At 45.4% G+C, this 144,179-nt stretch overlaps 2 protein-coding genes across 2 annotated transcripts; one reads left to right on the top strand and one right to left on the bottom strand.

The window, feature by feature from the left end:
* Nucleotides 1-23,459: 23,459 nt before the first annotated feature.
* Nucleotides 23,460-109,962, top strand: LOC122920116 (DNA topoisomerase I, mitochondrial-like). The gene is made up of 18 exons (XM_044269326.1): nt 23,460-23,690; nt 24,772-24,815; nt 25,580-25,696; nt 31,331-31,406; nt 35,878-36,005; nt 43,061-43,176; nt 46,429-46,550; nt 76,996-77,118; nt 82,384-82,571; nt 95,274-95,418; nt 98,526-98,669; nt 99,057-99,242; nt 100,710-100,778; nt 102,550-102,664; nt 103,729-103,856; nt 106,938-107,032; nt 109,407-109,556; nt 109,860-109,962. Exons 1-18 carry the CDS (start codon nt 23,460-23,462, stop codon nt 109,960-109,962), a joined length of 2,280 nt encoding a protein of 759 aa, XP_044125261.1.
* An 11,962-nt stretch (nt 109,963-121,924) lies between these two features.
* On the bottom strand, nt 121,925-138,149 carry GPI (glucose-6-phosphate isomerase). The gene is made up of 18 exons (XM_044270243.1): nt 137,926-138,149; nt 135,512-135,602; nt 133,684-133,752; nt 132,735-132,854; nt 132,575-132,658; nt 132,349-132,495; nt 130,630-130,701; nt 129,786-129,830; nt 129,523-129,576; nt 129,136-129,196; nt 129,012-129,055; nt 128,036-128,188; nt 127,825-127,954; nt 125,531-125,607; nt 124,854-124,982; nt 123,198-123,273; nt 123,007-123,073; nt 121,925-122,352 (listed from the first exon to the last, which is right to left on the bottom strand). Exons 1-18 carry the CDS (start codon nt 138,042-138,044, stop codon nt 122,229-122,231), a joined length of 1,662 nt encoding a protein of 553 aa, XP_044126178.1. The 5' UTR covers nt 138,045-138,149; the 3' UTR covers nt 121,925-122,228.
* Between the last annotated feature and the right edge of the window lie 6,030 nt (nt 138,150-144,179).

Genomic DNA, 144,179 nt, shown 5'->3' with positions numbered 1-144,179 from the left:
CCTCGCTCCATTATTATATGTGAGCCTGCTCCCGGTCGCGATCTCCCGCCGGGCCTGTTTGGCTATCGCCGGGTGCGCGCCTAAGCGCTTCAGGATAACGGCCGTCGTCACTTCCGGGTGCCGAAGGAAGTGACGTCATTCAGAAGCGTCTCAGAGTCAAATTTTCGCGCGCAGCAGCGCCGAATGTCTCAGTGTACCGGCGTACATCGGAGCCAGCGTGCAGTCATGTCGGCTGAACCCCGCTCCCCTGGAGACCCTTCTGTGCCGCCTGTAGTAAGTCCCCTGTGGGGAAGCGCTTCTTCATTTACCCTGTACTTGTCTATACACTGTACCAGGTTGCTTGTTCCTCCTCCTCCACATCTCTGGCTTGGGGCTATAACCTGCTGTTAGCATGTGTACTTACCATAGCTAATAAGGGTTGTTCTCCCCAGGTCACTAAGGAGGCTCAGAAAAAGATCAAAAAACAGTCCAAATGTGTGTCCTGCCTCAAACGGCTACCGGACGACTACCGTAAAAAGCTTTGTAAGGACTGCATATCTAATGTGATCGCCGAGGAACAGCCTTCTTTCCTTAAAGATCTAAGGTCCATGATCCATGAGGAAGTTAAAACCTCCTTATCCCAGATACCTTTACCTAGGGATGCACCCTCTTCAAAAAGACATAGGGGCCCATCCCCTTCCCTATCTGATCCAGAGATTATAGAGGAGGAGGCCTCGTCCTCCAGAAGCCTCCTGCTAAGGGCAGTCCGGGCCACTATGGGGGTCGAAGAAACCCCTAAAGCACACTCAGTCCAGGATGAGATGTTTGGGAGACTCAGGGTTAAAAAAACCCGGGTGTTCCCAATCAATGAGAACATACGGGATATGGTGTTGGACGAGTGGGCCAACCCAGAAAAGAGGTTGGGGGTGTCCAGGTCCTTTAAAAACCGGCTGTTTGACACGGACGAAGTTAAAATCTTCAGTGAAACACCGAAAATCGATATTCAGGTCGCAAAGGTCAATAAAAAGACTGCCTTGCCCTTTGAAGACACCTCTCAACTGCGTGATCCCATGGACAGGAAGGCAGATAGCCTCTTAAAAAAATCATGGGAAGCAGCGATGCTTATCTTAAAAACAAACATCGCAGCTACCTCAGTTGCAAGATCCATGAAACTGTGGCTAGAGGAACTGGAATCTCGTATCAGAGATAATACTCCTAGGGATGAGATCTTGAGATCCCTCCCCCTGTTAAAATCCGCCACAGCATTTATGGCTGACACCTCAGCGGAATCGGTCAGATTCGCTGCAAAGGACGCGGGACTCTCCAATGCGGCCCGTCGCGCCCTATGGATGAAAAGCTGGTCGGGCGACAACACCTCAAAGATGAAGCTTTGCTCCATCCCGTTCTCAGGGGAATACGTCTTTGGCCCCGTCCTAGACCGTATCCTGGAGAAAGCGGCTGACAAGAAAAAGGGATTCCCAGAAGAGAGACCCTACAAAAGGAAATATCCCTTTCGGGCCCCCACTAGCCAGAACAATCCCTTTAAGGGTAAAGGGAAGTCAGGACGCTGGAGTTACCCCAAAGGGGGCAGGGGTAGGAATAACCCCTCCTCCTCCCAGAGTAAACCCTCGGATAAACAATGACGTCAGAGTGGGGGGGAGATTGAAGAATTTTCTGACTCCTTGGGAGTCCATTACCCCGAACCCTTGGGTCCGGGACATCATAAGATCCGGGTACCGGATCGAACTCTCTTCATCTCCCCCAAACCGCTTCATTGTTACCAACCCACATTCCCCCAAAGTACGCGGAAAGATTCTGGAAGGAATTCAAAGCCTTCTGGCAACGGACGTAATAGTACAAGTCCCGCCAACACAGCAAAAACAAGGTTTCTACTCAAACCTGTTTTTGGTAGAGAAAAAAGAAGGCTCTTTCCGTACAATCATAAATCTGAAAGCCCTGAACAAATTTGTCATCTATCGAAAGTTCAGGATGGAATCCCTGAAATCCCTGATTCCGTTGATAAAGAGGAATGCCCTGATGTGCTCAGTAGACCTTCAGGACGCATACTATCACGTCCCAATTCATCCAGAGTCACAAAGGTTCTTGAGGTTCGCCATCCAGGACCACAAGAGGGTAACCCGTCACTACCAGTTTACGGCCCTTCCCTTTGGGATATCATCTGCACCCAGAGTGTTTACAAAGCTGGTAGTCGAGATGATGGCCTTCTTGAGACACAAGGGACTGGTGATCATACCGTACCTGGACGATTTCCTCCTAATTGGCAATTCAGAGAAAGAACTCAGAACAGACCTACAAACCTTTCTGTCTCTCGTTCAGGATCTGGGTTGGTTGGTGAACTTGAAGAAATCAAACCTGGTGCCCTCCAGCACTATCCAGTTCCTGGGTGTTATCCTGGATTCCCGAACACAACATACCTTCCTTCCGCCAGACAAGGTCAGAAACCTTCAATTAAAGGTCCGACGATTCCAGCACAGGAGGTCCTGTCCTATAAGAGAAGCTATGAGCCTCCTGGGTCTTCTCTCGTCCTGCATCACGTCCGTCCCATGGAGCCAGTCCCACTTCAGATCCCTCCAGTCGTGGATCCTCAGAGCTTGGAACAGACAGCAGGCCTCCTTGGATCAGAAGGTCCTGATCCCTCTGGCAGTAAAAACCTCCCTAGATTGGTGGAAAAACACAAGCAATCTGTCCTTGGGGGTCGTTTGGGAGAAAATCCCCTACATTCAGGTACTTACAGACGCAAGCGAGAAAGGATGGGGAGCGACAGTGGGAGACCGTTGGTTTCAAGGTTCCTGGACCCCAACTATCCGCTCTCAGTCCTCCAATTTCAGGGAACTAGAAGCGGTCTGGAAAGCCCTGAAAACCGCAGAGATACTTCTGAGGGGTCAACACGTAAAGATTCTTTCAGACAACACGACGACGGTGGCGTAGCTATCTCACCAGGGAGGCACGAGATCGGAGAAACTGATGTCTATTACAAGGAAGATCTTCAACTGGGCAGAATCCCACGTGAATTCCATCTCCGCAATCCACTTAAAAGGGATACTGAACGTGGAAGCGGACTATCTCAGTCGCCAGTCGATAGACCAGACAGAGTGGTCCTTGAATCCAGAAGTGTTCCAGCTACTGGCAGAAAGATGGGGCACTCCACAGGTGGATCTGTTCGCATCCAAAAGAAACGCAAAGGTACCGACGTTCTGTTCGTTAAACCCACGGGACAATCCCTGGGCGTTGGATGCGCTCACAATTCGTTGGGACTGGGATCTCAGTTATGCGTTCCCACCATTGCCTCTACTTCCCAGGATAATCCAGAAACTCTACCTAGAAGATACGACACTAATCCTGATAGCTCCCTATTGGCCGAAGAGGAGCTGGTTTCCTGCTCTAAGGAATCTATCAGTAGAGGACCCATGGCCTCTTCCTACCAGGAGGGACCTGCTTCACCAAGGCCCAATACTACATCCAGACCCAAGCTTCCTCAAGTTGTCAGCTTGGATCCTGAGGTCCAGAAGTTGAGGTCACAGGGGCTCTCGGACCAAGTGATAACTACCCTTAAAGCGAGTAGGAAGAAGGTTACCTTCTCAATTTATCTAAAAATTTGGAAGAGATTCTGTACATGGATGGGGAACCCGGCCCCAAACTTAGAGCCGCCCAATTTCTTGAAGATCTTGGACTTCCTCCAGCAGGGACTTGAACTAGGTCTCAGACCCTCTACCCTAAAGGTACAGGTCTCGGCACTAGCCTGCTTCTTTGATCGAGATATAGCCAGTCATCACTGGATCAGGAGATTCATGAAAGCTGCCTCCCGTCTACGTCCCTCTCTAAAATCTAGGATCCCCAGCTGGGACCTTAACGTGGTACTCACTGGCTTAACTCTCGCTCCATTTGAACCCCTATTTGATTGTTCCATCAAACATCTGTCGTTTAAAACTGCTTTCTTGGTGGCCATCACGTCCGCAAGAAGGGTAGGCGAGATCCAAGCATTATCGATACAGGAACCCTATCTCCGTATCACCGATGATAGGATTATTCTTAAATTGGATCCGGGTTTCTTGCCTAAGGTAGTATCGGACTTCCACCGAAACCAGGAGATAGTCCTACCCTCCTTTTGCAATAATCCCTCTAACGATAGGGAATCTAACTTCCACTCTCTAGACGTAAGACGCTCTGTCTTACGGTATCTTGAAGTGTCAAAAGGTTTCCGTAGATCCAATAACCTGTTTGTCCTCTTCTCGGGGAAGAATAAGGGTCTAAAAGCCTCCAGATCCTCTCTAGCACGGTGGATAAAAGACTCCATTTCCATTTCTTACGAGTCCCAAGACCTGTCTTGCCCCTCAAATTTAAGAGCTCACTCTACCCGGGCTATGTCCTCCTCCCAGGCAGAACGGGCCGGAGCTTCCCTTGAAGACATTTGTAAAGCCGCTACGTGGTCTAACATCCACACCTTTACAAAACACTATAGGTTAGACCTATCTAGCTCAGACTTGTCTTTTGGACGAAAAGTCCTTCAGGCGGTCGTCCCCCCCTAAGCTATAATTTTTTATATCTCCTTGTAGCCGTCGTGGTGATGAAGTGGAAAGCCGGAATTAGACTTACCGGTAATTCAATTTCCACGAGATCACCACGACGGCACATATATTCCCTACCCTTCCTTTAGCCTTACCTGGGAGGTTATGAAGTAATACCCTCTTGGTTTATTATGTTTGTTCTCACCACCTTTTTTTTTCTGTCTCTGTAATTTTGGACACACTGGTGCTGGTGGTGGGAGGGGGGGATTTAAACCCTCTCTCTGTTCCTGCCCCTACAGAGGTCAGGGGTCAATCTCCTTGTAGCCGTCGTGGTGATCTCGTGGAAATTGAATTACCGGTAAGTCTAATTCCGGCTTTTACACTGATGAGCAAAAGGGTACAATGTTTTAGAATTTTTAAATTTCAGGCTCCATGTCTCACCATCCACTACAGACTCCCATCCTTTTATAGACAATCATCTTGGCTATCTCATACATAAATTGGACTTGTTACTATTTACCATATGACTAGTTCTGAAGCTTCTTCTCATGTTACTGCATTGTTACAGTTTTGCTCCTGGTGGTGGAACAATCTTTTTCTTCTTGGATACTACAGATTACAACCAGTCCTCACCTTCCCTAATAGCTCAGTGTGTTAAGTTGATTCCTAAGAGAAAGGTCACTGGTTTGAATCCAGGAGCCGCCATGAAGAATTCCCAAGAAAACAAACTGCATCATCCAGCTCATCGATAGCGGCATCTCGGCCAAGAAATTTGCCAAACTACATCATGTGAGCGCCATGACAATAGGAAGAATACAAATTAAAGTCCGTCCACCCATTTCCAAAGCCAAGAGGTGGACGTCCAGGCAAAATATCAGTCAACAAGTCGGATCATCACAAGGTCTATCAGTTCTGGTGTGACTAACACGGCAGTGGAGGCGGCTCGTATGCTTCATCAAAGTGAGATCACAGACGTCCATGCAAGCACCGTGCGATGCGCATTACACAAGTCTGGAATGGTGGCCCGAAAAAAGGTGAAGAAACCTCGACTTCAATATCATCAGAAGTAGACAGTGGACAGTAAAAGATTGGAAGTGGGTGATTTGGAGCAATAAAATGAAAGTCAACAGACTGGGTTCTGATAGGTGCAAATGGGTCTGGAAGGGAAAAGGGGCCTAACTGATCGGGAAATTGAAGGAACTGTCAAGTTCAGTGGAGAAAACCTAATGATGTGGGGTTGTTTCACAGCCAAAGGTGCTGGATACTTGACCAGGATCGATGGTGGTCTCAATGCTGAGCCATACGTGAGTGTCCTACTTTGTACACTTGAGTACTATGGGTATGAAAAGGACAACATCGTGTTCGAGCAAGACAGACCCGAAGCATAAGTCGAGATTGGTGAAGAAATTGTTCACTGACAATGAAGTAGAGGTGCTGGATTGGCCCCCTCAGCCCCCAGACCTGAACCCAATCAAACACCTGTAGGGTAGAGTTGAAGACCAAAATCAAGTGACTATAAGAAATGTTGTAATATACTTTATCAATAAAGATGCTCCCTTCTCCTCTTATCAGACTCCTCTCCCATTCCCCTCCTCCTCTTTACTAACTTTCAATTCACTGCTCAAATTAGTGTTTAGTGAAGACAACTGCTTGCTCATTGAAAGATCGGATTACATGGAAGTCTATAGAGGAAATGTAATATCAGGAAGGGGCTATGCATACAGGCAAAAACAGAGACTGCTGGTTTGTATGTGATTTACTGTCTAATTTCACTGCTGGATTTAAATTAAAAGGGTATTCCCGTCTTGGACATTGACATCCCTCTGGCCACCAAAGCAGGAGGTCCTCTCACCTATTTTGTGGATATTCAGCCACAATAGCTACAAGGCAAACCTAAGCCTATGGCTCAATTAGTTACCTGTATCTTGGCCACATGATTTTCTGTTGCTTTATGCAACAATTTCAAGTTTTTAAAAATGAGTCCTCTCCTTTACCTCTAATCTAGTTTGCTTGGGGCACTTTTTGACAAGGAAGTCACTGTCTGATGCGTCCTTTAGGCTACCTGCACATGGGTTCTAAATTTATCTACGTTTCTGAACCAAAATCTTCACGCGTTTTTGATGCGGATTTGCCCCAATTTCATCCTTTGCATTGAAAAGGGTGAAATCGGCACTAAAAATCTGCAGAAACAATTGACAGGCTGTGTATTTCAACATTTCTGCACCTGAAAATATACACCAATTATACCTGAGATATAAACAAAAATAAATATAAGCGGCTCCCCACCCGGACTGTTTTGGATAAGGTGCTCTATCTGTATGACTCACCCTGTCAAAAAAATAGGAAAATAGGAAATTAATTATAGATAGGCACTCTTAATTAGGAACCACCCAGAAGCATTAACGTCTATTAAGATTATTATAAGTTCCTAAACAAAATATACTTCTAACTTAAAGGGTAACTGTCATGTTTTCATCAAAAACTCAATTTTGGCATATGTTACTGCTACAGCAGCATTATGCATAAAGCAATCTTTAGTTTCTTCACATACCACTGTTTTCCTTGAGATTTTCCCTTACATTTACAATATGAGGACCTTCTCAAGATGGCTCCTCTGCCAGTTCCCTGAGGCTAAAACTGCTTTCCCTTACTTCCCATACACACTTGCTGCAGCCAGCAGCTTCCTGCCAGCCAATCGGATTAGATTACTGAGACACGCCTCCTCACTCTGAAGCCGAATGCAGGCATGCAGTGTGAAGGACCGCCCCTCCGTCTTCTGCTTATACTAAAAGGAAGACAGACAAGCCCTAGCAACAGTCTTTTAAGGGAGCAGTGGAAAGGGACAGGAGAATTAATGAAAGCTGTTATTATAAGGTAATTTACAGATCTTTTGACAATCATTGACAGACTAACTCAGGTATACATGCCTAGCTGTAATAAACTAGCAAATAAAAGACAGTTACCCTTTAAAATCATAAAGATAAAATACAATAGAAACATATGAAAAACCAATGAAGTCAATAGGTTTCTTGCTATATCAACATCCTGTATGGCTGTATATATATCCGCTAATATGTAATTGTTCGATGGCAATTTTAATATTTGTTCATTTTTCAGCGATGATTGATATTTATAACACTTATGTCCACAGTTCCCCTTATAATATTTTCATATATCCTTGAGTTATTATTGTTTCCTCTCTATCCTCAGTGGTGATAATCTATCTCTATATCCTCATCATATAGCTTCAAATCCTCAATAATCGGCTTTTCTTCTTATCTATTCACATATTGCCTTATATCTTCCAAAAACGCATTGCGGTTTCAATGCGTTTCCAATGGGTTTTTTCATCTATTAGTGCGTTTTTTGGGGGGCATGATTGCTTCCCATCTCAATTGATGGGGGCATATAGATACAAGGTGTGTAACATACAATAATCATATAAAACTGATGATAAAAATGTATAAAAATATAAATACATAAATAAGAATAAAGTGGAGACACAAATATCAACCTGTTTAGATATTAATGTTTTATCATCATCTACTAACTTCTATACACATCCCATGATTCATCCGGAGACATTTTCTTCTGCAATATTTTCTTCATTTCCCTCTCTATTTCCATAATTTTATGTATTCTTTCTTACAGCTTTACATATCTAGACGTGTGGGGTGGGGGCCTCCCGCCTAGGGGAGATCGGAGTGCTGGTATAACAGCCTGACTCCTATTTCCCGTCAGCGAAGGGCACCCATCCCAATTCTACAGAAAACAGAAGAGTTCTAATTCTGCATTGAGTCCCCCGGGTAAGAGTACTTTCACACTAGCGTTTTTGTTTTCCGGTATTGAGTTCCGTCACAGGAGCTCAATAGCAGGAAAAAAAAGCTTAAAGGGAGTCTTTCACCTAAAATGACCATTATACACCACAAACATGATGATATCCATTACATTCCCCATATTATAATCTTACCTTTCATATTGCTGTCCGTCGCCTATTCTCTCTTAAAAACGCTTTTAATCCATATGCTAATCAGGTTCTGAAGGTGCCCAGGATCGGCGTTTATGCGGCCGGTGCCCAGGCTCCACGGCGCTGTTCAAATCAAACCCCTCCCCTTTCACCCCTCTGGCCCGCCCTCGGTTCTTGAGATACCATCCTCCAGTCAATGACAGATCCGGCGCCTGCGCACTCCATTACCCAATAGGGCAGAGGCAGCAGAGCGTTTAATGCGCATGCGCCGGCCCGTACATCCCGATATTTTGGCAGTTTACTTCCGCCGGCTAGATCGGGCCGGCGCATGCGGATTAAACGCTCTGCTGCCTCTGCCCTAGTGGGTAATGGAGTGCGCAGGCGCCGGATTGGTCATTGACTGGAGGATGGTATCTCAAGAACCGAGGGCGGGCCAGAGGGGTGAAAGGGGAGGGGTTTGATTTGAACAGCGCCGTGGAGCCTGGGCACCGGCCGCATAAACGCCGATCCTGGGCACCTTCAGAACCTGATTAGCATATGGATTAAAAGCGTTTTTAAGAGAGAATAGGCGACGGACAGCAATATGAAAGGTAAGATTATAATATGGGGAATGTAATGGATATCATCATGTTTGTGGTGTATAATGGTCATTTTAGGTGAAAGACTCCCTTTAAGTTTTATCCCCATGCATTCTGAATGGAAAGCGTTCCGTTCAGTATGCATCAGGATGTCTTCAGTTCAGTCCCTTCAGTCCCAGCATGCTGCAGTATTTTCTCCGGCCAAAATTCCATAACACTTGCCGGAATACCGGATCCGGCATTAATTCCCATTGAAATTTATTAATGACGGATCCGGTACTAAGTGTTCCGGAAAACCCGGTCTGCGCATGCGCAAACTTTAAAAATGTGAAATAAATACTGGATCAGATTTTCCGGATGACACTGGAGACCCAGAATTTCAATGCATTTGTCAGACACATCCGTCGCTAAATGATTTCCGTCTGCAAACAGATTTCCAGGTCCAGCAGGCAGTTCCGGAGACAGAACTGCCTGCCGGATCCTCATAACGCAAGTGTGTAAGTACCCTAAGAGTGTGTCAAAATCAAATCTTCTTGTTTCCTGCCGTGACATCCCGGCAATGTGATTTCCCCTCTCCAATGTTTTGTGACCTTCTCGAAGGCTGCAAATTTTAGGTCTGTTGGATCTTGATTATGAAACTGTTTAAATGTTTTGATAGGGAGTGTTTTTCATTTTTATATTCGTTATATGTTCAGATATTCTTTTTGTTTAAAAGCCCTTTTTGTCCTCCCTTTATACTGCCTCTTACAGGGCACTCGATAATGTACATGACATCAGTTGTACTGCATGTTAAAAATTCATTTATTTCATAAGACAAATAATTTTGTGTATAACTGACCTTGCTTGTTGACTTTGGGAATGTAGTATTTTTACAATTACAACATTTTTCTCATTTCTAGAAGCCTTTTAGATTGAACCAATTTTGTATAGAGCGTTCCTCTTTTATTTGTCTAAATGGATGGAGCCATTTTCCAACCTAAATTTGGGGCCTTCGTAGATCTGCGGGGTAGTAGCTATCCAAGGGCCAATCATTTCCTTTCAGAATATAGTGCCAATGACGTCTTATACTCTGTTCAATTTCAGCAGTGTCTACTTCTAAAGTTTGTCTGTCCAGGGGCGTAACAATCGTGGTCGCATAGGATGCGACCACAACCTGGCCTGGCGGGGGGAGGGGGCCCACTGCACTCACATGTAATTGGAGTGCTCGGACGGGGCCCGGCATAAAGTACAGTGAGAATGCCGGGCCCCGTCAGAGTGCTCTTAAAACATGAGGGGAGCGCAGAGGCAAGGAAGGGAGGGGGGAAGGGCGCACTCGCCCAGCAGTTCTCGTCACTGCCGGGCTGTTGGTTTTCACAGTGAAGCAGGGAGACCTCTCCGCTCCCTGCTTCACTTTTCTTCTGAGCTCCAGCGCTCCCCCTTCTGGCCACACATCGCACTGCTGGCTGTAGGAGGAGCGCTGAATGCCCGAGAATCCGCCTCCAGCACAGCTAGCAGTGCGATGTGAGTGTGGGAGCGCATCATCAGGGAAGAGGGTAAGTATGTGTTTAGTTTTTTCCCCCATAAAGATGCAGACTGGAGGCAAAAGGGGGGCAACAACTAGAGTGAGGGCGCACAAAAGTGGGCATCTTTACTGAGGGGGCGGCCTAGTCTGGGAAGAACTACTGTGAGGGGGCGGCCTAGTCTGGGCAGAACTACTACTGTGAGGGGGCGGCCTAGTCTGGGCAGAACTACTACTGTGAGGGGGCGGCCTAGTCTGGGCAGAACTACTACTGTGAGGGGGCGGCCTAGTCTGGGCAGAACTACTACTGTGAGGGGGCGGCCTAGTCTGGGCAGAACTACTACTGTGAGGGGGCGGCCTAGTCTGGGCAGAACTACTACTGTGAGGGGGCGGCCTAGTCTGGGCAGAACTACTACTGTGAGGGGGCGGCCTAGTCTGGGCAGAACTACTACTGTGAGGGGGCGGCCTAGTCTGGGCAGAACTACTACTGTGAGGGGGCGGCCTAGTCTGGGCAGAACTACTACTGTGAGGGGGCGGCCTAGTCTGGGCAGAACTACTACTGTGAGGGGGCGGCCTAGTCTGGGCAGAACTACTGTGTGGCAGCACTTAGGGGAAATGTTCTAGATTACCCTGCTATACATTGGCATGGCTCAGTCTTACAGGACCAGCACAGTGCCCCTGCTGGTAATTTCACAGGGGTAGTCACCATCCCTTCCTTATGTGATTTATTCTTTTTTTCTCTATGGCCACAGGGACCTTGTTCTGGATCCAGTGAACATCGCACAGACGCCAGCGACACCCTGGATGAGGTAGGACCAGATTTTATTAGGACTGGGTGAGTGTAGCCATGCATTGGGTTTAGGGCTCTTTAACACGAGCGGATCCCGTGCAGGTAATCCGCTGCGTTAAAGAGAGCCAAGCCCCGCTCCGGACAGCAGAGATACTGAGGATTAACATGACTGATGATGCTCCGTGCCTCTCTGTGATCTTTTTGCTACAAAATTACAGTGAGATAAAGTGGTCACCGTGAATCTGTAGCAAAAAGATCAGAGCTGCACAGAGCGTTATCAATCATGTTAATGCTCCGTGTCCGTGCTGTCCGGAGCGGGGCTTGGCTTTCACACAGCGGATTACCTGCACGGCATCAGCTCGTGTGAAAGAGCCCTTAGTGTAAAGAAAATCTGCTGCCTCTTTTTGGATCGCATTTTTACAGTTTGCACTGAGGCCCATAGCACTCTAGTTACGCCACTGTTTCTGTCCATATTTCTCACTCTAGAGGGACGTGTCAAAGGCACCAGATGCATACTAAATTATAATTTAAGATTCTGTACAGTAATCTATCTGATGTTCACTTACATTTGCAGAGAAATGTAAATTATTTGGATTATTGTTTCTTCTACAAAGTTCTATTTCTGTTTTTTTGTTGTTTTTTTTTCCATATAAAAATGTCGTCAATATTTAGGGAAATTAGAAACTCTGTTGCAGAAACAATAGAAACAAAGATGGAAAATTTAGGCCATTAAACCAATAGGCAGAACATGGGAAGATACCAAAGGGTCTATTGCCCTCTTAAACTCCAGCACAAAACGTATGCAGTATTGAATTCAATAAGAAATGGGATTCTTTTCTTATAGTACAATCAACTGCACTAATACGATTGATTTATCAAAAGAACCCAGATCCTTCAGGAAATAACTGAGAAAATAAATCTAATGAAAGACACAATAGATACATTTCCACAAAATGAGGCATTTAACACATGGCAGGACAGACTATGTAAAAGTTTAGATAAAACACAACAGAAAATCATGAATAAAAAGATTAAGGAATTTAAAAACAATATAACTGTGAAGAACAAACAAAGCGGTACACTGCAAGGGAAGAAGATGGACAAATATGAGAAAAATAAAATAATAATGTAAATGAGAGATGCTGTTTCAGTGAAATAGATTTAAAAAATTGTCAGACACCATTTTTTTAAATATAGAGGACTCCACCAAATTACATATGCGACAAATGACACAGCCTTCACCAGAACAGAATCATCGTCGCCTATGAAACTCCAGTACGATCTGAGACTGGTATGGAAATTGGGAACGAGAACACAGGACACAACAGAGACCCCCCCCCCCCCCCCCCCACCATATACACGGAACACACATCAACAATCGACACCGTATTACACACAAGAAATGACCGACAATATCAGCAAGAATTCACGTACGAAACAGGACAAAAAAATACGGAGGGGACCGAGAAAAAAGGGTCAATCACAAACTGTAGTTGATTCAAATATTAATGATAATTCTATAGTCAATTTGAGTTCCACTATATTAACCGAGGCACAAGTGAAATTATTGAATAAAGGATTGAAATTTGCACCTACAGCGAGATTAAATAAATTCGACACATTTATAGGGGTGGAAAAATTTATTAGACTGTGTTTAAAGAAATATAAAAAAAAAAAAAAAAAAACTACATCAATAAATAAATATGAAGGTCAACAATATAAAGATACTGAATTGAACCAAAAATCCCAAATCTATCCCTGACAGGAGATGGCCACATTCAGAAAATGCATAGAAACAGATATAAGAAGAATGAAGGATAATTCCATAAAAAGGAATAACCTAACGATACGAGAAATTAGGGCTATAAAACAATTACAAAAACAAGAAAACATAATTATTCGGCCGGCGGATAAAGAAGGTGCTATAGTGATTCTTGAAGCAGAAAAATATAATCTAGAATGTAAGACAGTTGTCTGATGAAACTACATACAAAGAGGGAGACCCCACTAAAGAGTTTAATAAAGCTCTTATAGAATACTGCAAAAAGGGATTGGAGAGTAAAATACTTTTTGGAACGGGAACACAAGTTCATATTGGGAACGCAACAGAGATTGGCTGTGTTTTATTGTATTCCAAAAATACATAGATTTGCAAAAACCACCGGGCCGACCGATCATCTCAGGCAGAGGATCGTTGACTTCCAATTTATCACAGTATATAGACAATCTTACAACCCATAGTGAAAAATACTTTTGCGTTTATAAAAGATACGACACAGATTATAAAGATTATAGAAAATCTAAGTTATGAACCACATTGGATTATGGGCACATTGGACCTTGATTCATTATACACTATAATTGACCACATTCAAGGGATTACAGCTATGAACACGCAGCTAGAGATGAGTGGTCGGCTTGTGTGCCAGACTGGGTACAGTACATATTAACACATAATTATTTTAATCTTGATACAGAATATTTATTACAAAGGGAACTGCCATGGGTATCAGGTTTGCCCCCAGCTACGCTAATTTATGGCACAGTGGGAGCAAGAACATACTGCGCCTAAGCTGGGGACAGACCTGGTACTCTGACGGAGATATATTGATATTTTTATATGGCAAAAATAAGAAAGAAGGAAACTTCAGTCCTTTTTAGAAGATATGAAAAATCCCAATTTAAGTTTCTGTAAGTAAACATCAGATAGAATTTTTGGATTTACTGATTACTGTACAGAATCTTAAATTAACCTGTAGTACTAACCATAGACCAGTAACTAAAAATAGTTATATTCTGTACTCCAGGTGCAATCTACCTAGATGGCTTTAAAATCTACCGATGGGGCAGTTCCGTCGGATTAAACGCAACTGTACAAATTCGAGGAGGAGGCAGAACAACGGAGGGAACAACGGAGGGAACAACTTATAATAAGAGTATCCATCTGATGTCATTGACTCATCCCTCTCTAGAGTGACAAATATGGACAGACAAACTTTTGAAGTAGACACTGCTGATATGGCAGAGGGAGAAAAAGATGTTATACGGATTATTTTACCTTTCAACATACAGTATAAAAGAATTGAACAGAGTAGAAGTCGTCATCGGCACTATATTCTGAAAGATAAAATTGTTGGCCCTTGAATAACTACTACCCCGCAGATGACCTATACGAAGGCCCCAAATTTTGGTTTGAAAATGGCTCTATCCATTAACACAAGAGGGGAACGCTCTATACAAAATTGGCTCAATCTAAAAGGCTTCTATAAATGCGAAAAATGTAGTAATTGTAAAAATACTACATTCCCAAAGAAGACGAGCAAGGTCAGTTCTACACCCCAAAAAAATTCTTATGAAATAAATGAATTTTTAACATGCAGTATAACTGATGTCATGTAAAATATCGAATGCCCCTGTAAGAAGCAGTATATAGGGAGGACAAAAAGGGCTTTTAACAAAAAGAATATCTGAACATATAAAACATTGTTATGAAAAACACTCCCTATCTAAACCTTTTAAACAGTTTTATAATAGAGATCCAACCGACCTAAAATTAGCAGCCTTCGAGAAGGTCACAAAACATTGGAGAGGGGGAAATCACATTGCCGGGATGTCACGGCAGGAATCAAGAAGATTTGATTTTGACACTCTAACCTGGGGGACTCGATGCAGAATTAGAACTCTTCTGTTTTCTGTAGAATTGGGATGGGTGCCCTTCACTGACGGGAAATCGGAGTTAGGCTGTTATACCAGCACTCCGATCTCCCCTTAGCGGGAGGCCCCCACCCCACACGTCTAGATATGTAAAGCTGTAAGAAAGAATACATAAAATAATTATGGAAATATAGAGAGAGGGAAATGAAGAAAATATTGCACAAGAAAATGACTCGGGGTGAATAATAGGATGTGTTTAGAAGTTAGTAAATGATAAAACATTAATATCTAAACAGTTTGATATTTGTCTCCACTTTATTCTCATTTTTATAAATTTTTTAGATTTGTATTTTTATTCCTTTTTACAATTTATTTTTTAATCAGTTTTATGATTGTCACACGCCTTGTATTAGGAAAATAACTATACCCCATTAATTGAGATGGGAAGCAATCGTGCCCCAAAAAAACGCACTAATAGATGAAAAAACGCATTGAAACCGCAATGCGTATATTTTTTTTGGAAGATAAGGCAACGTGAACAATACAGTAGATAAGAAAAGCTGATTATGTGAGGATTTGAAGCTATATGAAAGGATATAGATATCTCCACAAAGATGAAAAGAGAACTATATGGTGGAAATGGAAAATCCATTATTTTTTTTTTAAATATAATTGTCTTTTTATTAAAGCAGTTTTATCAAGCAACCGTACTTGAGTATTCTCAATTTTGAATAAGGAACAAGAACATCATAAAATTACATTCTAGTGTGACTCAATGGGACCCTAAACGAGAATGGTCCACCTAGTCATGACTTATACAGAAAGTCACGTTGGTACTGAGAGGTGTAAAGTATGACATTCGTTTCGCTGATCAATCTAGTAGCACGCTAGACAGCATGTTTAGAAAGAACCAGCAGCTCGGTTCACAAATGTAAGTTAAAAAATTTTAAGCAAATATATACGGATAAAGAAACCAAGAAAAACAATAACCGGACAAGACACAAAAAGGGAAGGTATTTAGGAGAAGGGTTAGTCTAATATCATGAAAGTGTGTTAGCATATTCATCCCATGTCTGCCAGATTCGGTCAAACCTTTCAATCTGATTCGTCATGAGAGCTGTGAGGTATTCTATTTTTCTAGTATCCACAACACTTGCTATGAGGTCAAGTCAATTGGTCTTGTTTTTTCTAAAAATTAGCAATAAGACGTCTGGCCGCAGTCAATATATGTAGCGTTAACAAGAGTGTATATTCTTTTTTATTTTTTATTTTTAAGGAGCAGGAGGCATACTCTGCAAATATAAGTAAGGATCTAAGGGGAATTTAATATGTACTAGTTGCGAAAGGATATCCTGTGGTGTTTTCCAAAGAGGTTGTATCAAAGGGCATTCCCAGAAAATATGGAAGTGAGATCCCATCCCTGTTCCACACCTCCAACACCTGTCCGAGTTTAGGGTCCAAATGTCTTAACTGCGGAATATGATACCAAAACATCAAAATTTTGTTTCCACTCAGCTGGAGAAATATTTAGTCCAAGGAGGGTGTCCCATTTGGACATATGAGTGTTTGGAGAGTGTGGAAGGGGGCGAAGAGGAAAGTAATGTAAATCTCGGAGATAAGTCCCTTAGTGGAGTCTGAAAGCTTGCATAACTTTTCAAATGTTGTTGGCATAGATACCCGAGGAGAATTGAATAGACTTGTAAATAAGTGCTGTATTTGCAAGTGTTGATATCTAGAGGTTTCTGGTAATTGATACATAGCTTTAAGGGTATCAAATGGTATAATTTTTAGAGTACTATATTCTACCAGATCTACAAAACGAAATATCTTATTAGAGACCCAAGATCAAGAGAAAGAAGCGTGCGTGCATGCCTGTTGGGGACAGTGGGTTAAATAAGAAGGAAATCATGGAGGATTTGTCAGATACTAAGGGGAATCTGTTTACAGATCCTCCAGATGCTATATGTGAGGGACATTGGTCCTAGTAGCTTTGGCATTAGTGTGGTTGGTACCTGAGACCATAATAAAGAGTTAGGGGGATTGGTGCAATCCATAGCTTGTCTATTTTAATCCATCTGGAGTATGCAAAAAGTTTAGCCCAAGCTGGGATATGTCTCAGGTGTGTAGCCCAATAATATTTGGTGACATCAGGTACTCCCAGTCCCCCCTTTGTCTTGAGGGCCGTGAGAGTGCTACATTGCTTTCTATGTCTTTTTCCATTCCATATGAATCTTAGGATAGGGGATTGAAGAGCTTGCAGCTCTTTTACAGGTATGGGTACCGGAAGGGTTTCCAGTAAATATAGTAGTTTGGGTAAAATGGACATTTTTACCATCGCTATATGACTGAATAGGGAACATGGGCAGAGGCATTTATTTATTCATAAGAGTTTTAAGTTCCTGGAAAGGGGGGGGGGAGGAGTTATGGGCATAAGTTGAGGCATATGTCTGAGTTAGTTGTACCCCTAGGTAATGTATGGTTGTGGCGTTCCATCGAAAGCGGAAATTATCCCGTAAAGCATTCAATTTGTCAGAGGAGAGATTTGGTGGTAGAGCTTCCGTTTTTGTAGTATTAACTTTATAGCCTGAAAGCCTACCAAGGCCCTCCTAATAGTTTAAATAGGTTTGGAAGAGTAAAATGCAGGTCTGTCAGAGTGACTAGGATATCCTCTGCAAACAGCGATTAGTTTAAATTCAACTTGGTTGACTTTGACTTTTACCCCATGAATATCTGGATCAAATCTAATAGCAGCAGCAGCAGCAGCAGCAAGGGGTTCAATGCATAGTACAAAAAAAAAGGGCGAGAGTGGGCATCCCTGCCGTGTGCCATTGTGAATATGAATTATGTCGGATTGGGCATGAGTCATTTTAATGTTGGGTATTGTGTACGAAGTGCGGTAATAAAAGTGCCCCCAATACCAAAGGCTCGCAAAGTGGAAAACATAAGACCAATTCAGGCGGTCAATTGCTTTCTCTACATCCAGGCCTTACAATAAAGCTTGATGACCATTTATGTGGACTATATCTATCAAGTCTATAGTTCTCCTTGTGTTATCTCCAAATTGGCGGTTCATCACAAAGCCCACTTGGTCTTTATGGATTAGTTGGGGGAGCCAATTTGAGAGTCGATTTTGCCAGAATCTTGGTAAAGATTTTGAAATCCGGGTTAAGGAGAGCAATAGGGGGATAGTTTCGAGCAATCCAGCGGACCTTTACCAGGCTTTGGTATAAGGGTTATGTAGGAGTGTAACATTGAGGCAGGTATTGGTGAGCCTTGTAGGAAGGAGTTATACAATGTTACCATATGCGGTAAGAATTGTGGGGCACGTTTTGTAATAAAGATAAGGTAGTCCATCTGGTCCTGGAGATTTGCTATTGGGAAGCTGTTTTATCACCTCCTGAATCTCCTCTATTGTGATCTGTGTGTTTAAGGAGATTAGAGTCTCTTTGGATACCTTAGGTAGAGGTAGGTTGCACTTATTTAAAAATGAGGAACTCCTGACGCTCTACCTGATCTGAGGGTAGTTGCTGTGGAAGGGAGTAGAGAGGCATAATACTGCTGAAAGAGGTTTGAGATACTAATAGGATCATATGCTATGCTACCATCTGATTGCCTTAGGGCAGTTGGTGCCCCTGTGATATTGGAGAACTGACGCACTAGCAGTGTCTGGTTTATTACCCCAAGCATAAAAGAGCTGTCGAATATAAAAGTAATTTTTCAGTTTTCACAAGTGCCATAAAATGACTATACGCCTTAGTAAATGTCGCGAGCGACGCGTCTCCAATTTGAAGTTCTGTTTTTTTTCAGCTGATCAGCAATGGTAGCATATTGTAGGTTGCAATCTTTTTTTCAGTTTGGAACCTATTGCTATGCAATTTCCCCTAAAAACAGCCTTATGCGCCTCCCATAGCTTAGAGACTGAACAATGGTTGAAGGAAAAGTATTCAGATAAAGTATCCTGAAGTTCTTGTCTAGATATGAGCCTCGTGAGGAGAGTGCCATTCATATGCCAGTGACATATCTTGGTGTAAGTTCTAGATGTTTTAAGAGATGGAGATCGGTGCATGGTCTGACCATGTCATATTTCCAATCTCTGCATCATCAAGCATTCTAAGAGCGGGTATATTACCGAAAAAGTAATTAATGCGAGTATGTGTGCTATGAGGATGTGAATAGAAGGTGTAAGATTTAGATGTAGGGTAGTTTATTCACCACAAATCCATATAGTGCAAATTTCCGGACCAGGCTTCTAAAAAGGCGCGAAAGTTTGCGTTGAGTGTGAAACTATAGTTCCAGCTAGGGACATCCAATCCAAATTTTCAGAGAAGGAGACCTTAGTCTCCCCCCACAATCACTGCTGCTGGAAGATGGCGAGAGAGTTTCAAAAATACCTTATTTAAAAAGGGCATTTGTGCAGAGTTTGGAGCATAGAGATTGCACAATGTAAGAGGATTGCTCTGATGTGTAGTTGTGAGTATAACATATCTACCTCTTTCATCAGAAATACAAGAATCAACTTGTAAGGTGCAACTAGCAGATAAAAGGATAGCCACTCCCGCGGCCTTTCTGCTCGATGATGCAGAGTAGGTTTGTGGGAATTATCTGGCTGCAAATTTAAAGGAGCCATTCCAGTCAAAATGAGTCTCCCGAAGGAAGCCTGTATCTGCTTTCTGGGTGCGACATTCATTTAGGGCTCATCTCCATTTAACATTTGAATTAAGGCCTTTAACATTCAGTGATATACATTTAATCATTTTATCAATGTAAAAGTAGTACCATACTTAATATTAGATGCATAAAGGGTATCCCTCCAGGAAAGCCAAGACCCATAGAACCATCCAGAGGTCAACGATGTAAAGTCATTGAACCTATAAGATCTACTGATGAGAGGTAGGAGGAAAACACAAGGGAAAGGGGGAGCACAAGAAACTGTAGACGAGCAACATTAAACCTTGGAGTTATCCAAACCTTGGGCACACGTACCCAGGTAGGGGTTAATGATATATTCCAAGTATTTCCAACACCACCCTGTCGCTCTTCCCCACTCTCAAAGGGAAGAGGGCAGAAGAATGAGCCCCTATAAATAGAGACCTGGCTGCGCACCTCCCAAGACAGCGCGGCCAAATAAAGAAAATAGAAAAAATAAATGAAGAGAAACATTATCAAACTATGATAACAACGAGGCAGTCTGTGTAGACTTCAGTGCCGCCAGGCAGTGTAGCGACTTTAGACCGGAGACTGTTGGTTAGGGTCTTCCCACATATAAGTGCTTCAAGTGGGTGCGTCTCGAGGTTTGGGCACAGGCAGATCATCATGTGGAGGGGAGCGATGCCTCTTCTGCCAATTTATCGGCCAGACAGGACCAGGAGCTGGTGGTTCAGGAGCTTCCCAATCTTCAATAGGAGGAACAGTAATGTCCAAGGATGAACAAAAAGTTGGCAAATCTGCATATGATCTTAGGGTAGAGATGTTACCATTTCTTGAAACTATTAGTGCAAAGGGGTACCCCCAACGATACGGTATTTTCTTATCTCTCATATTAGGAGGGGGTTGTAGTGATCTTTTTTTTGAAGTGTCAACCATGAAAGGTCTTAATAGAGTTGCACAGCTGAACCATGGAAATCAATAGCTCGTAGCAGATGGGCTTTAGCCATGATGGATTCTTTAAGCTTGAAGCCGTGTACACAGCATATGATATCACGGGGCCATGTAGAGGAGTTTTTAGGGCGTAACTCTGTGGGCCCTATCCAGTCTGATAGTTTGGGGTGTTTGAGAGCCTAATATAGTGTTGAATAGGTCTCCTAGCATATCATGGAGGTTTTCCTGTGTTGGATTCAGGTATTCCTCTGATGCGTATATTTTAGCGTCCTCTGTTATCTAAATCTTCCAGATGTCGGGTGTTATCTGTAATATTTCTGGAGTAACAAGCAATGACTGATTGTAGGTGAGCGATGTATCTGCGGGTGTCGTCATGCTCACTTTTGATGGAATGAATGTGAGCAGACATCTGCTTGAAATCTTGGCGTAAAGATATATTTATGATTTTCACGTGCTTCTCACCTCTGCTATTAAGGTTTTAAAGTCCTCTTTGGTAGGTAGGTGTTGTAAGGCTTGATGACGCATAATGGAGGCCCGTGAGGCTTGCACCACCCCTTCCTCTCCATCCTCTGCTTGGTTTGATAACTGCTCCCAATTTGTGAGTTCTCCTTCATTTCTCTCCGTAGACTGCGATAATTCTGTGGGATCCCCAGAGGGGGGTCAATCCAGTCACGCCGGCGTTGTGATGGCGTAATCATTTGTCCCATGCGCTTGGTGGCTGGTTTAGGCGTCCATGCGCTTGGTGGCTGGTTTAGGCGTCATAGCGTCACTCAAATGTGTCGGGTAACGGGTCTGTACTGCCGCTTCTAAAATGTCCCCTATAGGGTAGATGGTAGACCCAGGGATGAATTCCCCCCGCTGTGGGGGAAAGTGATGAGGCTTCTGGTTGCAGACTGCCCTGTGGAGAGTCTCGCGGCAGGAGGTGCGCACAAAGTCCCACACTTCTCAAACTGCCAGTGGTCGGAGGTAGTGTTAAGCCGGAGCGGCGGTAACTCGTTTTAGGTAAGTGTCAATTGTCGTTCTCCCCTGTCCAGGTCCCAGGGTATCTTTAGGCTTCTTGGGGAGCAGTTTCTTCCTCATGGGACGCGACCCCTTAGCTTATGTGTCTCCCGTGAGTAGCGTGGCAGCGGAGCTAGTCCTTCTCACAGCCATCTTTACAGGCACCCAGGCCATGCCCTCCCATTTTGGGTTTTAAATGAGACCTGAACTATGGGTATATAAGTGGGTTGGATCTCCTGGGGCTAATATGGCCACTGAAGGAGCTGGATTCACTCCGAAACGCATTTGGTTTTAATCAGGATATCTTTTAAAATTCAGGACCCACTTAAAAAGATCGATTGCTTTATGCTGGCAAAATAAGGACAATACTGGTACAACCTTACGAACCTTGTAAATACTCCGGCAATCTAAGCGCAATCTGCTGCAGCACATGGGACACCGAGCTAGAGCGGTGATCCCGTGAGTCATCGCGATCCAGCGAGTGCTACTACAGTACAGACAGCGCCCGCACACAGCCGAGGGAGACGGAGGTAAAGGGTGAGCGGTACCATTACCGCGTGGGACGCCACAGACTGTATACAACTATCCACCAACAGTGAGTACATGAACCCCATCACCACTGAGGATAGAGAGGAAACAATAACTCAAGAATACATGAAAATAATATCATTAATCTCTGAATAATGAACAAATGAGATAGAGATAGAGAGAGAGAGACACCATATAAGTGACAGTTATATATTACCAGCAGTCACACTAAAGGTGACAACTACATATTAGCGGATATATATACAGCCATACAGGATGTTGATATCGCAAGAAACCTATTGACTTCATCGGTTTTTCATATGTTTCTATTTTATCTTTTATGATTTTACGTTAGAAGTATATTTTGTTTAGGAACGTATAATAAATATCTTAATAGACATTTATGCTTCAGGGTGGTTCCGAATGAAGAGTGCCTATCTATAATAATTCATTTCCTATACCTGAGATGTAAAATCTCATTCACTCTACTGGCACTATACTATGCTGTGGTTTTTGTGCATGAAAATCCACATGGAGAAATCACGGTAATCCGCAACATGTGCAGGTAGCCTTTAAAGGGGTTTTCCCATCTCAGACAATGGGGGGCATATCGCTAGTATATGCCCCCATTGTCTGATGGGTGCGGGTCCCAGAAAAAGTGGTGGAGGGCAAAGCACAGGATCGACCATTTCTGTCGGCCCCATAGAAACGAATGGGAGCGGTGGCCATGCAAATGCGATGCGCTCCCATTGACTACTATGGGGAGAGCAGCTGCCACCTTCTCCCCTCCATTCTCGATATAGGGGCAGGTCCCAGCGGTGGGACCCACACATCAGACAATAGGGACATATCCTAGCGATATGACCCCATTGTCTCAGATGGGAATACCCCTTTAAATATCAGGAAACAGGGGACAATCAAAAGACAGCTTGTCTTTCCCATCACAGGTAGCAGAGCAGCTGGCATGATGGCAGTGACCCTTCACAGAAAATGAAGTCAGTTCTTTGACAGCTGCTATCTTGCACGGAGAATGGAGTGGCTGTCAGATCACTAGTGGTTGCTAGGGATAAAATGCCAAACAACCACAAACTTTTGAAGTTGTTGGGCAACTCTGCCATAGCAACTAGTTCTGGTTTACTCAGGTGAGGTGTAAATCGAGACAGTTGACTACACAATAGTAGCAAGAGACATTGACATTGTGGAATGTGGCAACCGTTTTTTTTCACGATCTCATTCTTTTTCATACAGATACATTTTAGCTGAGAAGGTCTTTTTTTATTAGAACATGCTGCCTTCTATTAAAGTGTGTTACATTGTATCTTCTTATTGTGTTCCCAGAACAATGGCACAAGATGTGACAATGGAGGACCTGGATTCCTTTAAGGAAGTCTCTAAGAAAACCAAAGACAAGAAGAAAAAGAAACCTGCTCGGGAGTCGGAGGGGAAGGCGGCCAAAGAGAATAAAAAAGAGAGAGAGGAAAAGAAGCAAAAGACGAAGGATGGAAGTGGTGAAACGAAGGGCGACAAGGAGAGCAAAGAAGACATGAAGAAGAAAGGCAAGGGCAAGAACGAGGTTAGTGAGCATCTTAAACTATTCTTGTCCACTCTGGACAATTCCTACTTCTTGGAAAGATAAGCTTATCGCGAACTGGTTCTTTTTATAAAGTTGTGTGCCATTTATTTATTTTTTTGCATAAACATTTTAAACACAAATTTTAGACTCTATGAAGTTCTACCACCCTCGACACTTTTTAACAAAGTGGACGCGGTGGGTCACTGTGGCCTGACACATTTAGAATTTAGGTAAGACGGTATAGAGACTTAAAAGCAATGCTCCATGGGAAAAGAAAATGCAAAGGGATATCTTGCAAAGAAATCAAAACCATCTCACTAGCACCACCCTGTGGAAAGTGGCTCCTTATGAGTCAAAATCCGACTTTTCAACCAGCCTTTGGATATTACAAGGAATATTGTTGAGCCAAATGTCCACCCATAGACAGCTGTTTCGGGGTGCTTGCCCCTAATCAGTATGGAGTAGGATTCTGGCTGGATGCGATGCTTTAGATGGAGCTTAGGTGGAGTGATGGGTCTCCTTATGGAACATTTCCCAATAAGTTTCCATACCATGGAGCACTTTCAGCACCCCACCTAAGCTGCATCCAAGGAATCACACCCACCCAGCCAGAATCCTACTCCATATTACTGAGAGGCAAGCACCCTGAAACACCTGTGTACAGCTGGATATTTGGCTTGACAATATTCCCTTGTCATATCCCAAGGCTTAGTTAGATTTTGACTCTTGGAGAGCCACTTCCACAAGGTGGCGCTAGCAAGATTGGTTCTGTTTACTTGGGAGCAGGGGTGCACCACTGAGGCCAGGTGAGGCGATCACCTCAGGCAGCAGGTACGGGCAAGAGGGGGGCAGCGGAAGGGCCATAGGCAATGAGCGCTTTCATTGTGGCAAAAAGGTTAGGTTAAGAAATTGGCATGGGGGGGCGCTGTTTCAGTTTTCTCCTCACGCAGCAGAAAGGGCAGGTGCACCCCTGCTTGAGAGATATCTCTTTACATATAACTGAAATTACATGTTGCTTCCTTATGACTCAGTGGTCTTAGCTTTCATTAGAAATTGTTAACTCTTAATTTCTGGTTTGTAGACAAAGAAGCAATCTGAATCCCAAAAAGAAGTTGACCTCCCCAGGTACGGTGATCCCTCTTTGTATTTCACCAGAGCTTGCTGCTCCTGAGTGCATATAATGTATACTAAAGGCTATGAGGGGAGTTTTTATTTTTATTAAATTTTTTTATTTATTAGTGCATTGTACTCATTATGAGCTCAAATTTAGTCCTTTTCTTTGTACAGGACTGAGATGCTCCACTAGCAGGATCTAAATTTTCTCTCTGCTCAGACAGCGAGCTGAGGGGCTCCTTATCTCTTATAAACACTCATCAAAGCTCAATTCTTATTTTACTGATAAACACTTATTTAAGCAGCATTCTTATGACCTCTTGGTAATTTAGAGATCAGGTTTATTAGATGACTGGCACAAAGTGAAAGTAGGATGCAAACGGCTTGAACAGTTAACCCTTTCTGACAGAACAGCTCAATATTTTTAATAAAGACCAATTGATAAAATGACTTTTAGCCCCAAATGAGTAAAATGCAATAATCCCCCCCCCCCGAACGTCTACATAGCCTTTAAGTGGCATTGTCATCTTCGCCATTGCAAGGTGGGTGCCCATTGCAAAATAATTGGCGACCATTTTTGATGAACCTATGCCCCAATAGCCATATAATCTTCCTTGCACCCTGACGCCTGCTGTTACCTCTTAGTGGCTCCATTTAGCAAGTTTCCTTGGCAAGTCTACTAGACCCCACCCCAGGGCAGCCCTCGTGGTAGTTTGTCTTGTGCCGTCTGCCTCACTTCCAAGTAATGTACTCAATATTTGTCGTCTTCTCCTTAGTTCCATTACTGTGAAAGCGGAGCCTGAAGATGAAGACTTTGTGTCTGTAAAGAAGAAGGATAATCAAGGGAAAAAGAGGGCACGGCAGGAAGAGGCTACTGAAGACCCCGCTATCAAGTAAGTGATCTGTGGCTTCCAATGAAATCTAGAACTTTAAAGGGGTTCTGTCAATAAAGCGTTATTGTATGTGAACCTCTGCTACTTGCTAATAGACTTTGGGTTTTCTCACAGTTTTTAGTGTCCCTGATTGCTGTCAGCGAGTTGAATCTTACAGTTTGCAGCAGTTGTATCCGGTGTAGGCAATCTTAGGCCCCTTTCAGATGAGCAAGTTACAGACTCCGGACTCGCAGCATGTGTCTGCAGCAGCTCCCTTCCTGACCTCCCAGCACTGCCGGGGTCTCATAGCATTATATTGATTTATGATGCTATGTAACCCTTACAGTTCTGTAATTTATTGGATAACACTGACAACATTATGTCAGTGCTATCCAATACATTCCAGACCTCTAAGGGTCCAGCGGAGCCTCTATTGGAAATTCTCATATTTTACTGGACAAGTAGCACAAAACGGATGCCATGCGTGAAACCCAACAGACCTTATGCTTGTCCGTGGGGTCCATCGTTCGACGTTGGTGTCAGTTATAAGATGGGTCCCACACTCCAGATGCTCCCTATTTTAATTTTTACACTCCTGGGAAGCAGTCAAAAAACTGAAATTGTAACAGAAGTGTGAACACAGCCTTAGGTGATTTTCGTCCAGGTGTTCCAGCAACATGCACCATCGCAGCCAATGACCTGTCCCCAAGAGTGGTGGCGCAGTCCATACCGGCTGGAAGATGGAGGAGCGGGAGCCAGCACTCAGGACCTCAGGCAGGTATGTATGCTTTAAATAGGTGATGCAGGCTAGGGGGACATAAGTAAAGAGTGTAATTACCGCAAAACCCCTTTCAGCTTGATTAACATGGAGCAAACTGCGTTACCATGCATATTGTATCGGGACAAGCGATTGATGTGATTGCTAGAGCAAAAGCTCTAAGCAATCTGATTGGACATGGGCCTGGAGTTGTGTAGCATTCATCTTCTGGTTCTGCAGGGCATTGTTCACAATGAAACGGTCATCAGTGTGGTATGTGACCAAAGGACTTCCACTTCTCTGATACAACCTGCTGATGACACTTTGTGACACTCTAAGCTCAGTGGCCACTTCTGTCTGAGAACATCCTGCTCAATGCCTCACAATGGCGAGGTACTGTTGATCAGTTGTCAGGTGTCGTCTTGGTCTCATGATGTCAAAGTGTGAACAGCATGATGAGGAGGACTTCTTAAATACCAATTCTAATTGAAACCGGAAATTTATTGGGCGATTCATGGATCAAACACCTGTTGTGAATTTTGCCGTTAAGCTCCCTGTTAAAGAACAGCAAGTTGTGCAAAAAGTACTGAAACATTGAACAGTTGGACATGTGCATTCAAAAGTTTACAGAAGGTCACATAAGGTTCACCTGTAAAGGTTAGATGGCATTTTAGGTTCATTCAGAAATTTCACCCACAAGCCGAATATTCCTAACTTTTTATGAGTAGTGTATGTGTATATAAATATATCGCAACATAAACCTTTTAAGGTTAGATAATATCTAATACACCATTATTAATTTATTGAATTTCATGTTTTTTTATTTGTTATGCCTACATACACATAGTGGCTGTTTTCATTCTGTCTGGTGATGGCCATGCCATAACGAAGAGCCGATGACTGCTCCAAACTTGTCAGCTCAGTCTGATGCAATTTCTTTTTTAATATGTCTCGATAATGCCCCTGATTCTATGTATTTTTATTTGCTACCCTTGAAAAATATTATCATTGGGGGACATGTGGCAAAACTGACGCAAAGGAAAAGTGGAGTAGTTGTCCATGGCAACCAGTCAGGTCGCTACTTCAATTTTCCAAAGGGCTTCTATAAAATGAGGTGGAATCTGATTGGTTACCATGAACAACTACTCCTCTTTTCCTTTGCACTGGTTTTGTCTCCTCTCTTTGAATGTGACTGAACACAGCAAACCCAGCTCTGAAAAAATTAAATAAATCCAATAAATCCTATAATTGAACAAAAATAAACCTGGTCTAGTCTGGATGTGTTTTAAAGCTTTTCACCTTGTGCAGTATGCTTACCCTCGATAAAGTGTTTCATTCAATTGTAATGTATTATTCCAGTAAGTGCATAAAAATAAAACCCTGGTTACATTCACAGCTAGGATTGCTCATCCAGAAGAGAACAGACAATTGCAACTGCAGAAAATGTTTTCCTTGGTATAGAGACCTAGAAGATAATGCGCTATGGATAAATTATTACAGGTGCACCTAATTGCTGGGTTTGGGATGTTACTGAGTGTAGCATGCAATTCTAGGGCTATCCTAAAAAATCACATGTGGCGCTACCACCTTCCGGTCAACCTTTGTGTGCATTATGCTTGTAGCTTGCAGGGGTTGTCCAGTTTAGAAAACCCTTTTTTTTTAGATAAAATAGAGGAAGCTCTGCAGGGGGAGGATAGGAGTGGTGGCTGCGGCGATGAGTGTGGCCGTAGTCCTCACGGTGGCTAATTCCATGCTCCAACTCATAGGCCTCTTTCACACGGTCGTCATATTTTTGGCCCGGATAAGAGGCGTGTGCGTTACGGGAAAATGCGCGATTTTTCTGCGCGAGTGCAAAACATTGTAATGCGTTTTGCACTCGCGTGAGAAAAATCGCACATGTTTGGTACCCAAATCCGAACTTCTTCACAGAAGTTCGGGCTTGGGATTGATGTTCTGAAGATTGTATTATTTTCCCTTATAACATGGTTATAAGGGGAAATAATAGCATTCTGAATACAGAATGCATAGTACAATAGGGCTGGAGGGGTTTAAAAAAAAAAAAAAAAGTTAACTCACCTTCTCCTCTTGATCGCGTAGTTCCCGGTCTCTTTACTTCTTGAATGAGCTTTCGGCTAAAGGACCTGTGGTGACGTCAGATCACATGCTCCAATCACATGGTCCATCAACTGTTCTCTCTTGCCTGTTCACTACTCAACTCTCTACTAACAAGGGGCAGGTCCAACCTGTCTCCCAGCAACTTACCAAGAACTGCCAGTTTAACTATTTCCTACCTATGCATAGCCTTTTGGAGTACAGTTCATGTTTCACGGTTAGCAAAGCAGTAGACATTGTAAAGTAGTGAACCTGAACATTAACCCTTTATCAATGAATCACAGTAACCCCTTTAGCAGTGGGTCACCGCAAGTCATATAGGATTCTCTTCTCATGGCCAGAGAGCGGTTAGAAAGAGCTTCTCTCACTCGGGATGACCTGTCCTGCGTTACATAGGCTTATCCATTGATTTGACTGGATAGACAGAACACTTACTGCCAGGTTTACCACCGATTACCATTGATCGCCGGAGGTCCCAGATTTTGACACAAGAGGTAATAATTAAAGGGTTGTGCAACTATAACATGGTAATGTAATTTTATCATTTACAACTAGTTACTTTTGTAACGTTGTTGCAAAAAATGTTCCAGTTGTGAGATTATCTTTAGTTCATTATAATGGCACCCATGGTGTCTATGTTGTATTGTAATGTGCATGTCCACCTACTGGGGTGGTCACACATGCTCAGTTCCATCCTTCAACTGCCACCAGCCACATCTATCAGTAGAATATGTGACAGTTACAGGGAGAGAGTTTTAGCAGAAAGGACACAACCTTTGAGCTGTGATGGGAAGAGAGCTGCAGCAGAAATTACACACCCTCTGAGCTGTGAGATGGGAAGAGCTACAGCAGAAAGGGCACACCCCTGATGTGACGGGGAGAGCTGCACCTGAAAGGACAGACCCCCCCCCATCCCCCTTCCCCCATGAACTGTGATACCAGGAAAGCTGCAAAAGAATGGGCACACTCCCTGAGGTGTGATAAGAGAGCTGCAGCAGAAAGGACATGTCCACTGAAATGCCAGGTTGAAATAAATCTAGCAGAACAATTGCAGCAAAGAATGGGGAGATCTCTGGATCTATCTCTGGTACCGGGCTAGTTTTAGCTTACTTAGGGCTCTTTCACACTTGCGTTGTTCTTTTCCGGCATAGAGTTCCGTCGTCGGGGCTCTATGCCGGAAAAATCCTGATCAGGATTATCCCCATGCATTCTGAATGGAGAGAAATTCGTTCAGGATGCATCAGGATGTCTTCAATTCAGGACCGGAACCTTTTTTGGCCGGAGAAAATACCGCAGCATGCTGCGCTTTTTGCTCCGGCCAAAAATCCTGAACACTTGCCGCAAGGCCGGATAGGGAATGAATGCCCGTTGAAAGGAATTAATCCGGATCCGGCCTTAGGCTAAACATTGTTTCGGTGTTCCGATGTTTAGCTTTTGCTGAATGGTTACCATGGCTGCCAGAACGCTAAAGTCCTGTTTGCCATGGTAAAGTGTAGTGGGGAGCAGGGGAGAGGTATACTTACCGTCCATGCGGCTCCCGGGGCGCTCCAGAGTGACGTCAGGGTGCCCCACGCGCATGGATGACGTGATCGCATGGATCACGTCACTCTGGAGCGCCCCGGGAGCCGCACGGACTGTAAGTATACCGCTCCCCACTACTACTATGGCAACCAGGACTTTAATAGCGTCCTGGCTGCCATAGTAACACTGAACGCATTTTGAAGACTGATCGGTCTTCAAATGCTTTCAGTTCACTTGCGTTTTTCCGGATCCGGCGTGTAATTCCGGCAAATGGGGTACACGACTGATCCGGACAACGCAAGTGTGAAAGAGGCCCTAGAGCAGGGGTGCACAACCTGCGGCCCGGGGGCCACATGCGGCCCTCGATACCATTCTGTGCGGCCCCCAAACATCTGGTAAGACATGTATATCTATGTCTTATGGCTTTTTAAATGTATCTTTCATGTATTCTCCTATTAGATGGGAGTCCTGGAACTGTAACTAAACATTTATAGAATATACTGTATGTTCAATATGCCAAAAATACAGTATTTCAGTTGGTTATACCCCTTTAAGTTTAATTTTCAGCCCTTGGAATTGGTTCAGGCTGACAATGTGGCCCCCAACCAGAAAAGGTTGTGCACCACTGCCCTAGAGGTTTTCATTACTATATGATGTCTGATTCTCATTTTTTTACATAAGTCATGGAATAAAACCCCAAGGTGAACAACGCCTTTCCTCCCCTGCAGGCTATGGCACCATATTACATATACAGAACAATAAAACGCAAATTACGGTCGTGTGAATGAGTCCAAGTTGCAGGGGAAAGTTGGGTGAATGCATTTTGCCTACGTAGTTCACGGTGTCGGTGTTCTTTAAATCCACGGTGTTAATGACAAAAAAAAGCAATTGCTGTGATCGATTGCAATAACCCGATACACACACAAACTGGATTATACGTCTAATAGCAGAAATATAATAAGGTGAGGTTGGGAAAGAAAGGAAACAAGTGTCGCTGTGCAATATACGGCAAATCAATTCTAATTTAACTTGGAAGTTCTGTTTTAGAGAAATTTCTGTCGTCAAACATTGGAAAATGGTTGAATACAATTGAACATCGCATTCTGATTGCAAATCACCCAGTACATTCATCTTTTTAATTTAACAGCATTACCGCGCAGGTTTTAGTCCATCGCATGCGCTCTGATAAAAACATATTGAATATGAGAAAACATTACAAATAACTGGCACAAAGAAATAACACATATATTACATTTTCTCTGCAGGTCGAAGAAGAAAAAAATAAAGATTGAGAAAGATAAAGAGCAGCCGGCAAAGGAGAAAAGCAAACAAGACGGGCAGGTAGGGGGCTGCCTATAGCCGGAGTGTGTTCAGTCCTATTATAGATGGTGGAAGCAGCGTGAAGGTCGGGCAGCCTTTATCTAGAAGTTCACTGTTGCAGGGGGCCTCCATTTTATCACCCCCTAAATCCGTCCCATTCAACGATAAGTGTAGTGATTGAGAAGTTGTAACCTTTCAGGGTACGCAACCCGTTTTGGTGAAGGGCCACTTACCTGGCTCTGCGAGCTGAACAAATAATTTTTAATCTTTTCATAAATTTTGTAGAACTGTTCAATAAATCTTGTTGTACTCCTTCAAATCCCAGACCCTTGAAATTAATTTGGGCCCCAGAACAGACTCTAACAATCTGTGCCTTGACCATCTATTACCCAAACTGTGCCTCCTCCGGGAAAGGCGCCAACCCGGACACTCGTTTCGGCGAACCCCCAGACGAAGGTTCGCCGAAAAGCGCGTCCGGGTTGGCGCCATCCTGGAGGAGGCACAGTATAGGTAATATATTCTGCCTTGACTATCTACCATATTGACACAATGGCACTTGCACTTTATTTGGTTATCATGTGGAGCAGTGTAAATTGTTGCCAGTGTGCTCTCCTCTGGTGATGTCGCCTAGTCCCGGCATTTGATTTTTGTTTTATGTATTGTCCTTTAAATCATGCTTAACCCCTTAATGACCAGCGCCGTACATCTTTAAAGATAGCGCCCGATCCTGAGCGCTGCGGGCGCCATAGCCGGGGGTGGTGGCCTGCTTCTTATAGAGGACACCCGCGGCTCATGTCCGCAACCAGCAGTAATTCCGACCACGGCATCTGAGCGCATGAAACACTGGTGGTGCGTGCTCCGGCTCCCCCGCACGGCGATCGGAGGAGCCGGAGCGTGTGTGCAGAAGCCCCTATCTTTGTTAATGACAGGAGGCTGCTGCATAGTATTTCCTGTGGGGCTCCATAGGAAACTAGCAATTTTGCTAGTGCATTGGGGTCTATGAGAATAGCAATCTAATGATTGCATGGAAACTTTTAAAAAAAAATAGTTTTTTAAAAATAAAAAAACATAATTCAAATCGCCCACCTTTTTTCCAAAAATAAATAAATAAAAATAAAAATACACATCATGGGTGTCGTGATGTGTCGAAAACGCCCATAGTATAAACATATATTCCCCATACGGCAAACAGCAAAACAGACAAAAGCATCCAAATGGCCAATTCAGTTTTTGGCCGCTTCATTTTCTTCAAAAAAAATTTAATAAAAAGTAATCAGTCATACACACCCCAGAATGGTATCAATGAAAAGTTCAGATTGCCCTGCAAAAATGAGCCCCCATACAGCTCCGTACACAACTACCCAAAAATTATAGGGGTCAAAATATGGCCGGATTTGTGCTGACCTGTAGAATAAAAGTAACTGGTCAGTTTTATCGAACGTCGTAAATGGGGGAAAAAAAATTAAACTGTGGTGTAATTTTTTTTTATTTTTTTTTTTCGCTTCCCCTTAAATCATATGCAATATTAAATCGTGGCGTTGGAAAGAACAACTTGTCCCGCAAAAAGAAAGCCCTCATATGGCTTTGTGAACAGACAAGGCAGGGAGCGCAAGACGAAAACGCAAAAAAATAAAAAAATAACTCCGGTCCTAACGGGGTTAATAAATAGTCATTATATTTTCATGTGGTCTGGTGGCTTTTTTTTTATAGGTTCTGTTGATTTGTGCCATAGGCATGTGTCTAGTTAGACCTAATTGCTGATCTTGTTGCGGTATCGGGCCAAGTGTTATTGGTATAGCTGCCAAGCGCACATGTAACAAGTCTGCCAGTGTCGTGGGTACAAACCTGCTGACAGAGGCCCTTTTAAAAAACGGATTGTCTAACCGAAGCAGCCCCTTTATTTCAGGGTACCCTAGAAGAATACATTTGGAGGCATTTCTCTTCATATTTCCATCTTCCCTGATGCTGAATGTGCCTGAAGACTCATTGCACATTTTTTTGTAGAAAAGCTCTTGAAATTGCCAGCGCCATGTACGAGACGGCCACGCTCACCCTAGATTTCGGTCTGCGACTCCTTTTAAAGTGGGTTATAATTGTGCCCTGGTGAATTCTCAGTTAAATGGCGCATAAAAAAGCTTTTGTGTAAAGAGAAGCAAATAGTAAAACCGCCGCGGGTAAACCACTGCCGCTCCGATACAATTGTCGAGTGCCATCATGTGGAACAAAGGAAGAAAGTCTCAATTTACAAACTTTTCACCGGAGAGGGATAGGTGTTTGTGTTGGAGGAACACTTGTTGTATGTCCACTTCAGGTTGCAATAGTCGCGAACCTTTCCATTCCATTACCGGCGTCAACAGCGGCTGCATTAATACACAACCCACACGCTACCAGTAATGTAAATGTCTGCCCTTCCCCCGCCATCATAAGTGCCATTCATTGCTGTTTATTTTGCATACCCCTCGTGGAGCGAGATTGTTTTCTACGTTGTTTTTTTGTCATTTTTAGGCTGTTATGCTTAGTCCCCCCCCCCCCCTTTCCTTTCAGAGGTCACTTTGGACTAATGGTAGGTGCTTGCAGACATCAAAGATGATGAAAGCAAGCATGCAGCGGCTATGGTAGGGAAGCAATGTAGGAAAGTAGTCATGGCACAAAGTAACGGTTTGCGTACTTAATGGAAGCAAGCGCTCTGAATGCTGCTGACTCGCTTTTGCCATTTTTCTTCCTTTATAATGTGTTTCGATTTGGAGCCCTCCAGCTGTTCCTGTTTATAACCACGTAAGGTGAAAAAGCTTACTTTGAGTAAAGCGGAGTAGTTATAGGGCTTGTGCTCCATTCTGGATTCTTTTTAGAATTTTTTTCAAAGTCCGTTATAAGAAAAACGGGCAAAAATGGAGGCCGGATGCTTTATTGATAGGACACAAACTCTAAAGTGTTGCATGAACTTGTTGGGCACTATTGCAAAAGATGGCTTTTATTGTGTTGTAGTCCTTTCGAGCTAAAAATTATTTTTTCTATTGGCCTTTATTAAAATTTTTTAGCCCTTTTCTCTGTGCAGCCTTGAGATTCTCTAGTAGCAGACTGTGTTCTGTCCGGCGGCTCCTTGTTTCTGACCTTAATTCTTCTTACTGGTAATAATGTGGCTTAAATAAGGATTTATGACCTTTTTAATAATTTAGAGAGAAGGTTTATTAGATGACCGGGGCACAAGTACAATTCACACAGCTAGAAAACCAGTTAACACTTTGTGACAGATTGGCTCAATATTTCTAATAAAGACCAATTGAAAAAATGACTTTCAGCCCAAAATGAGTAAAGTGCGGTCTCCAAAGGTGTACATGGCCTTTTAAGAGTTAATTCCATTGTAGACAGGGGTGTACACAGATCTCATAGCACATTTTTTATTTTATTTTTTTACTTGGTGGGGAAAATTTTGTTTAATAAAAAGTCATGATCCATGTCGGTCACTTTACCCGACCGGAAAAAGTATAACAGATGCTGTAATAGAACTGGCATAAATAAAGGCGTGTATGGCCATCCTTGGTAATGACAAATGTTTCTTGTAGCAACTATCTGTCCTGGACCCCTGATGTGAGCATACGCTAAAAAATAAAACTTTAAAGGGGTTGTCTGATTTCAGCAAATCACATTTATCATGTAGCGTTTCCAATACATTATACACTACTCGTTTCTAGGCTTTACGACCACCCTGCAATCCAGCAGTGGTGGTCGTGCTTGCACATTATAGGAAAAAATGCCGGCCTGTCTGGTGGGAGTGGGCATAGGATGGCGCTTTTTCCTACAGTGTGCAAGCACGACCACCACTGCTAGATTGCAGGGTGGTCGTAAATCCTGAAAACGAGCCGTGTACAATGTGATTGTCCATATTGCCTCCTTTGCTGGCTGCATTCATTTTTCAATCACAATACATTAGTAAGTGCTTTGTATTAAATTTCTCTACATGATAAATGCCGTTTGTGACAACCCCTTAACACTATCATGAATGCAGTATGCTCACAGCAGCACAGAGTATTAGAGGATATATACAATATCTTTGCAGTTTCAGTTATGGAGCATGCGAGTCATCTTGTGCCGTCTTGTCACCCATCAGGAAATGGGTAGAAGTGAATATTAACCCTCCGCAGCCAGCCCCGGCTCTGCTGGTGTAATTGCTCATGGCGTCCTTGCCTCCTGTGTTTTTGGGTTGTCAGCCTCTTCTAGATCCTGACGTTGCTATTTTTTTCCTTGTGAATAGAGATTTCTCCAGGGGATGTATAGTCACTGAGATCCCTTGTTTTAACCAGTCGGCTTAAATTTTCCACTTTTTGTAGATAAGGCGACCTGTGGGTTTACTCTTCCTGCCTCTATAAAGAACTTATAGGTGGGGGGGGGGGGGGGCAGATAATGGAGGCATTGAGATCAGCCCATAAAGTCTACTGCTCCAGTTATTGTGCTCCTTCCTCTATCAGAATTTTATTTTATATTTTGGTAACAGAAAAAGATAAAGAAAGAAGTGAAGGGGGAAGACGAGAAGAAGGCGAAGAGAAGCAAAGAAGAGAAGGAGGCCGCCATGGCTCTGAAGGTGAAGAAAAAGGAAGAGGAGGAGCAGGCACGCTGGAGATGGTAAAGATGGCGCCCCTTCATCAGCTCTGACATGTCTGTGTTATTAACTACTTGTTTTCTCCATAAAATACTTTTCTGGAGCAGCTTTTCTTACAGTTCTGCATTAGGCTGTTCCTCTGCTATAACTTCTAGACATTAGTTAAAAAAAACTGGTTACCATTTTCCTTGTCAAACAGGTGTCTCTACTTGGGTATCACTGATTGGACAGTGTACTGGGACCCACCACCGATTTGGTAGCACTCAGTTGTCAGTTTATTCATAAATTTCTAGGAGGAATAACTGAGGAATGATGCAGTGTCAAATTATTACAAACGCTCCAGAATTATTTCATAGGGAATACAAGTATATACTGCAGTATACTGGGTATTGGGTGGTCCAAACACTACGCTAGGTGCCCCAGACTCTGTCGAGGTGTCAACGACTCAGCACATGTTGCTGCTCTTGGAGGGGATGGTAAGGTGTGGTGCACCCAAATGGGAAAAGTCCAGAGAGTCGGGGTCTGCAGTAAACTAGTTTGCTTCTTTAAGAAGGAACTCAAGTGCAAAACAATACAAGCAAGGGAATGAGCTTGCTTCTGCAGAATCCTCCTGGGCAGAAGAAGGTTCTGTGCTGAGGAAAGGTCTGACCTAGCTGTCCCTTTCCATCTCAGAAGACTACCCTGGAGAAAAGGCTGGTGGCACAGTATGCCCATCTCTCCGTCGTCTTCTGGTCACTCATGCAGTCTGGCAAATTCTCTTCTGCTAACTAGTCCCTATCTGCAGACTGGCAGTCTCTCTCCTAGTAAACATTGGTCCCTATCTGCAGACTGGCAGTCTCTCTCCTAGTAAACATTGGTCCCTATCTGCAGACTGGCAGTCTCTCTCCTAGTAAACACTGGTCTCTATCTGCAGACAACTGGGGGCTCTGACAGCTCTCCATATATACAGCTATTAGCGGAACTAGTGGGAGGGATGGAGTGGAGAAGCACAGCCTAAACAGAAACATTGTTACAATTTTAGGCTGTCATGAGGTTCTGTAGCTGTTCAGGGTGGGGTAATATATCACTAACTAGCTGGCAGCAGCCTCCTCCTCCTTCCATAGACCTTTGTGTGTGAGGCTGGAGACTGAGACAGAGGCTAATAGAGGTAAGAGGCTGAGAAGCATAATTCTTTAATAAGATGTATTACAAAGTTTCTTATATTCGCCTGTACTATTCTGAACACTTTGAAGATTTTCCTAAGCCAAATCATAAATCCAAAAAGTATTACTTATTAGTTCTCTCAAACCTGGGGCAAGAAACTTGGGGTACTTTCACACTTGCGTTTTTGTTTTCCGGTGTTGAGTTCCGTCACAGGAGCTCAATACCGGAAAAAAACTGAACCGTTTTATCCTAATGCGATCTGTATGCATCAGTTCAGTCCCTCTTAATTTTTTGGGACAGAGAAAATACAGCAGCATGCTGCAGTTTTCTCTCCGGCCAAAAATACTGAACACTTGCTGGAATTAATTTACATTGAAGTGTATTAGTGCTGGATCGGGCATTAAGTGTTGGCAAAACGGATCCAGCTTTCCGATCTGCGCATGCGCAGACCTTTAAAAATGCAAAAAAAAAATATCGGATCCGTTTTTCCGGATGACACCGGTGAGACGGATCTGGTATTTCAATGCATTTGCAAATGCCATCAGTTTGCATCCGGGTTGCCGGATCCGGCAGGCAGTTCCTGCGACGGAACTGCCTGCCGGAATCCTCTGCCGCAAGTGTGAAAGTAGCCTTACATTGAGCTCAAGTCAGGCGGGACTTGAAACCTGCAACCAAAAATACATTTTTTTTTTTTTTCATGGTCCGAAAATGAAAATGAAACCCAAGCCGCTGTGTATTCATAGCCTAAAGTGACGGGAAAGGTTTCAGGATGCCAGTCTCTCCCCTGAGGAGCAATGACCGACCCCCACCCCACAGTGTTTTGTACAGAACTCAAACCCTCCTCTGTTTATTGCAAACAGGGAGACGAGCAGCGATGGGTCCTCCTTTTACATTTTTGTTATTTTTGCCGTTTGTTCGCAGTTTCCAGTAATATGAGCACATAGACCCAGCTAAATCAGACAGGGAAATGACAGCAATTCTTCAGTTTCCTCCCATGACGCTTCCCCTTTAACCGCTCTAATCAGATGGTCCCCAGAGCACAGTGTGTGATGCAAAAGTAGCTGCCAGGTTTCCGGCATTAAAAATTGAATTGGCATTGCCTGGCAAGTGAATGGCGAACACATCCAGAGACTCGTTTGGCACACGCAGTGTTTTTGCTCGGCAGCTGAGTAAATCTCAGCCAAGTGGTGACGACAGCTCGAGGAGGTCTTGATGGTGGTTTCGTTCTCCGATTTTTTTTTTTATGTTTTATTGATAAGCCGGGAAAAGCTATCGTCTAGCTTTGCAATATGCCTACCTACTCCTTATACCAGGCATGTCCAAACTGCGGCCCTTCAGCTGTTCCAAAACTACAACTCCCAGCATGCCTGGATAGCTTACAGCTATTAGAGCATGCTGGGAGTTGTAGTTTTGCAACAGCTGGAGGGCCGCAGTTTGGACATGCCTGCCTTAAACCATCTAAAGGGGGGGGGGGGGCTTTATCCTGGTTACACGATCTAGTAAAATTGTGAGCCCTCTTCAGCATCATCCTTGTGGCTCCAGTTGATTATGGCCCCAATGGTGTGCAAGATCTGTCACACAGCGGCGCCCCATGGATCCCATTGACATCGACTCTGATACAAAGGCGCTAGACTGCTGTCTGTAAACCAGCAGGACTGGACCAGAACCACAGAGAACGAGGCTGGAGAAAAGTGGGAGTAGGCCATGATTGTTATCCTTTTTTATTTTTTTATTTGTATTTTAAGGAATTGTAGGGTTTTTCATTTTTTAACACCCCAAAGAGGAAGGAGGGTTAAATAGAGGCCTATTGGATGCTTGATTCTTAAGTCTTTACTGAATTTGGAGCTCCCTTAGACCCTTTTTAAATTCTCACTGCTTGCAGCAGCCACTAGAGGGAGCTGGATCAGGCAGTGCAGGAGCTGCCCTCCTGAGGGGCCATCCCATGAAAAGTATTACTGTGCAACGAATAGGGCATTTCAAGTGAATTCTTATTCCCATATACATGCAATAAGGATACATATTTGAAGTTTTTTTTATGTACATCACATTTTCCTCTCTGGTAGCGCCCCCTGCTGTTTCTCCTTCTGGTCCACCTTCTCCTGCATTCAGTGGTGGACTGACATGCTCAGTAGCTTCCCTGCCCTCTTCCACCTCTGGAAAAGAAGATTCTGCTATGGCGTAAGATCACTGGCGTAGACGTAAAGATCTTCTTTATTGACAAAAATTAGCGTATATACATAAAGTGCGTTATATTCCGTTTTGATATTTTTCATAGGCTTACGACCAGCTTTTTGACCACACCTGGATTGAACAGCAGTGTATACACAGTTGACCATAATTTGTAATTTCTTCTTTTTTTTTTTTTTTTTTTTTTTTTTTTACAAATGTATAATATTTAACACAATTTGTTCGGAACACCTACTAACCAGCTTTGTGCTGGGGGACTCTTAATTGCGCCCCCCAACACTCGGTCGGGCCGTGGCAGTTAAGCCCCTTGCAAGATTGCTGGGGTCTTGTCTCCTCTGGAGATTTCCATACACATTGGTTTTCAGTGTGGACGTGATCCCATGTTTGAATAATACCTCGCTCACTTGAAGGGTTCCTGGGAATTTGGGATCAGGCTCGAGGACATTGACAGTGCCCCCGCACCCAATCCCAGTCCGGTGAGGGCACGGTCCTTGGTTAATGACTGAAGATCATGCACCTCTCCAGCTTATACCATGGTCCTCTTGTATATCTCTGAGTATAAATGTAACACAACTGATACAAAAGAGACACTGGTTAATTAGTATCCTTGTAATATCCTTTGTTTATGTACCCATGGTTACCGCTTAAGCATTATGCATGCGGTTAGGGCGTGTGCGCACTCAGCTTGGTCTACACAGGCAGTTCCATTCAGAGTACTGGCATGGAGACTATAACGTTTCGCCGTACGTACGTCAACATGCGCATGGGCAATGGAGAGCCTCCATTAACCTTGAGTGATTCCTTAGCCCTGATGAGGACGCTGCGCAGGCGCAACAGACATCACAGGACGCTGAACCATTACCATATGGGTACTATTATGGAGGGTGAGCGCCTCAGTTTTTAATACACTGATGTAGTTGTGTTTAGCACACATGCACTTTATTATTATTATTATTATTATTATTATTATTATTGGACTATATTAAGGCTACTTTCACACTAGCGTTTTTTGCGGATCCGTCATGGTTCTGCAAAAAACACTTCCGTTACAATAATGCAACCGCATGCATCCGTCACAAACAGATCCGGTTGTATTATGTCTTATATAGCCAAGACGGATCCGTCATGTACACCATTGAAAGTCTATGGGGGACGGATCAGTTTTCTATTGTTAGACAAAACCGATCCGTCCCCATTGACTTACATTGTGTGTCAGGACGGATCCGTCTTGCTCTGCACCACATCGCGGACAGAAAAACGCTGCTTGCAGCTTTTTGTCCACGATGGGGACGCAACCAAACGGAACCGAATGCATTCCGTTCAGTTTAGTTTTGTCCCCATTGACAAGGAATAGGTGCAAAACTGAAGCGCTTTCTTCTGCTATTGAGATCCTATGACCGATTTTATTAGCGGAATTGAAAACGCTAGTGTGAAAGTAGCCCGACTTGTGTTTCAACATAAACACTTAAGATTTTTCACTATTTTAATATTTATTGCACACGTATGTTTGTGAACCTGGAGATTATAGTCTGATATGCGCCACATTCTTGTATTTTGCACAGATGACCGTGTTTATTCCTTGATTGATTTCATTATTGTATCATCCTGATCACTTGTGTGTTGAGCTCGGTTATCACTGCTTGACAAAGGCTCCATTAAGATGAGCTGAAACGTTGCATTGGGTGTATGCAAAGGATCCACGTATTTTTTTCACCAAGTCCGGAGTGCTGCCTTGTTTATACAGTCCTGATCAAAAGTTTAAGACCACTTGAAAAATGGCAAAAAAAATCATATTTTACATTGTTGGATCTTAACAAGGTTCCAAGCAGAGCTTCAACGTGCAACAAGAAGAAATGGGAGTGAGACAAAACATTTTTTGAGCATTCAATTTAATGAAAACAACAAATAAACTCATCAAAATGTTAGGACCACATGCCTTTAAAAGGCCAAATCTGTGCAAAGATGTGGATTCATTGTCATTGTCTGTCAGGTAGTCACGCGTTGTGATGGCAAAAGCAAAAACACTCTCCCTTTTTGAACGTGGTCGGGTTGTTGAACTGCATAAGCAGGGTCTCTCACAGCGCGCCATCGCTGCTGAGGTGGGACGCAGTAAGACAGTCATTTTGAATTTCTTAAATTCTTAAATGATCCTGAGGGTTATAGAACAAAAAAGTCAAGTGGAAGACCCAAAAAATTTCATGAGCACTGAGCCGGAGGATCCAATTGGCTGTCCGTCAAGACACTGGACGATCCTCGACCCAAATTAAGGCCCTTACTGGTGCTGACTGCAGCCCCATAACCATCAGACGGCATCTGAGACTGAAGGGCTTCAAAAACAAAAAACGTCTTCAAAGACCTCGTCTCCTTGAACGCCACAGAACTGCTTGTTTGGACTTTGCAAGAGAGCACCAAACATGGGACATTCAAAGGTGGAAGAAAGTTTTATTCTCTTAGAAAAAATGTAACCTTGATGGTCCTGATGGTTTCCAACGTTACTGGCATGACAAGCGGATCCCACCTGAGATGTTTTCTACGCGCCACAGTGGAGGGGGCGCCATAATGGTCTGGGGTGCTTTTTCCTTCAGTGGAACAATGGACCTTCAGGAAGTGCAGGAACGTCAAACGGCCGCTGGCTATGTCCAGATGTTGCAGAGGGCCTTCCTCATGACTGAGGGCCCTCATCTGTGTGGTAACGACTGGGTTTTTCAACAGGACAACGCTACAGTACACAATGCCCCCAGGACAAGGGACTTCTTCCAGGAGAATAACATCACGCTTTTAACCCATCCTGCGTGTTCCCCTGAGCTAAATCCAAATGAGAACCTTTGGGGATGGATGGCAAGGGAAGTTTACAAAAATGGACAACAGTTCCAGACACTTGGAGAAATGTTCCCACTCACCTCATGGAAACGCTTGTATCAAGCATGCCGAAACAATAACGGCGGAGCTACTCATTACGGAGTTCATGTTTGGAAGTTGGATTTCCGTTTTGGGGGGGGTTAGTTTTTTTTTTTGGGGGAGGTGTGGTCCTAAACTTTTGATCAGCTCAAAAACAGCCTGTTTCAGTTTATTCGTTTTCATTAAATTGAATGCTCAAATGTTCTCTCACTCCCATTTCTTCTTGTTGCATGTTGAAGCTCCACTTGGAACCTTGTTAAGATCCAGCCGTGCTAAATAGGATTTTTTGTCATTTTTCAAGTGCTCTTAAACTTTTGATCAGGACTGTATTCTGCATTACATTTGGAGGATTTTTATCCAGAATCCCTTTAAGGACTTTTGCACCTGGCAAACCTCAGGATTATTTTTAATGATTATTTTTTTTGCAGATAAAGATGAATACCTGTTAACTATGGGACATTTATCCCGTATGATGGCGGTAAATAAAAAAGTAAAAAGACATGGCTGTGAATGTTCAGTGCTGCAACGATGCCACCAGAGCCTCGGGTGGCGCCAGGGTTAATGGGCCAGTTCCTATATGAAGTCTCCTTCCATTTGAGAATTTTTCAAAAAATAAGAAGCGATCTGTATATGCAGTCTGCAGGAAGGAGAAGCCGCCACTAACCCCTTCAGAACCTGCCAACGATCTGCTTGGGAGCTGTAAAAATATCCCGCGGACGTGTCTGCAGAATGAAGGGTTTAGCAGCGTCCAAATCTATCTAGTCTTTGTGAGAGGCTGTTTGTCTTCTCGATGTGTCCCAGCAGGTGTCTGGAAAAAGCAATAATGCTTTCCTCGTATTATTCATTGCAGGTGGGAGGAAGAGAAGTATGAAGACGGTATCAAATGGAAATTTCTGGAACATAAGGGCCCCGTGTTCGCTCCACTGTATGAGCCGCTGCCAAAAGATGTGACGTTTTACTATGACGGTACCATTTTTTACTTATTCCTTTTCTCGTTCCGTCTGGAGATTTCGTGCTCGGAGCAAAGGTTTCACGGGTTCTTTGTTTTGTCTGGATATACATTTCTTGGTCCGGGGTCAAGTAACAAGTCAGATCGTTTACATAATCCACATTTCCGTCAGGGATTTATAGACTTTTTGGGTAGAAGTCAGAGCAAAATCCACAACACATACACAGAAGTAATTGAGGTGCAGCGGTTTAAAAAATCCACACCACAGGTCAGAGGAGGAGCAGGTTCCATCCCGGAGATTTTAGATGAGATTTAAAGGGCATCTGTCAGCAGTTTTGTACCCATGACCTGTTCCATGTGCGCTCGGCAGCTGAAGACATCCGTGTTGGTCCTATGTTCATATGTGCCCGCATTGCTGAGAAAAATGATTTTCTAATTTATGCAAATGAGCCTCTAGGAGCAACAGGGGCGTTGCCATTACACCGAGAGGCTCTGAAACTGCCCGCCTGCTCCACTTTGACAGGACCAGGCAGGCGTGATCACATTTCCACTGCCTGGCTCTGACAAAGTGCAGAGGGCACAGAAGTTGCAGAGAGAGCAAAACCTCTAGGTGTAATGGTAACGCCCCCGTTGCTCCTAGAGGCTCACTTGCATATACTAAAACATCATTTTTCTGGGTAATGCGGGCACATATGAACATGGGACCAACACGGATGCCTTCAGCTGCCAAGCGCACATGGAACAGGTCAGCCAGTGTCATAGGTGCAAAACTGCTGACAGATGCCCTTTTAAATCTCATCTACACTCTGTGGAAAATCTCCGGGATGGAATCTGCACTTTGTCTGACCCATGGTGAGGATTTTAAATCCGCTGCACGTCAATTAGTTCTGTGGATGTGTTGTGTCTGTGTAGTCGGATCCTGCAGTCGCGTGACATTCCCATTGCTATCGAAGTAAAGCTAGGGGTGCACCCCCAATGAGGCGAGGCGATTGCCTCAGGCATCACCAGGTAGGGGCAGCAGAAGGGGATTATCTGTTTCTGCAGTATAGTATTGGGAAGCACAGTATGTGGCGCTGTATTACCCTCTGTTTTGTAGTGTCTTTAACACTAGGGCTTGAGGGAAGGGGTTGGACTTAGAAATTGGCATTGGGGTTTTAGGGCGCCGTTTCAGTTTTCTGCCTCACGCAGCAGAAAGGCTAGGTGCAACCCCGAGTAAAGTAATTGCCTAATAGCACCTTATTCCCAAGTGTACACTTGTTTCAGCAATTGTTGTTTTCCATCTTCTGAAAAAACAGTTTTTGATATGCAAATGAGCAAAGTGCGTTATCCAGAGAGGCGTTCTCTTCGCATGAAGGAGCCCAGGCGCCTCCTGCTGGTGCCCACGCCTGCCGCCTTTCCGCTCTGACATGACGCCCCCCGCTGCGGTTGGCTGTTGTGGTGACTTATCCCTAAAGTGGCATGTGACCCAGTGACGTACCGCTTCAGAGATGCCTCACCTCTACAGCCAGTCATTGGCTGCAGCAGTGCGCACGACCTCAGCCTTTTCCGGGAATCTTACAAGCAGGGGACCAGAGCACAGCAAACATAACGGGGGTACACAAAGCTGGAGAGCAGGTAAGTTCCCCCCACAGGTTTGACGGGGAGCCAAAATTTGCTAAGAAAGTTGGAGGACCCCTTTAATTTGGCCATTGATACAAAGCTGTAGATTAAATAGATCTGCATTCACCTGCCTAAAATTCAACCCTCCTTGAAAAGACCCCGGAGGAAATTGAGCCGGAGACCTGCTTCGTCAAGGAGGTGCAAAAAACCCTTGATTTGTTGTTTTCCTTTCTGCGTAATTACTATCCAGTGATCAGCGCAATTTAGAGCCTCATTAAACAGATTAATATAAATTGCCGTCTTAGGGGAGGACTGCAGCACCTCCGTCATTTACTGTGCTGATTTATGCGCTCAGCAGAGAGATTGGAGCCATTCTAATTTCCAAAGCTGAAGGAATGGCTAGAAGCAAAATGTGCAGAAGCCCCCGACCATTATTCATACCACTTTTGCACCAGAAAGGCCTATGGGCCTCCTCGGACTCCAGGGCCCCTGCATCCCCTACAGCTACGTCATTGAATTTCCTTATGGATGACATCACTGCCTGGAGGATTCGGCGACATCCTGAAAGCAGGAAGCCTATACAGAGAACTACAGGCCATAGAGTAATGTGCCGTCACTTCATGGTCAGTGGGGGTACGACCTCTGCAGCCTCTACAGATCCGAAGAATGGAGGCACTGCAGCGCTGATCTAGCAATTTGTCCCCCGTGTATGTTTTCCCTGCACTGTATCACTTAGCTGGAGTGGCCACCGGAGCGGTATGTGGTCTGGACAAGTGAGAGGACCACAGTGCTAAAGCACCACCACCAGAGGTGCACCGCCAATGAGGCGAGGTGAGGCAATTGCCTCAGGCAGAACCAGGTAGAGACAAGTGTGGGCAGCGGAAAGGCCTTGGACAATGAGTGCGTTCAGCTCTGCATATTCAACTGTATCGCTATATTAACCAGTATGTTTTGTAGCACTATATGTAATGTTGTCCAAGCATGCCTTTAACAGGCTGGAGGGAAGGGGTTAGGTTGAGAATTTGTCATTTCAGTTTTCGCCTCAGGCAGCAGAAATGCTAGATGCATCCCTGACCACCTCAGCCCCTTCTCGGTGGTCAGAGCCTCACCAAACTGATGGCATATTCTAGCATCATGCTATCACTTTATACCATGGGTGTACCCCTTTAAAGAGCAGCTGTAAGCAGGATCAGCCCTACTGTAAGCAGTATCACACAAGTGATACCGGTCTTGTGAAAATCGGTTGTGGCATCCCGGGGAAAAAGACTTATTTCTTATGCATATGAGGAAAGTGCACCGAGGGGAAGGGGCCAGCAATGGAAAGCTGCAAAGCTAAAGTGCACCAAGTGTCAAGCTCCACCCCTCATTGCACCGAAGCTCTAATTTGCATAAAGAGTGTCATACTTTTTTTTTCTCAAATGCCACAACCGTTTTTCAAACGATAGGTATCCTTTTTATCAGCAGGAGCAACTCTACCATGCAGTATGTCTCATTTAATAGGGTTGATCCTGCTAACAGATGCTATTAAAGTTGGCCATACACATCAGATTAAATGTCGAACATAGATGATTTGATGGAAGGGGGTGAAATCCGACGTGCTTCCTTCCGTTTTTGTAACTTGCATGCCGCCATTATGATATTTTTTCCTTTTTCTTCTAAATATACCACAGGAAAGCCATTCCAGCTCGGCGTTAAGGCGGAGGAAGTGGCCAAGTTCTTTGCTGCCATGTTGGACCATGACTACACCACCGTAGAAATCTTCCGGAATAACTTCTTTTTGGATTGGCGAAAGGTATTAAAGAGTGAGAGAAATGGAATGTCAGTGTCTGGGTTGACTAAGGATGTGTTCACATGGTGCCTCGCTTGTGCTAATAGCGGAACCGCAGCAGATTGTGTTGATGGTTTGCGTCTTTTGCCATCCATTTTATTACCTGAGCGCCAAACACTGCAACAGCCGCACCATATGAATACACCCTAAAGCTGGCTGTAGATGAGCGTTTTGTTGGTAGAGCCAACCTATCGGGAGCCATGGGCGGTTTTATGTTTGTAGAGACGGCACCAATGGGGGAGACTGGGATTACACCGGTCCTTCAGAGGCAGTGCATTTAGCTCCACCCCAGAGGAGCACAGCTTATATAAATTTACATGATGGGCATTTCCAGACTATCTTGGCAGTATTTGGGCATTGAGCTTCGTAGCTGTGGGACAGTCAGTGCCTTGTATCCTCAGAGGTAAGTGACTGTATAAAACGTACATAATAGAGGAGATGGGTTTGTACTCCGATGTTTTTTGGCCACCTAAAAGGGGTTTTTAAACCTTTTTTTATGAGGCCTTAAAAGGGGCTGTCCATGGGGTAAATTTCAATAAAGGGTTAACAAAAAAGTCATAAAATAAGCCATACTTAACAATCCACACTGCTCACTTGCTGGTCTATGCTTCCAAGTTCAGCTCGACACCCAGGAAATGCCTGGAGATGCAGTGGACCCGCCCCAGCCAGTGATTGACACCAGACCATGAACATGTGAATAGGATCCCATATATTGTGTATATATAATTTAACACCTTTCTCTCAACTGGACAATCCTTTTGATGGCATTTTTTTTTTTATACTATAGGTGGGAAAACAAAACAAAAAAAAAATCTGCCTTCTGCTACGTTATAGTTGTCTAAAACTCTGAATATCTTTTCTAAACACAATTGTAAAATTCTTCTGTGCGCCATATGTAAAGCTTCATCGCACGTTGGAGAGACCTAAGCTGGTGGAGCAGCTGCGTGATTAATAATGAAATGGTAGTTAGCTCGGGATGGCAGGACCAAGCTGTAGAGCATCCCACACCCTTCCAGGACCGGTGACTACCTCACAGTGAACGTTAGCGATGGATAAAAAGGGAGGATATTTGATTTGAACTTTTTTTATATATTTTTTTTTATTGCATTAATAGGATTATCATGATGACCAACCAGGTTCATAGGCCCTATTAGGGCATATAGACATCAAGGATGTGGGTCACACTGTGAGCTCGGATGCAGGAAAGCTCCCGTTCTGGTGGACACGACCAGTTCTTGCGTTTATAAGGACCGGAACGGCCACCATGTAATACTACGTTGACTGGCTGGCCAAGGCTTCCCCGTGGCAGAAGCCAGCTGGTTTTGCCAAGGACGGGATCCAAGTCAATCAGCTAATATCCCCAGGGGCCACTTAATGAAAAGTTATATCCGAGGCATGAACACTTGATAGTTAACAGACTGGACCATTGATTGAGGAATCTGCAGACAATCTAATATCTATGGCGAGCCATAGGCATTACAGGGGACATACACATTAGAATAAAGTCTCCTCTGATCTTCCCGTGATAGTCGTCTAATATGTATTAGTTATTCATCCTGACTTTCCTTCGGAATATGTCGGGCAGATGAATTTCAACATGTCCAATCTATGTTCTTGTGGAAATGACCTGCAGCATGGACTATCTGGTATGTATGACCAGCCTTCGGCCCCTTTCGAGGGCTTGCAATGCAGCACCCGGCCTAACCTTCCAGCACTACCGGGCTTGCATAGCATTATATTGATTTATGAGGCTATGTAACCCATAGCATTATGTCGGTGTTATCCAATACATCACAGACCTCTAAGGTTACATAGCCTCATAAATCAATATAATGCTATGTGACCCCGGCAGTGCTGGAAGGTCAGGCCGGTTGCTGCGCTGCAAGTCTGCAGCCTGACACCCGCTCGTCTGAATGGCGCCTTTAGATTTCTGGCAGATCTTATTGAAATTATGTGGATCTGCCCAAAAATCGGTCTATGGACCCACTACCTATGTGGGTGGCAGTTAGATTTGCATGCAATACATGGGTCTGTTACCCTTTCGTAAGGAATTAAAGGGCGGCATATAAGGATGAATGAATCAATTCTACTGGTTTGGAATTTGTACCAATTTCACCCAAAATTTGGATTGTAACGAGAGATAGATATTTCTCTAGGTTTCTGGACAATATCTCAGACATTTGACTCGAGTACAATAGATTCATACCTAAATAAAAAAATTTAAAAACTTCGGTGAATCTGACCCAAAATCAATTTCAACAAATTAGTGTATGTGTTCTACCAAAAAAGATATACTTCCTAATTGCTCCAATTTCATCCACTTCAATGACTGCTCGCTGTATATCTGATACTACGTGCAAAAGTCAGCCTGAGCAATTTATCTTGGGAGACGAAAGGGCCGTCGGAGAGTAAAACCCTTATTATTCCAGTCCATTGGTGACGATCGCTCAGAAACGGAAGGACCACTATGGAATCGGCTTAATTTTCTTTCTTCTGAAGTGGAAGGGAGGCTTTGATCTGAGCTTGAGAGGCGGCTGGAATTGGCGAGCCCTCTCCCGGCTGAGCTCTGATGAATGTCAAGATGCCATTTTCTTTTTGCTGCTGCTCAACGTCTCGCGTCTTGGTATCCTGACCTATTCGCGGGTCCCTGTCTTTGCTCTTACAGTAGAGCTGATGCTTCTGTCAGCGCCAGGGCTGAATTTCGCAGCACGCCCCTGGCCAGACATCTGCTTTGTTAAATCTTGCTCATGAAAAATGCATGGGCAGAGTTTCCTTGCTGCCTCTCCACTTCTGTACTGATATATTTTTCACATCTCCCCCTTACATCTTAAAGGACGTAACACTTGCCAATTAGCCCCGCCATCAGCCAGGCAGAAAGGAGATGTATAATGCACGGCTTTTGATGTTTCTAAAGTCTTGCTGCAGCAACAACTCCGTGTCTGCTGGTGGGAGACCATGGGCATCTCAGTTTCCACGTAATGAACATAGGAAGACATTAGGCCGTCCATTAGGGATTTTTATTTTTATTTTTTATAAATAGTTTTCTGGCTTTCCCTGGTCAATAGTACTGGGGCATGTCAGACAAATCAATTTCTCACAGGAAGCCGGAAGTAGTTATCCCCCTACCTGTTCAGGTTATGTCCACGAGGTGATGATGATGTACTTCCAATCTTGTTTAGGCTGAAAAATATTATATATTTTGTATACTCTTTTACACAGGATGCAGTATTATAGTAGTTATATTCTTGTATATAGGAGCAGTATTATAGTAGTTATATTCTTGTACATAGGAGGCAGTATTATAGTAGTTATATTCTTGTACATAGGAGGCAGTATTATAGTAGTTATATTCTTGTACATAGGAGGCAGTATTATAGTAGTTATATTCTTGTACATAGGAGGCAGTATTATAGTAGTTATATTCTTGTACATAGGAGCAGTATTATAGTAGTTATATTCTTGTACATAGGAGCAGTATTATAGTAGTTATATTCTTGTACATAGGAGCAGTATTATAGTAGTTATATTCTTGTACATAGGGGCAGTATTATAGTAGTTATATTCTTGTACATAGGGAACAGTATTATAGTAGTTATAATCTTGTACATAGGAGGCAGTATTATAGTAGTTATATTCTTGTACATAGGAGGCAGTATTATAGTAGTTATATTCTTGTACATAGGAGGCAGTATTATAGTAGTTATATTCTTGTACATAGGAGCAGTATTATAGTAGTTATATTCTTGTACATAGGAGCAGTATTATAGTAGTTATATTCTTGTACATAGGAGCAGTATTATAGTAGTTATATTCTTGTACATAGGGGCAGTATTATAGTAGTTATATTCTTAACCAAATTTCTTTTTATTGAAAGAAAAATCAAGGCCATAGCCCACACATGACAGTACAATGATGGCAATAGGGTACAAGATAGTCATCCAGCATACACGTCAAGTGCAAACAATACAAGCTGTCATTGACATTGATCAAACGAAGAAATCAAAGAAAAGAGAAAAGGGGGGAAAGGGGGTGTCAGGAGGGGAAGGAGGGGAGGGAAACAAGGGATACACATCTGCTCTATCAAGTAAAGTTTCTATAGACTTTCCATGGAGACCATAATTTTAAGAAGCGAGAGCGTGAGTTAGTCTCCCAATATAGTAGTTATATTCTTGTACATAGGAGCAGTATTATAGTAGTTATATTCTTGTACATAGGAGCAGTATTATAGTAGTTATATTCTTGTACATAGGAGACAGTATTATAGTAGTTATATTCTTGTACATAGGAGACAGTATTATAGTAGTTATATTCTTGTACATAGGAGCAGTATTATAGTAGTTATATTCTTGTACATAGGAGCAGTATTATAGTAGTTATATTCCTGTACATAGGAGGTAGTATTATAGTAGTTATATTCTTGTACATAGGAGCAGTATTATAGTAGTTATATTCTTAACCAAAACTCTTTTTATTGAGTGCATATGGTCTGGACAAAAAATCATGCATCAATATAAAGCCATTCGCAGATGGCAGCAGCATAATGGGTGCCAATATTCTTACAGACCATATCAGATCTACTAACATAGTGAGTATAAACAATTTAGTAACAACGAATGAAAGAAAAGACACAGACAAGATTGGAGGGTGGGGGGTTGGGAGAAGGGGTAGAATTGGGTGGGTAGAGGAGGAGAGGGAGTTCTTCCAATTCACTCGGGGTTTGCTGTATTTCTCCCATGGTCGCCACAGTTTGAGAAATTTGGGACGTGTGCGAGTTTCCCAATGAGCTAATTCCTCAAATCTAAACAGTTGATCTGTTTTCTCGGTCCACATTAACATTGAGGGTGGTGAGTCATTCTTCCAGAGAAGGGGTACCAACAAACGCGCTGCAGTAAGAAGCATGGTCGGGAGGTCAGCTTTGGCAGGAGTAAGGGAATCGTTGGGACACCAGAGGAGTACTAGTTTCGCATCCAGACGTACCTTAGAGGCACATATCCGGTTAATTGTGTTCTCTATTTGAGACCAAAAGGGGCGAATTTTACTACAAGACCACCATATATGTGACAAAGAGCCGACTTCTGTTCCACACCTCCAGCACTGCGATGGAATGTCAGGGTTGAGCCTATGTAGGAATTCTGGCGTTTTGTACCAGCGGGTCAGTAACTTGTAGGAATTCTCCTGAATTTTGATGCATCGGTTGAAGCCATGTGAATGGGCTAAGATAAAGGCCTTCTCCGGCTCAGTCAGTTGGATTGTGAGCTCCTTTTCCCAGGCAGACATAAAGTGCAGTGCTGGAGGAGCAGAAGAGAGCAGCTCCCTGTAGAGTGTCGAGAGGGGCTTTTTCGGTAACTCGGGAACACAAAGCTTCTTTTCTAGCCAAGTAGGTGTATCATCAGTGGGGGAAGGTAGCTTGAGGGCTTTAACATCTCGGCTAAAGGCCCCAATAGAAAGGAAGGAGAGGGCTTTAACCTTTGGCAGAACCTGAATCTTGTCCCATGCCAAGTCCCCAGACGTGGAAGCTATATCTTGTAAGGTAAGGTCAGATAGTATGCTCCAGACTCCGGAGGGTCTGAGTATATCGGGGTGGATATAGTTCTGTAGTAGATGTAGGGGGAGGTGGATATTAGGAAATCTGATGTCTCGGGATTTATACAGTTTGGCCCATTCCACCAACATACCTTTCCAAATGGGAGAGGCAAACGCGTTATTCGGGGTGCATGTGCGGATTCCCCATAGGATAAGTCCTTCTTTGTAGGTGAGAAGAGCACGTTCCAGTTGTACGCAAAGATTCGGGGGTTGGCGTGAGAGGAGAGAAAAGCACCTGTTCAGGAGCGACGCTGTGTAATAAGTTTGGATGTCGGGCATACCAAAGCCCCCAAATCTCTTTTCTCTTGTCAATATTGAGTACGCTATCCTAGAGGACTTGCCCGCCCACATGAACAAAGAGAACACACGGCGTATTTCCATAAAAAAGGAGCGGGGTAGCCAAATTGGTAGTGTCTGAATTAAATATAGAAGTTTGGGTACAATGAAGGCTTTAAGGAAGTTCTTCCTTCCCATCCAGGAGATGAAGGGGAGTTTAAGGGACTGTAGATGTGTTCTAATATCTTTGAGTAGGGGGCCATAATTCAGACTAAATAGGTCATCTTGGTTAGCCGAGATTCGTATCCCTAGAAACTTAATATCACGGGGGGCCCAAGCAAAGGAGGTGGCGCGTTTAAGGTCCTTGACTACATATGATTTGCATGAAACATTCAGGGCCATGGATTTGCTATAATTAATCTTGAAGTTAGATATCCACCCGAACTCTTCGAACAGATAGTGGAGCCGAGGGAAAGAAATCGTGGGGTTGGTGGTCATAATCAATAGATCATCGGCAAATGCCGCGGTGGTATGCATACAAGAGCCCATCTTGATGCCTTCAATTGCGGGGTCTTGTCTAATCTTGCATAGCAGCGTTTCCATAACTATGACAAAAAGGGACGGGGAGAGGGGGCATCCCTGTCTAGTGCCATTGGATATGGCAAAGGCAGGGGAAAGAGTGCCGTTGACTTTGACTCTGGCAGAGGGGGACGAGTATAAAGAGAAAATAGCCGCGATAAACTGATCAGGGAAGCCAAATTTTGACAGTGCCGCAGACATGTACTGCCAACTGACCCTGTCAAAGGCCTTTTCCGCGTCTGTACTGAGCAAGGCTAGCGGAGTTGAAGTGCTCCGTGCCCAATTCATGAGGTGAAGGAGGCGGGCGGTATTTTCGTTCCCCTGTCTGCCAGAGACAAACCCAACCTGCTCCCTATGGATGATATCGGGGAGAATCCGCTGAATTCGCTGAGCCAATATCTTAGCCCACCACTTTACGTCCGTGTTAAGGAGGGAGATTGGGCGATAACTACCACAATTTAGAGGATCTTTGTTCTCTTTATGAATAATCGTAATGTGGGCCGAAAGCGATTGGGGGGGGAGGTGGCCACCGTTCAGAAGGTGGTTACACATGGAGCGGAAGTGGGGGACTAGGACCTCTTGAAAATTTTTATAGTACGTAATGGAGAAGCCATCAGGTCCAGGGCTCTTCCCTGAAGGAATAGAGGCCAGTACCTATTGAAAGGGCCCCTGGTTTGTCTGTGGGTGAATCACCGGCCGGACAACCACTGAAGACCAATACACATTGATAGGTTTAAAATGGCTGCCCCTTTATTTTGACATCGTAGACAATTTATAGCTTCAAACCACAAAATTAGCGTATACCTCCCCCATGTCTAGTCCAATCAGGTAGCGAATTGATAAATTTTCCCTTTATACAGCCAAAGTAAAAAAGTCATGATAATTTCTCAGAAACAAGGTACATATGTGACGCATTTATAATTCTTAGAATTTAGATATCTAACCACCATGTTTGTCGACCTTCGCTTTGTTCAAATATTTCGCGGAATTATCTTTGTTTATTTTGTACCAACATTTATCTGATAAAACGTCCTTCACAAAAGGTGAACGTCAATATACAAGATGCTTATATAACCAGTATTATAGCAAGTGTAAAATATATGTCTAATGCACATATTAGATATAAGTGTAAAAAGGTATATATGTATATATGCATATATATGTTTCTGCAGCTATGATGTCATGCATTCAGCAATTCTCTCTCCAGATACCTTCATCATAAATGTGGCATTCTTTTGCAAAGCATGCATATCTCTTTCTAGCCATGCGGTTTTGAGCTTCAGACAGCCATTTCCTGTTAGCTTGTGTTACTAGACCTTGTTGTTACTTCCTTTAAAGAAGAACTCTGTATACTTTAATACAAGCATATAAGGCTGAATTAATACATATATGTGAACGTGTGTGGATACAGACATAATTTCCTTACAATCCCCTCTTTGATCATATGGAATTCCCATTCCATATGATCACTCCTTATACCACACACCATTTTCAGTCTCTGAGCTGTCATGTGTTGTGTGGTCATGTTTTGAAGGAGGGACAAGACTGTATGAGTGGTGAAAAGTTCCATTACATTCCCATGGACTATCTTAGTAGCATCTTTTACTGACATGGCCGCGGCTGCTAATGCTTGGAGACAGTGAGGCATTCCAAGAACTACAGGAGGTAATTTTCTCGATAGGTATGAAACTGGCCTGTTTCTTCCCCCGTGTGTCTGTGTCAAAACCGCTGCATAGGTTTCTCCTGATACCACACAGTATAATTGGAATGGCTTTCCATAATCTGCCAGGGCCAAGGCTGGGGCTTGGGTCAGGGACCGAATCAATCTCTCAAAGGCTTCTACTCTGTCCTCTGTCCACTCCACTACCTTTGGTGCTTCTGTGAGTGTAGTTTTTCTTAGGATTGAATCCCAGTGGGAGCAATCAGGGATCCACTGCCTGCAATACACTATTGACCCTAGAAAGGACAGCATTGTAGCTTTGTCCCCTGGCCTGCTTAGGGAGGTCACTGCCTTGACTCTAGCGGGTGAGATCTTTCTCTCTCCTGCCTCTATTATGCACCCCAGATACTCTACCTGGGTACTTGCATATTGGATTTTCTTCTTCGAGGCCAGGTGTCCTTTGCTTGCCAAGTGGTCTAATAAACTCTGTGAATCTATTTCGCAGGCTTCTAACTCCGAATTGGAGAGTAAAAGGTCATCTGTGTACTGTATTAAGGTGGATCCCCTCTTTGGTTCCCAATCTTCCAATGTAGCCTTTAATACAATAGAAAAGGCTGCTGGACTATCCCCAAAACCTTGTGGGAGACGGGTCCAAGTCACCTGACCATCATCAGCCCACTGAAAAGCAAAAAGACTTTGTGCATCCCAAGCCACTGGTATGAAAAAGAACGCATTACTGAGGTCAACTACAGTGTAGTATTTGGATCCCGCAGGAATGGCCCCAAACACAGCTGTAAGGTCTGCCACCAAGGGGGGAAGTGGGATAATTGCCTTGTTTACCTTCCTTAGATCCTGTACCAATCTCCATGTGCCATTATTTTTTTTTACGGGATTTATCGGTGTATTCCAGGGACTGACAATTTTCCTAAGAATTCCCATCTGCAAGTATTTTTCAATTTGCGGCCTTATACCCTCTAACTTTTCCTCACTCAATGGGTATTGTTTCTGAAAGGTTGGCATAACCCCCTCCTTCAAACAGGGCCGGTAGGGCTCACAGTTAATCGTTCCTACTGAGTCTTTACATTTAGCCCAGATTGGATGATTTTCCAGGGACATTGGTATGCTTAAAAAGAACCCATTCATGTCACGTCTTTTTGGGTTTGTCAGGTCACATTTCATTGAGGTTGCTGTCAGTCTTCCCTTTTTGTCAAAAACTAATGAAATCTGTAATGCTGCCATTAGATCCCTTCCTAATAGGCAAACGGGGCATTCTAGCAGGACTGCAAAAGACATGTGCGTCACTAGTTCTCCCGTAAGAGTACAAACCGGGAGCGGTGCTGTCACCTTATGTATCACTGTCGTCCCATTGATACCCATAGAACTTCCTTCGGTGCATTTGTCGTTAATGAAGTCTATTTTGTTTACGCTTGAAGTCGTTGCTCCGGTGTCAAGCAATAAATTAACTGTAATACCATCAATCTGCAGTATTACTTGTGGTAAAACTTGCCAATCAGTTGGAACAAAATGCATAATGAAGGACGGGACTCGTTCTGGGCACCCCTAATAGTGATTGTTCCCCCGTGGGGACGGGTGTTCATGCTCAGACCACCTCTGTATTGATTTGGGAGCCAGTGTCTGGGTCTATGGCTGAGAGTATTATCTGAATATCCTCCATTGTTAATTGGCTCCCTGCAGTATACTTCTGCAGAAACATTGCTGCTGCTCTAGGGTCCTTTTTTGGATTGGGACACATATCCTTCAGTTCTTTCATTAATCCTAAAGGAAGAGGGATATGGACTTCAGTGTCACCTACAGTGATCATGGGGAGCTGTAGTTTTGTGCCTCTATTATCCCCTTCCTTAGGTGTTAGAGCGAGTTTGGAAAATATGTCTGTCAGGGGTTGCATTATTCCAGGTACTCTAGGGGTGGAGGTTGCCAGGGGCGTTCCATGTTCTAAACTGTCTGCCTCTATCTGTGTTTCAGTTCTCCTACTGTATTCTTCCTGAGCTCTGGTTTCCCAGTCCTTCCTCACCCTCCTGTACTCTTGTCTTAGTTTTTCTATCTCGGTCAGCAGCTGGTCCTTTTTGTTAGTTACAGCTCTGGTTTTCCCACATTCTCCTCCCAGAATACCCTTCAATTCATCCATCTGTTCCTCACTAGGGAGGTCAGTATTATCGGGGTTCTCGTGATCATATATAACGGGAAAGACATTCTGAAGGGGAAGTTGTTTAATGTAGACTATGTCTATCCTTAGTTTATCCCTCAGTTGGGTCAACTCCTGTACATAAATGTCCATACTTTTTCTATATTCCTTTCTCCTTTCCTGAGCCTGTTTGACTTGTGGAGCCACATCTTTTTGTTCCCTAAGTGCTGCTGCCACTATAACTGCAGTATTCACAAGGGAATCTCTATCCCCCAAATCCGGGTACAGTCCGGTTCTCTTTTGGTTTTCACCAGAAAATAATAATAATTCTGGTGCGGTTGCTTGTTTTGGACAGGGGACCTTATCATAAGGGTCTTGTAGCATGTCCTCCGTAGAGACAGCTGGGAGTGTTGCCTTTTCTGGTTCTAATACCGTCACATCATATGCCGGTGGTTTATCTGGTAAGGAGGGCAGAATTTCTGACCATGGAACTTCTTCCTCTTTACTCACTGTCCCCCTATCCTGTTTTAAGTATATGTGATGGGTTGGTGGAAATCTCTTCCTATACTCTTTTAATGCTTTCTCCCATTTTTTAAAACATGTTTTCATATAATTTTCATCCCAGGCACCGGCTGGATAGTTATATTTAGGGTGAAGCCCCACCATTTTTTTAACCTCCTCCCAGTCCCCTTCATTGCGAGGACCTACATTGCTGATCTGCGTAATACACAGTTGCTGACTACGGTCACAGATATTTACCCAAAATGGATCAGTTACACTAATCCCACAGGTGCCTGACACAAAATGTAACGGTGTGGGTCTGGTCTCTGGCTCACCATCCAGATCCTTTCCCACGCCGTTACCCATAATGTTTATTGCGATTGACAATGAACTCTATATATATATATTTGAGCAGCAAACAGTGAGGTGGAAATAGCAGCGTAGAAATAGCAGCAAGTAATTGTGTTAGTACTGTTATGTTGAGGATCAATTAAGCCAGCACAATCAGATTTTCCACCAGTACAATATTCTTATAACACGTGTAAAATATCTAATATGGGCAACACCATTTATGGATTTAATAGACTGCAGTAATCAATGTCACCTTCCAAGTTATAACCGTACAGTTATGTTCTTTAAACAATTCACTCCACAGACAATCCTAGTGAGTTAGAAACCAACATCTGCATTGAGATGTATGCGTTTCCCTCACTGTTTCCTTTGTATCATATGTATTCCTTTACATATATTCCTGGTACCTTGTTTCCTTGTTTCACATAAATCCAGAGTTATCCTTTAACTCATTCACATATATCCGGAGTTATCCTGTAACTCAATAAACCGTCAAGTGAGACTAATTCCCACTTGTAAAATCCCTGCCAACGTCCGAAGAGACTAATTCTACATTCGGAAAATTCCCTGCCATCAATATGATGTATGTTCCTGGAACAACATCCCCTGCCAACCACTGTGCCTATAGGAGACGCCGCTCCTATCAGGATACGCAGAACACTGAGTGCTGCCTCGTGTCTGTCCCACAGTCATATGAACACTAAACTAACCTATCAACTAACCTGCCATCCAGTATACATCAGATATTCACCGTATCCAGGAGAGAAACATTCCAACCAACATAAATAGTGGCAGAAATTATTACTCACCTGGATAGTCAGTGAACCATCCTCTGCTACCAATTGAAAGGGCCCCTGGTTTGTCTGTGGGTGAATCACCGGCCGGACAACCACTGAAGACCAATACACATTGATAGGTTTAAAATGGCTGCCCCTTTATTTTGACATCGTAGACAATTTATAGCTTCAAACCACAAAATTAGCGTATACCTCCCCCATGTCTAGTCCAATCAGGTAGCGAATTGATAAATTTTCCCTTTATACAGCCAAAGTAAAAAAGTCATGATAATTTCTCAGAAACAAGGTACATATGTGACGCATTTATAATTCTTAGAATTTAGATATCTAACCACCATGTTTGTCGACCTTCGCTTTGTTCAAATATTTCGCGGAATTATCTTTGTTTATTTTGTACCAACATTTATCTGATAAAACGTCCTTCACAAAAGGTGAACGTCAATATACAAGATGCTTATATAACCAGTATTATAGCAAGTGTAAAATATATGTCTAATGCACATATTAGATATAAGTGTAAAAAGGTATATATGTATATATGCATATATATGTTTCTGCAGCTATGATGTCATGCATTCAGCAATTCTCTCTCCAGATACCTTCATCATAAATGTGGCATTCTTTTGCAAAGCATGCATATCTCTTTCTAGCCATGCGGTTTTGAGCTTCAGACAGCCATTTCCTGTTAGCTTGTGTTACTAGACCTTGTTGTTACTTCCTTTAAAGAAGAACTCTGTATACTTTAATACAAGCATATAAGGCTGAATTAATACATATATGTGAACGTGTGTGGATACAGACATAATTTCCTTACACCTTCCGCGCTTCAGCATCTGTTATTGGGGCTACTAGTTGAGTTGACTGGGACTGGGTGATATTAGGGAGATGTAGGGATGAAAGAAATTTTTCCGTGGCGTCCGTGAGGGTATTGAGCGACTGATTCGAGGGGGGTGGAAGATTGTAGAGCTCCTTATAAAAGGTGCTAAAGGCCATCGCAATGTCAGGGGTGGACTTCAGGTGAGTTCCTTTAGCATCTTTGATAGCAGAGATAAAAGAATCAGAATGTTGTTTTTTAACCAGCGCTGCCATAAGTTTGTTCCCCTTATCGCCATGAGCGTACGATTTAAATCTAGAGCGTAAGAGCAGTTTGGCTGATGTAACATTTAGTAAGTTCTTAAGCTTAGTTCTAGCATCACTAAGTTCAGTGGCACAACTAAGTGCCTGTGATTGTTTGTGCGTAAGTTCGAGCGACTCAATTTGGGACATAAGGGTGGCAATGGCTTGAGCACGTTGTTTTTTAACATGGGAGCCGAGGGCGATAAGTTCACCTCGGATCACCGCTTTATGGGTCTCCCATACAATCGGTGGCGAGGGAGGTGTGGGACCTGCGTTATTCCGTTGGAAGAACTCTGTCAGAGAGGAAGCTAGCTTCTGGGAGTTGGCTTGATCTAAGATGAGGGTGTCATTGAGTCGCCAATTCCATTCCCTTTTTGGAAGAGAGGTCAAGGTGAAATGTATAAAAATTGGGGAGTGATCTGACAAAGTAATATTACCTATTTTGGCGTGTAGGAGCAGTTGGGCATGTTTGGAGGATAAGAAGAGGTGATCCAGTCTATGGTATGAGGACCTGGCATGGGAAAAGAAGGTATAATCCCTACCAGAGGGGTTTAGAGTGCGCCATGCGTCAAACACACCTAATTTTTTCAGGGCCAATTTCAAACGCCTCAAACGTATGTGCGTAATAGCTGACTTTCCGGAGGAGGAGTCTAAGCTAGGATCAAGGGAAACATTAAAATCTCCCCCTAAAATTACAATGCCCTCCTTGAAGGAGGATAGGAGCGTGAGGGTCTGAATCAGCCATTGGACCTGTCCCCTATTTGGAGCGTAGACGTTAGCTAGCGTGATCTGAGTGTCAGCAATTACGCCCTTCACAAACAAGTACCGACCATCTGGGTCCGAGGAAGAAGCCGAGACTACGAAGGGTAGTTGCTTGTGAATGGCGATGCTAACACCTCTGCTAGCCGAGCCATGTGTGCTGTGGTACCATTGTGAGAATTTTTTGGGTGGAAGATTAGGTATCTTACCCGACCGGAAGTGGGTCTCTTGGAAGAATGCTATGGAGACTTTGTCTTTCTGCAGTAGAGATAGGATTTGCGACCTCTTACATGGCTCATTCAGACCTCTCACGTTGAAAGAGGAAACTATGACTTCAGCCATCTCCGGGCGGTGGTTGGGTACGTTGCATGTCATCAGTGGTAGACCAATCAAGCGTGGAAGAAGGAGGGAAAGACACTGTAGGAGAAGGGAAGACACAGACAAAATGAACAAAACTTCTGCAAATAAAATAACAGAAAGTAAAATGCAAAAACCAGCATAAAACACAGAAAAATGAAAGCTCCACAGGGCGCCCGGTGGTGAAACGATCCATTTGCATAACGGCGGACAGCCGGGATCTACCGGGCGGGGGGTCTCGTGGAGCCCTTAGGGGCCAGAAGGAGGCCATCAGGGGGTAGGGTCGTGAACCGGGTTAGACGCTGGTTAAACCCCAGCTTCTCGGGGGGAGGGGGGAAAAGTAATGCGAACCATAAAACGTAGCATAAACAAGGTCCCAAAGAGAACGAAAAGGGAAAGTCTCTTTCATGCTGTAACAAGGGACGCCATCTGGGTGACATCAGGGGTCACAGGCCGGGTGACCAGCGAAGGCAGTGCCCTTTTATTGGGCTGTAGAGTTGATTCGTGTCCCATATGCGACATATCATCTCAGCGGTGCGGAGGAAACTCGGAAGTGGCGGGGAGATGGCGTTCCCGGTTAGGTCTGGTAGCTTTACCCGAGGTGGCAGTATTCCACTGGTCCGAGCTTGGAGGCGAGGGTATCGGCACTCCCTGATCGGCAGGCATCCAGGACGGTATCTCCAGCGGTGAAATACCCAGGTGAACCCAGGCAGCGTTTAGATCCTGAGGGGAGCGTATAGTAATCTGTCTCCCGTTCTTCATAACGGCCAGGCCGAATGGGTAAAGCCATCTGAACTGGATGGCAGAGGCCTTGAGAGCTTCTAGGAGTGGCCGGAGAATTCGGCGTTTCGTCAGCGTAGTAGGAGCCAGGTCTTGAAAAAACAAGATCGGTGTGCCTTCAAATCTCAAGCTGTCTGCTTCTCCACTTGCCTTCAGCAGAGCCGCAGTGTCCACAAAACTTAGAAGGCCACAAACATCATCTCTCGGCGGCTCAGAGCCTTTAGGTTTAGGTCTCAAAGCTCTGTGTATCCTCTCAATTGTGATTTTCGCAGCTCTGTCCGTTCCCAAAAGATTCGCAAAAATTTCGCATGCGATTTTTTTCCAGAGCTTCCGATGCGAATGATTCAGGCAGGCCCCGGATGCGAATATTTCGCCTGCGGCTGCGATTTTCTTGATCCTCGATGCGCAGCAAAGCATCATTAAGTAAGTCTTTTTGCGAATTTAATACTGCGCATATTTCTCCCTCGTGGCGAATAATCGCATCATGCGAATTTTCTAAGTCCGCCACCCGCTGCCCCATGCTGCGCAGATCTACCTTGATCTCTGCTAGGTCTTGTCTCAGGGGAGCCAGAGCGGCGTCCAGGACCTCCCGAAGTGCTGTCTTAGATAAAGTTCCACTCCGTTTTCGGGCTTTGTAATCCGAGATGTCAGAAGCGCTTCCTGCTTCAGAATAATCTTCTCCCTCAGAATGCTGAGAGGCAGCCGGCGCCATCTTGGGTGTCTCAGCTCCACGGGCCTTGGGCTGCTTTTTCAGGTATTGCTCCATGTCTGGCTGCTTGGAGCGGACCCGGGTGGTCTCTAAAGGGTCCTTGCTGCGGTCTCTCCCCGTTTTGACCATTTGTGCAGGTAAAAAAGTGCTTTTAATGGGGTTAATCACCAGCTAGCCGGAGGAGCTCAGCAACAGGCAGCCATCCAGGAAGGCAGCCAAGCTCCGCCCCCATAGTAGTTATATTCCTGTACATAGGAGCAGTATTATAGTAGTTATATTCTTGTACATAGGAGACAGTATTATAGTAGTTATATTCTTGTACATAGGAGCAGTATTATAGTAGTTATATTCTTGTACATAGGAGCAGTATTATAGTAGTTATATTCCTGTACATAGGAGGCAGTATTATAGTAGTTATATTCTTGTATATAGGAGCAGTATTATAGTAGTTATATTCCTGTACATAGGAGCAGTATTATAGTAGTTATATTCTTGTACATAGGAGCAGTATTATAGTAATTATATTCCTGTACATAGGAGCAGTATTATAGTAGTTATATTCTTGTACATAGAAGCAGTATTATAGTAGTTATATTCTTGTACATAGGAGGCAGTATTATAGTAATTATATTCTTGTACATAGGAGCAGTATTATAGTAGTTATATTCTTGTACATAGGAGCAGTATTATAGTAGTTATATTCTTGTACATAGGAGGCAGTATTATAGTAGTTATATTCTTGTAAATAGGAGCAGTATTATAGTAGTTATATTCTTGTACATAGGAGCAGTATTATAGTAGTTATATTCTTGTACGTAGGAGCAGTATTATAGTAGTTATATTCTTGTACGTAGGAGCAGTATTATAGTAGTTATATTCTTGTACGTAGGAGCAGTATTATAGTAGTTATATTCTTGTACATAGGAGCAGTATTATAGTAGTTATATTCTTGTACATAGGAGCAGTATTATAGCAATTATATACTTGTACATAGGGGCAGTATGTTGGTAGTTATATTCTTGTGTACAGTGGATACATTGTATAAATCTGTGGGGTTGTAGAGATTAGTCTAATCGATTAATTCAGAAAGATCTGTGTATTTGGGCATGTGATCATTTTTATGGTATTGAGTATATGGGACGGCTCGCCCTATATCAGGGATGATTCGGTGCTCCAACTAAAATTGATGCGCCCAAATCAATAATCATAAGGTTATGTAAAAATGTAGAAGGGCACTCTGCAATCAGAGTCGCACTGAAATGTAGCGAGGTCTAAAATCATGCGATTTATTAAACAGATGTCTGAAATCATGCGATAATTATTGCCTAAAACAAAATGACCTAAAACCAATGGATAAGACAATGAATGAATTATATGCTGATAGTTCCACTGAGATGTCCAATATTACTTAAAACCCACAGCTGGAGAAATCCTAAAAGTCAAATAGCACATCCAACCTTAGACCATAAATTGTGCGCGCACAAAGATTTTCGATTATAACGTATCGTAAGCTGGAGTTTTGATATAAGGTACGTACAAAATCGTATGTTGGAATCAGTCCATGCTATAATTGTGGCGTCCCACGTTTTCGTATAGTAGCATAATCGACAAAGTAATGTACATAGAATCTGTACTTCTCTTTCTGTGTGTGGTCTTATTCAGCCGTCCGCTGATAGTCTTATTGCTGCTGCAGAGACTGTTGTGGAGTGTGGTAAGTTTCTTATTCAGCGTCCCACATGTCTCGGACTATAGTCTCGGCATCCCACGTGTCTCCACCTTCGATTACGAATTCGGTAAACGAATTTGGAGTCCCACATATTAAACTGATCTTTTTTCGGGTACAGCAAACCACCGTTTACCTCTTCCTTGATCCTATGGGCGTTCTTCTCCAGAATCTGTCTTTTAGAAATACCCAAATCTACTACAAAGTAATGTATGCTGGCAGTGCGATATATTCACAGCAGATGTGCGGCTTCCGGCCATGTGTTCCTGCGCATCAGGATATAGAACCATGTTCAGATGGTCCTCCTAACAAACAGGAGTCCTCTGAGTGGTAGTGCCCAGCTGTTGCAAACTATAACTCCCAGCATGCCTTGACAGTCTTTAGCTATCGGGGCATGCTGGGAGTTGGTTTTGCAACAGATGGAGAATGCAGGTTGGAAACTACTGTATAGTCAGAGCAGACAGTCGCTCCGAAGAACATTTCATGCTCTAGAGGATTTCTATTGAGGTAATATTTAATAAAATTCCAGCAGCTTCCTTGGGTTCGGCCATGCAAAGCAGAATCCAAACTTCTGCTGTAGATTACACCCTATGCATTGTAAAAGGTTGGAATCCACGGTGGAAATCATCTACAGGCTGCTCTGTGGTGGCACCGCCAAACCCGGTCAGTCGCTGGTCACCGGGAAACGTAGTGTCCTGACTGCCTGTTGGGTTCAGAGGATTGGAGTCCAGCATCAGTGAGGTAGTGAATTCGTGTAGTGCTAGTTGGAGTCACCTGCGCATGTGCTGCTACTGGTGGCAGAGACTGAATTACATTGGAAGCCATGGGCTGAGAGAGTACCTGGCCAGAGTTGGACTGAACTGTGGACAGTGGCTTCCCTGAGGCCTATTAAAGCTATTCCTTCTAGAAAGGCTGTAATGTGTGCTATGCACGCCGCTTGTTCAGTGGCCTGGGAGGAGCCAGAGTGGAGGATGAGAGTGGTTAGTGTCTCTGGCTGTCCCAGTCAATTACTTCGGCTCTCCTCGCCATGTTGCTTCCTTGGGCCATGCACTGAAAGGAGGGAGCCCCCTTTCTTCCCTAGGGGTTAGGGGCACACTCTGGTTCTAGGGCTCCTGGTAGCTGGGGAGCCCTTGATGAGTGTCTGTATGGATGCAAGGCAGGGCATGTGGAGGATAATAGTCAGTGTATGTTGTAAGAATAAACGTCTCTTTGGCTACTTTCACACTAGCGTTCAGGGCTTCGCTTGTGAGTTCTGTTTGAAGGCTCTCACAATGGCTTCTCTGTTTGAAGGCTCTGGATCCGTCCAGCCCTAATGCATTCTGAGTGGATGCGGATCCGCTCAGAATGCACCAGTCTGGCACCGTCTGTCCTCCGCTCAGCAGGCGGACACCCGAACGCGTTCGGGAGTCCGCCTGGCCGTGCGGAGGCAAACAGATCCGTCCAGAGTTACAATGGAAGTCAATGGGGGCGGATCTGTTCGAAGGTGACACAATATGGTGCATTTTTCAAACTGATCCGCCCCCCCATTAACTTTCAATGTAAAGTCTGGACGGATCCGTCTGAATACAAATTGTGCTTAGACTTTTTTAGTAAAATATAATGCAGACGGGTCCGTCTGAACGGATACCATCGTTTGCATTATAGGAGCGCATCCGTCTGTACAAATACCAGACGGATCCGCTCCGAACACAAGTGTGAAAGTAGCCTAAACTGTACTGCAAAATAGTAATTATATACCCAACTATAGCTAAAACACTGTTCCAACTGTACACCGTGCAGTTCTCTCCCAGTAACAAGTAAGGATGGGAGTTACGGCCCTCTTTGTACACTTTCCTGCTAAAGTTTCTCTCAGTAGAATCTATGGCGGGCAATAGTACTCTTGCATTATTAGCTGCCTGTAGTGTCCACTGCAGGATACAGGGTTTTGAAGGCACGTCTTGCTAGGTCACATGAGTGTGAAGCATATTTTAACTGTCTCCCACAGCAGCAAAGTCTGAATGGCTGTAGTAGCAGGTTTCCTTGAGGACTCCAGTGCTTGGCCATGCAGATCTCCTCTTCCTCTCCTATGTCTTTCTCCTTCTGCAGATCTTGCAATGATATGTTAGTTTAGTTTCTGAAGCTTTCTAGGCCTGAGAAGAGGAAGCACATGGCACAGCTTCTGCAGTGAGCCGGGGCGTGGTACAGTGGCCAACTATGCAGTGGGTCAGGATAGATGTATAGAAGTCTATGGTTTGTTTGTGACGCCAATTGCAATGTGCGCAGGATACTGTTGCAGGGCCCTTTTAAGATGTAATAACCCACGTACCAGGTGAGGAATGCCAGAGGGGGGATAGTGTCTCTGTGTAAGGTCAACAGTGTCTCCTACCTGGGTACGGCTGGACTCCTGGATCCTGGCTCACTTGCAATAAAATGAGTGTTGCTAGTAGGAGTAATTGAGGAACTTGGTAGCAGTAAATGAGATCCAAACCTGTGATATAATTCAACTTGTCTTTACTTAATGCAGCATTAATCCACAGGAGTTACAGCAATAGTCCTTTAGGTCCCAGCAGGTATTGGCAATATGTGGCAGGGATCAATATCTCTTCTGCTTATCATATGCCTGGAGAATCTGGCAGGTACTTATCTTCTGCTCTGTCTATCTTCTGCTTGGTGTGGGCTTGACTAGCTGAGGAGGTATTCAACATGCATGCAGCATGTAAAGCAAGCACTTAAAGGTATAGCAACACCCCTGAACTCATCCAAAGGGTAATCCACACCAGCTATGTAACTGAAAGGATACAGCTCTACTCTGTAAAGGGAGTCTGCTTCATTTGTACCCTCTACGGTATTACTATACTATAGTACTTCATAAGGGTCATGAGAACCTACATTTGTATTTTAGGCGGTGTTGCTCTTTAAACCTGAAAGACACCAAAATGGCAACGATGCAGATATGAGCCGAGAATGAGGGATTTGTGGGATATGTCGCTCTTAGTTTGGGCGTTCAGGTACAGATCACTTATTGAAGGCTGCAGATGGAGCTGTCGGGGTCAGTGCCACTTCTGGCTGTTCGCCATGTGCCGAGGCTCCAGGACGGTTGACCTGTCGGCATGCAGCAGATGGCTTTGGTATATTAATGTAGAGGTTGTTATAAACGGCAATGATATAACATTGTCCTCTGTTTAGGAACTGCAGACCACAAAAGGACAGTGCCGAAATATGGTGTTTATAGTCGGTGAGTCGCGGTGGGGTTTACTGGGCTCTTGTAGAAGGGCCACACTTGTGCACTTGGCGAGAAGTCAGTGGGGCAGATCTTACTAATCCTGTCCAGTTCCTAGACTGTGCAAACTTAGGCCCCATGCACAGAACTGTTTTTCGATCGCATCCGATCTGCAATTTTTTGCGGATTGGACGCGGACCAATACGTTTTAATGGGGTCGCCAAAAATGCAGATGGCACAATGAGTGCTGTCCGGATCTGTATGTCCATGTCATGGCTCTGCAAAAAAGATTATGTCCTATTCTTGTCTGTTTTGCAGACAAGGATAGGACATTTCTTCAGGAGCTGGAAATAAAATGGCGGCATGCATACGACTGGTGTTTTGCAGATCAGCAAAACTAATGCGGTCGTGCTCACCGTGAAATAAATGAGTATGTAAAGGGAGTCTGTCAGCAGGAAATTCAGTGTTATACCTGGCACCATGCTCAGCTGAATGCAGGGGCGTATTGGCCATAGACCCTACAGGGAAATTTTCCAGTGGGCTGATGCACAAGGAGCCACCCAAGCTGTCCTCAAGCCACCAGCTGGGTACATTACAATCTGGTGCTCTAAGCGTTAATTAATGCCAGGAGTATCAGGTACTTCTGTACCTTGCCAGCAGCCGCAGGTGCCTTACTGAATTCAACTGTATTGTCTTCCACAGGATGGTGATATAGTTGAATACTATGGCAAAGATGGCAGTATTTTGTGCTGCACTGAGGTATTTGGTTCTGCTGGGGCAGTAATTCATGCTGCACTGTGGCGTTTGGTACACTGGGGGGAGGGGGGGGTATTTTATGCTGCACTGTGGTATTGCTGGCCCTGCCTATTTGTATTGCCCTACCTTCTGTCAACTTGGACTGGCCTACAACATGGGGCTACTTTTAGGTTTTTTCCACGGCCACCAGGGGTGCCACACCAATGAGGCCAGGTGAGGCGATCACCTCGGGCAGCACCAGGTAGGGGCAAGAGAGGCAGCGCAAGGGCCATGGGCAATGAGCGCTTTCATTGTGGCCAAGGGGTTAGGTTAAGAAATTGGCATGGGGGGACGGCTTTTCAGTTTTCGCCTCAGGCAGCAGAAAGGGTAGGTGCACCCCTGACGGCCACTTTAAGTTCCCAGTCCTCCCATGGCTGAATGTATTTATCTTTAACTTGGTCATCCACTGTTTCATTCTGCAGAAAAAGGGTTCTTAATCCAGATGTAAATAAAAAGTTAAGTGCACCGTGGGTGAGACCAAGCCACGCTGTGCACCCTTGCTCTTCCAGCTTCCTTTGCCAGCTCCTCCCTCTCCTTTTTGATTGACATAACCAGGTTTCTACATAGTCCTCTTGCCTGGCCTTGTCAATCAAGAAAGAGGGGGACTGGCTGGCAGAGGAAGCAGGAAGACAGAGGGTGCACAGAGTGGCTTGGTCTCACCCTCGGTGCACTTAACTGCTAATTTGCATGTGGATTTAAAGAACTTCTCCCGACAGGAGCAGCGGATCACCAAGTGAAAGGCATCATTATGTTCGGCTGAGCTAGCTCTGCAAGGCACGGTGCCTAGGGATGGGGCTTAAATGTCCAAGAATGTTGGTAAGTATGGAACAGTAGTCTAGCAGTAGGACTCCCAAAAGGCAAGTCTGCCTTTGAAGTTCCTCCTCGTCACATCTGCAAAATATTTCATAGCTTTCAATAACGACTTGCCAACAAAACCATTTGGAATAAATTAAATATGTACAACGGTCTTAAATGCAATAAAATGCCCCAAAAATTTAAATTTATATCAAATCGGGGACCTCAAGGACCATAAAGGAAGATAGCAGATGAGTTGGCCATAAATACCCAGATTACCGTTTGGGAGGATGAGAAGATTCCCCTTAGTATTCAAAGGGAGATACCAGCAGCTCATAAAGGCGTATCTGCTTACAAATGGTACTGGATAGGGAATAACAGATCGATGGGACTGATTGCTGGGACCGCTATTGATCACAAGAATTGGGGATCTTGTGTTCCCCCGTTTTGAATGTAAAGGTTGAGTATGCGCTGGACATGGCACGCCAGCTCACAAGTTAGCCTAAGGGTGCCAGGATACGGCAGCAGGAGGCACAAGGTGGTGTACTGGTTTCCATGGGTTGAAGCTGTGAAGAGACTCTTTGGTGACATGGGTAGACCTTAAGGAGGTCCTACAGAGACATAATTTTTGCATTACTGCCCTTGAATCATGAAAGTCCAGTAGACATTTGCCTGAGGATGAAGAAGTGGAAGAGTAATTTTGGCGAGACGCAAGAGTGACCATTGCCACTGTTGCCCTGCAAGTTGTACCATAGTTGTGCAACATTTAATGGATTGCTTACATGAGAAAATGGCTGTGTGAACCCAAACTGTTAGCTGGGCCGCCAGTGAGACCATATATTTTTTCCATGTTGGCAGTAAAGATGACGTTAACTGCAGAGACGGTCTGTGTCCTACAACCACAACTCCACCAAGTGCACATGGTAGATTTGGGGAGCTGTCCTGTCCTTACAGTTTTGATAGGCCTATTGCCCTAAGTTGTGTATTTCGGGTCCTAAAACTTAGCAAGGCCCAACCGTAACAGTGCCCATGAAGTTCCTTGTAGACCACGTTGCGTACTACAGATGACTTGCTGCTGGAGTTATAGGTTCAGGAATGGCCTTCATCGTTGGTGGTTAGTTCTGTACTGCACATTTTCGGTGTGTCCCAGTCCCCCACTTTGCCCAGTAAAAAAAAATTCTGTTGGATATCACACTGGGGATTGTTCAGCTGTGAAGCTCCCTCACCTGTAGCGCACATCAGGTGTTTTGCTGCCACAGTCATTCTCATTGTGGCGTACTTCAAATTTATGTCCAGGTATTGGCAAAACACTAATGACCTCTGGTCTGGCTGTCCAAAAGCCATCAGTCTTGTGGGTAATGTGGACAGCTGCGTTCGGAGGAATGTGATTGAGTTTGGGTCTACAGAGACCTTGGAGGTGGAACTTCAGATGAGGAATCGGATCACCTCTGGCACAAAACCGGTGTTCAACACAAATGCACAAACTTATTTTTTTATTTTTCTCTGTCAGCCGCAGGAACGTTCAGTACAAAATGAAAGATTTGTAATTGCAGACTTAGCTGCACGGCTTTCCTTGGGAAATCATAAAATAGTGAGCACAAGACGATTTATGCTGCTCATCTCAGCCAGGCCACCAGAGTCTCCATGCGCCTGCCTCGGCAAACATATATCTTGCTGCTTTGCCTTTTAAGTAATTATGAAGTTTCTTTACGCTGCAAGCAATCATTATAAAGGATGAACTGAGCAGGTTGCATTATTGCCTCTTTTATGGGAAAACATATGTCTGAATGTATTTCAGTACATCAGGATGGAGGATAGGAAGATTAGACAGCGAGAGATAAAATGTCTCATCTCCCTGCTCGGTCTCCGGTGCCTCCACATGGTGTATCTCGTACCACCCAACTGTCTTTATCTTGTGCTTCCCTTGTGGCAGGCACTATGAAGTGCCTTTTGCGCTGTAGCATTAGAAGAATTCTGATATCTCTGACTTTTAGTCTAACCAGACTGTGTTACTCTGTAATTCCTCTAGCGCCTTTCTATGGAAACAGTAGGTGTAAAGAGCACACCAAATGCTTGAAATAACTTCTTTATTAACGTCAACTTTTCTTCATATATAACACTGCGCCACTGCAGCAGATAGTCCATGTGAATAACACGTGTTGTAAAGATATCACAAGATGGCGGTATGCATAAGACGGTGGTTCAACTGTTTAATTTTGTCATTCAACATATAAAATGGTGGCTATATTTCTCTTGAGTATATGTATTCTCACTTTAAGTTATTTATTTAAGCACTTTTTATGATCTCTGAGGTCTAACTAATAGCTCACTTGCTAAATTTGGTCGCAATTTGCAATATGCAGTTAGCAGTAACTATTTGCAGATTGGTTGAATATGATGTGGTATGGTTGTATGCTATTTGGATTACAATATGGAATTTGGATTGTGAACTTTGTAGTTTGCTATTGAAATTGGTGGAACTGTAAGTATAACTGGTTCAGTATACAGTTCTAATCACTAACAGTAGAAACATATAACTGTTTTAAATACCTATTTTGGCCTCTCTGCTTCCATAAAACACAGCTCTTAGTGGAGTGAATGTCTGTTCAGCTTCTCTGGTGAATAATTCTAGCAGCTCCTGCTAGGGAATTTCCCACAAAGGCTGTGTGTGAGGCTGGCTGTGATTGGTCGAAACTTCTGTCCAGCAACAACAGTTTAACTCTATGCTTTCTGTTTCTGCTGTGTCATTGAGCTTACCTCACATCCATATAATGAATCTTAAAGGCATATTCTCTTTTCTGCTACTGTGAACACAATATATAACAGTTATGACATCTAAACATGAAGTCACTGTAAATAAGTCTGCTTTTGTCTTTAACACACATAGGAACTGTATTAAGGTTATTGGCAGGTCTAGCTGTATAAACATATAAGCTATATTAGCAACCTAGGACAGGTCCCATCCTCTGTGCACCCTCGCTGTTGTTGCTGGGCAGAAGTTTTGACCAATCACAGCCAGCCTCACACACAGCCTTTGTGGGAAATTCACTAGCAGGAGCTGCTAGAATTATTCACCGGAGAGAAGCTGAACAGACATTCGACAGCCTCTTCGCTTCCCTCTGTGTCCCTCGTGGGCCTCTGCGCTTCCCTCTGTGTCCCTCGTGGGCCTCTGCGCTTCCCTCTGTGTCCCTAGTGGGCCTCTGCGCTTCCCTCTGTGTCCCTCGTGGGCCTCTGCGCTTCCCTCTGTGTCCCTCGTGGGCCTCTGCGCTTCCCTCTGTGTCCCTCGTGGGCCTCTGCGCTTCCCTCTGTGTCCCTCGTGGGCCAGGAGTGGACAACCTGCCATATATCTCAGTACATAAAAATATGGCATCTAGTCACTAATAGGACCCCCCACTGGACTTCTAAATCCAGAATCATTAGAGATTTAAATAAGTGACATGTTTTACAGAATCTGCTTAACTCCTCCTCCTTCAGAACATGATGCTGGAAGATCTGACTGCTTATTTCATGTGACTGTGTCCCTTTAAGCTTTCTGTAATGGTTTCATCACGACTCAAGGTCCTTTGTGGACTTTTTCCGGTCCTGTGTGCACTCACCGTTTTACAGGATTTACTTTATGGAGTTAAGTGGTGTCTCCTGCTATTGTCAGGGCTTCTTCCGATCGCTTAATCCTTAACTAAACCTTATTTACAGCACAGCATGGGCCCCGGTCAAACACTTCTCATATTTGTCACCCTGGTTAGACAACTGAAGAGCAATCGCTTAAACAGCAGGATTTCTAAAGAAAGAAACATTTTCTAAGATTAAAGGAAACAAAATCATAATAGATTGACATGGTGGAATAATGCCTACTGTCCTTGGTGCAAACCACTTAGCACTTCTTGTTGCCCTCGGTAAAGCCTTTTTAGTATACATAAAATCTACCGCTCCCGAGGCTTATTTTGCCGCAATGTGTTTTTTTGCTCCTTGGGGCTTTTTCTGACTTCATTTTGTCAACGTTATATGGATGCAACTGGAAACCAGTTCCAATGGTATCTACTTTTGGACACTGATAGACTTGTAATGATGTTGAACTAGTCACCCATGACTAGATGTCTGATAGTTGTGCAGCTCTTCATAGCCAACAGGGGTATACTTAGAGGAATGGTGCCCCATATCAGTAACCAAAATTGCCCTTTGCCACCTTTGTTGGGCAAATGGGTAAAAAACAGCCAGTTACCATGGTGCCAATTTCACCCTTACCTTGCCAACATCAGTGCCTTCACAGGTTCTCACCACCCAACAGCAAAGCGGGTGACGACAAATGTAATATGCCCTCTCTCCTAGGGTCCCATAGTAGCCGCGTGGTTTGCCTCAATGCCTGTCGGGGTATGTTCACATGGGCAAAATACTTAGCAGAAAACAAGTAGTTTGCCGTGGAATCCATGCCAGAAAGCAGAGGCTGAACCTCGAGGTCTGCATTGGGCTTATTGAATGGGGTTAATCTGTTACCACCTTGCACTGTTTCGATGGGCAAGGTTGGCAAGATACTTTAAAAAAAAATTAAAAAAAATGGGAGGCAGACTTTATTTTTTATTTTTTTCACGCTGATTCTGAAAACTTCATGTGAACATACCTTTAAATGCTAATTTTGTGGTTTTCCTTTGCTTCCTGACTGTGAAACCCTTAGAGGTCTGGAATGTACTGGATAAGGCTACATGCACGTGACCGTTGTGTTTTTTGCGGTCCGCAAATTGCGTAACTGCAAAACACGAATGGCGTCCATGTGCGTTCCGCAATTTGCGGAACGGCATGGCCAGCCATTAATAGAACTGCCTAATCTTGTCCGCAAAACGGACAAGAATAGGACAGGTTATATTTTAATTTTTTGCGGACCACGGAAAAGAGCAACGGATGCGGACAGCACCTTTTGCTGCCCCATTTAAGTTGAATGGGTCCGCATCCAAGCTGCAAAAACTGCGGCTTGGGATGCGGACCAAAACAACGGTCATGTGCATGTAGCCTAGCAGTGACAGAAATATGTCACTGTTATCCCAAACACATTCCAGAACTGTAAGGGTTACATAGCATCATAAATCAATATAATGCTATGCGACCCCGGCAGTGCTGGAAGTTCAGGCCGGGTGCTGCGCTGCGAGACACCCGCTCGTCTGAAAGGGCCCTTACAGGTGGCAGCACGGAGGGGAAGAGGTTGCACACTGCAGATCAGAGAGTGGATGGGGGAGGGCGTCTAAGGACATGGGCTTTGGTTAGGCGGAAAGCACATGCAGGATAGGTTTTTAGGAGGAAGGCAGCAGCATCCTGGACACACAGATCCAGCTGGGAGAGAAGTCTGAAGCTAGGGGCAAGTTGTAAACTGGAAATCAGGGGGTCTGAAAATGAGTGAAGGAAGGTTGCAATCTGGAAGTTTTCTTACTTTAGGTAACCATAGCACACTTATTTTTTATTTTTTATTATAATTTTAGTTTTTTGGAGTTGAAATATTCAGCCTGATATTAATTGGGTGGCCAATGTAAATTAGAACTATAGAAGTCAGAGACCTAGTGAAGAGTTATTCGCACCCTCCTTAGCACTGACTATAATGAAGCGATGTGTACGGCTGTTTGAGAAAAATACCCTTGTGGCATTCATGTGTAAAATGCTCCATTAATTCCCCTCGTGCTCCTTTCCATTTCTTAATCAATTGGCCCTAACAATAGTCATCGGCTCAGAATTATAATCTCATTTACTCCCGGCCAAGAGGAATAATTTGAAATAAATGGAATTGCGCACCCTTTAAAACCTTTATAGAGGACAGGACCTTTGACTGCGAGTCTGATCTCGCTTTATGATTTTTAATTATTCTGGTTTTCCGACGCTCACTTGGATTTTTAGCGGGTTCTAATTCCCGGGTAATTTTACTTTCTCAGTAACAATTAGCACTAATTTATCACATCCAGCACTTTGCATTATCTTATAATTGATGCATAATTAGGGAGATGTGGACATTTTTGGATTGCCGAAGTATATTGTTTTTATGGCTTTGTTTGTGTATATATAATATTGCCGTGCAAAAGTTTGGCAGGTGTGAAATGCTGCAAAGTAAGAATGCTTTCAAAAATAGAAGTGTTAATACTTTTTTGTTAATTGATTAAAATAAACTAAGGGAAAAAAAAGAGAAATCTAAATCCGATCAGTATTTGATGTGACCGCCCTTTGCCTTCAAAATTGTGTCCGTTCTTCGAGGTTCTCTGGCACGCCGTTTTTTTTAAGGAACTCCGCAGGGAGAACTAAACACAGATCTTCTGTAGATGTAGGCTTGCTCAGATCCTTTTGTCTCATCATGTAATCCCAGAGAGACCGGATGATGGTGAGATCAGGGCTCTGTGGAAGCTATGTCATCACTTCCAGGTCTCCTTATTCTTCATTACGCTGAAGATGGTTCTTAGGGCTCATGCACATGACCGTATGTATTTTGTGATCCGTGTTTGTGTGCATTCCGTATTTTGCGGAACAGAACAGCTGGCCCCTAATAGAACAGTCCAATCCTTGTCCGTAATGCGGACAATAATAGGACCCGCTATATTTTTTTTTGCGTAACGGACGAACGGAAACAGAATGCATGCAGAGTAACTTGAGATTTTTTTTTGCGGACCCGTTGAAATGAATGGTTCTGCATACAGTCGCCCCCCCCAAACTAAAAACTAAGTATCTGTCTGTATTTCTCAGCATTGAGGACATGATCAATAAAGACCAACAGAATCTAATATATAAAGCTGTGTATGTGTGTATGTACTGTATGTATGTCCGCTAAAGGAATCCGTACCGTTGCATTTACAATGACGAAATTTGGCACACAGGTACATTAGGTGTCGGGAAGGGTTTTAGATGTACCGTTCCTGAGATATTCCCAAAAAATGTATTGGCCAATAGAACTTGGTCACATGACCCTTATCAGCCAATAGAAGCTCGCAGGTCCTCCAGCCTTCACATACAGTTTTACTCCAGGTTTCCATAACAACCCAGCCATTTTTCTTCACTGCTGTAGGTGAGCTTTAAAGGAATTGTCACCAGGATAATCGCTATTGAAGTAAAGCCATGGCCTAATAGCACTTAGTACCGTATTTCATGATGTGCCTTTGTTCCAGCAATAGATGTTTTTATCCTCTGAAAATCCAGTTTATTTGGTATGCAAATGAGCCAGTAAGGTACCCAGAGGGGCGTCACTCTTGCAGGAAGGAGCCCAGACACGCCCCCTGCCACAATGTGTCCACCCTCAAGACTTAAAACCCTGCCCACAGGTCCCACTAAGCCATGCCCCTGATCTGGTTAGGTCACGCCCACTCCTAATCCAACGGGGATTGAAAAAATGAAGTTAAAAATCAACTTCTAGGTCCGGATAAGCCATGCCCAGATCTGGTTAGGCCACGCCCCCTTAACTCTTCAGCTGACGGGGATTGAAAAAATGAAGGTAAAATGATCCAGACCCTGCTGCTGCAGAGGTGAAACAAGTTAAGACACCCTATGCACTCCAGACTAGTGGACACTACAGCTACTGTTGCCAGATTGTACATGCAAGCCAGAGGTCTTAGTAACAGATTTTAGCAAGAGGAATAACCAGAGGGCCATTGCTGCATCTAACTGCCTATCTCATGCTTGGACATATGGGAGGAATAGGCACTGTGTACAGGTAACTTCTAGATTTACTACAACTCCTATTGTGTACACAGTAAAGAGACTGTTAAGTTCAATCTGGCCTTGTTTGTGACTCTCCTAAGGATACTTTCACATTAGCGGCAGGGGAGTCCGGCGGGTGAACAGCCTGTCAGATCCGTCCTGCCGCTAGTTAACATGTGCCCCTGGACTGCCACTCCGTCCCCATTGACTATAATTGGGGTGGAGTTCCGGTGGCAGCACGGTGAGGGGCAGCAGGACTAAAAGTACTGCATGTCGTACTTTTAGTACAGCTGCCTCTCGCCATGCTGCCGACGGAACTGCGCCCCATTATAGTCAATGGGGACGGAGCAGCAGTCCGGGGCACAAGTTGACCTAGCGGCAGGACGGATCCGACAGGTTGTTCACTGCACTGACCCCAGGGAGTGACGGCCTGAGGGAGTACACCATGGCTCCTCATCAGGGCCACTACCACTCCCATCAGGGTCTTGCTGCAAACGCAAGTAGCTACTAAAATGGACAAGTTAGGAGAGATGGCGGCTCCTCTTTAAGGTGAAAGGCCCTGTGATCAGATTTTACTTTAATTTCCATGGCACATTATTAAAAAACCAAATGACTGTGTTTGTCTTATAGGAAATGACCCTGGAGGAGCGAATGGTGATCACCGATCTGGCGAAGTGCGACTTTACCGAAATATTTGGTTATCACAAAAGGATAACAGATGAAAGAAAAAATCGCACCAAGGAAGAAAAACTGGTAAAATACATGTAGATTGACGACTTCGCCCTTTTATTAACGTAACCAGAGGTGTATCCGTAACCATTGTACACTGGAAAGTTCTGTGACTTCCCAATACACCTTGAGCTTCAATTTCTAGGCATTTTCAGGATCTCTGTTTGCTGTCCATGAATACTCCTTTCCCATTGAGGCTGAAAATATGTCCTTGCTGCTCACCAGTGTCCATTGGACCTGATAAAGAACATTTTTATTTTTTATTTTTAAGCCTTTGAATTTAAACAAGAATTTTCCCATCACTTACAGCAAGCAGAGATATTGAAAGTATCTATAACAATTAACATAGTTCACTTAAAACTTGAAGTCCCATGTAACTAGCTCAATTGGCAGCAGTGTATGACAAGCTCATGTAAGCATTGTGCCTAGAATATATGGGCTCCTAGGAGAACCGCTCCCCCCCCACCCCCCCATACCAAATGAGCCTCAGGACCCATGTCCACCACTACTGCACAGAACGCTACAGCTACTGGAAATGCAGCACATTTCGCTTCCACCTGTCTCGGCATCACGGGACCTAAACCGTTCTGAAGATCACTTTTCAGCTTTGCCCTGTAGACTGGGACAGAGTTTTCAGAGTTGTCTCATTTAATTTCCTGTCCTCTAATGATGGTGATAAATAATGTCTATATTGAACTTTTGGAAAAGCAGAATTGTTACATTATGTACAGAAATAAGGCCCTGTATGCAGCTTCCCCCCCCCCAATTGCCTGGTCTCTAGGGGGAGGGGGGCAATACTCCATCACGTATTGCAGACTGTAATGGACTCTTCAGATTAGAAAAATGTTTTTAAGCGTCTGGTGGAAAGAATTACCAGCAAAAAGTTGTGATTTCGTTATTTCCCTTTCTGAAGATAAATGAGGGTCGGTTTTAAAGCTCCTGGAATTTGTGAATTTCCGCTGGGATGATTAATTGCTTGGATCTCGGGCAGAGCAGATATCGGCAGCCTCTGTGCACGTTCTTGCCAGCGTTGCTAAAACCTGATTAACAGTAACACCTGTCACCCAATTCCTCAGCCATGAGTCTCAGATGGTGACAAATGCCTGCGGAGGACCATTTCCAAAAAGGCAAGGGTATTAAAGGGCAAGGCCAGGCGTCTTTATATTGACGCTGCGCTGTATGTGTCATTCTGGAATGCTTAATGGCCAAAAGTGACATCTTAATGGTCTAAAACCATGGAGGCACATAGGTCCGCGTAGGAGCCGCATGCTCAGAACAATATGATTTTTTGATATGTTTTTTAATTATTTCTACTCTTAGGGGCACACTTATTAAGACTGGCGTTTTAGACGCCGGTCTTAATAAAGCCCTATAGCTGGCGGAGGATCCGCTAAAGTTTTGAACAGGCGCCGGCTTCTTCCTAACTTTGGCGTATCCAGCGCTGCTTCCGAGCTGTCTTACATTTAGACCATTTTCTATGCCTAAAAAAGGCGTAGAAAGTGATAAATGAGACGGGCCTACCACGCCATGCCCACAATTTTAGACCCGGCGTAAGCAGGGAGACGTTGCAGATAGCACCGCCATCTAAGGCTGAAATACACTTAATATAGGCGTATTTCAGTATAATAAATGACCCCCCAAAAAAATAAAAAAAATAAAAATTCAAAGGCTGATATAGCTTTCTGTGTTTAAATTTTCTCCTAAGGGTTTCGACTCTTGGGAGCTGGACACATTAAATCCAAATTTACGGTTGATGGTCCAGAAAATCTTATAAAAATCCAGAAAATCTTAGTCTGTAATGAAGCTGATGTTGGATACTGGATTTTGCTATACCTTGCCGCAGGGGTCAGCAACCTCCAGTGCTCCAGCTGTTGAGACACTACAACTCCCAGCAGGCTACATTCACTTGTATGGGCATTCTAAGAGCAACCGAGCAAGTGTGCATGTTGAGGCTTGTAGTTTCACAACTTTGGCTGCTGACCCCCGACCTTACTGTATAAACTTGCATAAAATTAGCATTTTAATGGTGTGTTGCCTCGAAGGCCAAGTCCACACCCCACAGAAGTTTTCCACTTCGGATTTGAAAATCTCCCGGGTGCTCAGTTTTTCCATGAAAAATCCCGTCTGCTGGCCTCAGGTTGTTGAACCCCTGCGGAATTTACCTGCGCAAATCTGCAGATAAAAATCTGCTGCTTTTCAGTCGTGTGGATTTGCCTTATGCTCAGGTCACATCCAGAGCTGCATTAAAAATCCAGCATATTTTAGGAACCAGGTTGCCGTCAGACATGCGACGGCTTCATTATGTTAGTCATTTGAGCTGCTGCAGTACATCGAAGGAACCGGCAGAATTGTGCGTGTGCTTTGAAAGTGAGTGGAGAAGGGACCTCAATAAAATATCACACTGTTTGGTAGGTTTCCCGTAGATTTCACTTTAGTGGTATGCTTCAACTATATTGTTAGCAATGGTGGGGAGGGGGCTCTGGAGAAATGCTGGGCTTGGGGGTACAGGGAGCATTTCCTGAGGGTTGCTGATTTATCTCCGTAAATAGAAAGTTACGGCTGCAGAAGGAATATCTGGACAGTCGCAGATTTTACACCTATGAGGTCTGGATAATCAGGATCCCATTATGTTCCTGCACTACCAGGGGCTGATTGGCTGTTTGTGGAGGAACATAAATAACTTCCACCCGCTGCTGAAGGTTTGGGGCAATGTTTACTGTAAAGTTATATATTTAATTCCGAAATCCAGTGGCCAGTGCAGTGCCTGATGGGAAAAGAAACTGCTTCACACAAGTGCGAAATAGTAAGAAAATGGCATTTAAAGGGAACCCGTCATCAACGTTATGCTGACCTCACCAAGGGCAGCATAAAATAGTGACAGAAATGCTGATCTCAGCGGTGTGTCACACATCAGCTAAAAGTAAGTGGTTGCCAAAAACCAGCATCATAATCATTGCAGCCCAGGCCTGAAAGAGTCAAATCTACCTGAGAAGAGTCCTGGTTATTATAATCTCCTGCTCTCTCGCCCATCTGCTGATGATTGGCAGTTCTCTCCTAGAGAGAAAACTCGGTAGAAGCCGGTCAGTCATCAGCAGGTGGGCAGGAGAGCAGGAATTCATGAATAACCAGGACTCTTCTCAGGTGGCCGGGACTCTTTCCCAGGCCCAGTCTGCAGGGATTGTGATGTTGGTTCTCGGCAACCACTTACTTTTAATTTTTAAATGACAGACCGCTGAAATCAACTCCCCTGTCTCTACTTTATACTGCAGTTAGTATGGGCACCATAAAGTTGATGACAGGTTCCCTTTAAGAGCAAACCAGTCACCATGAAATCCAGCCTGATCCATGCAGCGCTGAGCAGACTAAAATATTAGTTTGTGGGGACCGATTTTGTAAAAGGTGTTCTTTCTTCATGAATATTTCTGCTGGTTCCGACCTTGAGTCCAGTGGGCGGTCCTATCCGTGATAAGGACCACCCACTGGACTCCTAAGCCCAGAATGCTACAGAATCTTTTCCCATAAGAGTGTACAGTACCTCTATCTGCTAAGCGCCTCCTGATCTGTAAACGCTGCAGGTCCCCTATAATTGCTACAAATTAAGACCTACTGATATGATTGGTATTAATGGCCGATTCTGTGTGGCAAGGTTTATTTTTAGTGTTTCTTTCCTTTTTAATTCTTCCCTTTTAAAGAGGACCCGTCGCCTCTCCTGACATGTCTATTTTACTACCACTTATGGAGCATCTGTTCTTATGACTCTACGCTGGCCCCATTCCTTTGTCTACTAGAAGTTGATGAATTGTCAGCAGCTTGCAGTAAAGGTACAGGTGGGTGTTACCAGTTGGGGGGTCCTGCCACTCTGACGGCAGCAGCACTGATTGGACAGAGTCAGACACACCCACTACTGGTAACACCCATCAGTATCTTTACTGCAGACTGCTGGTAATTCATTCAGAACTTCTAGCAGGAATAATAAAGGAATGGTACAGCACAGAGTCATAACAATAGATGTTCCAGAATTGTTATTACATGGGGAATGCAAGTAGCTAATAAAACGGACATGTCAGGAGAGATCGCGTCCAGGATTGCCTTCACCCTCCTGCCACCAATGAGATCCTGCTGAAAAAGGTCTAATGATCGAAACGTCTGGGGAATACAATGTGGCTATAATGTTTTTTTTCTACTCCTGGATATGTAATACTGTACGGAAAAATAAGTGATGTTAATCTCTTTGACCATTTAAAAGAATTGCATATACTCCATCTGGAGTGCCGTGGATATTCCTACTGTCAGGAGAGGGGACAGGTGTAATGTAGTTAGTGAGCATATCCAGGCCCCTGCTCAGCAGTTATCAGGTCTGCTACCTGGTACTAGGCCACGTTCCTAAGGGCTGAGCACTGAAGACCTTCAGGAGAGGCCAGGAAGCTGGAAAACATCTATGCAGCTCAGCTCCTCTGACATTGATGTCTAAAACTAGAATTATAAAATCTTCATAGTTTAGTAAACTTTTTATGCTTCGGGCAGCTGCTGGCACCGAACCCTATACAGTGTAGTATTATGGCTCAGCTGCTCAGTTTCTCCCTCCCTACTGCCTTGGTGCGGTTCTCCTCCGCCCTGCCTGGCTACCATTTTGCCCTGGCCCAGCGGGTACTCCCAACTTTTTGGGATGAGGCTTCGTCAACAGTGATTAACATGCAGCTCCTCCTTCCTCAAATTTCCTTTTAAAAGATGTTCTGCAGCAACTGGATAATACTCCCCGGCTCCTGCAGAAACGTTGACAGATCCCATTCTCCAAAGCTTTCCCATTTCTCTTCTAAAAGAGGTTCTGAAGCAGCTGGATTTTCTATCATTAACACACAAGGTATTATTTACAACATATAATTTTTCAGGAGGGGTTGTAATCTCATGCTAGCGTGCACAGGGATGTAACAGGTCCAGATTAGCTTGCAGTTTCATCGGGGGCCCTGGTGCCTGAAGGGTCCGAAAGAACCATTAATTCACAGGACATGTGTGCAGAGGTAGAAGTCGCATCCAAGCCCGAAGGCACCCAGAAGACCCTTCTGCTGTATATGAGGAGGCAGGTACTAATATATAACGTGTGGTAGTTGGGAGCCGGCGTTTTAGATCCTGAGATTACACGAATAAATATATATTAGGGACCGGATATTCATGCAGTGCCGTGATATATCACTGGACTATGCTGCACATTGCTCAGATGTTGTTGTTTTTCCCCCTTTAGATATTAAAGTTACAAATCTTCCTCTTATTTTATTTTTAATCACTTGGCAGAAACTGAAGGAAGAAAACTCCAAGCTCGTGGAGGAATTTGGCTTCTGTATCATGGATCACCACAGGGAAAGGATCGGAAACTTTAAAATTGAGCCCCCAAGTTTGTTCCGCGGGAGAGGTGACCACCCTAAGCAGGGTATGCTGAAGAAGCGCATTTTACCTGAAGATGTGATCATCAACTGCAGCAAGTAAGTGGGTTCCGGTGGAGTAGAGCAATGGTCACCGTCAAGTCTTCTAAGCGGAGGCGGCAGTTTCTGAGACTCTGATCTGCCTCATAATGGGGGTCCTGGTGATGTCCATATGCTCTATTAAGATGTATATGTGTAAGGGAGGCCAAAGGTTGTCCATCCAACTTCTCGATCCACAGGCTCTAAACAGTGGAGGACAAATCTTTGTCCAGTGTGTGTGCCTCTGCTACATTCATCTCTATGGGACTGGGAAAGAGGATCATTGTATAGCTGTCATCGCCATGGGGTTGAAGGGGACAACAAAGCGCATACTTCAACTCCAATCTCCTGGTCGTGGGGGTCCCAGCAGTCAGACCCCCAGAGGGTTCTTCTCCAGTTGCAGATTTCTCTTGGAACCCCTCTACAGATCAGTCCCACATTTTGCCCCCCTTTCATTCACTCAATGCTTTAACACGTTGTTTGGCATGGGCAACTTTTCTTCCTTTAGCCTCATTCAGACGGCCGCCTTTCACCCGGGAGTCTAATTAGCTTTAGTTAGTTGTGATTTAGGCCGGCTGTAATAGTCACTAAAAACATAGCCGTCTGAATGAGGCCAAAGAGAAGTGAGATTGCAGTTGTATCCCACGCCACAGCACCTCTCCGGAAATGGTTTCCAGGCTGCAGGGGTTTTCTGAGCCCCCTGGATCCATTTGGAGACCACCTTGTAGAGCCCACTCTGCATAGAAAGAAAATGGGCGCTGCCAAACAATAGGGGATGAAGAAATAGGGTAATAAAAATGGCTGCAAAATAAGAGGGTAAAACCAAGGGCTATATTAAGAATGTGTGTTTTTTCACCCTGGTTTAGGTTACTGTCAGGCATTGTAACTCTTGCCACAAACTATGGAGGAAGGGGGGGGGGGGGGATAAGGGGCTTCACGGGGTCTTACTCATTAATTACTGCCTGATCAACCAAACATTGTACAAATGCATTTTAGCAAATGATTGTTGGTAAGAGCCAACACGTACCCAAGGTAGACGTTCATTCTGTCGTTTTCCAAACCACCTATTATCAGTGATCGGCAACCTTTGACACTCCAGCTGCTGTGAAACTACAATTCCCAGCATGCTCCATTCATTTCTATAATGAAGAGGGTTTTGCTATGGCGCAAATTCACTGGTAGAGGCGGTCTTGATGTCAAATCGAATTCTTCTTTATTTGAAGATGGCACGTGAATAAAAACGCGTTTCGGGGACAAACAGTTCCCCTTCATCAGGTTTTTCCATTCATTTCTATGTGAGTTCTTAGAAGAGCAAGTATGCATGCTGGGAGTTGTAGTTTCTCAACAGCTGGTGTGTTGCAGGTTGTCTATCATCTTAGCTGGGAATAGCTAGGCTTTCTTCAAAGGGGCATTTTCATACTGTCTGTATACCAATCTTGGGTGGCTGGATTAATAGAAACTGCCAAGCTGAATGTGCTACAGCCAGGCCTGCTCAACCTGCGGCCCTCCAGCTGTTGCAAAACTACAACTCCCAGCATTCTCCATCAACCTACAGCAGGGCATTGTGGGAGTTGTAGTTTTACAACAGCTGGAGGGCCGCAGGTTGAGCATGCCTGTGCTACAGTCTCCAAAGCTCCCATGCATCTCTAGGGTGAAACTATGTAGCATAGCCCACTTGGCATTGTCCATAACTTCAGCCATCGTGGCCACCTCATAAGGCATAATACCCAACTAATGAGGGCAGAGACTGTTTGGTGGCCCCTTTCCCTCAAAGTATTACATCCTTGTATGTTATGCATGTAAGGAGTCCCTTGAGGTATTTTTGTGGTTTCCTCATACTGTACATTGTCACCATTTGGTCACTTTGTGATTATCCCTTCCATTTTGGTGGCCTGTTTTAACTCTTGTGTTAATTGTGGCGGATGAGTTGCCGTGTTTGGCATTGGCCCCAAACCGGGTCAATTGTCACTTGGAAACATGGCTTCAAGGTTGCTAGCTTGCAGGAGGAGGGGTGCAGGATTGGTGCTGTGTTGGGGCAGTGTGATGGTGCCGAGTGGTGTGTCGGGAGGAGGAATTGAGGCAGAGAATGGGGGTAACCATATGTAGAGCCAGAGGGACCTGCTGCCTGCATTGCAGAGCAGCAAGCCTATGTACAGCCACCATGAGACAAGCCAGTAGTAAGGCTGACCAGAGACCGCCACTGACCTGCCTAGAGTTGGACTGAACAGAAAGACGGAGGTGTTTAGGCTCTGTATCTAACCCTAACATGATGGCGGTACAAATCTGATCAATATGTATTCAGCCGACAATCTCCATGCCATTGGAAGGTGTCTTCCACCAAGACTCCACCTGGAAGAAAATCACTAAAGACTTCTGGATGGATTGAACTTCACCTCTGCCACCTTCCATTTGAAACTTTCAGACAAACTTTGCATAATATGAATATATTTTTGGTTAGTGAGGCTCAAAGTCCGGTCGGATTAGAAGGGAATTCTAAATGTTTTTTGACAGCGGGTGGAAAGCAATAGCCGTCATCTTGAAAATGTACTATTGAAAATTGGAGGAGTTCAGCCATTTATCAGAGAGAGAAGAAAGTGCAATTAAAATAAGACTGCAAAGAAACTTGAGTGTATGAGCGCAGGCAGCAGAGACCTCGCAATACAAAATCACAGCTGGATGCTTTTGAAATCCTGGAATTCACTTAAGTGGTTTAAGAATTATTGCCAATAATGCTACAATAGTAAGAAAATTCTTGTCCACCTCCATAGACCCGCAGAACGGTAAAGTGACAAACGCGTTGGGTGTCTGCATAATCCTCCAAAAAAGTGATGGCTTGTCGAGGGAAAGAGCCGGCCACTTCAGAACCAAGGACAGCTCCCAGCTCATTAGAGGAGAAGATCTTCTCCGGGTTTTGTGGAAATGCTTTAAAGAGGCTGTCTCACCTCAGACAGCGGTGGCATATCGCCATTCAATGTCTGAAAGGTCTGGGACCCGCACCGATCTTTAGAACGGAGCCCGTAAAGTGAAGTAGGACTCATTGCGCTTGCGCGGCTGCCCTCCATTTATTCTCATGGGAGCGCCAAAAATGGCCAAGGGGTGCCATTGCTCCATTTACTTCTATGACCCAGCGCTCCCGTAGGAATGAACTGAGGGCGGCCGCGCATGCCTTTGTGGGCTCCGTTCTGAAGATGGGTGTGGGTCCCACCTCTGGAACCTGCACCTATCAGACATTGTATATCCTAGCGATATGCCCTCAATGTCTGAGGTGAGACAACTCCTTTGCGGGGTTGTGTAGCATGCTCTCCTACCCGTCGGACATCACCTGTGGAGAGGACGCGTCTGCACGTTGGGTGGTCGGGTTGCCGAGGCAGTCGTCTGAAGCCCACTGAGTATTATGCACAGGTCCTACGCAGACCTGTAAAAGAATAAGCCTGCACAACCCTTTTAAAAGGATCGTCTGAGTGTTTAACACGGACCTGTCCTCGGGATAGGTCATCGGTATGTGATAAATGGGCTTCAGGTGCCCAGCACCCCTGCCGATCAGCTGTTTGAAGAGGTTGTGAAGCTTTGGTGCAGTACGGATCATTGCGTTATTCCTAAGCCAGTGACGTCGCGTTCGTAGGTCCCAAACTCAGACTTTAACTGAAGTTCGAGCTATTTATGTATTTATTTCCCGTTATAACATGGTTATATAAAAAATAATCAGAATGCAAAAACTGAAACCTTTAGAGACCTTCTGTTCTGCTCCCATAGACTTCTATTATGACTGAGTCCCTTTAAAGGTTTCCCTTTTGCATTCCGTCTTATGGATTACGTTCTTTTTCGATATAAAGTGAAGTTCAGGTCCATATTGACTTCAATGGGGTTTGAGTTCGAGACCCGAACTTTCACGGGTGCGCTCATCCCTACAGACACACTGTAGGAATTCGAACAGTAAGATGCTCTAAGGGTCCCTTAAAGGAGTAAGGCGTTTTCCCGGCGAGTATGAAAAGTCATACTGCCCCCTCTCGGATATGTTCCGACGCTGCTCTGCTCCCTGCTCATTTCCACTGTTGTGCATGTCGAGCGCAGTAGAAATCGGAGCAGCGTCAGAATGGCAGTGGTGGGGGAAGGAATGTGTTGTGTTTTTTTTTTTTTTAACCCATTGTAGATTTCTAGTACAAAATTATGCACAAAATTTCATAAAACTATATCTAGGACAATTTTATTGATAGTTTCTTCATCCAGTAACTCACAAGGACAGAGTGTGTGATTGCCGCTTTTCCGCCCGCCGCGTGCTGTAACTCTGCCCGCTGAGGAACGTCTGAAATGGGATTAGCGCTGCACTCGTCTGTGTCCCGCGATGTCAAAACATCTCACCCAGAAGACAGGACAGTTAGGCAAATTAGAAAGACTTTGTGGCTTGCAGAGAGCAGCGGGAAGGTGCAGAGACTGCAGACAAGGGGATTACACAGAGACGGCTCCCTCCTCCGCAGGGATATAATCCAGTCCAGCACTCCCACCAGGTTTACCATGTTTGTCGTTTGAAATAATTTTTTAAAAGGCGACTGAAACGAATGTATGACATGAAAATCTTATCAGAGGGTGAATGTTGCGGAGCTATACGCCATGTGCATCCTTCCGCAGCAGCTTCCTATGGCAGGGTGTGATTGCTTAAAGCCAGTGTACGAGATTAGTAAAAAATATGGCTGCTTTCTACCAGAAATGGCGCCACTCTTGTCCATGGGCTGTGTATGGTATTGCAACTATTGGGGCAGAGCTGCAATACCAGACCCAGCCTGTGCAGGACAATGGCGCTGTTTCTGGAAGAAAAGGGTATTTTTTTTAGAATTTCTTAGTCCCTTTTATTTAAAGCCCAGCTGTCATCAGATCTGTCCCTATGACACTGGCTGACCTGTTACATGTGCGCTTAGCAGCTGAAGACATCGGCGTTGGTCCCATGTTCATATGTGCCGCATTGCTGAGAAAAATCATTTATTATATCCAAATGAGCCTCTAGGAGCTACGGGGGCGTTGCCGTTGCACCTACAGGCTCTGCTCTCTCTGCACTTTGACAGATTCAGGCAGTGTAAACATAATCAATCAAGGTGCAGAGGGCGCGGCAGTTGCAGAGAGAGCAGAGCCTCTAGGTGCAATGGCAACGCCCCCATTGCTCCTAGAGGATCATTTGCATATATTGAAACATCATTTTTCTCAGTAATGCCCGGGACATATGAACATGGGACCAACACAGATGCCTTCAGCTGCCAAGTGCACATGTAACAGGTCAGCCAGTGTCATAGGGACAAAACTGCTGACAGATGCCCTTTAAAGGAAACTCTAGACTCCTCCTGCTTATGTGCCTTTTTGGGGTATGTTAGGAGAGCGGTCAGTCAGAAGTGTCCTGCGCTTTCTCCTTGTGACGACTCTTGGCTCCATTCCTGACTAAACTACTACTGGTGACCATTCTGGGGACGTTGACCTGGGAATCGAATCGGGGAAGTCCATACCTCCTTGAGAGGTTAAAGGTGAAGAACGGGGAGATTCCTTACACTGCATGCATTATCGAGTGCGCCATATCCCTCAGCTGAGATTTAAAGGGCCTGCCCACACAGTTACATTTTGTTGTTTTTAATGTAAAAAAGAAGCCATGTTCTTAATCGCCGGTCCAGCACTGATCTGGTCCTGACTCCTCTCCGTTTGCCGATCCTGGCTCGACACACAGGAATTGCCCAGCCAATCACAGAGGCAGTTTACCACCAATGATTTAGGCATTTCCTACCTGTTGAGTTGTGACAGGAAGTGGAGAACCGCAGGGGCTGGAGCGGCAGCGATGGAGGATCAGTGAGGGGGGAGGGGGGAAGGAGTATGGCGTCTTATTTTTAACCCATGGTGAGCCATGAAATAGTGCTGCACAACCCCTTTCAAATGTCAGTTTTAACAGTCCTGCAGCGTTTTCTGGATTGTGCACTTGTCCCGTCATTTTTGTTTTTCAAGGGGGGTTGTGAGAGGGGGGTATCTTGGGACATTTTGTGGTCGTGGCTCCTCTCTGAAACCTTTAACCATTTGCTGTCAGAGGAGAAGGTGGAAGGAATGCTGATAAATGCTGCAAAGATAAAACGCAGGGGGGCGGCTCGATACCATTCCATGATTCAGCTGCCGCGTTCCTCCCCGTCCAGGCAGAATCATTACTGCTTTGATGCTCTGGAAATGCAGCGAGGAGGCGAGCGGAGAAACCGTAGGGAAGTATCGATGGCCGAGATTAACCAGACTGCAGGTTTAACGCTGGAATACTAAGCAGGGATGGCTGGGGGATCAGTAAGGCCTCAGAACGTTTTCATTCAGATGTCCAAAAATCTAATCGATCCCTTGACACAAGTCTGAGTGACTTGTGTCTCCATCGGTACGATAAGAGGCTGCAAAGATGGGTCGTCATTGTGTGATCAGTGAGGGGGTGATCGGGACCCCACAGGCATCACTACATACTGGTTATACTGGTATAGCAGTGCGTTCATGCACGAGGCTGTGTCTGGTACTGCAGTTCTGACGACCGATGGGAGCTTCTGAGGATTATATGTAGAAATGCCCTTTAAATTATGACCCCCAATACCCTATATGTGAGACATACACAGGAAAGGCATCTCCAGAACTCCCATAGAAATGAATAGAGCGGCAGTTTGCATATCTAACTGGCTGATCACCGGGTGTAGGGCCCCCCATTCTTGTGATAGGTGAGGGCCCCAGGACTCCCAGAGGTAAAACCCCCACAGATCTAAGAGTTATCTGGAAGAGGTAGGACCCCCACAAACAGCGGCGTACATAGAGAAGTAAGGACCCCATAAGGATCAAACCGGGCCCCCCACACAGGACAGAAGGGTTTCCGCCTAAACTCTTTTCAATGACCCCCCTTGGGCCATTTTTGTCTCATTTGCCAAAAGTTTTTCCTTTTAGAGGGAGAGTCCTGACCAAGTTTTCACCCCAAGAAGAAGAGGGGATAATCCCAACTGGGCCTTGGACCCCATAGCGGCCACTATGCTAGTTACGCCCCTGCCCACAGATCTATACTTTAGTAGTTATACCTTTTTATATAACCGGAATACCCCTTTAACTTATCCTATCTTCAGTTACAGGAACCGGAAGTACCTATCTGACAGGTAGCACTGGCAGCCATATTGGCTCACGTGGCTCTGTCACCCAGTCAGTGGTGTAGCTAGAAATGACTGGGCCCCACAGAAAACTTTTTTGAATGGGGCCCCCCTCCCCCAGTAATTTTTTTGCAACCCCTTCCTTTCATGCCGCCCCCATTCCTGTGGCTAGTAAAGTTCGCTCTCTCAGACCAGGCCCGGCAGCTGTTCCATCCGTTTTATACACTCTATACTGTCACTGTATATAATTTCATAGTGTAATACTGTTATGGGGGCCCTGACAAAATCTCGTAGTCCTCCGCCTCCTGGATGGGCCCCTTCGGGGTCAGGGCCCCAAAGCAGCCGCTTTCCCCTATAGTTACGCCACTGTACCTAGTCACTCATTCTGTTTCTTGACCAGGATTCCCTAGGACCTGAATAGGGTTCCTCAAGAAGACCACAGTAGCAGTATAGATACTGGTCATCTTCTTTGAGAACCCCCAGCCCCTCCGAAGACCCCAAGTCGGTGATTTGTTTTTGGGTGGTCTTCTCATAGACCCAATTCAGTTGATTCTCTACCACTACTCAGTGGCTCGGTATGACACTGCAAGCTTATGTGACAACATACGGTATTTTGAATTCCTGTGCATCCCAAAGGCTTACAATCAAGTTTTTTTTGTTTTTTACGCCATGAAGTATTACATTTTTTCATGCTAATTATTTTACCTCTGATTTTATTTGGCATTTTCATTTCTTTCAGCCCGACCATCAGAAGTGTAAAATCCTCCAGCAATAGTAATACACCGCGGCCTGCCGTTTCCTATACAACAGCGCCCCCTGCAGGGGACTTTATTTAGCAGGAAAGGACAATAAAGTCTTTATACAATAGGCCAAGCACATTTTTTTTATTTATTTTTTCCTCTTTCTATAACTCATTTCTTACTCCTTCAACCAGATCGTGAACTTGTGACCCTCCAGGTAATTCCCAATTCACTCTCTTCTGGCTCTGAACTTCCGACACATTGCTCCTAGCTGCAAGGTTGAATTTGTTTGAAATTGCGGCTCTTGTGTTCGGCGGAGATTTAATAACCCGCGATACGATTGAAAGATTACATTATGGAGTGTGAAGCGTCGCTCCTGTTTCATTTAGATAAAGGGAATGTTTATCTTTACGGCGAGAAGGTGAACGTTTGGCAAATTCTTTCCGCTCTCGATGTGTATTACATTCCCTGCGCGCTCAATAAGAAGGCTTTATGGGGGAGACGTTCACCGCAGAACGGAATATTTTTATTTATTTTTTTATTTTGTGTTTTTTGTTTTTTTTTATGGTAGAGCAGCTGTGACTTCCAGTACCACTGCAGTCGTCGTATCTAATGCTAAAATAGTTACGGCGGTATTCTCCACCAGAGGCAATATGGATCCCATGTATCTTGGACAGACCTTATGGAATCCTAGACCTAAGCCTCATTCACGCGTCTGTGTTCCACGGACAGCACACGTCCCCATAAATTCTAATGTGTGTGTGTATAACACGTCTGTGCTTTAGCACGGTCCGCGGGTTCGTGTTTGTAGCACAGATGTATGCTTTTTGTCTGTGTTCACGGATCCATCACGCCCACTTATAGTCTATGGGTCCGTGAAAGCCACGGATCATTAGGAAGAGATGGTTTCTGAAAATTTTATTTTTTAGCTGTTTAGTGTCAGTGAAACATGGCTGGCACACGGACCGCAAAAAAAGACGCACAAACCTCACACATAGCCATCGCTGACCACCACGAATTCGAACATGGTCGTGTGAACGAGGCTTAACGCGGGTGCTGGACAAGCCTTGGGTGCCATAATACGTCTCCTTGCGTCTCGGACCTTGGGTATGAGTCCGGCCACAACACTCTAGAACCGCATAATGCTGGTGATGTACTATACGATGAGTTTTTGGTGCAGGTTGTCAAGGTGTCTGACGGCTAGAGCTTCTGACCCTTTTGGCCCAGTGTGCATGTGTTCTCAATAGGTTGATTGGAATAGGCCGCTGCACCCTTCAAGAGCACAATGATCGGGCGTGTTGCAATCTAGCTCTGCTCAACTCTTTCTTCCTCCAAAATCTAAGGGAGAGTCGGGACAATCCATCCCAATACAGATTACATAGGCAGCTGGTCCTGCTGAAATCTATGGGTTTGGCCGCCATCCCTCTAAGGGTGAGCCACCTCCAGCTGTTGTAAAACTACAGCTCCCAGCATGCACACATGCTCAGCTCTTCTCATAGAAGTGAACAGAGCATGCTGGGAGTTGTAGTTTTACAACGGGTGGAGTGCCAGAGGCTAAGGCTACTTTTACACCTGCGTTAGGTGCGGATCCGTCTGGTATCTGCACAGACGGATCCGCACCTATAATGCAAACGCTTAGATCCATTTTGCAGTGTCATACCGAGCCACCCTTAAATACACTGAAAGTCAATAGGAGGCGGATCCGTTTTCAATTGCACCATATTGCGTCAGTGGAAACAGATCCGTCCCCATTGACTTACATTGTAAGTCAGGACTGATCCGTTTGGCTCCGCATCGTCAGGCGGATATCAAAACGCTGCAAGCGGCCTCCAGAGCGGAATGGAGGCTGAACGGAGGCAAACTGATGCATTCTGAACGGATCCTTATCCATTCAGAATGCATTGGGGCTAAACTGATCCGTTTTGGGCCGCTTGTGAGATCCCTGAAACGGATCTCACAAGCGGACCCAGAAACGCCAGTGTGAAAGTAGCCTAATGTGTATTGTGTGGACTGGGTATATTCCTAAATTCCTCAAATATTTTACACATGTATAGAACACATCCATCTATGATATACTTACAGAAAATGTCCATACTTATTAACTTGCAGTTGGGAAATTTGGGACAAATGGGCCCCATCCAGGGGCGTAGCTATAGGGGGTGCAGAGGTAGCAGTCGCTACCGGGCCCAGGAGCCCGAGGGGCCCAAAGACCCTTGCGGTGCATAAGTAGACACCGGTAATATAGAAAGTGCATGCTGACTAAGTTACACCTCTGGCTGGGGGGAAAGGGGTTAGGTCAAAAATTAGTTATGGGGAGGGGGGGGGGGGGTTAGTGTGCCGTTTCAATTTTTGCCTCAGGCAGCAGAAACGCTATGTGCTTCCCTGGCCACAAAGCACTGAGGGAAGGGGGCCCAAGCTGAACTCTTGCATTGGGACCCATGAGCCTTTAGCTATGCCCCTGGCCCCATCCCAAGGGAATGCCCATGTATGGGTAGGGTTCACATGAGCACTGACCATTTTTGGCCCAGAACAGTCCAAATTTGCAGGGGCTGTCGCTGGAAGTTCAGAAATTTTGCAATTAGGAATGTACAGTTGCAAGAAAAAGTATGTGAACCCTTTGGAATTATATGGATTTCTGCACAAATTGGTCATAAAATGTGATCTGATCTTCATCTAAGTCACAACAATAGACAATCAGTCGGCTTAAACTAATAACACACACAGAATTAAATGTTACCATGTTTTTATTGAACACACCATGTAAACATTCACAGTGCAGGTGGAAAAAGTATGTGAACCCCTAGACTAATGACATCTCCAAGAGCTAATTGGAGTGAGGTGTCAGCCAACTGGAGTCCAATCAATGAGATGAGATTGGAGGTGTTGGTTACAGCTGCCCTGCCCTATAAAAAACACACACCAGTTCTGGGTTTGCTCTTCACAAGAAGCATTGCCTGATGTGAATGATGCCTCGCACAAAAGAGCTCTCAGAAGACCTACGATTAAGAATTGTTGACTTGCATAAAGCTGGAAAGGGTTATAAAAGTATCTCCAAAAGCCTTGCTGTTCATCAGTCCACGGTAAGACAAATGGTCTATAAATGGAGAAAGTTCAGCACTGCTGCGACTCTCCCTAGGAGTGGCCGTCCTGTAAAGATGACTGCAAGAGCACAGCGCAGACTGCTCAATGAGGTGAAGAAGAATCCTAGAGTGTCAGCTAAAGACTTACAAAAGTCTCTGGCATATACTAACATCCCTGTTAGCGAATCTACGATATGTAAAACACTAAACAAGAATGGATTTCATGGGAGGACACCACAGAGGAAGCCACTGCTGTCCAAAAATAACATTGCTGCACGTTTACAGTTTGCACAAGAGCACCTGGATGTTCCACAGCAGTACTGGCAAACTATTCTGTGGACACATGAAACCAAAGTTGAGTTGTTTGGAAGAAACACACAACACTATGTGTGGAGAAAAAGAGGCACAGCACACCAACATCAAAACCTCATCCCAACTGTGAAGTATGGTGGAGGGGGCATCATGGTTTGGGGCTGCTTTGCTGCGTCAGGGCTTGGACGAATTGCTATCATCAAAGGAAAAATGAATTCCCAAGTTTATCAAGACATTTTGCAGGAGAACTTAAAGAGGACCTTTCACCTAAAAAAAAAATGTAAACTAAGACCATAGCTTTACTTACATGCCCCCATGAAGTGTTGATCGTTTTTTCTTTTTTCAAACTGTGCCCCCGTTTGTCCGCTATGCCCCCCCGGAATAATTCCCGCCGTCTATGCTAATGAGCCAGCCTCAAATGGGCTGGCTTTAAAAGTTCTCCTCGGCGTGCCTTCTCTCTTCTCCCTGGCACGGAGCGCATCCAATCAGCGCGCTCCGCTCTTAGCCAGGGAGAAGACGCTCCAGTTCTCGCGAGACTTCAGAGAACTGGAGCGATTTCGTCTATCCGGCTAAGAGCGGAGCGCGCTGATTGGATGCGCTCCGTGCCAGGGAGAAGAGAGAAGGCACGCCGAGGAGAACTTTTAAAGCCAGCCCATTTGAGGCTGGCTCATTAGCATAGACGGCGGGAATTATTCCGGGGGGGCATAGCGGACAAACGGGGGCACAGTTTGAAAAAAGAAAAAACGATCAACACTTCATGGGGGCATGTAAGTAAAGCTATGGTCTTAGTTTACATTTTTTTTTTAGGTGAAAGGTCCTCTTTAAGGCCATCTGTGCACCAGCTGAAGCTCAACAGAAGATGGGTGCTGCAACAGGACAACGGCCCAAAGCATAGAAGTAAATCAACAGAATGGCTTAAACAGAAGAAAATCCGCCTTCTGGAGTGGCCCAGTCAGAGTCCTGACCTCAACCCGACTGAGATGCTGTGGCAGGACCTCAAGAAAACGATTCACACCAGACATCCCAAGAATATTGCTGAACTGCAAACCGTTCTGTAAAGAGGAATGATCAAGAATTGCTCCTGACCGTGGTGTCCACGTCTGATCTGCAACTACAGGAAACGTTTGGTTGAAGTTATTGCTGCCAAAGGAGGTTCAACCAGTTATTAAATCCAAGGGTTCACATACTTTTTCCACCTGCACTGTGAATGTTTACATGGTGTGCTCAATAAAAACATGGTAACATGTAACTCTTTGTGTTATTAGGTTAAGCCGACTGTGATTGTCTATTGTTGGGACTTAGATGAAGATCAGATCACATTTTATGACCAATCTGTGCAGAAATCCATATCATGCCAAAGGGGTCACATACTTTTTCTTGCAACTGTATGTATAGAATTCCTCTATTTAACGATTGTTCACGGTTTGTTTTATTTTTATTTTTTTCCTGTCCTACTTTTTCATCCAGAGATTCAAAAATTCCTGTGCCCCCTAGTGGCCATAAGTGGAAAGAAGTTCGTCATGACAATACGGTCACCTGGTTAGCTTCGTGGACTGAAAACGTGCAGGGATCGGTAAAATATGTGATGCTGAATGCAAATTCCAAATTAAAGGTATGAAGTGGTGTAAAGCCTTTTACTGTACTATGGGTTACTGGCTGTCATTTTCCAAAATATGGCCCCTTCCAGTGGGCAGTAAAAGCTTGGTTTCTGCATATTCTGCTCAATTTATTACGTGTGCTTATGTGCCTTGTGTGTGTGTGTGTGTGTGTGTGTGTGTGTGTTTTACTATCTACAGCAGGCATCCTCAAACTGCGGCCCTCCAGCTGTTGCAAAACTACAACTCCCAGCATGCCTGAACAGCCTACAGGTATCAGCCTACAGCAGGCATTGTGGGAGTTGTAGCTTTAAAACAGCTGGAGGGCCGCAGTATGAGGATGCCAGATCTACAGCCTATGTGGTTTGCTCTCCTTGGATGCTCCTCTCCTCCACACTCCGATCTTCCATGTACAACCTCCTCCCCCTCCCTGCTGCAATCTCTAACATGAGAGAGAGAGAAGGGTAGAGAGTCAGAAACGGGTTCTGCTTCAGCTAGGTGAAACTCTCTTAATGCCAGGAGTGCAGCTCTGCAGCAAATAAATAGTGCTGAAAAAGTGTAGTCATGTTTAGGTGACAAAAATAGAAAGAGGGGGGGGGGGTTGCTTTAATTTTTTTGGCAAATGGCATTACCATTAACCCTTACCGAACCACAAATATTATCCTAGGGTTTTATATCCTCCTAGAAATGAGATTCTATTACCCAGGGCTTTGCTGCGCCCCGCTACACACACCGGCACTTCCTATGCTCAGCAGAGCACATTCGCTTCATTTCCGGGCCCCTTGGGATCTATAGATGAAAATGAAGTCATATTTTCAATCTGCAGCCAAACACTAACATTTGCAGAGACGGCCTCAGATATTCCCCAGTCAAATAACCTCAAATATCGCCTCGTTTGCCGGCAGAGCGGGAGCGTGCCCACTGGTGTGACCTGCTAAGCAGGTATTTAAGGTGCGGAGATGGAATACATTTTGGTTTATTGGCACGGAGGGGGGTTTCAAGTCAAAACAGGGCCCTTACTCTTGGTGACCCCTGTGCCACATAAGAGAATTTCCAGGAGAGCGTAACGTAATGACTCAATGATCTAAGCAGTAAGCACTGGATGGGGGCACCTCTATCGAAATGAAGGTGTAATTTTGTGTATTATACATAGTGCTTGCTTTGGGCCCCAGGGACACAGTTTCAGCTATATTTTTCTGAAATATTATTTGCATTTTGTATTGATGCAAACAACTTAAAAGTTATCTATTGCTCCCTGTTATCAGATGCTGCAGGCAGACTGTAGCAGACTCTTCTCATGGGTCCCACATCCTTCTTCTTGGGATGCCAACCTCATCTGCACAGCCGATTGCAGGGTTTAATGTGAACTGGCACAGCAGATTAGACCATGCCAAGGCTTGCGCTGATGGATGGTTCGAGCAGTGCCAATTTGAGGGGCGATGTGATGCCATTTTATGACCTCTCGCCGATGCCCATTGCTCATCGTAACAGTAATTCTCGGCAGGAAGGAAAACGGTGAATAAAGTCAGGACAGACTTTGGTCTTCTGGACTCCAGGACCGGGTTTAGGTCCTGGAGTGTATAATTTCACCACATGACAGACTAGGTGGACCGCATGGCATACAAGGTTGCAGCAAGCAAAGCTGCTACTATGGACCCTATGAGCTGAGGGGGCCCACCTCCACCCTTAAAGGCTATGGACTTTTTTTTTTTTTTTTTGTATTATTGCATTTTACTCATTTTGGGCTAAAATCTATTTGTCACCTAGTCTGTATTAAAACTGTAAAGCCACTTTTGAGTTACAAGGGTTAAAAATCAGTCATTTTGTTTTGTGGCATCAGCTGACGGCTCATGTGAAGCCTCATCTCAGATCTAATGACTTGATAACCTTGATAGCTAAGCTCTTATCAAACTGATACTCATCTGAGCTATATTCTTATCAGTTTGATAAGAGTTTAGCTATAGTGGGTGGTTATGAAGTCAGGAGATCCAAGATAAGGCTTCACATGAGCTGTCAGCTGAAGAGACTAAGAAGTTATACATTTATTTTTATTTTTTTTAACCCTTCTCTGAAAAAGGACCCAACATTTTTTAATAGACTAATTGAAATTTTTATATTTTTGCATAAACTGCATTCGTAAAAAAACATTAATTGCCCAGAAGGTGGCCATAACCGAAAAGGGCTTTTCCGAGACTTTTGATAACCTGTCCAGAGGGTAAGGTTATCTGTGTCTGATCGGTGGGGGTCTAACAACCAGATCTCCTGCCATTCAGCTGTTTAAGAAGGCCACCTAGGTCATGTGACCGATGAACGTGATGTCACTGGCCTAGGCTAAGCGGCCAGAAGCGATCATCTGTGACTTCTCAAACAGCTGATCAGCAGGGGTCTCGGGAGTCAGACCGCCCACTGATTTAGATACTAATGACCTATCCCGAGAAAAGGTCATCAGTGTAAAGGTCTCAGAAAACCCGTTTAAGGATTCAGAGTTGAAAGGCAATGAGGTGCTCTTGAAAGATGGTGATGCTTGGTCTCTTCTTGAAATATATTGGCATGTTTAGGGCCCCTTACATAACACATGTATAACAGACAAGGGCCCCATAACTATTTTTGCTGTAGGGCCCCGTGATTTCTTGTTACACTTATCAGTCTTTTTAAGTCCAGAACTTTGTAAATGGCACACGTATAGTTCCATCTCTGTTCAGGTTCCTTGTCTTTCTTTCAAGATGGCTACCATCGGCTAATGCTTCCACATGCAGAACAACATAGGAAAGTCTAAGACCTGCTTTCCCCCCTCCACTGACCCAGGATGGACACAGCATCTACGTCAGTTACTAGTCCAGCCAGGAGATCCAATGGACCCTCCCCGCAGGATTCATTGGCCAGTTTGCCCTCCATCTACAGGTTGTCTCCATAGAGAGTCCTGGACCACTGCTGTCTATGGAGGTCAGATTGGTCGATGGAGCTCACAAACCCACCGGGGCTCCAGCCAGGCTTATTTCTAGAAACTGTTTTATGGACCGTTTTTTTAAAGGCATAAAAGCCCCTTAAGAAAACGGTCAATAAAACTAATGACCCTTTTTTTTAGAACTTTGTTGAATTTGTTATAAATTTCTCTTAACCCAAGGGTGAAAAAGATTGGGAAAAATATGAAGTGGCCAGAAAGCTGAAGAACCATGCCGACAAAATTAGAAGAACGTATCGGGAGGACTTCAAATCCAAAGAGATGCGCATACGACAGAGAGCTGTAGCGCTATACTTTATTGACAAGGTAGGGGGGGGGGGGGGCGCAGAAAGATTTTGGTCTGACTTCCTAAAAATTCAGTCTACGCAGAGTAGCTGGAAGAACTCCAGCCCTGGGCCACTTATACATCTTACTGAAGACCTCCCTTCTCCTGACTCACTACCCTCCCAAATATGTAGCATCATAGGTTGTCCTGTGTGAAGCATACATGTAAGATGATGACCGGTGACCTCTGCTATTGTCTTCAAAAAATAGGCTTCAAAAAGGCGGAAAAAGGCCCAGAAATGTGTGATATTAAACTGTAGAACTTTGCACGTGGTCTTGGATAAAAAAAAATATCTGGAGGTTAGGCTATTGACAGAATTGAGTCCCCCTTTAATTTTATAGTAATGGATTTTCACTGTCACCCCTCAGCTGGCATTGAGAGCAGGTAACGAAAAGGAAGAAGGGGAGACGGCCGACACCGTAGGTTGCTGCTCGTTGAGAGTCGAGCATATTAAACTTTACCCAGAACTTGATGGAGAGAAGCACGTGGTCGAGTTCGACTTTCTGGGTAAAGACTCCATCCGGTATTACAACAAGGTCCCGGTAGAGAAGAAGGTAAGTGATTCCATCTATGAAACCTGATGTTACGTTGTCCTTAGAGATTAAGGTCTCTGTAAAAATCACTATGAACCGCGTACCAGCGCGGCGCACCGTCACCCGACAACACCGTGGAGGAGATTTATCAAAACGGGTGTAAAGAAAACTGGCTTAGTTTCCCATAGCAACCAGTCAGATTCCATCTTTTTATTTTCTTAGAGATCCTTTGGAAAATGAGAATTGGAATCTGATTGGTCGCTATGGGCTCTAAGCCAGTTTTCTTTACACCAGTTTTGAGAAATCTCTCCCTGTATGTGGTTTTAAGTGGCAGCAAACTGGGCAGTTACCCCCATTCCTTATTGGGTCCCCCAAGGACGGAAGTAACTTAAAGGGGGTCTTTGGGCTTTTAATATTGATGACCTATCCTCAGAATAAGTCATAAATATCAGATCGGTGGGGGTCCGACACCTGGAACCCCCACCAATCGGCTGTATGAGGAGATGGTGCGCGCAGTGTGGACGTGCTGTCACCTGTCTCTTCCTGTTCAGGATCCATACGGAGACGGCACGTACACACTGCGCGCACCATCACCTCATACAGCTGATCAGACCCCCTCCCCCCCCCCCCCCCGATCTGATATTGATGACCTATCGTCAGGTCTCCCGTCATTCTCCCAGCTGCTATGTCTATGGCAAACCAACAGTGACCAGAGAGAGAGACTGGGGACGCAACGTGCACACTGCGCGCGCAATCTCCCCGTACAGCTGATTAGCGGGGGGTGCCAGGTGTCAGACCCCTGCCAATCTGATATTGATGACCTATCCTGAGGGGATAATTAATATTAAAAACCCGGAGAACCCCTTTAAGAGGAGCATGTAAACCTTTCCTGTCCTACAACAAAAGGGACTTTACAATTCCGGCTTTTTTTTTACTGAACCCTGTTTTATTGGGCTCTGAATAGCAATATTGTGGGGGTCTGGGCAGGGCACTAGGTGGCAGCCTTCTGAGTGGGGCACTTGGCGGTGGCGTTCGGAGGGGGGGGGGGGGGGGGGGGGGGACTCTGGATGTTGCCTTCGGTGGGGGACACACACTAGATAGTAGTGTTCCGGGTAGGACACTGGGTGGCGGTGTTCTGTGGAAGGACAGTGGATATTGGCGCTTTGGGTGGGGCACTGGGTGGAGGCATTCTGGGCGGCGGGGGGCAGTAGGTGGCAGCGTTCCGGGGGCGGCTGCATTCTGGACAGGGCACTGGGTGGAGGCATTCTGGACGGCGGGGGCACTGGATGGCAGAATTCTGGACAGGGCACTGGGTGGCAGAATTCTGTTACATATATTGGGGTAAAGTAGATATATTTTTATATACTGTGTAATTATATTTTGTAAATTGAGAAGTGTCCAGAAGCATGGCAGACGGCAGCTCAGGGCCCAGGCCCATTTTGTATCAGACTGTTCAGAATGATTTTCTGCCATAATTTTGTTTTTCAGGTGTTTAAAAACGTGCAGCTGTTCATGGAGAATAAGCAGGAAGGAGACGATCTATTTGACAGACTGAATGTGAGTGGATTAACCCTTGTAGACCCTCTGCGGATGCTGATTACCGGAGATTTATTAAAGCTGGCAGCTCCTGGCTGCTCCCTTGTCACCAGCTGGTGGATGACGTCCCATAGAGAGGATGTAGTCACCCCCTCGGGCCACCTCCTGGAAGATTTAGTGGGCAGCATGGGGCACAAAAGCCATGCCTTGCCCATGAGAAAACCTAGAGGTGCTGCAAAAGGGCAGGAGCTGCATGTGTACGCCCGAGAGCTAGAATAACCAAGACTTCACTGGGAGGCAAGGAGCCTTGTCATCGCTGCTCGGGGATAATCGCGCATGGCGGTCGTCCAAATCCAGGGAAATACACTTTGCTCTGCAAATTAATTTAGTTGCCGTCCTGGTGTGCGAGAAATCTACAACTGGCGCACACACCGGAGGCGCGGATGAGTTGGCGTGATGCGTGGAATGGACCTTTTTACTGTGTAATTATGTCGCGCTCCTGTCTTCCCTGTGTGATCCAGAAATCCCTAAGTGTTTGTGCACCAAGGAGATGAGCGAGAACAACAAAGGGATAGAAAGTGAGCTTTTCCCATCTAGTGGCTGGAACTACAACTCTCAGCATGGTTGCAGGCTGTCAGGGGATGCAGGGAGCGGCGCAGGCTCTGGTGGCCTTCATGTGTAAATCCAATTTGCAGTGTTGTGCAATGAATTTCCTTGAAAAATGTGCATAAACCTTGCTTGGTTCTTGTCCAGCAGCCGGTTTATGCTGGAGCCTATAGTACCTCTGCTACCTGACCCTGGTGGCAATCAACATCCAAACATCAATTGGTCCCAATGCAAATTTTTCCCTTGGCGGGGGAAGGGGCTATCAATTAATGGCCGAGATCGTGTATCATTTTTAGGTTCCCCCAAAAAAACTATAAAACTTTTGTATCGATTACATAAACAAGTCGGATAAACATGGGTCACTTGTCAGCTGAGATGGATCAAGGTAATATATCCTATTATGTCAGAACTTTGGGACATCCAGTGGTCAAAATCCAGAATATTTAGGTCCAGATAAGTGTTACCAGTTGGGGGGTGTCCCTGCACAGTCTGACATTGGCAGCACTCATAGGACACCCCCCAGCTGGTAACAGTTTTATTGCAAACTGCTAGTAATTCATTCAGAACTTCTAATAGGAATAATAAAGGAATGGCGCTGCAATAGATGCTGCTCCAGAATTGTGGCAGCTCCTCTTTAAGGTATCCGTAGTAATTGAGTCAGCCATCGGTTGGCACTGGATTTATCTGACCTGGCAACATCTGCATGGATAGTATGTGGGTGGATTTCCTATTTGTCGTCACAGACCGCCATATGTCCGCTCCTATTTGTGCGCCTGACATAAGGAAATTTAATATTTTGAGCCCAGAGAGCAGTAACAGAACCATGGGGGTTGTAGTTCCAGCTACATCGACTTGAATACAGTTTAAAAAAATAAAAAAAACATGGCTGCATTCTTCAAGACATGGCGCCACACCTGTGTAGTGTGTACGGTATAGCAGTTCAGCTCTATTGAAGTGGATGGGGCTGGGCTGCAATACCACACACAACCTGTGGACAGGTGTGGCGCTGTGTTTTCTAATCCTGGACAGGTTTTTTATTTTTACTTTTTTTAATTTATTTGTATAATGCAACTTTCATATACTTTGTATCAATTCTTCGCCGCTTTCAAGATCCCTGCTTGCTTTTAGTGAAAGGAAGCCGCTGGACAGTTATCAAAGAAATAACCTCTCGTGCCTCGTTTTGCAGACGCCAATGCTGAACAAACACTTGCAGTCCCTGATGGAAGGACTGACAGCCAAGGTTTTCAGGACGTACAACGCCTCGGTCACGCTGCAACAGCAGCTGCAGGAGCTGACGGACGGTAAGACTCCATCACTGCCCCGGTCGCCCCGTGTGCGCTGTGTCGGCATGTTCTACAACCAGAACTGGGCTTTGTAATAAAACCTTCTTTTGTTAATGGCTAGTTAACATAAAGTGGTACCGCTTTCCAGATTTAGGCTACATGCACACAACCGTATGTGTTTTGCGGTCCGCAAAAAAAACGGATGACATCCATATGCCATCCATTTTTTTTTTTTTTGCGGATCAATTGTAACAATGCCTAAAACGGACAAGAATAGGACATTTGCGGGGCTACGGAACGGACATACGGATGCGGACAGCACACATTGAAATGACTGGGTCTGCATCCTATCCGCAAAAAAAACGGAACTGACACAGAAACCAACAACGTTCGTGTGCATGTAGCCTTACATAAATTCCCAGATCGGGCGCGGGGTATAACACATCATGGGTGAAGCAGTATATAAAATTTTGAGAAATTCTTTGCTTGTGTTGACATAAATCCTATGAACACCACTCAGACTGAACTGCCCGAGGCGGGAGTATACAGGAGCGTATAAGAAACGGGGTCTCTGCCGGCGGGACTGCACTGCAGAACACCGCTCCTAGTGCTGCAGGAAATCCTCTGATGCTGCTTTCTACCAAAAACGGCACCACCCCCACCTAGAGGTTGTGTGTGGTACTGCAATACCAGACACAACCCCTAGTCATGTGTGGCGCTGTTTCAGGAAGAAAGTAGCCGTGTTTTGCTAGTCCTATACAGTGACTGGTGGTGTGGAGAGCCATGATGTAAGTGCCAGCTGGAAAGCAAGGGCCCCACATTATTTCTAAGCCTCGGTCCTCTCCAGCTTTGGGGGGTGGGGGCACCTTACTGCAAAATAAACCATCTTACTGCACTGGAAACGGGCAGAATAGGCACCCAACATTCAGTGGTAATACACATTAGATAAATGTCGGCAATATCGGGGCCTGATGGGTATTGTAGTTTTGCAGCAGCTGGAGAGCCCCAGGTAAGAGATCTCTGCATCGGATGCTGACCTAATGTCTATGACCGCCTTATTGATTGTTTGTTTCATCCCCCAGGGGAGGACACCGGCCCGGGAAAGATCCTGTCCTACAACAGAGCCAACAGAGCGGTTGCTATACTTTGCAACCATCAGCGGGCAGCACCGAAAACATTTGATCAATCCATGGCAAATCTGAGATCCAAGGTGGGGAAATGTGACCCAATGTCTTGTGACTTGTGGTAGCCAATCGGGGATCTGCAGCTGGAGGCTCTCCGACTGTTCTGTAACTGCAGCACGATGGGAGTTATACATTGCAGATATGTATTAGTCTTAATACAGTTTTACAGTTTCATGTATTGCATGATGTGGTCTTAATTCCTCATCATTTAAATTCCCCTGCTTGCTGGCAGTGAACGGGAAACCTGTAGAGACCTAATAGTTCCCGCAGCAGTTTAGTCTACACTATCCTTTGTGTCAAGGGACCCAGCCTTTTTTAGTTATGCCCCTAGCAAAGTTTTGAAGCCCCCCCCCCTTCTAAACAACTTCCCTGCAAACCCCCCATCTAGTAAAGACCGCCCACACTCGCCATAAACCCCCCCCCACCCATTCAGTAGTTATGGCCCCTAAGTGCCCTCATACAGTATGTTCCCTTAGTCCCACCTCACAGTAGTGCCCTCCTTACACTAGTAAAGCCCCTATTGTGTTAATAAAATAAAAATCAGTAATACTCGCCGAGCCCCATTCCTTCGATGAATGGATCACATCTCGATTTCTCCAGCAGGTGCAATGCAGTGATGTCATCGCATCTGGCGGGTAGGAGACGAAACAGACTGAGGAAAGGCTGGAGAGATGACCCTCAGCAGAGCAGGCGGTATAATGTCACTGCACTGCACAGGCCGGGGAATGATGCCCGAGCCATAATGGGATGACTGACATTCATTACGGCCCAGGTCCTCCTGCCATTTAGGGCCCCGCAGTGGCTGCTACGGCGGTAGTTCCACCCCTGCTTGTGCGGTAAATAAGTCGGTAGCATCAGTTTCTCTCCGGTCCTGATGTTGCCACAGTGGACGGGTGTGAAGGCTCGACTTGGATAACACAGGCTTGACGCAAATGTAGCAAACCCTCAGCTATGGGAAGGATTAGGTTTAGACTGGTCACAGCTTCTGGCTTTCAATCACTGATGGAAATAATGAAGCGCATTTACATAAAATATAGACACATTCATTTTGTCCCACAGAATTGATTTCATGTCACAAAATAAGTGTTGTCACAATATGAGTTCCGTGCCACAGACTGAGTTCTGTACGACAAAATAATGGAAATCTTGTCACAAAGTCTGTCACAAAATAAGTCTGTGTTGCAAAATCTATTGTCACATTATGAATTGTCACAAAATAACATTTTATGCGACAAAGATTTCTGTAAAGACTGTGATCCTGTGATTACTACATTCATTTTGTGTCACAAAATACATTGCGAACAAACGCCACCCCATACATCCTGTATTATCTGCCTTTCACACCCTGATCTGCTGTAAACAACCTTCTCCCCCTCCCTCCTGCTAAGGCCTCTTGCACACGACCGTATGTATTTTGCGGTCGGCAGAAAAACGGATCCGCAAAAAATACGGATGACAACCATGTGCATTCCGTATTTTGCGGAACTGAACAGCTGACCCCTAATAGAACAGTCCTATACTTGTCCGTAATGCGGACAATAATAGGACATGTTCTATTTTTTTGCGGAACAGAAATACGGACATGCGGAAACGGAACGCACATGGAGTAACTTCTGTTTTTTGTGGACCCATTGAAGTGAATGGTTCCGCATACAGGCAGCAAAAAAAACTGATCGGACACGGAAAGAAATTACGTTTGTGTGCACGAGGCCTAACACTGAGAGAAGGGAGGGGGAGAGCAGAAAGCAGTCAGAACAGGAGCAGAGCTCTGATGAATTTGTCAGGTTGAGCGGCAGCCAGGGGTGCACCTAGCCTTTCTGCTGCCTGAGGGGAAAATTTAAATTTCACCCCCCAACCCCCACACCAAATTCTCAACTTACAGCCCCACATACCTCTTACATCCACTAATGTTCCCCATAGTCCCCCAGTAGTAGTAATGTTCCTGCTAACGTGTAACAGTAGAATTGCCCCCTAATGTGTGCCAGTACAAAAAAGCCCCCTTATAATGTGCGCTGGTATGAAAAATTCCATCTTGTGTGCCAGTACAAAAAAATACTCCCTCTTGGTGCCCCCAGTTGATCTAATGTCCTCATAGTGCCCCATAACCTGTGCCAGTATAAAATACCGCTATTTAGTGCCCCCATAGTGATCTTATCCCCCCTTCTTCCCCAACAGCATGGTGCCCAAAAAATATAAAAATCAAATCCTTACCTCCATGCAGCGGTCAGTGATGTCCCGCGCTGTACGCTGCCTGGCTCAGGCGGCGCCATGATGTCATAGTGTTGCCTGTGCCATCCTCTGCCTATCGGAGGGAACGGGGCAAGGAGATGTCACTTCTATGCCCTGCCTTAGTAATAAACTGTATCGCTGTCCTGAGGACGACAATACAGTTGACTATAGTGAGCTGAGTGCTTCGACAATGGAAGTGCCCATTTTCCATGGCCCTGCTGCAGCCCCCCCACTTATCTTCGGGGTCACGCCGCCTAATTGGCGGTGCAGCCCTGGCAGCAGCTAGGTGAAGGACTTGCACATACTCTGCAGAAACAAAATGCTAGGACATTTTTATCGAAGACTATTTAGAAAGTAAATAAGCAATTTAAAAAATCTGTGCAAAAATGTCCATTGCCTTCAAAGGAGTTTTGTTATTTAATATAAATGTATCAGCGCAGCAGATATCACTGTTCTGTCAATACCCAAATACCACAATTTATCAAAACTGCCTTATTCTAACGTTATTCGCCTACCATCGCACCCTGGGTCAAATCCATTTTGATATTCAGTTGCTGTCGGTTACGTCCTGCATTGGAGCTTTTGTAAGGCAGGACGTAGGAAGCATCATTAAGAACAAGGGGTGTGGTTAGTGTCACATGATCTGCTGATGTCAGGACACATCTCACTGATAGGACAGCAGTCACATGACAAACCAGGAGGTAGGAGTCAAGCACGGGGGGTAAAAGAAAACTGCAAATGAGGTATATGTAAAAAATAAAATAAATAAAAATACAACTATCCAAGATGGCATGGGAGCTAGAGTAAAAGTAGTTTACGGCATAACCCCTTTAACTTAAAATCCAGATGTATGTATTTATTGTCTTGTGTTTCTCCAGATTGAAGCCAAAAAAGAACAGATTGCATTGGGGAAGAAGGAGCTGAAGGAAGCCAAGAAAGAAGCTAAAGACAACGACACCGAGAAGCTCCGGAAGTAAGTCATACGCCCGCACGGCCACGAAATGGACGCCAGCACCCTGCACATTAGCCACGTAAAGGTCACGTTGCAGCAGTTTGTAGGTGGTGGTTCGCTGGCAGATTTGCAGTTCCCCGAGCGTATTAACCCTTTGGACTCCACATATTTGCACTAGATCATAATTGGTGCAAGCAGAAGGCAGCTGAAATCTGGCTAACTACTGCGCTTTTTCCATTGAGCCACCATAGATTCTTATGGCACCTAATACTACGTGGGTATATTCTCAGGGTGTGGTCAAATGGAAAACCCTGCATGGAAACCGTAGTATTACATGGCGGCCATTCAGGTGAATTACCGAATGGGTGTCTCGGGTCCACCAGAATGGAAGCTGGTCATATAAAGCGGCTCTTCATCCATTCCGGCTTGGAGAGGGGGTCCCGAGTGGGAGACCAGTCACTATGATGTCCACGTGGCTTAACAGGACAGGGGGTTGGTTGTCTTACCGCTGTCGACCAAATGCTTGTGCGGCCGACTGCTATCGATCCCCATCCCATAGATATGAATGCAAGAAGAATAATCCACTGCTAGATGCCTCTGGCGGTGACATGAGAACAATCTGCCCTATCCTTCTACCCCAACATTCACATTGGATGGTTGGCCCTAGGTTCATCTCCAGGATTTTCCAGATTTGTGTTAAAGATTAAAGGGGTTGTCCAATTATAAAGGCTTATCTCAGGATATTGAGGGGGGGGGGGGGAGAGAGATAAGTGTCTGATCAGTGAATGGAGGAGTAGTTGCGCATACACGCTACTGCTCATTTCAACCCAATGGGGGCTGCTGGGGATGGCTGCTGCCGCCGCCGCAATGGGGGCTGCTGGGGATGGCTGCCGCCACCGCAATGGGGGCTGCTGGGGATGGCTGCCGCCGCCGCAATGGGGGCTGCTGGGGATGGCTGCCGCCGCCGCAATGGGGGCTGCTGGGGATGGCTGCCGCCGCCACCGCAATGGGGGCTGCTGGGGATGGCTGCCGCCGCCACCGCAATGGGGGCTGCTGGGGATGGCTGCCGCCGCCACCGCAATGGGGGCTGCTGGGGATGGCTGCCACCGCAATGGGGGCTGCTGGGGATGGCTGCCGCCGCCACCGCGAAGGGGGCTGCTGGGGATGGCTCCCGCCGCCACCGCAATGGGGGCTGCTGGGGATGGCTGCCGCCGCCACCGCAATGGGGGCTGCTGGGGATGGCTGCCGCCGCCGCCGCAATGGGGGCTGCTGGGGATGGCTGCCGCCGCAATGGGGGCTGCTGGGGATGGCTGCCGCCGCAATGGGGGCTGCTGGGGATGGCTGCCGCCGCAATGGGGGCTGCTGGGGATGGCTGCCGCCGCAATGGGGGCTGCTGGGGATGGCTGCCGCCGCAATGGGGGCTGCTGGGGATGGCTGCCGCCGCAATGGGGGCTGCTGGGGATGGCTGCCGCCGCAATGGGGGCTGCTGGGGATGGCTGCCGCCGCAATGGGGGCTGCTGGGGATGGCTGCCGCCGCAATGGGGGCTGCTGGGGATGGCCGCCTGTTCTTGTGAATGGCAAGGGACCCAACAGTCGGACCGCCGCCAATCAGACATATACCTTGCTATGCGGAAGTCTTTTATAATGGGACAATCCCTTTATACAATTTTTTAAGTTTACTTTGTTTCTATTCCTCTCTTTCAGGATCCCGTCTTGCTGTCAGTGAATGGAAAATTCTTGCATACATTTAGTGGCTGAAAGCTAGTCCTCAAATGCAGACATCTGTAGTCCTATGACATCACGGTTTTCAGCCTCTGAAACGTTTCCATTTGCTGTCAGCAACCAGAGAAATGTTGATTAAATTCTACCATACGAAAACTTTACTTGAGTAACACTATCCCTTAAAGGGATGTGTGTGGTCGCTGGGCCCCCAGCAAACACTAGAATGGAAGTACTCAGTCCTCGTATAAACGAAGGGCTAGTGTGCATGGGTGACCACCACTCCGGTCACTACTTTGGGACTACGTAGAAGTGGATCAGCACTCGCTTTGTTTGAAAAAGGCCATTTAGCCGAAATACGTCACATCTGCCTGTATTCTGCTTATGGCAATAAAGTGAAGATTTATGAGCATCGAAGTCAGTTCTGATCCACTTCTACTTGGACGGGCCTGCAACCCAGGATACGAGCACCACCTTCTTCCGGAGTGCCGACAGAGGAGCGCTAGCTCCGTCCTGTTCTTTGCAGGAATGCCCCTTTAAATAACTGTTTGGTATATTTTTATGGCGACCTGGAGTTCTGCATGAATTCTAAAAAAATAAGGCTGAGCTCTACCTAAAAACTGTGCCTTGGGGCCCCTTTGGAACATATGACCGCCATATCTTCTCTTCATCTCAGAGTTGTGGAAAGCAAGAAGAAAGCGGTCATGAGGGCGGAGGAGCAGCTGATGAGATTGGAGGTGCAGGCGACGGACAAAGAGGAGAACAAACAGATCGCCTTGAGCACCTCCAAGCTAAACTATCTGGACCCCAGGATTTCGGTGGCTTGGTGAGTCCTTTATTCTTGTGGGAGTCTATATAGTCTTCTATGCAGAAGCAAACTCGCCCAAAGGAGTCTGACCAGTAAATCGTTTTCTTAAAAAGTGATCTGAATGGCATTCAAACCCCCCACTAACCTCACCGATCCCATTCTGACACCTGCTCGGTTCCTGCAAGTGACCAGCTGGACAACCCCTTTAATTTGGATGAGAACGGCGTAATACTTCACTTCCCCTGTGGCGGCGCTGCAGGGAACCTGCGCACTACTAGACCCGCTCCTATACACACAACGCATTGTCTTTTCTCCCTGCAGGTGTAAGAAGTGGGACGTCGGCCTGGAGAAGATCTACAATAAGACCTACCGGGACAAGTTTGCTTGGGCCGTTCATATGACTGAGAAGGACTTCAACTTCTGACCATCGACCAGTCGTAGGCTTGGTTTTACTCTGCACTGAACTGGTTTTAATGGCACTGAACCCGAGCACCAGACTTTTCGGTGGGATTTTAACACTTCCATTTTATCTGCGTATCTTGCGTGCGTTATTAAATATAGACGGGACTTTTAAATAGTTATTTTTTTATATAAATCCTTTATTAAATGTATTAAACGACTTCTATGCATCAACTGGGAACTGGATTCATTGTCTTGGAAATGGATGGTAAAATACTAGAATCGGAGACCATTTAAAGTGACGCCGGTCCTGCTGAACTCTACTCCGTGTGATCGGCCACTTCAGGCTGGGGAGAAGCCAACTGCTCCCTGCGTTATGTGCCTCCAGTGCTGAAATCGGAGATGTAATGTGAAGCCCCTGGTGCCCCCCATGGTCCTGATCGATTATCCATCCTTTTCTAATGACACAGCCCTTTGAGGGGGCTCGTACAGGGCCCATACAGGATTAGGAAATAGTTTTTCTCCCAAAACAAGCCGCCATGTCTGAGTGCATATTGCAGCCTGTCCTTATTCATGTAAACAGAGACCAGCTGCAATACCAGACATGGCCTGTGCACAGGGGTGGTGCTGCTACTGGAAGAAATCCACAATTTAAAATAAAATAATCTTGATGACCTCCCTTCTGTGTTCTTCCAAAGAGGTTGCTTTAATGCTAGTTCAGGCATGCTCAACCTGCGGCCCTCCAGCTGTTGTAAAACTACAACTCCCACAATGCCCTGCTGTAGGCTGATACCTGTAGACTGTTCAGGCATGCTGGGAGTTGTAGTTCTGCAGCAGCTGGAGCATGCCTGTGCTAGAACATCTCGCGTGCTTTCCAGCATCTTCGGGAAAAGATGGCTGTACACAGGTTGTGCCTTGATGTGGTCAGAGAAATAACCCGCCGGACTCCTCTGTGAATCGGCCACTGCCATTTATCAGCTGCTCATTAGACCCCGTGGCTGTGACCCCCAGCAGGAAAGGTTCCCAGTGACTGTAGAGATGATGGGAGTTTTATAAAACTCATTGTAAAGGTCACAATCAAATAGAACGGCCAGCAATTTGCTGTGACAACCAATATGACCATGATCGGCACTCCCATCGGGTAGCAGCCCTGTGAATCTACCAGGTGCTGTAGTCTCCTCTCCTGGGAGCTCAATGCTCATCTTGGTTGTTACTTTGCTTGTCTGTAGAACAGACTGAACATTGACCCATTGAAGTCCGTGGGCCGTTTCATCTGTCCAGTCTTCATGGACTATTGGTCCATTCGGAGGAAATCGCAGTGTGCGTTATTTTGGCTAGTTTTCTCGCTCATTTGAGTCGGTGGGTCCAGTAAAAACCTCAGCCTTCACATAGATCCATCCGCCAGTAGTCTTTCCACAGGTGCACATACTTTAAGCCAGATTACCTACCGTCACTGGACGCAGTCCTTCTCCAAACCAGATTCAACACGGAAGGAAAATTGTCAGTTTGTAGCTGACAGAACACGGACGAGTTTTACATAGTTTCTGTAAACTAGCCCTAACGGGTCCATTAAGCATCGTTTGTCAGACGTCCTCATACAGCATAAACGATGAAGGAGCAGGTGGTGTCATGTGAGGACACGTCCAGCAGAGGGCAGTGTGCACAATGGTAATACGAGGCAGCAGAGAATATAGCTCCTGACCATCTCGGTTCCTGTAAATTTTATTCTGCTCCACCGTCTCTAAACCATTCTGCTGAAGCTCTTTCTGGAAGCAATTACACGAGCTTCTCTAGGGTGAAACTGGCCATCAACACCGGATCCGTGGAAAATTGCTGGGTGTAGAAGCTAAAACTTTGGCTGAGTGGAGGGCAAACTGCAAAAGGTGGTAGAAGTTTAGAGATGGGACTTCAGTTGCTGAACCCATCACCAAAACTACTTTTACATCTCCAGTTGAGATCTGTTTGGCTGTCATCAGAGGTGAGCAGAGCCGTAGAAGGGGCACAGTACTCAGCCATGAGCTTCCATCCCTTAGGAGCTGTTCACATCTTGTCTAATGTTAAAGGGTTCTCTGTTCAAATAACTTATGGAAGGAAGGTGCAGCTTCTTTCCATTGAGCGTTAAGCACTTCTGCTGAGATTGAGGATTGTTTAGCCACCCCAGGAGAAGTACCTACCAAACTCACCTATAGACTTTTAAAATAATCAAGTGAGTAAGAGTGACTAAAAAAAAAGTTCCATTTTCCATTCCTTCTACACCTGTTACCTTCTCTTTCCCTCCTGCCACAGTCTTTGCTGCTGTGATCACCTGAGCAGATGGGCTCCTTTCTTCCTGTTTAGCTGCATGTAATGCAAAACTTTAAAATGTATGTGGACAGCCCCTTGGAAGGTTTCAGCACCTGGATCCATCACTGGTCAAAACTTCTGAAGAGTCCAAGCAAGGGATAGGTGGAGACACAAGTCCCAGAAGGAAGTGAGACCCAGATTTCTACACATTTTCACAAGCAGTAATGTTTACTTTAGAATTCATCTAAACCCTTTTTGAAACGGTCCACAGTTCCTGATGTGACCATGTCCTGAGGAAGTCTATTCCACAGTTCTTACAGTGAAGAAGCTTTGACGCTTCGAGACTGACCCTTTCTTTAGTCGGAGGCAGTGCCCCTTGGTCTTTTGAGGGCATTTTACATGTATGGTCCATTTATATGTTAATCATGTCTGTCTCTCCCCCCCCCCCCCTTCCAATCTCACTAAGACCCTCCATGCCCCTTTATCAGTTTAGTCGCTCTCCACTGTACTTTTGGCAGCTGCAGTGCATCCTTTCTATGGACTGGTGCCCAGAACTGCACTGCGTATTCCAGATAAGGCCGCATCAATGCTTTGTAAAGTGGTAATATTACATCCCTGCCCTGTTTAATGCATGACAATATCCTGGTGGCCTTAGAAGCAGCTGATTGTAGATTCAATAACCGCACACAATGTCAATCCACAAGGGCACCCAAATCCTTCTCTACATCACCTAGGACAGTGATAGGCAAACTGCAGCTCTCCAGCTGTTGCAGAACTACAACCTCCTACAGCTGGGCATGGTGGGAGTTGTAGATTTGCCTATCACTGACCTAGATTATTACTACCAAGATGCATAACTTTACATTTATCAACATTGAACCTCCTTTGCCAAGTTGATGCCCAATCACTCAGTGTTCAAGTCAGTTTGTGGACATCTTCCATAGACTGTGCAGTTCTACACAGCTTAGTGTAATCTGCAAAAATAGATATGGTGCTATCAATCCTGTCCTCATCATTAATAAATTAAAGGGCCCAGCACTGAACCTTGGTGTCTCCACTTATAACCTGGGACCATTCTGAATAGGAATCATTGACCACAACTCTCTGGACACGGTCCTTCAGCCAATTACAAACTATACTTTCCAAGCCTATAGACCTTACTTTCCTTATTAAGCATCTATGAGGGACAGTATCAAAAGCCTTTACAAAATCCAGAAACACTACATCCACAGCCGCCCCTCTGTCCAGGCTACTACTCACCTCATAAAAATAAATCAGGTTAGCCTGACAACTTCTGTCCTTGGTAAACCCATGTTGGTTATCACTTATAATACTATTTATAGTCACATACTCCTGTATATAGTCCCTTAAGAGTCCTTCAAACATTTGTCCCACAACAGAAGTTAAGTTAAACTAACTGGTCTATAATTACCTGTGAAGGACCTTGATCCTTTTTTGAATATGGGCACCACATTTGCCTTGCACCAGTCCCTAGAGAATCCTTAAAAATTATAAACAGGGGCACAGCAATGACGGAACTGAGCTCTTTAACCTGTTTGGGACACATGACATAGCAGTACAGCATGTGTAGTTCTGATCCTCCCCCCCCCCCCCCCCCCCCCCCCCCGTGTTGGCGATTGCAGCAAGGTCTCTGAGGACCCGATAACCCAGAACAGGATGGTGATCAGTGGTGTGATAATACACCACCAATCACCATCCTGAGAGGTGATATTACCTCTCCGTATCAGCTCTCGTGGGCGGCCATTCAAATTAGTGTAGCGCAGCTCTCCTGTGTTCAGGAGAGAGGAGCAAGCTGCATGATCTCCAGAGCCAGCTTCACCAAAGGTGTTTGGGGGGGGGGGGGGGGGGGGGGGGGGGTTTGATTGCATCACCCTAAAATTGGGTGTCTGGGGTCCACAGCACAGCTGACAGGCAGTATTGGAGTGGGGACATACTCTACCAGACCCCCACTTTACAGTACAGCCATGACACGCTCCTGGTTTGAGGCCATTCGGAAATGCTTGCATTATGCAGATAATGCAGCATGTGTGTCTCTCCCCCTCCTCATTTTTTTGTTAAAGGATAGTGTAAAACCCAAAATTAAAAAAGTAGACATTAGGTATCGCCGCATCCATAAGAATCTGCTCTATAAAAATACCCTATGACCTAACCCCTTAGATGAACACTGTAAAAAAATAAACTGAGCCAAAAACAGCAATTTTTAGCAAACTTCCAATTTTAAACAGTTTTTCCTAGTAACAAAGCAAGGGTTAACAGCAAAACTTAATATTTATTACCCTGATTCTACGGTTTACAGAAACACCCCATATGTGGTCGTAAACTGCTGTATGACCAAACGGCAGGGCACAGAAGGAAAGGAAAGCAGATGGCTTTTTTTTGGCACCATATCCCATTTGAAGACCCCCTGATGCACCCCTAGAGTAGAAACTCCATAATAATGACCCCATCTAAGAAACTACACCCCTCAAGGTATTTAAAACTGATTTTACAAACTGTATTAACCCCTTGAGATAAAGTTTCAGAATTTCTATTTCTGGAAACCTTGCCTCACAAATAGGGTCACTTTTATGGAGTTTCTACTCTAGGGGGGCTTCAAATGGGACATGGTGTAAATAAACCAGTCCAGCGAAATCTGCCTTCCAAAAACCACACCTTCCCCTCTACGCCCTACCGTGTGCCTGTACTGTAGTTTACGGCCACATATGGGGTGTTTCTGCAAACTACAGAATAGGGGCAATAAATATTTAGTTTTGTTTGGCTGTTAACCCTTGCTTTGTTACTGGAAAAAAATGTAATCTCCACTTGCCAATAACTCTTGTGGCACACCTAAAGGGTTAACTGTTTGTAAAATCAGTTTAATATCTTGAGGGGTGTAGTTTCTAGAATGGGCTCATTTTTGGGTGGTTTCTATTATGTAAGCCTCGCAAAGTGACTTCAGACCTGAACTGGTCCTTAAAAACCGGAATTAGACTTACCGGTAATTCAGTTTCCATGAAATCACCATGACGGCCACAAGGAGATTGACCCATGACCTCTGTGGGGGCAGGAAACAGAGAAGAGGTTAAATTGCCCCCTCCCACCACCACACCTCAGTGTTCCAAAGATATCAAGTGCCAGAAGTGTCCTAGTATTTCCCAGTATTACACCATACCAGAAAAATACCGGTGAAAACAAAATTTCAACAAATTTCAACAAAAGAATGGGAGGGAATGTATGGGCCGTCATGGTGATTTCATGGAAACTGAATTACCGGTAAGTCTAATTCCGGTTTTCCCATATCATCACCATGACGGCCACAAGGAGAGTTATAAAATTATTTTTTATGGGTGGGGGCAACCGCCTGGAGAACCTTCTGACCAAAGGAGAGGCCAGAGGTTCCAGACAAGTCCAAACGGTAATGTTTCACAAATGTGTGAATACTAGACCAGGAGGCGGCCCTGCATATATCATCCAGGGAGGCCCCTGCTCTTTCAGCGAAGGTAGTAGATACAGCTCTGGTAGAGTGGGCTCTAATATTGGAAGGAGGATCCAGATTCTGGTTCTTATAACATAAGGTAATAGTGTCCTTAATCCATCTTGCAATGGAGGATTTTGAGGCCCTGGATCCCTTATTCCTTCCAGCAAATTGGACAAGCAGACTGTCAGACTTCCTGAAGTCCCTAGTGGCTTCCAAGTATCTAATAACTGCACGCCTAACGTCAAGGAAATGGAATTGCTCTTCTTCCTGATCCTTGGGATTGTTGAAGAAGGATGGGAGTAGGATCTCCTGACCTCTGTTGCGGTCTGAGGCCACCTTTGGCAGGAAACCTGGGTCTAGTTTAAGCACAATCTTATCCTCAGTGATGGTAAGGTATGGTTCCCTAATGGAGAGAGCCTGAATCTCTCCCAGTCTCTTGGCAGAGGTAATTGCTATAAGAAAGGCAGTCTTGAATGAAAGCAACTTGATTGAACAATCCTCCAACGGCTCAAATGGGGAACACATAAGATTGTTGAGAACGAAATTTAAGTCCCAGGTTGGGCTGCGGGACCTAAGTGTGGGTCTCAGTCTACGTGCAGCTCTAATGAATCGTTTGATCCATCTATGGTCTGCCAGGTCGGAATCAAAGAAGGCGCTCAAAGCCGAAACTTGAACCTTTAAAGTGGATGGAGAAAGGCCCATGTCCAGGCCCCTTTGTAGAAATTCCAGAATTTTCTGGATACTGGGCCCCACAGAATTTGGATTTTCCTCACCTGACATGAACAGAATCTCTTCCAGATCTTCAGGTATATCGCTGAAGTGACCTTTTTCCTAGAACATCTCAGGGTGGCTATAACCTGGTCTGACAGGCCCTGAGACCTTAAGAGGGAGACCTCAGGATCCAAGCCGTGAGCTTCAGGAACTCCGGATGAGGATGTAGCAAAGGACCCTGGTATAGGATGTCCCCCCTGAGTGGGAGTCTCACTGGTTCGTCTATTGCTAGCTTTAATAGAGGGGTGAACCAACTCCTCTTGGGCCAGAACGGAGCGATCAGTATCACCGTGGTTCTCCCCTCCTGAATCTTCTGAATGACCCTCGGGATGAGCGGCAATGGAGGGAATGCGTACCCTAGATCCCAGCACCATTTTAGGGAGAAGGCGTCTACTCTCCAGGGATGGTCCCCAGCATTTAGGGAGCAGAATGTTTGCACCTTCGTATTTCTCCTTGATGCAAACAGGTCTATTGTAGGAAGCCCCCATCTTCGGGTTAGCATATTGAAGACCTCTGGGTTCAGTGCCCACTCTGTGTGATCTATTACCTGTCTGCTCAAAAAGTCCGCTTCTAGATTCAGGGATCCCTTCAGGTGCATTGCTGAGATGGACTTTAGTTCCTTTTCTGCAAAGGAGAAGATCTCCTCTGAGATACTCTGGAGTCTCCTTGATCGAGTACCCCCCTGGTGTTTTAGGTAGGAGACCACAGTCACGTTGTCCGATAGGACCTTCACGTGCTGATTTCGTATCAATTGCTTGGCGGCGAGAAGGGCTTCTCTTACTGCATACAGCTCCCTGAAATTTGAAGACTGAGCAGATATTAGACGCTTCCACGTTCCTTGGAAATAGGCTCTGTCGATTTTTGCTCCCCAACCGGATTGGCTGGCGTCCGTGAAGACGGTAATCGACGGTGATCTGATCCAAGGGACTCCCTGGGACAGATTCTTCTCCTTCGTCCACCATGAGAGGGACTTCTTTACTAATCCTGGGATTGGGAGCTTGGAGTCCAGAGAACCCTTTTTGTTCCAGTGGGACAAAAGCCAGGTCTGAATCACACGGCAGTGAGCCTGTGCCCACTCGACCGAGGGTATACAGGAGGTTAGGAGGCCGATTAGGCTCATTGCTTCCCTCACTGAGCATTTTTTCCCCCGTTGGAAGTGTCTCACCTTGTTTATCAGGGACTGGACTTTGCTCTGTGGAAGAAAGGTTGACTGGGTTACAGAGTCTAGAGTAACTCCCAGAAATCTCACCTTCTGGGATGGAACCAACATTGACTTGGGTTCGTTCACTATCCAACCTAGTTGAGATAGGCGTGACAGAAATACTTCCAGGTCCGACAGCAGGAGATCTTTTGAGTCCGCTATGACTAGGAAATCGTCCAGATATGGCACTATATTTAATCCCTCCTGTCTGAGAGGGGCTATCATCTCTACCACAAGCTTGGTGAAGAGCCTTGGAGCGGCTGAAATCCCAAAGGGCAGTGCTATAAACTGGAAATGACGAATCCGATTGGAAGGGTCTAGGACAGCAAACCTTAGAAACCTCTGGTGATCTGGGTGAATGGGGACGTGCAGATAGGCATCTTTCAGGTCGATCGAGCACATAAATGCCCCTAGCTTTATCAACGGCACTAAGGATCTGAGAGACTCCATCTTGAACTTCCTGTAAAGAATAAACTTGTTCAGTTGTTTTAAGTTTATGATGGTCCGGAAGTCTCCTTCCTTTTTCCTTACTAAGAATAGGGTTGAATAGTACCCCTGACCCCTCTGAGATGCGGGGACCGGGATTACAGCACCCTTCTTCACCAAGTCCTGGACTCCTTGAAAGATATTTAGGTTGGAGAGTCTGGTAGGCAACCTCGTGATGACGAATCTTGCAGGAGGGAGAGAGGTGAACTCGATTCTGTAACCTTGCTGAATGATGTCCAGGGCCCAGGGATTTCTTGATGTTAATGACCATGGACCCAGGAAATCCTTCAGTCTCCCCCCCCTACAACGGCGTCATTGTTTGTCCTCAGATTTGGACTGGGGCCTGAGAAGGAAGCCCCTTCCTCTACCCCCTTTGGGATAAGACCAGCGGCCTGACTTGCCTTTCCCTCTAACAGATTTATTCTGTCCGCCGTAGGACCGAAAGGACTGATTCTTCCTAAAGGACCTTTCCTCTGGGAATCCCTTTTTCTTGTCGGCTGCCTTCTCAAGTATCTCGTCCAGGACCGGCCCGAATACATATTCTCCTGAAAAGGGGATGGATATCAGTTTTAGCTTAGAGACTCTGTCGCCCGACCAGGACTTCATCCACAAAGTCCGACGAGCCGCATTGGACAACCCTGCCTCCCTAGCACAGAATCTGATAGACTCAGCAGATGCATCTGCCAGGAAGCCTGTAGCTGATTTGAGTAGCGGTATGGACTGCAGGATCTCTTCCTGCTTAGGTGGTTCTCAAGTTCCCCTAACCACAGGTACATAGACCTGGCTACCGATGTTGCCGCAATGTTGGTCTTGATGTTAAACATGGAGGCCTCCCAGGCTTTCCTTAAAAGGGCATCTGCTTTTCGCTCCATGGTGTCCTTCAATTGGGCAGCATCTTCAAACGGCAGGGCAGTTTTTTTGTTAACCTTAGCCACCTGCACGTCAACTTTAGGGGTCCCGTCAAACAGTTTAGACTGTGAGGGGTCGAATAATAATCGATTTTTAAACTCTTTGGAAATCCCCAATCGTTTCTCAGGTTCTGACCATTCCTCCAGAATCATTTGTCTAATGTGTTCGTTTATGGGGAAGACCCGGGATTTTTTCACCTTGAGTCCCCCAAACATTTCGTCCTGAATAGAAACGGACCTAGGGGTCTCTTCAATCCCCATTGTTGCTCTGACTGCTTTCAACAAGTCATTCATCTCCTCCGAGGAAAAATAAAATTTCCTATTATTTTCATATACCTCCCCTTCAGAGAGAGATGGATCATCCTCCCACTGCGTGGAGGTAGAAGCTTTATCGCCTGCGTCCTCGGATCCCGAAGAAAAAATCCTGGAACGCGGACGCTTGCGAGAAGGCTCGTCCTGGGGATCAGACTGAGCAACTCTAGCGGCCCGAATTTCTTCCTGAACCACTGATCTGATATTTTCCATAAGGGACGACTGTTCCTCCTGGATTACATCAGAAATACATGCTTTACAAAGCTTCTTTCCATAATCGTCAGGCAGTTTCCTTGCACAAGAGATGCAACGAGGGGGTTTTTTAAGCTTTTTTTGCGCCTCTTTAGCCTGAAACAGATATGGAAATAGCGGTATCAGAAAATAAGGCTTTGGCAAGAAAGAATATCATGTCATAAGACAAGCGGATCCCCAGAGGGATACTTACAGGAGGCAGAGGGGGAGCATCCAGCTCCATAACAGTTTGTACCTCAGGACCTGACATTCTGTAGGGTAAAAATGCAGCTGCAGTACTCACAGACCTCAGATCAGCGTCCTTATGGCAGCTCCCGCCTTTTATTCAAACTGCTCTGCTCCTGCGCTTTTTTACTTCCGGGTTGCGGCAAACCCGGAAGTGACGTCACCGACGTCGGCGTGCGCACACGCCAGCCGCTACCAGCCCGACCCACAGGGGAGGAGGAGAATTGCGGCCCGGGAGCAGGCTCCAGACCGGCCAGAGCGAGTCCTCCCGATACCCCCCAGCCCAGCATGAGCACGCGGCCGCCGGCGGACTGGGGGAGCTCCGATGAGCCTCAGGTAACCAGGAGGCCCCTGGAGACAATGAAAAAATAATAAAGCAGAAGTCCTATCTTCATCTCCCTGCCGCCGCAGGGAGACTCTTCTCTGACCCTGGCCACAGTGGGGACAGGAACACTGAGGTGTGGTGGTGGGAGGGGGCAATTTAACCTCTTCTCTGTTTCCTGCCCCCACAGAGGTCATGGGTCAATCTCCTTGTGGCCGTCATGGTGATGATATGGGAAAAGTGGGTTTTTGAAAAATTTCAAGATTTGCTTCTAAGCCTTGTAACATCCCCAAAAAATAAAAGTGTCATTCCCAAAATGATCCAAACATGAAGTAGACATATGGGGAATGTAAAGTAGTTATTTTTGGAGGTATTACTATTATAGAAGTAAAGAAATTGAAACTTAAAAGTTTCCACTTTTTGGTAAATTTGGTATTTTTTTATAATTAAAAATGAATTTCTTTGACTCCATTTTACCAGTGTCATGAAGTACAATGTAACAAAAAAAACAGAATGGCCTGGATAAGTCTGGGATAAAAACCTTGAGGCCTCATGCACACGACCGTTGTGTGCATCCGTGGCCGTTGTCAGTTTTTTTTCACGGACCCATTGACTTTCAATGGGTCCGTGGAAAAATCGGAAAATGCACCGTTTGGCAGCCGCATCCGTGATCTGTTTTTCCTGGCCGTGAAAAAAAATATGACCTGTCCTATTTTTTTTCACGGCCAACGGTTCACGGACCCATTCAAGTCAATGGGTCCGTGAAAAAATACAGATGCACACAAGATTATCATCCGCGTCCGTGATCTGTGTCCGTTTTTTCCTATAATTTCAATGGCAAACTTGACTTAGATTTTTTTCATTTTTCATGTCCGTGGATCCTCCAAAAATCAAGGAAGACCCACGGACGAAAAAACGGTCACGGACCCAGTTTTTGCAGACCGTGAAAATAAACTGTCGTGTGCATGAGGCCTCAGTCTTCTGCGCAAGCGCAGCCCGGCTGGGAGAAGACTTCAATCAAGCCCAGCCGAATCCAGGAAGTGAACGTCGCGCTGGACAAAGGAAAGTATGAAAACTGATGGGAATACCCCTTTAAAGTGAAAAATGAGCCCAGTCCCTAAGGGGTTAAGCACTCTTGGGTGTAATCCATCTGGACCCAGAGCCTTGTTCACATTTACCACACTTATCTTGTACCATATTTCTGGTTAGCCAATTGAGTATTTACTGGATGTACTAACAGCCCCAGCACCACAGATATCAGCTCCTTTCTCTTTTGTATATACAGAGCTAAAAACCCATTTAGTAACTCTGCCTTTTCCTCATCTTCAGTGACTACCCCCCCTTTACCATTTAGGGGACCTACCTGCTCAGTCCTTGTTTTTTTAGCTTTTATATATTTAAATAATTTTTTAGGATTTGGTTTGCTCTTTTTGCTAATTTTATCTCCCTTTTTACAGATTTTTTTAAGCCCTTTGTAATCTTAAAATGCTACAGCTGACCCCTCAGATTTGTATTTTTTAAATGCCTTTGTCTTATTGCACTTTTTACAGTAGCACAACAACTTCTACAAATGCATAGTTGCCAATCGCCCCAGCAGAGGGTGACTCTTATGAAACTACCAGTAATTGGCGGTTTATGGGAGGTTCCTGGCAGTTTTGGGGTGGTTTTTATTTACCAAAAGCTGAAACCAATCCCTCAATTGATCGGAGATACTGGAACACAAGATGATCCTGCAAAGACAACATCTGGTTTGTTTGATGGTTTTTATTCTGTAAACCGTTATTTGCACAGGACAAGACCCAAGCGCCGGGGAGATGTTCCACTACAGCCTGGGCTCTGGTGACTGCCATTACAGAGTGCCCCCTACTGTGGTGTTTAGAACAGTGCAGTTACATCTAGGTGGTGCACACAGGACAAATCCATCATCCCCATGGGCTACTCCCCATAGGAGGACACACAAGGACACAAAATACAAGGACAGACAAAGCTCAGGAAAGTGCCTTTTGCCAAGAATGGGACACAGGATGGCGGCCGCTGAACACTAGGTGCCGGTTTACAATCTGTGCGCCTTGTAGAAATTAATGAGACCATTTGTAGAGGAGTCGTGAGAGGTGACGGGGGCATTGGACTCCAGTTCTGGCTCGATCTTCTTGGCCAGTTGTTTCCCCAGTTCAACCCTGCAGAGAAGAGAGTCAGAAGCCATTAGGCCAGAGCCTCATGAGCGAGTTCAATGCATTACATATCTGAGGTCCCATCCTTACTCCTTGCCAGGATCGCACAGCATTGTGTCAGTGTAATTCAGTAGCTTTCAGGACTAAGGGTTACACAACATTTACTATTCAGTATAATGCTGTGCAATCCTGTCAGGATGAGACCTCTCATTGACCCATGCTGCAAGCTTATCGCATTGAACTCGCTCGGGTGCCTCTGGCCTTAGTTCCAGAGTTTTACCTTGGCATAAATCAGGGATGCTCAACCTGCGGCCCTCCAGCTGTTGTAAAACTACAACTCGCACCATGCCCTTCTGTAGACTGATAGCTGTAGGCTTTCCAGGCATGGTGGAAGTTGTAGTTTTGCAACAGCTGGAGGGCCGCAGGTTGGGCATCCATAGATTCTTAAAGGGGTTGTTTACAGGAAAAACATGGCTGCCCTCTTCCAAAAACCACACCACACTCTAGCAAGTTTTATCTGGTACTGGGAGCTGTAACACAGCCAGCCAGGATGCAATACCACTCAACCCATCAAAGTGGTACTGTTTCTGGAAGAAAGTAGTTCTGTTTTCTAGTAGAACACACCCTCTTTAAAGGGTCTGTCACTTAAGCGATACTCACCCCCACTGGTCGTAACTGTTGATATCCCACACAACTCCTTGAACGAAGATCTTGTGTTCATACATTGCTACAAAAGAAGCAAAAAATGAAGTCTAAGTCACAGATGAAACAAGGACGGAGATCTGTGTCCACCAGTCCTGAGGCCACCACTAGACGTGGCCTGAAACTTCACAATAACTGAAGACACTTACCAATTAAAGCGCCCAAGATGAAGGGGCTGAGTTTGCCGAACACTATAGAATTGGTTGGTCGGTTTCCTTCAAATACCTATAAAAAGGGGAAAACCCAAAATCAAACTTAGCCTGGAAACAGTGAACAAGCAGGTGATAAAATGCTTTAGCAGCGCAACAGATGAATAGTCAGAACATTAAAGGGGTCTTCCAGTGTAAAATATTACCAACCCATCATCAGTATTTGATCAGTGCAGGTGTAGCTGAATGGAGGGGCTGACATACATATGTGACTTCCAGGCATCAGAAAGGCCGCTTTCAAAAGAGCGTATGGAAGTCAGTCAGTATTGGGCTATGGATTCCAGCTCTACCATCAGTATTGCATCAGGATTTATACATGTTAATTCCTTTCTTATTGCATTTTTAATGCATTCCACAGGCTATAATATGCATGAAACGCGAACATGTAGATTTCAGATACTGGTGGAAATGATATACCCATGTGAATAGCTGTAATTATTAGCAGCGGATTCCGGTACGTAACATCTGGGCCATATACGGATTGTGAATACACTCAGGTGAACGCGGCCATAGCGGAGTACAAGTACTTAGCTATATGCGGCAGCGTCACATGTGTCATCCCCGCTCCCTTCAAATAGGAGCACAGGACTCAAATCTGGTGATTGGCAGGGTCCCAGCGATCAGACTCATTAAAGGGCTTGTCCCATTATGACAAGTTATATCACACTGGGAAGGGCCACACAGTAGTCACACAGCAGACGGGGGCAGTAGAAAGCCACATACTGCAGAAACACCAATCAGATGAACAGAACGATCAGTAATCACAGAAATTCTACAACAAATCTGCCACATGTGAACGTATGCCGAGGCCCCATACTAGGTTACAGCCACAAATCCTGGCCCAACCACAGATATCATGGCCCCGGACTGAGGAGGCTGTAGGTGCCGATCATTAGACCTGCAATTGGGTCATGATTTGCATCTGTAATATGGACACTATAATGCACCCGCATTATATCTGTCTGAAGAAAGAATTAAAGTCCATCTGTCAGCAGATTTATCCCCATGACACCGGCTGACCTGTTACATGTGCACTTGAAGGCATCTGTGTTGGTCCCATGTTCATATGTGCCCACATTGCTGAGAAAAATGATGTTTTAATATATGCAAATGAGCCTCTAGGAGCAACAGGGGCGTTACTGTTACACCTAGAGGCTCTGCAACTGTGCACCCTCTGCACTTTGATTGCCAGGGGTGATCACGTTTACACTGCCTAGCCCTGTCAAAGTGCAGAGAGCACCGCAGTTGCAGAGAGCTGAGCCTCTAGGTGTAATGGCGCCACCCCCGTTGCTCCTAGAGGCTCATTTGCATATATTAAAACATTTTTCTCAGCAATGTAGGCACATATGAACATGGGAACACAAATGCCTTCAACTGCCAAGCGGACATGTAACAGGTCAGCCAGTGTCATAGGGACAAAACTGCTGACAGATGCCCTTTAAGGTGAACATGAGTCAGTTACCTTACCGTCAGTGGTATGCATTACAGTCCATTCAATAAAATCCCACAAAGCTCATGTCGAGCGGGATTAGGAGTGTGACTGGCATCTATATATCTGCTGGAAAACCCATCCAGGGATACACAGGACAGACGTACCTTGTGTGGCAGCAGTTTCTCCAGTTCCTCTCCAGACAGTCCAGATGCTTGTAACTCGGCCTTTGCCTCTTCTGTAGATTTCCCCTTCATGAGCGCCTCGGTCTGAGCCAGGAAGTTGGCCATGAGGATCTAACAGAAAGTAAAGAACTGAATCTCCTGACCAAATAAAAACCTCAAAATGTTCTTTATCAGAGTTAGGCGGCAGTTACGGAACAGACTATAGTCTGCCATGGTTGAAGCAAAGGTACCTGGTTGTATCACAGGGGTCCATCAGCCTAAACTTTACCTGCAGAAATACTGCGCTATAAGAAAATCAGACCCAATGAAGTGCCAGGCGGCCATAGCCGTGCAGGTTTCCTCTGCTCTAGGGCACACAGGCTGCCATGCCTCATAGGACTGCAGCTCTGTGTACAGCTACTGTCAGCTGTATTCAGTGGCTGGCCATCTCAGGATTGCGGCAGAGCCCTCCAGATTGTCACAGGGGTTCTTCACAGCAGTCCACATATTTCGCTAAGAGGGTTCCCCACTGGACTACAAAATACAGCCGTCATTACTGACCTCTATTGATCAAAGATCAATGAGCGTGGCCAGTCCGATAATATCCAGCATGTCACCAGGGTCAGTGGTTCAGATTGAATATTTCTATATCCCATTTACCAGGTATCGTGACATCTTACCTTATGGTGAAGCCCATCACGGATTGGATTTTGGCTCTGTGCAGGAATCATGAAGTCACAGGGGATCATACGGGTGCCTGGGGTGGAGATAGGAATTTAAAGTTGGATTAAGACGACAAAACCTAACCCGATGCAGATCAAAAGGAAACAGTCTGCAAGTCCCAGCACACAGATCTGGAGGGGCTTGAAAATATTCAGTTTGGCAATCATTTTATTCTTCTTGTGAATATGAATCTTAAAATGTAGCAGTTTACAATTCTGCCGCTAGATGGCGACATCTGAGCATAAAACAGCTGCATCGTAATATAGTCAAATCAAATGACTCCTGTTCATGCATTTACTGTGCAGAAGACACTCAAAATATATACTGATAACTGCTATATGTCCTTAGTCAAAGGCTTTATACCAAAGTGCACACACTTAGATCTAGATAATTATTTCCCCCCCCTCTTCCCTTATCCTGTGTCTGGCTGTACAGAGACGGGCTGCAGCAGTTGCCTCCCCTGTCTGCACTAAGAGAAAGATTAAAAGGTTTGTGCACGTTTTGGGCAGGTGTGCAAAGGGAAGCATACTTTCCCGCTTCCCGACACTGGCTCCTGTGCTCTGCAGCCAGACTCCCAGTTTCGCTAGCCTCAGTGGCAACCTGCTCCCCTTGAGAGGGCAATTGGCTGCAGCAGATTGAAACCAGGAGTCTAGCCGCAGAGCGCAGAAGCGGATAATTATACTTCTTTGGAGTTCTGCCAACTCCCTCCCCACTTCGAACATACACAACCCCTTTGAGCCATGTTGCTCAGCTAAACTCCACTTTTTCAATGGTTCCCAATTTGAAAGTGTTACAGATCAGCAGAAGATTATACACCCCCATGTTCTCTGCAGGATTTCCACAAGTGTGTCTTTCAGGAACATGTAGAAAGCGCAAGACTATAGGCCAAAAGAGATTACTAACAGCTAGTAATAAGCATACAAGTATAAAGGGAATAAGCACAAGATACTGAATTCCTGTTTACATGCAGGTCCACTGCCCTACATGCTGGCACTGCGAGCATGGCTGCTGATCGAGGGTTCTGTACGGACTGCGCATGCGCTGGTTTCCCGGTCTGTCCCCAGTGTAAATGAATCAGACTTCAGTGCCCAGTTTAATAAGGCTTGATTCTGTCCGCCCGATTTTAGATACTGAGATTTTGGTATATTAGTCTGCATTCTCTCATTACAAATACACTAGTTTTACCCCCACCTGTCGTTTCATTTTTGATAAAAATAGGTTTTCTGTATGGTAATTACCTTCTTAACGTGCCCAAGGGGCTGTTCCTCCGGCAGTTTGTGCCCAGCTGTGCCCCCTGATCTGAGCCCAGCGCCGCCCCGCTGTTAATTTATTCACTACTCTCCGGCCTTTTTTTCAGTGCGCCGTAATCTCACACGTCCGGGCCACACGGTGTCCTGGCAGCAGCCTGTGATCGGCACATGTGTGGGATTACATGAATAAATTAACAGCTGGGCAGCACTGGGCTCAGATCAGGGGCGCGGCTGGGCACAAACAGCCAGAGGGACAGCCCCTTGGGCACGTTAAGGTAATTACCATATGCATAAAACCAATTTTATTTTAAATCAAAAATGAAACAGGTGGGGGTAAAACGAGTGCATTTTTTTATGAGATAATGGAGACTAATATGATGATACCAAAATCTCAGTATCGAAAGTCAGCCTGACAGAATCCCTTTAACAGCTGGGAATACAGACTGGCCAACCCCGTCAAGCAGCAGCCATTATTATACAATATTATGGGGCAGGATACACTGGCGCATTAGGCTACTTCCCCCCCAGTGCTTTCCCTTTCTGCTATTGAGATCCATCATAGGGTCTCCATAGCGGAGGAAAGTGCTTCAGTTTTGTCCCCATTCATCAATGGGGACAAAACTGAGGAGAACGGAGCGCTCCAAAATGCATTCCTTTCGGTTTTATTGCGTTCCCATAATGCACACAGAAGAACTGCAAGCAGCATTTGAGTGCGTCCTGGGATGTGGAGATAGACTCAGTCAATGGTGACGGATCAGTTCTCTGACACACGAAAACAGATCCGTTCCACCATTGAGTCACAATGGAGTTAATGACGGATCCGTCTTGGCCATGTTAAAGATAATACAACCGGATCCGTTCATAACAGATGCAGATGGTTTTATTATGACGGAAGCATTTTTGCCGATCCATGCCAGCTCCAGCAAGAACACTAGTAGGAAAGTAGCTTTACATAGAACAGGAAAGTTCTTTCCAATACATAAGCCGGCTGTAGGACCTACCCTGGTGTATGAGCTGGTAGAAGGCATGCTGCCCATTAGTGCCAGGCTCCCCCCAGACTACAGGCCCGGTGTTGTAGTTGACACGCGCTCCGGTCTTTGTAATGTATTTCCCATTGGACTCCATGTCTCCCTGCAAAAATACAGAATAGATAAGTGTTGTCTAATGAGACCAGGCGCGCTCTGCAGGAGGAGGATATGAAGTACCGCAGACCTGCTGGAAATAGGCGGCGAATCGGTGCATGTACTGGTCATAGGGCAGCAGGGCCTGAGTCTCACAGCCGTAGAAGTTGATGTACCAGACTCCCAGCATGGCCAGAATGACTGGGATGTTGTTTTCCAGAGGAGTATTGCAGAAATGATTGTCCTGGAAGGCAAATTAAAGTTTCATTACAAACTAAAAAGCAGGACATACCCTTAGAATGGAGTCCTCTAAAAGGGTATTCCCATCTTGAAGGATATGCCATTACTTATGATCAGTGGGGATAGGACTTCTGGGACCCCCACCAATCTGGAGGATGAAGGGGTGCAGGGCTCATGTTGAGGGACCTGCCTCGGCCTTTGCCAGCACAGCTTCATTCAAGTCAATGGGACCAGCACAGCCGGGTAACAGGGGCACAATATGCAGTGCCAATGAATCAGCTCTGCAGCCCCTTCACGCTCTAGAAATTGCATCATCACCCCCCAATCATAAAACAATGCCAAATATTAGTAAAAGGTTGTTTTACACGGTGGGTTATTCTTGTAAATTCCACTTGGTTGCAAGTATTTCAAGGGGTGTTCTTGATACCAAAGTGGGTTGCACTGCAGGGTATAGCAGTTCTGCAGCGAAATCAACTACTATGCAGTGCCCGATGGGGTGGAGCATGACACCAGGATTATGACTCCGCCATGCTACTCCAGGCTCCAGGCTTGTATTGAAGGCTGTTTTGGGTTGTAATATCTTTTAAAAGTAGGCAATATTGTATAACAAAAAATCTATATATAGCAGGCACGTGAAGAATCTGTGCCAAGTGATGTCATCGGTGCAGGATTGATTGTTTGCCTACTCCTTTTTGCATATCCCCTCTAACTAGTGATTGCCAAGTTCCATTATTCATGTCAATGTTTTTTTGGGAAGGGTACATTTTTCCTTGTACAATGGGGGATAGGATAAGGAATGAAGGTCACAAGATGAGGAGCAGACGTACCATCCAGTGAGCTCCAGCAAGAAGTTTCTCAAAGTTGTCAAATCCTAAAAGGTAAAGAAAAATAAAAAATTTAAATATTCTTGAAAATGACAAAGCTCTACTGCCGAATGAATAAAGGACTTACCGACATGGAGGGCAATGGAGAGACCAATGGCGGACCAGAGAGAATAGCGACCTCCGACCCACTACAGGGAAGAAGAGGCGATGATAACTATGTCACCATATACTGCCCCCCAAGTGCAAAACTGAACGACCTTTAGGTGCACAGCAGAATGGCCGCGTTGTAAAGGGCAGGAAAGGTCAGAGCCCAGAATAACCCTGCGGGTACAGGTCAGGTTACAGCCGGGGTTATGCAGGGAACAGACACTAGACAAGTGTTGCCCAACCTGCGGCAGCTCTGCAAACGTATAACCGCCACTATGCTCCGATACTGGATCGTTTTACAGCAGCATCAGACTGGAGATTACTGCTGTAGAAGCTTATAGTACAACTACCCCCATCAGATACTTACATCCCAGAATTCAAACATATTGGCCGTGTCAATCCCAAAGTCTTTTACTTTTGGCTGTGAAAAAAAAACAAAAAAAAAAACAAAAAAAAACAGACAGGACCAGTAAGTAAAAGGTTTAAAGTAACGAAGCTCTCTGCAACCATTAGAAAAACTACAACACCCAGCATGACTCTGCAGCTTTCAGGTATCAGGGCATGCTGGGAGTTGTACTTTTGAACAGCTGGAGAGCACTGGTGCAAGTAATACTGTAAAGGGGCACTCACAGCATTGGTAGAGAGGGCAACAAAGTGCTTGGCCACTGCAGATGGCTGAAAGAGAACACATCAAATCCATGATCATCAAGTGCCATGAGAAATATAATATAATATATACACACACACAACTCTGACAATAGGTAAACATTCCTATAATGTCCAGTAGGGAGCGCTCATTATCCCATGTAGCTACAGTTCTCATTGGTGGACAGGATCAGGCAGGACGGTGCTGATGAAGTCACTAACGATCAGCTCCCCGGACGGGTGACATCACAGTCACTGCTATTAATTTGGCCACAAATCTCAAAAAAATCCCTAAAAGTCACCATAGAAGGAATGTGAGGTTCAATTAATATGGGAGCCATTAATGCCAGGGTACAGCCATGACCACCGGGTTATTGTAAGAGGTCATACTGATCGAGTGCAGTCACTAGTGACCTGTGGGGGGAGACAACCATCCAAGTAGGCAGGTGTCTAGGGTGGGATGTGGGTTGGAGAGCATCTGGTTGACTGCTAGATTTCATATGGCCAGCTTTAGGGTCAAGCCTTGCTTGGTTTAAAGGGGTTACCCTTATAATGACCACCCCCAATGCCCGGGTGACGCTAGGGAGGCTCATTCCAGTCACGGCCTGCTATTAGCTGCTCCCCACATCACCAGATGTTTTGATCCACGCGACGGGAGAAGGAGTGACATAGATGCCAGGGAGCAGGGCAAGTATAATCTATATAAGGTGCCTGGGCATTGGGGTGGGGAACGTCATTATAGGGGTTGGATAATCCCTTTTAAAGTCCTGGCACAGTTTCTGCCCATCTGTATCACAGCTTTCCGTTTTTTACCTTCTCACATACTCACATCTTTGGCGGCCTTCAGGAACCACTCCTTGGCGGTTTCGGCATTGGTGATGGTTTCCTGGGTGGTAAAGGTCTTGAAAAGGGGAAAAAAAAAAAAAAAAAGTTAAAACTTGCTGAGATGATGCTCTAGAAGGGTTAGGTTTCCAGATCGGTCAGGATGGATTTCACCAGGAACCAGCATTTAAAGCTGGGGGCACATTGAAAGCTACATGAGGTACTGAGGTAGCAGAGGCCCCAATGAAATACCAGAGGGGCCCATGCAGAACGCTCAAAGCCTCAGATGTCGGATATATAGCTCAATGTAAAGTCTGTACCAGAACCCACATGGGCCATGTGCTTGCAGGGGGATGCACATGGCCCGTGTGGGTCCTGGTACACATTATATATATATATATATATATCTCTGAGGCTTTGAGCGTTCTGCATGGGCCCCTCTGGTATTTAACTGGACTAATTGGCCGTGGATGGGTCACCCATGCAGAATCCACTGTCCCACCACCTGTCCCCGTCCAGAGCGACTTTGCAGGCTTTAGAGGTTACATAGACAGGACATGGGAGCGAACTACTCAGGCAAACCAAGAATACGGAGTCTGAGATCAGGGGCCACAGAGAAGCGAGAGAGGACATGAGGTCCTTTTAATCTCATCTATGGAGGCCTGGAAATCTGAACAGGAATACACAAAGCAAATGTATTCCATCACCTGAGCGGAAAAAAAAAATATTTTCATGAATGTCGTGATGCCAAGAACCCCACCCTGCTAGAAGAAATCTGCCAAGTCATTACAGGTCTGCAGAAGTATATTGCCACTTGGATAACCCTGCTTCAATGCTCAGCCTACCACAGGGGTGATGCAACACTGAGCCTCCTTCAGTCTTTACCTAAAGTGTGATGGTAATTTTTTTTTTTAACCATACGAAATGGGCACATGAGAATCCGTAGTCCTATACAGTGCGGTACAGATTCCACTGGGGTCACACTGGGCGCTGTACAGCCCAGACCATGGCTGCTCCTGCCTGTACCAGTGCTGCTCTCCTAAAGACTGGCACAGATGGGCTACGTCAGAGTTCCAGTGGGAACACAGAGGAGCGATGCCTTATGAGAGCTCCTGCGCTTACTCAGCTCGGCTAATAGCTTGCATACCACATTGGTGCAAGCAATTTACAGAGCGGGCACAGGCGCTCACACAGACATTACTCCCCTGTCTGTGCCCAATGCAACCCATGTCGGCCAGGCTTTAGAAGAGCAGCACTGGTACAGGCAGGAGCAGCGATGGTCTGTAATGTGCTCAGCGAGACCCCAGTGGAATCCATTAAAAGTTTAGGTACTCTAAGTGAACTGGCCCGACTACAGTCCTCTGCACAGCCGAGTGGTCAGGAGCGCACTAAGTAGGGGGCACAGTGCTGGATGAACACCTGCATTCTCAGAACTGGTGGGAGTAGTAGTGATAACATTGCGTTATAAGATGGGATTAACCCTTTAAAGTCAGCCATGAGTTCCAAGACTCCCATCAATTTCTGAAATGGGGCAGAAGGCTCATGGAAAGTCTATGTATTGGGGAAAGGGCCCTGAGCTCATCATCTGCCCCTGCAGCCAGACCTCACTGATGAAAACCTCGGCAACGTCCCTGTGACGTAATCAGAATCTTTCTGAAATGACAATTACAGTACGAGATGGGCAAGGTCCACAGCGAGGCGTTCATGAGGGCAGATCAATCATTACCTTGGATGCAACGATGAAGAGCGTGGTCTCTGGGTTCAGTTCTGCCAGGGTTTTGGCCATGTGGGTTCCATCGATGTTGGAGACAAACCAGACCCGGGGGCCACCTTTAGAGTATGGCTTCAGTGCCTCAGTGACCATCAGTGGACCCTGGAAGGACACAGGTGGACAGTCAGGTCTTCTGCTGGCTAGATCATCAAGTACCTAGATATACATGCTCAGTCCTTACCAGATCGGAGCCACCGATTCCCACATTCACCACGTCCGTGATGGCCTTCCCACTGTAACCCTTCCAGTCTCCGCTGCGCACTTTCTGAAGAACAAGAAGCTCACGTCAGCCAGCGATAGACGAGCGGAAACAGAGGTAGACGCCAGGACCGGCACTGTACCTGACAAAACGTCTTCATCTTCCCCAAGACGGCATTGACTTCTGGCATCACATCCTTGCCGTCCACCTGGATAGGCGCGTTTGAGCGGTTACGCAGGGCAATGTGTAGCACAGCACGGTTCTACAGGCAAGGGAACAGTTAAAAATCTGGGGGGATTCAGTACTTGCTTTAATGGGCGTTTTACACTGCCCAATGCAAACTGCATGGGGATAACAGTTTATTCGGTCCCCATAGACTTTGCACATCGTCTGCAGCACACGACATGTTAATCAGCTGAACTAGAATTCATAAGCACGTTCCCATCTCATGCAATTATTGCAGTGGAGATTTGCTGATGACACCCAGACTGTACTACGATCGTCACCCCCCAAATACAATCTGCATGGGCCCATGTAAAAAGCGCCTATTGACTTATGTGGTCAGTGGGGCTATAATCAGCCCATGTGATAGGACCCAAGATCACAGAGATAACGTTAAGTCACTATACACATTGCATTCCTGATCTGCTTCATCATACACCGCAGACCAGTCATTTTGCCCTGAAAAGAGAACGGTGCCAACTAAAACAAGCCAACGCCAACTCATACAATCTACTAAGACAGAAAATGTGCTGGCTCGGGATCGAGTGAAAGAAACCAAACAGAGCACACCTGGGGAGAGTCCGAACCCCCACGCCCCGCACCGTGCATTGAAAACGCAACCTCAGGTGAGCTTGCACTTCTCCTGCCAAACACCGTTCAGTCCACACCCTGCTAATGCTACCAAGATTACTGAGGCAGAAAGGTACCCATCCCCCACCGCAAGTCAGCCCGTGAGTGTACGATTGGGGATGCAGCCATCGATAACTTTATTCTCCTTGCTACGACTCTGCAGATGCCCGCAGTAGGGACAGTCGCTGTGCAGGCGTGTAGTGGGTAGGACATGGCAGTGAATGGGTTACAGCTGGTACCTCAGTGAAGTTTATCTTCTCGGCAGAGAACATGCGCTTTCTGGCGGCCTCCACACCTCTTGACCGGGCCTGAAAGATGTAAAAATAGAGCGTTAGTCTGAGCCATGTGCCCCCTCCGCAGAGAAAGGCCGATGAGCACAACGCTGAAGTGCAAACTAAAAGGTTAACTATACGATATTGTACAGGAGAACACAACACGAGGGAGATTCTGCCATCCTATAGCAGCTGCCCAGATTCATGATCGCCCATTGGCATCAAGGATCATCCTGCTTGTAGCGGATCAGCCGGTGATACAACAGACTGGTGATCGCTGCACAACTATTTTTGGGCCTCAATTTTTGCAGGTCGGAGGCAGACCAGTTTATTTCAATGGGATTGCAAAAGATCTGCGCACTGTCCGCATCCATTCTGCAAAAATAAAAAAAGTCCTATTCTGGTCTGTTGTGCAGACAAAGGGGAAACGTGGGACGGAAAATGTGATGCACACAACCGGTATTAGTGTTTTTCAAATTCACGATTTGCAGACCACAAAAGGAATACAGTCGTGTGCTTGGGGCTTAAGGGTAGGTTCACAGTTTTTTGGAGGAGCGCGTGCGGCAGATTTTCCTTCCGGTTTTCCAGTGAACGACAGCTAAATCCATGTAACGCACTAGCTGCACACACACCAGTCCTTACCCCTGTGTATTTCTCTGTAGTCCCCGGTGTGACTGCAATGTAACAGTGGGGCAAATGCCAAGAATGACAGAATAAGAGGTGGCATCATTCTAAATCTGCGCCCTCGATTCCCATGTAATAGAGTATCCCTTACAGATGCCACCTGCCTCAGCCCGGTTCATCTAATACAATACGCCGGCAGATAAATCTAGAAATCGGCTTCAAAGTGTTAAAAAGCAGAGCCTGGAGTGTAGAAATATGGGCGATCAAGCTACACGCAGCTTTTTTCGTCCGGCCGAACATCGGCACATACGCCGGTAAGCAGCTGGGTCACCAATGGATCCCCTTAGTGAATGGGAATCCGGCAACATGCGGTGGTATCCCGCTGTGCCAGATACGGTTAACTCTGGCAGTCTGTTCCTCCGCCAGAACAGACTGCTGGAGACCAGCCCGCAGACGTGAACCCAACCCAATATGTATCAAAACCACTGCAAGAACAGGAAGAGGAAAAGTAGCCATTTGTCAATAGAACCAAAATTGTACAGGATGACCCACGAAAAAGTAGCCGCCTCCAGATACAGCATCACAAGATAAACGAGGCAGAGACCTGAATGGGGTCCACTTTCTGCAACTTTTCTGACTTGCACAAAAAAAAAAAAAGTGGATTAGGGGAGTTAATTTTTTTAACCCCCTCCATCCCTAATTTACTATGCATTCTGTATTCAGAATGCTATTTTCCCTTATAACCATGTTATAAGGGAAAATAAAATCTACAGAACACCGATCCCAAGCCCGAACTTCGGGACTCCAGAGATGCATGTTAAAGGGGCGCATTAACCCATGATGGGAGCGGCAGTTTTGCAAAAACCAGAGACCACTGTCCTAGAGGGCTGAGACTCCACGCACTGTATGGCGCCATGTGCCCGTTTCTCTGTGGCTCTTTTGTAAGGTTCCTCTCTGTTGCCCCATTAACATTAAGAAATTCACCTTCCATTTTCCTTCCGGTCGCAACAATTGCATTACAGACCAGAACTGACAGAGGAAGAGGGCCGAGCAACAACCGTGCGGCCACGAAGTGTGTAATGAGAGCAGCACAGAGCATTTCAGCTCAAGAGCCAGTCAGGCAGCAGCAGTGTGGGTGAGGAGAAGATTTTTCGGGGGGTCTGGACCTTACCAGTTCTATCAGCAGCTTGATGACCTCTTCAGTGATCAGGTTCTTGGAGTAATCCACCAAGATTTCTCCTTCTCCGGTGTTGAGGGTCTTACTGTGAAGGAAGGACACAGAAAGTTATGACGCTGCATCCCCCCCCCTTTATAAGATGGGATACCCCTCTAAACATCGGTGAACTGGGCTGGTCCCCATTATAAGCGGGCACCTGCTCATGCAATCAGTGTCTCTGCCAAGTGCTGGTTACATGATGCTGCAGGTTTCCAGATGAGCGAGCGGTTTTTGTGTTTGACCAGTAGCATAAAACACTTGTGTGCGAACCGCTGGTGCGTGAACCTGCACGTCTACGCCCGGCATGGTATGACATATGCAGATTACAGGGGTCTGCCAACATCCAGAAGTCGGAGGGTGAGCCTGACCATACTTGTATCAGGTCTATAGGCATCCTCCAACCTAGCCTCGGGCCCCGCACCACCACCCATCCCCATGCCAGCCTTGCACCATCCTTCACAATACTGAAGGACAGTCCAGCCTCGCTGGAGATTAGAGCTTTCCCCACAGCCGCCCCCTCTGCCAAGTGATCTCCGGCCGCCGGGGTGAGGAGACCGCAACTGTGAAGGTTACGCTAAATATAACCAAGCAGAAGGGCTGTATACGGAACGTCACACCGCCCCGATAACCAGCTGCAGATAGCTGCGATAGAGGAACGGTGACAATCAATGCAGAGGAGCAGGACCTGCACCCCCAGAGAGGTTGGGGGGGGGGGTGTTAGGTTTCCACCTGGCCAATAGCACCATTTTATGGGTCCCCCAACCATCTAGACAAATCCACTCCTATGGGCCTGGTGGCTGCTCACATGAAGCGGGGGGGGGGGGGGGGCAAAGATGGACAAGTACGAGTAGTGCACCACGTGGCCCCCGCCCTACAAAAGGAGGCAGCGCCTACGTCTCTCCCCACAGTAGCGCGGCTGTTACCCCAACTCCCATAGTCTACACTGCAGAGCGTCGCGTGTACGATTTCAGCCTCTTTGTCTTCCGAGATTTTTTTTCCCCCTTCATTTATCTTGGCCCCCACCCCCTTTAAGTGTTCTTGTGCAAATATTGGACACTGTGGCCCTTGGACCAAAAAGGCCATGCGTCCCCTGCCACAGACCGAGCTACCTACAAAACCATGCCACCAGCAGCCATTAGGCGGCACTATACACAGCTTTTCCCATAGACCCCAGTTACATTAACCGCATGTTACATAACCGGTATGTTACACAGAAGAGGATGGAGGGGACGTGGGGAAAGCAGCGGTGACACAAGACGCCCCTGCAAGAACCTCTTGTGACAATAAGTGTTACAACGTATCCTCTTCACTTCCTACAGAACGCCTGGCCCCAAGAGCTCACAGTCTAATCCCCCTGTTCCAGGCAGCCCACCGGCATTCTTACTGCCTTAAAGGAATTTTCCATCAATAAGCTGCTGTCCTCTCATTAGCCACTGACCAAGAGTGAGAAAGCCAGAACCAAGAACGGCTCCGCAGCTGCTGCAAAACTACAACTCCCAGCATCCCCCTAGCAGCACGCGGAGACGCTGGGCCTACCACTCCCCCTCTACAAGTGACGGCTCCTCCAGCGAGATGTGTCAGGATGCACGTACAGACTGCAAGGAGGAATGAAGGGCACAGGACCCGGCCACCACTGCAATGCAAGTCTGACTCATCCCTCAGGGGCCCCCCCACCTGTCCCAAAGGGGGCCCCGCTACCAGCGTGTAGCCGAGTCATATAGCAATGTACCAGTTAACCCTTTCAGTAACGCGCTGCAGCCACAGCACACCCCCTCTTCCTGCAGGGTCCTAAAGCCTCCACATCTGTCACCCAAGAGGACTGAAGCATGGGGCTGGGGATGCTCAGGAGTACTGGAGCATTGGGCCCGCCCCCCCCCTTGTACAAATTGCATATCAGGGGGCCCTAGATTTAAGCTCTGCATCTAACAAGCCAGGGGGTGACTACAGCCGGCCATGCTAGTTACAGTGTGTCGGTGAAGGGGTTAAAGGGGGTCAGTTACACAAGGAAGAGGGAGGAAAACCAAAAAGGACTCTTCCCAATGCCAGGATGCCCACATTAACCCTTGACAAACCCCTACCCTAACACAAGGGGATAATTTAAAGTCACTCCACGTCATACACATACATTAACCCTTTAGGCTAGGGATAAGCAGCAATTTTCTGCAGACACCCCAGTAAATTTTTATTTTTTGCACCTAATTACCCAAATTCTGCAACTTTAAAAGGGACCATGCAGCCTAAAATCTGTGCACAGCCCCGCCCCCCTCCAGCATCATAAGGGTTAATAGCATGCAATGGTGCAGGTGACGTCACTGACAGTGAAATGACGTATTGGTGACGGGCAGCCATGACAGAAGACCCCCCCTTACCTGAACTTGTTGAACCGTTCCTTGTCGGCTTCGAAGAGCTTCCTCAGGTTGAGGCAGCCATGGTTGGCTTCGTAGAACTTGGCCAGCTTCTGGTAGACGGGGTCACTGGTGAGCGCCATGGTGGAGAGGTGAGAGCCGGAGGAGTACGCAGGACCGCTGCTGAGCGATGACAAGTGGGCGCCCCGCTGACTACGCCTCTTATAGGCAATGACAGGTCCAGGCAGAGGGAGGGGACACGCCCACCTGGCGAGCCTACACGTGCTCCACGGGCAGCCAATAGGACGCTTCGGCTGGATCAAGCCTTGTCGCCTGTCACGTGATCTCCGCCCCGTGAATCCGGAAAGTGGCGGCCATGTTTGGTTAGACCAAAGCCCATCGACGACGGTAGGTCGTGGTCTTCAACAATATGGTTCCTTATGGAGACCGAGGCAAAGTGAAGGAGGGATATATCAGCCATTTTATGGACTATGTCCTGTAGATAGAATTTATTTGGTCTGGGTGGTTCAGGTGTCAGCGGTGGGTGTTTTTAAAGGGGTTGTCCTACCATAAGAACCTGTAGAACATCTATCAGTAGATCTGTCCCTATGACACTGGCTGCTGATCTGTTACATGTGCAGCTGAAGACATCTGTTGGTCCCATGTTCATATGTGCTTGAGAAAAATGAAGCTTTAATATATGCAAATGAGCTTCTAGGAGCAACAGGGGCGTTACCATTACACCTAGAGGCTCTGCTCTCTCTGCAACTACTGCACCCCCTGCACTTTGACAGCAGCAGGCAGTGAAAATATCATGACACCTGGTCCTGTCAATCAAAGTGCAGAGTGCACAGTAGCTGCAGAGAGAGCAGAGCCTCTAGGTGTACCGACAACGCCCCCATTGCTCCTAGATGCTCATTTGCATATATTAACCACTTCACATCCGGGCCATTTCCCCCCTTCCTGACCAGGACGAATTTTGCAAATCTGACATGTTTCACTTTATGTGGTAATAACTTTGGAACACTTTTATTTATCCAAGCCAGTCAGAGATTGTTTTCTCGTGACACATTGTACTTCATGATAGTCATAAATTTGAGTCAATATATTTCACCTTTATTTATGAAAAAATCCCAAATTTACCAAAAATTTTGAAAAATTCACAATTTTCCAAATTTCAATTTCTCTGCTTCTAAAACAGAAAGTCATACCTAATAAAATATTTATTACTTAACATTCCCCATATGTCTACTTTATGTTGGCATCATTTTGTAAATGTCATTTTATTTTTTTAGGACGTTACAAGGCTTAGAAGTTTAGAAGCAAATCTTGAAATTTTTAAGAACATTTCCAAAACCCACTTTTTTCGGATAATTTCAGTTCTGAAGTCACTTTGTGGGGCCTACATAGTGGATACCCCCATAAATGACCCCATTGTAGACTACACCCCTCAAGTTACTTAAAACTGCGTTTACTAACTTTGTTAACCCTTTAGGTGTTTTACAAGAATTAAAGGAAAATGGAGATTTTAAAATTTCACTTTTTTGGCAGATTTTCCATTTTAATCAATTTTTTTCTTTAACACATCGAGGGTTAACAGCCAACAAAACTCTATATTTATTACCCTGATTCTGCGGTTTACAGAAACACCCCATATCTGGTCGTAAACTGATGTAAGGGCACACGGCAGGGCACAGAAGAAAAGGAGCGCCACCTGGTTTTTGGAGGGCAAATTTTGCTGAACTGGTTTTTAGATGCCATGTCCCATTTGAAGCCCCCCTGATGCACCCCTAGAGTAGAAACTCCCAAAAAGTGACCCTATTTTGGAAACTAGGAGATAAGGTGCCAGTTTTATTGGTACTATTTTGGGGTACATATGATTTTTAATTGCTCTATATAACATTTTTTGTGAGGCAAGGTAACAAAAAAATTGCTGTTTTGGCACTGTTTTTTTTTTTTTTTTTTTCACAACATTCATCTGACAGGGTAGAAGATCATGTGCTATTTTTATAGAGCATGTTGTTACGGACGCGATGATATCAAATATGTCTACTTTATTGGTTTGTTTGTTTCAGTTTTACATAATAAAGCATTTTTGAAAAAAAATTATGTTTTTGTATCTCCATTTTCTGAACGCCATTTTTTAAATATTTTTCTGGTCATGTGATATTTTTATAGAGCTGGTTGTTCCGGACGCGGCGATACCTAATATGTATACTTTTTTAAATTTATTTCCCTTTAACACAATAATAGCATTTTTGAAACCAAAAAATTATGTTTTAATGTGTCGATGTTCTGAGAGCAATAGTTTTTTTTTTTTTTTTTTTAGCGATTTTCTTATGTAGGGGCTCATTTTTTGCGGGATGAGGTGACGTTTTTTTGGTACTATTTTGTGGGACATAAGCTTTTTTGTTTACTTGGTGTTGCACTTTTTGTAATGTAAGGTGACAAAAATGGCTTTTTTTGACACAGTTTTTATTTTTATTTTTTATGGTGTTTATCGGACGGGGTGGATCATGTGATATATTTATAGAGCCGACGCGGCAATACCAAATATGTCTATTTTATTTTTTCTATTTTTAAATTTTTTTTTTATTCCTTACTTGGGAATTTTTTTATTTTTATTTTAACACTTTTTATTTTTTTATTTTACACTTTGCATCCCCCATAAGGTCATACAAGACCTCTGGGGGACTTTTAACTTTACTTTCCCCCCTCCCCCCACTATTGATTTCTCCTGTAACTGGGGCTGACATAGTAGCCCCAGTTACAGTGGAGATACACCCCCCAGAGAGGCTGTACAGCAGAATACAGCGCTGTACAGCCTCAGTGCAGGGCTGATCGAGGTCTGTAGAAGACCTCACAGCTCCTGCCCTCTCCCGGCCCCGGCGGTCATGTAACTGCGCTTCCTGATCTGTACACACAGCGCTGTGTATGCAGCGATCTAGAAGGCAGGGACACCTGGGAACTGTCCCTGACTTCTCTAAGGGTTGCCCTGCTGTCACTGACAGTGGGCCCCCTGCTCTGCAGCTGCACGATTAGCGCGGAGGAGCTGCCATCTCTGAATGGATGTTCAGAAACGTCCATTCAGAGATAGAGAACCACCTCCCGGTGTCACGGAAGGTGTACAGGAAACAAGACAATGCAAAATGACAGTGGCGTAACTAGAGTGTTATGGGCCCCAGTGCAAACTTTGGATCGGGCCCCCCCCCCCCCCCCCATTTATACAAAGAAGCGGCAGAATTTCTTACTAAGGGCTCTTTCCCGTGCGGCTAGTCCGCTGCGTGAATGAGAGCCAAGCCCCATTCCGGACAGCAGAGACAGCTCCGTGCCTCTCTGTGACCTTTTTACTACAAAATCACAATGAGATAAAGTTGTCACCGTGATTTTGTAGCAAAACGATCACAGAGAGGCAAAGAGCATTATCAATCATGTTACTACTCAGTGTCTCTGCTGTCCGGAGCGGGGCTTGGCTCTCTTTCACACAGCAGTTTAGCCACACGGGATCCGCTCGTGTTAAAGAGCCCTAAGCCCAATGCATGGCTACACTCACCCAGTCCTAATAAAATCTGGTCCTACCTCATCCAGGGTGTCTCTGGCGTCGGCGTGATGTCCGCTGGATCCAGAACAAGGTTCCTGTGGTGATAGAGAAAAAAAGAATAATCACATAAGGAAGGGATGGTGACTGCCCCTATGAAACTACCAGCAGGGGGCGCTGTGCTGGCCTGGTAGACTGAGCTATGCCAATGTATAGCAGGGTAATTTAGGACATTTCCCCTAAGTGCAACCACACAGTACTAATGTCTACATTGTGGCCCCTCACAGTACTAATGCCCACCTTGTGGCCTTTCACAGTAATTAAGCCCACCTTGTGGTCCCTTCACAAAAGTTATGTCCTTCTTGTGGCCCCTCACAGCAGTTATGCCTACCTTTGTTCCTGTCACAGTAGTTATGCCCAGATATGTGTCCCTCACAGTAGTTATGCCAAATATGTGCCCCCTAACAGTAGTTATGCCAAATATGTGCCCCCTCACGGTATTTATGCCAGATATGTGCCCCCTCAAAGTAGTTATGCCCAGATAAGTTCCCCCTCACAGTGGATATGCCCAGATATGTGCCCGCTCACAGGGGTTTGCCCAGATATGTGCCCGCTCACAGTGGTTATGCCCAGATATGTGCCCCTCACAGTGGATATGGCCAGATATGTTACCCCTCACAGTAGTTATGCCAGATTATGTGCCCCTCACAGTAGTTATGACCAGATATGTGCCCCCCTACAGTGGTTATGCCAGATTATGTGCCCCTCACATTAAATATGCCCACATATGTGCCCCTCACAGTGGTTATGCTAGATTATGTGCCCCCCTCACAGTAGTTGATATATGTGCCCCCTCATAGTTATGCCTTTATATGTGCCCCCCTCACAGTAGTTATGACATATTAGGTGCCCCCTCAGTAGAGATGCCCACTTTTGTGCCCCCTCACTCTAGTTGTGCCCATCAACCCCCTTCCCCTTTGCCCCCAGTCTGCAGTGTTAGGAAAAGAAAATAAAAAAACACATACTTACCCTCTTCCCTGATGTTGCGCTGCCACACTCACATGGCACTGCTGGCTGTGCTGAAGGCAGTTTCCCGAACCTTCAGAGCTCCTCCCACAGCCAGCAGCGCGATGTGCGGCCAGCAGAGGGAGCTCTAGAGCTCCTGCTTCACTGATGATCTGGATACAGCCTGGCAGTGACAAGAAATGCCGGGCGGACTGTATGTGAGTGAGTGCGCGCGTCCCCCCTCTTCCTCCTCCCCCCCTCTGCGCAAACCTCCCCCACCTTGCTTCATATTAAACATGTAATGGAGCGCCCTGATGGGGGCCCGGCATTGTCACTGTACTTCATGCTGGGCCCCGTCACAGCGCTTCATTACATGTTAGTACAGCGGGCCCCTCCCCCCGCCGGGCCCGGTCGCAGTCGCACTCCCTGCGACCGCGATCGTTACGCCCCTGCAAAATGAATATATGACTCACTGGATCCCAAACTAAGGAACAAAAGGGAGACCCCTGCATCAGACCTGGCTCTCTCCCTGTCTGCTCAGCCTATGCGAAAATCCCAATGGTGGATGATCGCATATCCACGTACCTCGACTATATACCACCTGAACACCCTACAATAGTGAGGGGACACAACCACCAGCTCCCTACACTAGACACGGAGGGAGTCAGGGTCACCTGGGATCCAGCAAACAGAAAATCACAAATAAATGTACAGCACTTATCTTGTAGAAGGCAGGAAAATAGGATCAGCATGCACACACATTATGGGGAGGAATTTAAAGGGACGCAATCAGTCCAACTACATGACAGCTGAGAGAGGCTAACGAGATGAGGAACTGAAATTCAAAACAAAGAAAACTCAAGGAGGAGGTTCTGAAAGGCTTCTGTCAGAGCTTCTCAGCTGTCTGGTTGTGACAGTACCCCTCCCTCTACGAGTGGACTCCGGACACTCAGAGCCCACCTTCTCAGGATGGGACCTATGGAAAGCCCTGATGAGACGAGTGGCCTTAATGTCCGTCACTGGGACCCACATCCTCTCCTCAGGACCATAACCCTCCCAATGAACGAGGTACTGGAGAGAACCGCGGACAAGACGAGAATCCACAATCCTAGAGACCTGAAATTCAAGATTCCCATCAACCATAATCGGAGGAGGAGGCAAAGGCGAGGGTACAATGGGTTGAACATAAGGTTTCAATAAGGACTTATGAAAAACATTATGGATCTTCCAAGTCTGAGGAAGATCAAGACGGTAGGCAACAGGATTGATGACAGACAGGATTTTGTAAGGCCCAATAAACCTAGGACCCAACTTCCAGGAGGGAACCTTCAATTTGATATTCTTGGTAGACAACCACACCAGATCACCAACATTCAGGTCCGGACCAAGCACACGTCTCTTATCAGCCACACGCTTATATCTCTCACTCATGCTCTTTAGATTATCCTGAATCTTTTGCCAAATAGATGACAAAGACGAGGAGAATCTGTCCTCATCAGGTAAACCAGAAGACCCCTCTCCCGAGAAAGTCCCAAACTGCGGATGAAACCCATATGCACCAAAAAATGGTGACTTATCAGAGGACTCCTGACGACGGTTATTTAAAGCAAACTCAGCAAGGGACAAAAAAGAACACCAATCCTCTTGATTCTCCGCCACAAAACAACGCAGATATGTCTCCAGATTCTGATTGACGCGCTCTGTCTGGCCATTCGACTGCGGGTGGAAAGCAGAA

This window comes from Bufo gargarizans, chromosome 10 (assembly GCF_014858855.1).
Source record: "Bufo gargarizans isolate SCDJY-AF-19 chromosome 10, ASM1485885v1, whole genome shotgun sequence".
Classification (NCBI taxonomy): Eukaryota; Metazoa; Chordata; class Amphibia; order Anura; family Bufonidae; genus Bufo; species Bufo gargarizans.
The sequence above is the reverse complement of the archived record's forward strand: the minus strand, read 5'-3'. Positions and strand labels throughout refer to the sequence as shown.

Bases quoted from the DNA above. Each gene is read 5' to 3' on its own strand.
- GPI (XM_044270243.1), bottom strand. From the start codon at position 138,044: ATGGCGCTCACCAGTGACCCCGTCTACCAGAAGCTGGCCAAGTTCTAC. The intron at 130,702-132,348 runs GTAATGATTGAT...CCCCTTTTCAAG, and splicing joins TCTTCATCGTTGCATCCAAG to ACCTTTACCACCCAGGAAAC. The intron at 123,074-123,197 runs GTAAGTGTCTTC...CTTCTTTTGTAG, and splicing joins CATCTTGGGCGCTTTAATTG to CAATGTATGAACACAAGATC.
- LOC122920116 (XM_044269326.1), top strand. From the start codon at position 23,460: ATGGCACAAGATGTGACAATGGAGGACCTGGATTCCTTTAAGGAAGTC. The intron at 82,572-95,273 runs GTAAGTGGGTTC...TTTTTCATCCAG, and splicing joins GTGATCATCAACTGCAGCAA to AGATTCAAAAATTCCTGTGC. The intron at 102,665-103,728 runs GTAAGACTCCAT...TTCATCCCCCAG, and splicing joins GCTGCAGGAGCTGACGGACG to GGGAGGACACCGGCCCGGGA.